General features: G+C 49.6%; 3 protein-coding genes and 1 non-coding gene across 8 annotated transcripts; 3 read left to right on the plus strand and 1 right to left on the minus strand.

Annotated features, from left to right (window-relative positions):
• The first annotated feature begins 643 nt into the window (after positions 1 to 643).
• PIK3R6 (phosphoinositide-3-kinase regulatory subunit 6) lies at positions 644 to 75,498 on the plus strand. 5 transcript variants are annotated; one of them, XR_002647737.3, is made up of 25 exons: positions 644 to 942; positions 1,829 to 1,933; positions 6,002 to 6,227; positions 6,885 to 6,993; positions 18,489 to 18,590; positions 27,592 to 27,675; positions 28,281 to 28,372; positions 29,042 to 29,110; positions 29,579 to 29,711; positions 29,856 to 29,925; positions 30,916 to 31,099; positions 35,831 to 35,996; positions 38,100 to 38,198; positions 39,299 to 39,722; positions 40,071 to 40,149; positions 40,782 to 40,904; positions 43,143 to 43,253; positions 44,491 to 44,581; positions 44,870 to 44,940; positions 45,652 to 45,742; positions 46,938 to 47,053; positions 51,179 to 51,291; positions 60,195 to 61,849; positions 62,191 to 62,342; positions 72,522 to 75,498. XR_002647737.3 is itself a non-coding variant. In XM_022596235.3 (23 exons), the coding sequence occupies exons 3-23, from the start codon at positions 6,063 to 6,065 to the stop codon at positions 52,009 to 52,011; spliced, it is 2,646 nt and encodes an 881-aa protein (XP_022451943.2). In that variant the 5' UTR covers positions 646 to 942; positions 1,829 to 1,933; positions 6,002 to 6,062; the 3' UTR covers positions 52,012 to 54,384. The 5 variants fall into 5 exon arrangements, 3 of the variants coding, with proteins under 3 accessions (XP_022451943.2, XP_022451950.2, XP_022451948.2); XR_002647736.3 differs by lacking the exon at positions 72,522 to 75,498 and adding an exon at positions 63,208 to 68,251; XM_022596235.3 differs by lacking the exons at positions 60,195 to 61,849; positions 62,191 to 62,342; positions 72,522 to 75,498 and adding an exon at positions 51,858 to 54,384 and having other exon boundaries at positions 646 to 942.
• MFSD6L (major facilitator superfamily domain containing 6 like) lies at positions 54,913 to 56,968 on the plus strand. The gene has a single exon (XM_022596243.3). The coding sequence runs from the start codon at positions 54,926 to 54,928 to the stop codon at positions 56,711 to 56,713; it is 1,788 nt and encodes a 595-aa protein (XP_022451951.2). The 5' UTR covers positions 54,913 to 54,925; the 3' UTR covers positions 56,714 to 56,968.
• A 4,183-nt stretch (positions 75,499 to 79,681) lies between the features above and the next one.
• On the plus strand, positions 79,682 to 92,850 carry CCDC42 (coiled-coil domain containing 42). Its single transcript, XM_022595785.2, has 7 exons — positions 79,682 to 79,813; positions 80,109 to 80,214; positions 80,521 to 80,625; positions 82,977 to 83,174; positions 87,391 to 87,612; positions 87,711 to 87,869; positions 92,434 to 92,850. The coding sequence occupies exons 1-7, from the start codon at positions 79,731 to 79,733 to the stop codon at positions 92,509 to 92,511; spliced, it is 951 nt and encodes a 316-aa protein (XP_022451493.1). The 5' UTR covers positions 79,682 to 79,730; the 3' UTR covers positions 92,512 to 92,850.
• A 38,969-nt stretch (positions 92,851 to 131,819) lies between these two features.
• TRNAR-CCG (transfer RNA arginine (anticodon CCG)) lies at positions 131,820 to 131,892 on the minus strand. Its single transcript has one exon. It is a non-coding gene; the product is annotated as a tRNA-Arg (tRNA).
• Positions 131,893 to 141,850: the final 9,958 nt, after the last annotated feature.

Below are 141,850 nucleotides of genomic sequence, written 5' to 3' on the forward strand. Positions count from 1 at the left end.
GGAGAGAGGAAGCTCTGGTGTCTCTTCCTCTTCTTATAAAGACGCTAATCCCATCATGGGGTCCCCACCCTCAGGACCTCATCTAAACCTAATTACCTCCCAGAGGTCCCACCTCTTAACACCATCACATTGGGGGTTCAACATACGAATCTGGGGAGGACACAGACATTTAGTTCATAATTCCTGGCAATTCTGAGCATGTGGTCCCTGGAGAGGCGGCTGTGGTCACGGCAGCCACACGCGTGTGCCCCTCTCTGCACAGGGCGAATGGGAAGAAACAGGACCCACTCGGGGAATCTCAGAAATTTAGAGCTGGAGGCCAAGCCTCGGAGTCACTGCAGCCTGACCAGGTAATCTCCCCTGAACATCAAGGTAGCACAAACCGAGATCCTAGCAAACACTTATCGTGCACGGGCCCAGCACTGTCCACGTGCTTTACGTGCTTATGTCATCTCACTGATGCTTCCCAACGTCACCACTGTTACCGACCAGGTTCCTGGACTCTTTACTCAATAGAAATTGATGAGAGGCCAGAGGAGGAATTCAGGCGAGTCTTTACTGGGACTCGTGCTGCAGCAGAAGGGAGCGAAAACAAGCGAAAGGTGCCCTTGCTCGCTCCCTGAGTGGGGGTGAGCTGGTCCCTTAAATGGGGTGAGGGGGGGTTGGGCCGGAGAGGTGGCTCAGGTGGTCTGCCCACCCCTTTGGTGGTGCCGTGTGCAGGGATCATGTGCAGGACCCTGCTTTTCCTCCCTGCCCCTCAGAAGTGGCAGTCGGGTTTTGACCTTTTTGTATCTTCTCGTTCATAATTTGCCTAAACTGCGCCTGCGTGCAGGTATTTTTAGTCCCTTTTAGTTTCTTTGTATTCTGTTGCTGGAGGAGACGTTTGTCCAGGTGCAAGCCCTGCAGTAGAGGGTCCGAGGTCCCAGCCTGCCTCATCATGAGGTAGGTACTATTGTGCCCCATTTTACAGATGGGGAAACTGAGACAGAGAAGCTAAGGAACTTGCCCAAGGTCACAGAGACAGTGAAAAGGGGAAGTCAGGACTCAGCCAGGCACCAGAGTCCCTGCTCTTAAGCTCTGCTGCTCCCTCAATCCCCTCATGTGAGCTGTGGGGAAACTGAGGCCCAGAAAAGTAAAGTTCACACAGATCTGAGGGGGATGGCTTCATCCTAATGGAATTCCAGAGGAGCCCTGCTGGTTTCACAGCTACCCTCTTCACACTCCCTGGGGATGGTGGCGGGGTGGGGTGTGGAGAAGTGGAAGTGCGGAGGGGGGGGGGCGGTGAGGGAGGAGAGTAAAGGGTTGGCGGGGCTCCAGGCGAGTCTGTGTGGCCACTGCTGGGGGGCGGGGCAGGGGAGTCAGGAAGGAAGCCCTTGTGAATGAATGTCGCTTCAGCCCCCAAAGCTGGCCCTGATCCCAAAAGGGTCCCCTGAGACATCGGGAGAGAGGAAAGTGTGGGGAGGGAAGGGAGCAGAGCAGCCTTCCCCACGCCCAACCCCTCCCCCACCAAGGAAAGGGGCCTCTCTGAGCAAAACTGTAGCCGCAGGTCTACAGAAGCAGGACTGCCTGGGAAAGAAGCCGGAGAAAGCTAGGAAGGCTTTGCAAACACACTCTCCAATCCCTCGGGTTACAGATGGGCAAACTGAGACCCAGAGAGGAGGGGACGGAGCAGAGGCAGCTAGGACCAGAGCCCAGCCAGGACGCTCTGTCTCCTGCCCCAGTGCGTGTGCACGCAGGTGCACAGGCCAGGCAATTTGCCCAAATTTGCCCAGGTAATAAAGGATTGGGCTCTTCGGGTTTTCTCACTGATGTCCTGCTGGATCCTCAGCCTTCTAGGTGAGAATTTTATACAGACAAGCGCCTCCAGCTCTTCCTCCACATTCTGTGAAGCTTGCAGACCTGCCCTGGAGGAGGAACCTGCCTTATTAGGAAGGTAAAGGGGGGGCGGTGCGAGGGTGCCGGGGCAGGGAAGGATGGTCTCCAGGCTGACCTGAGAACAGGGTGTGTAAGAGTATTCCAGGCCCTGCCCTCCAGGGCAGCCCCAGGTTCTCTCTGCCCTTGACCCCGTTTCAGAGGGACCTGAGCAGCTTGGAGGGGGCACAGGTGCAGAGGGAGGCCTGGACAGAGAAGTTTTCCTCACCAACTTGAAGGATGGCTTGTGCAAGAAGGAATGGTCTGGGTTTCTCTGTATCTTTCCCATCTTGATCAATGTAAATGTGTTACTAGTCCAGAAAATACGGATATTTAAATTTAAGAAAGAATGTGGTTGATCCTTAGGTACTGATAATGATTTCCAAGAAAGAAAGCTGAAAAACAACTTGTATAAATCACCCCAAGCTATGGACAATGGTGGTCACTGGGAGAGGAGGGAAAAGAAACCGGGAAGGGGGAGAAGGATTGCATTTTTTTTTTTTTTTTTTTTTACGTACGCGGGCCTCTCACTGTTGTGGCCTCTCCCGTTGCGGAGCACAGGCTCCGGACGCGCAGGCTCAGCGGCCATGGCTCATGGGCCCAGCCGCTCCGTGGCATGTGGGATCTTCCCGGACCGGGGCACGAACCCCCATCCCCTGCATCGGCAGGCGGACTCTCAACCACTGCGCCACCAGGGAAGCCCTGCTTTTTTATTCTGTATACTGCTGTATAATGTTTGTTATTACAATGAAAATGTATTTTTGAATTGCTTGAGCCATTTCTTAAACACGAAAATTTTAAAAAATGTTGCCAGCATTTAAAATCAAAATTCCTTCTCCCCCCAAAATAAGAGTGGCTGAAAGGCGAGGGAATGGATAAAAACATAAATCAGCTTCCTACACATGTCACCCCATTAGCCCTAACTCTGCGCTCTCTCACACAAGCAACAAAACCACACTGCTGGAAGTAAAGGGTGGAGAATCCCCGATACGCCTACTGTTCCTCGGCAGACAGTACTAGTTGCTAACAAGGTCCCAGGTGATACCGATACTCCTGGTCCAGGAACCCTACTTGGCGAAACGCTGGTTTAGGGCATGATGTTGTTCTGCTGCCCTGGAGGGTATTCACTAGAAGCAGAGGTGCCCACCAGGTGAGTGCCAGCCTTGCCATTGCCTTGGTCTCCCTGCAGTAGAGTTGAGAGCCAAGGAACACAGGCCAGGCTTCAGGCTGGCTCAGCCTGCAGATCCTCCCTGTGGTCCTACAATGAACTCTCTGGACTAGGTGTTTCCTGGTTCAAGTCCCAGCACCTGCCAGTTATACGAGCCTTTAAACTCAAGTTTACCCATCTCCATAATTGTCCTAACTCTTGAAGTGATTGTATAGGTAAAGTAAAATGTGTTTCTATAACAGCTATTTTCTTGTTTATTACCTCTCACTGCTTTCTAAGGATGGGTCCTACCAACCAGAGAACCATTTGTTTTTTGGTTGTTGTTAATGAGTTCGGGGTATAAAAACTGGGAGGCAAGGATTAGAATGGAGTTGAGGTGCTCTGAATGCACTTCAAGAGTCCTTTGATGTGTTTGTGAAAAAATCTGGGTGGGAGGAGCCAGGAGTTAGTGAGTTGGGGTCACGGGGAGAAAAGAGAAAGGAGAAAAAAAAAAACACTCTACCAGTCCAACGGCATGGCCTGGAGGAGGGTGTCCGGACAACAGAAGACTCCACGGAAGATTTTTAAATAGCTTGTTAAGAGATGAGTGATATCCACTTCTTCTCCATCCTCCTAATGTAATCGTCAGTAAAATCTACGTTGCTTATTAGGATTTTCTGAATGATCCCAGAGGGGACCCCTGCAGAAGATGGGGCTGGAGCAACGCACAGGTGGCCCTGGGTTTCCTGTATCCAAAACAAATAATTCTTCCCTGACTCCAATACCCTGGCCCTCTAGAGTGCCCTGATCACAGCACTCATCTCCCTATCACCACAGTTACAAGAGGATTTAATTTGTTTTAATTTGTTTAAGAATTTAAAGTTTCGTTTGTTTAAACCTCTCAGTGGCTTAGTAATAGACAGGGAAATAAGTAAGACATATCTTTCTGAATAAAGGGGACTGGAAAGAGGGATGAGGATGGAACAGAAGCAGTGGATTGTCTGCAGGAAAGATAAGTAATGTGGCAGCTCCAAGGTGAATTAGTGAACAGACTTCCAAACGCCCAGGCTGGGATAGAGGAACCTGGGAAGCTATCACAGCTCTGCCCAAAGGGGCCATACATGTCGAGCCTCTGCTTCTGTATCTTGGGCGTTGATCACCCCAGAGTGGCTTTTCAACCATTAGCTAACCAGGTGATCTATGAACCAGAGCAGTAAGTGCAGGGAACCCTAACCCTCTCGAGTCTGATGCTTATGGATCGTGTGGTCTTGTTGGGGGAAAGGGCTGTTCCTGAGAGATCGGTGCAGATGGGAAACTTGGCAACAGACGGCCTGAAAAGCCCAGATTAAACAAACACTAAGAGCGTCTGGAGGCACACGGCGTCACTGGGAACAATCAGAGGGGCAACGCCACCCCCTCGGTGATGGTAGGCGTGGTGCGCTGGGGGCAGGTGTGGGGCCTTGGTCCTTCCTCTGTCCACCTCCTTCACTCTCTCTTTGTCTCCTGGCTGGCTGTCAGCTGCGTGCCCACAAAATGAGGGCACCTCAGCTCCTCCTTGCAGGGCCCAGCTCCCAGGCTGTCCACGGTCACCCAGCAGCCCCTTCCGTGGCTACCACACCCACGGTAGTTGCAGAGACATCAGCCAATGATAAGAGGAGCAGAGCAGCCACAGGAGGCTGACATCAACTTGTGATTTCCGACTCAGGCCAAAGCTGATAAGGAGAAGGGGCTGCCCGTGATGGCCACACTGCTGGCTGCTGCCGAGTCCTGAACCTGCAAGGGCTGAGTTCTTGGTCCTTCATCCTGTCCTGGCCTTATTTACTTCACTCATTCATTCCCTCATTCATTCGTTCATCCATTCATCCCTTTGTTTTATTTACTGAGCCAGACTGTCTCTTAACATTCTCTTATCCTGTGATGGATACAATAATGAATAAGACCTAGCCTCTGCTTTCTCAGAACTCACAGGGGGAGGGATGCGGCAGACATGTGACCTAAGAATACAAAGATGCAAGATAAAATGTGAGTTCAGTCACGTGAGTGGGACCGAAAAGAAGTAGCCATGAGAGGGAAGCTGAGCTCTAGAGCAAATGATTCAAATTTCTGGACTTTTTTCTTCTTTTCAAACGGCCTCTTCTACAAAAGGAAGGGATGGAACAGAGCCCACTCGGCCCTTGCAGAGAAAGGTCAGCGGCTTCTCCTTTGGTTGCAAAGGAGAAACCCAAGTGACAGAAACCCAGTGCAAACAGTCTTAATCGAAAAGGAGGGAGCATTTATTGGATCACATAGTTGAACAATTAAGAGAAGATCTAGACATCAGGGTTTCAGGCACAGCTGAATCCAGGCATTCGTGCTGTCTGCAATCTGCCTCTCTCCAGAGCCATTTAGGCCATATCGGATGACAGCCTAGAGTGTGTGAGTTTTTCAAAGGTCTAGAAATGTGTTGGAGATTCCCCAAAATATCGCTTGGCTTCAAAATATGGGAAAAAGAAAGAATATGACAGGGGCTTCCCTGGTGGCGCAGTGGTTGAGAGTCCGCCTGCCGATGCGGGGGACACGGGTTCGTGCCCCGGTCTGGGAAGATCCCACGTGCCGCGGAGCGGCTGGGCCCATGAGCCATGGCCGCTGAGCCTGCGCGTCCGGAGCCTGTGCTCCGCAACGGGAGAGGCCACAGCAGCGAGAGGCCCGCGTATCACCAAAAAAATAAAAAAAATTAAAAAAAGGATATGACAAACTAGCAAACATGTCACCGTGGAGGTGGTCTGCTCCCCAGCACTGCTCTCTCCTAATCATCAAGGTCAGCGGATGCTTTTGGTGCTCATCCATGTCCTGTCTGCAGTCTTGGACACCGTTGACCATCACGTCCTTGACACTGTCCCACCCCCAGCTTCCATGGTACTCCACTTTCCCTCCTGACCTGTTTTTCCCTCTTCTGTACCGAAGGAAGGATGGTTAGGAGTGAGCCAGGAGAAGGGTTGGGAAGAGAATCCCAACTTCACTGCACATGCGAAGGCCTGGAGGTGGGAGACGGCCTGGATCATTAAGGAACTGCAGGCGTTCTGGAAGGCGTCAGAGCAAGGGGATAAAGCCTGAGGTTGGGGATCAAGGAAGGACCAGATCAAGAAGGGCCTTGCAAGTCATGCTAAGGAATTTGGCCATTCTCTTGAAGGTAATAGGGAGCTATTGAAGGTTGTAACAAGGTGTAACGCGATCAGATTTGTGTTTCACTATCAGAAAGAGACCTTTGGCTATGAGGCGGAGGCAGGGAGACATCAGGCAGTTGTAATAATTTAGGAGAAAAACAGTGGTGACCTCATGGCCGCCATGGGGGATGGAAAAAAAAATGGGACAGTTCATGAGACAGTGACAAGACTTGGTGCTGTTTAGGTGTTACAGTTGAGGGAGGGGGAGATGTGAAGAATGACACCTAGGTTTCTGATTCTGAGATGAGCAGCCGAGAGGTGGGTTTAGAAGGTGAAATGAGGAACTGGCTTTGCACCTGTTGAGTCGGAAGAACTTGGGACCATCTGGCTGATGGTGTCGGGGGTGGGGGTGCGGTTCTTGGTGTGTCTGGAGCTCGAGAAAGAAGTCAGGGCTCCCTGCATCGCTGCCCAGGCAGCACCAGCGGGGGGCCCACGGAGGTGCCACCCTCCCACCCAGTCAGAATAAAGAACCTCCAGTGACCAGTGGCTGACCACAGACACTTCTCTAGAAAGCAACCTCGTAGCAGGATGTGCTCTGGGAGGAGCTTTGAGGGCCATGGGGAAGGGGAAGGAAGAGGAGGGGACAGAGCCAGGCCTGTGCGACACTGGGCTTTTCTCTGCAGGTCTGGAGGCTGCAGACACCGGTCAGGGCTCGTCTAAGACATCAGGTGGTCCCGGGCTGGAGGCCTCCCTGGGCAGGACTGTGGACAGCCGAGCTGCAGCTGAGCCAAGGTAGGCGCTGGCTGGGGGTGGGGTCTCCAGGGAGGGAGCCGGGAGAGGCAGATCTGAGCAGAGCAGATCCAGGGTCCTGGAGGAGGGATGCTGGAAGGGGAGCCCGGGAGGGGCAAGACACCCCTGGAGCTTGTGAATACACGCCCAGCCTTTCTGAGACGGGTTGCCCAGATGTGGTGGCTACTATGACCATTCTGCCAAGTTAAAATTATCCAACCTGGGCTGTCCAGTGGTTAGGACTCCGCACTTCTGATGCAAGCGGCACGGGTTCGATCCCTGGTGAGGGAACTAAGATCCCATATGCCTTGAGGTGCGGCCAAAAAAAATTAGAAAAAGATTATTCAATCCATTTTCACAAGAAGAAAGGACGCAGGACCCTGTGAGAAGACCCCTCTTTTCTTCTCCAAATCCTGTAAATGCCAGTAATAACAGTACTAATTATTCACGCCTGGTGCTATAGGATACATTCATTAGCCCATTGGATTCTCATGGGCAATTGGAGGAAGGCTGGGTATGTTTATAATGCCCGTTTATAGGTCAGGAGACTGAGGCAACTTACTTGCCAAAGTGCAGAGTGGGTAAGCAAGGCACAGGGCTCAGAGAGAATCTTCTGGGTCCCCATCGGTGCCCCTCCTGGGACATTATCTGTCCACCTCTGTCCCGGATCTTGGCCATTCTCTACACATACACACACACACACACACACACTCACACACATTCACACACACACGGATCCAGCGTCTTCTACGTGTGCAGCCGGCACCAGAGCCCAACCAGAGCCGTGCCTCCGTCCTTGAGAAGCTGCCCGGCTGGTGTGGGGTTGAGACACGGCTGTGAGTGACTAACACAGACAGTAACAGGCACCGGGGCCGCTGGCGAGGCGCGGTGTGCGCGCAGGTGGAGAGAGCCCCGCAGGTGTGGGATCAGGGAGGGCTCCGCGCAAAGTGGCACCTGGGTCTTGAGGGAGACAGAGGGCTTGTGTACAGAGATGGAGCAGCGGGCGTCCCAGTGAGGGGGACAAAGTGCGCAAACCCAGAGTAGGAGCGCGGGTGTGAACAGCGAGGAAGAAAAGCTAGAGATTCAGTTTGGCTGCTAACGTGGGGTTTGTGGAGAACTTAGCAGCATGGGCCTGGCCTGTTACTTTATTCAGCTCTAAGTAAGTGGCTTTTGAATGTCATCTCATTGAGTCCTCACAGTAATCTTATGAGGTAGGTGCTAATATTAGGCCTCCTTTAAAGATAGGGAAACTGAGGCACAAGGGCTCTAAGCAACATGTTGCCATAGCAACAGAGAGGCTTGGAACCCGGGCAGTCCAGCACCAAATGCTACCTGCCCGGCCACTCCGCCACTTTCCTCTGTCACCTCCTCGGCTCTCATGGTGGATGTGAATGCCAGGCTGGCTCGTGGCTTCCTGGTCTGCATCCAGGCCCTGTCACGTTCCTCCCAGGCTCCCCCCATCCACCCCGCCCAGGAACAATGCTCGCCTCCTACCCCCTCGACCAGCCCTCTCGCATCCAGGTGTTTCCTTCCCAGCCAGAGGCAGACTCAGCGAGGAAGTGGGCCTGCCCGGTCCTCAGGGGACAGCTGGGGAGCAGGGCCCTCGGGAATCTGGAAAGCCCAGCGGGCCTTGTGGGATGAGGGTTGACAGGGGCCCCCTCAGAACCCCAAGCTCTGCATTTCCACCCCCCACTAATCACAGGCTCTAAACCAAAGAGCTGGGTGTGTCGTCTGGCAAGTCTGTCTCTACAGAGAGAAGAACTCAGAGTCCTGGAAATGGCATCTGCCCCGATATCCTGGGGGCGGCCGGCTGGCAACGCGGGTGGGAGGAGAGGGGAGTGGTTCAGTGGTGGGGGGTCCCTTCTCTCTGTGCCAGGGCGGTGGGTGCAGGACAGGAAGGAGGCAGGGGTGTGGTCCTGGGAAACTCCGTGTCTTTCTTCCCAAGGGGTGGCTTCTCCTGTCTGAAGAGTCTGGCCCGGGAGCCAGCCATGGGGCAGGCAGGGGATCTTCCGAAGCTGGGATCTTCACGGCCAGACACTGACCCGGAGCCAGGCCTCCTCAGTCCTGCTCTCTGCAGCCCTTCCTCCAGCAGGGAAGTCTTTCCCATGATCTCTTGCACAGAGAGAATGGGCAGCCACAGCTGCGAACAGGGCCCCATCTGCTTCTTCCTGCTGCGTGTCACAGAACCGCCTCTGTGGCTCTGTGGCTGGTCCTGTGGCCTATTTTATCCCAAGGCAGTGAACAGCCATGTGTTCGCACCTGCCCTGAGGACTGTTCATTGCTAATGTTCTGTGTTTAAGGAGGAGCGTCCTCTGAATCCCAATTCATTCATTCACTCGTTCATTCTTTGTTTCTGGTCTCGCCCCTCTGCTGGAAAGGGTCTAAGATTTTACCCTCCTTGTGACTAACAGGTTAGCATACCGCAATTTTAGGGATGCTGGCAGAAAACACGAGATTCTAGAGTCAGAGACCCGGGTGTTTATCACTCACGGTGCAACAGGCAGTGTGAGCGTCCTGCCCCCAAGTTCCCTGGGAGAGCGGGGAGGTGGCCCCAAGTGGATGCTGTGCGTCACGGCTGAGATTAGCCCTGAGCTAAGGAAACCCCCAGTGTTCACCGTGGGCTGCGAGCAAACCTGCCATCTTTGCCCTGGAAGGAGACATCGTCTCTATCATACTGGTCGGCAAAGAAATCCACCCTTGGCCCTGGAGGAGATACTTGCTCTCTGTTCCAAGGCTGTTCACGATACAAACCTTCTTGAAGAAATGATCTGGAACAAAAGCTCACCAGACAGGCACAAACCCGGGAGGACTGTCTGCCAGCGTCCTCCTACTGTCCCCTCGCCGACTGTACCCCAGCTGCACTGTCCCTTGAAAATCCTCGGGCACCTCCCTCCTCAGCGCTTGGGTGGCTGTTCCCTTCGTATGGAACATGTTTCCTGCAGACATTGGCTTGCTCCTTTCCTCCCGCAGGCTTCTACTCAGATGTCACCTCCTTAGGGAGACCTTTTAGAATCGCACACCCAACGCTGGAACCTCGCGATCCCCTTCTCAGCCGTATTCCTATAGCACTTCTCAGCATCTCATATACAACTTAATTACGGCATTTATTGTCTTCCCCCGCTCCCACCATCACTGCATACCCTCAGGAGTGCAACCTTTATGAGAGCAGGTGTTTTTGCTTACTTGATTGCCACATCCCCAGGAACTGGAACAGTGTCTCACACTTAGAAGGGGCTCGAAGCATATTCGTTGCGTGAATGAATGAATCCATCCACTTATATGATCTTCAGTTGAAGACCTGGTTCTCCTACCTTGAGTCTGTAGGACAGATAAGGCTCAATCACTATTGAGCAAATGAGACAAGGAACGAATAGCACTGGCCAGGGATGGGGGTGGGGGATGTATGAGAGGCCGCAGTGCCGTGACTCGTGGGGCTGCTCCCAGGTGGCTGGGATTCTCCCCTTGGCCGCTTTCCGTGCTGCTTGTACCAGCTGCTGGGAATCTTTCCAACTGGTGGCAGAGGCTGGTGTGTTTCTATCCTGTGATGTCGCATTCTTGCTATGACTGGGGGAACTGGGGGAGGGCAGGGGCTTGTGAGCTGAGCTTGGACGTGCCATTTGCCTGGTTAGCAGCACAAAAGCCGCAGTCGGTCATCCGAGACGGAGCCGGAGACCAATGCCCCGCACAAGTGGCAGGGCAGCGTCCTTACCACTGTGTCTGGGACCCCCTTCCCATGGGACCGCTGCCTCTTCACCAGTGTCTTCAGCATCAGTATCATCTCTGTTTCCTGTGCCAGTTGCCATAGCAACCATGCCGAACAGACTTGATTCCGTTCCCTAGCCTGAGAGCGGCTTGGGGACAGGGACCCTGTCTTGTCTTCGTACAAGTGCTTGACATTCACGAGGCAGTGCGTCAGGGGCTACGGAGAAGTAGAGAAGTGTACCGTAAATGCTTGTCGAATGACTCACATGGCACCTCGGGGCAACTGCAACGCCCAGCTCCCATCAGGCATGTCTGTAATTAACTCTCCTCTCTGAGAACTGGGACCTGGGCCACAGTGGACAGTCCCCAGCTTACAATGGTTTGACTTAAGACTTTTCGACTTTACGATGGTGGGAAAGCAGCGTGCATTCAGTAGAAACCGTACTTCAAATTCTGATCTTCTCCCAGGCTAGCGATATGGGGTTCGATATGCTGGGCAGGGCAGCTCCTAGCCAGCCACGTGATCACAAGAATCAACAACTAATACGCTTACAGCCGTTCTGCACCCAGACGATCATTCTGTTTTTCACTTTCAGTAGAGTATTCAATCCATTACGTGAGATAGTCAACCGTTGATTATCAAGTAGGCTTTGCGTTAGAAGATTTTGCCCAACTGTAGACTAATGGAAGGGTTCTGAGCAGGTTTAAGGTAGGCAGGGCCAAGCTGTGATGTTCTGTAAGGGTAGGTGTGTTCGGTGCATTTTCGACTTACAATATTTTCAACATACAATGGGTTTATTGGGATGTAACCCCATCACAAATCAAGAAATATCTATATAGCTTGTGGGTTGCCAGCTTGTCTGCCTCAAAGAGCCCAGCAGGAAGCATGAACGATGCCACGGACCAGCTGACAGTGGCGGATGCAGTAGGAGGGGCAGGTGCCTGGCCCTTCCAGGGGGGCGGCTGCAGTCCAAGCCCACTGATTGTTGCCACGTGGAATTATGGGCCCATTGTTTCCAGATCTTCCAGTTATTCCTTCTAAGTAAAGGCTGAGAATCTTGACTTTTATGTGAAATCTGACTTTTAAATGTGGGCTACAGAGTCAAATTTTCTAGAACCGTGGCTGCTTCTAGGGAAGGAGGATGCTTGCTTTTTCACTGTATAGCATGTGTACCTTCCAGACATTTGCCATGGGCAGAGTTTTTAGCGTGGGCAGTGAATTCTAACAATGTACCAGGCAGAGCAAGTCTCTGGTTCCCCATGCAAATGTTACCAAACACGTTTGGTCTGCCCGAGTCGCAGTGAGTCAAATGCTGAGATGCTGAGGTTGGCAACAGAGAAGGGGTTTATTCGTGAGGCAGCCAATCGAGGAGACGGGAGAACAACCCTCAGATCTGCCTTCCTGACGGCGAGGGGGCGAGGGGTACTTACGAGATAAAGGTGAGGCGTGTGGAGCATGGGGAAAGGTGATGGGGATAAGAAAAGGTGAGGTAATCATTGTTCTGTGCAGGTACAACTAAGCTACAGGCTTCTTCATAGGACGCGTGCTCAGAAAATGGTGCTGTTAGCGTGTCCTGAGGGTGGAGGTATTGGGCCCCTGACGCCAAATGGTCACCAAGTGGTGATGGAGGGTCGGTGGTCTCAACCAGTCTTAATGGGCTCAAACTCAAACTGGACACAACTTTGAGTTCCTGAAAAACCACTTGGGCAAACGTCTTATCGTTCAGGCTTCATGACACTTGGAGGACACGCAAGTTTTTGTAAAAATAATTAAAGCAAAGCCTGACCAGCAAAGGCAGTATTTATTAATGGCTAACTGATAACTACCCTTGGTTTCTGTGTAACATGTGTGTCATCAGGCTTGCTGTGGGCATGGACACCAGTGTGCCAATCGTGGGCCGAGAACGTGGCGAGTAGGGCCACACTGCAGTCAGTGAGAAGTCACGGGCTGGTAGGCCCCCAGCTCCTAAGGGCAAGGACTGTGTCTCATTTATTTACCTCTAAACGTTCAGGCCTGGCGCACTTTCTGCCACGTGAACAGTGTTCCGTAGATGCTGTTTGATTTACTCAGCAATCTCAGTCCCTGGAAACACTGCCAGGAGCTAGGAAGAGAGCCAGAGGGCCTCAGAGCGGCCCAGATAGATGTTCCAAGAGCATGGGAGTTCCATGCTCTTTTTTCATAGACCAGTTTCTCGGGCTTTGTCTCCCTATTTTACATACAAGACAATGCCATGTGTTTATCTGGCTCCCCAGCGTTCAGCAAATTGGCAGTCTGGTGAAAGAGCAGAGACAGCAACAGGGCAGCCACCCGCACAGAGGAGCCTTTGTTCCAGTTTAAGAGAGGCATCCCCGCTGAACAGACAGATGACAGCAAGCGCCCTTTTGGATGGATTACAGAGCCTCGCCCTTCCTGGCTGGGAGGGCCAGTGAGGCGATGGGCCAGACGGCAGCCCCGTCCACCCACTTTGTGCGAGGTGCAGTCCCCACTGCTGAAACGGGATTCATACCTGAGAAAGTAGGAGCCTTTCAGCGTAGGAAGGAGGCTTCCTTCACCTACCAGCAGCCCCTGAAATCGTCACTGTGTTACGGTGAGGTACGTGCAGTCATCTCCCATGAGATTCATCGAGGAAACCTCAGAGGCAAGTTTGGGTGCTTAAAAGGGCAAGGTTTATTTCCTGAGAAATTCACATCATCCTGAAGTGAGACAACTGAGATGTTGCTGCGTTTTGCCAGAATGACCTGGGTTCTGCCTGTTTCCATTTCCTGTCTGGTGCAGGCTTGACCCCTGAGGGCTCTGCCCCATACTGGTGTGGTCAGCAGCCCCAAAGGACAGGAAATAGATTACAGAGGTCCCCTGCAGAGGAACAAGGGGGTGACACAGCATATACCCAGGACCTGCACAAATGCATACAGGCACCGAAGACATGGTTGATGAGTGAATAAGTGAGCGAATGAATGAATAGAAGAATGAAGGAGGCTTTCTGACAGCGATTGTTCAAACTTCTTAGAATTTTGCTTTCCATTAAACATCATCCCAGACCGAACCCGGGCCCCCTGCATTGGGAGTGCAGAGTCTTAACCACTGGACCACCAGGGAAGCCCCTACTTCTCTTTTTTTTTATTGAAGTGTACTTGGTTTACAATGTCGTGTAAGTTTCAGGTGTACAACACAGCACTTCAGCTACATATATTCTTTTTCAGATTCTTTTCCCTTCTAGGTTATTATGTAGTATCGAGTATAGTTCCCTGTGCTATGCAGTAGGTCCTTGTTGGTTATCTATTTTATACATAATAGTGTGTATATGTTAATCCCAAGCCTCCTAATTTATCCCTCCCTCGACCCGACCTACGCTTCTCTTTTAATCTATATCTTTGTGGTTTCTTTTCCTTTAAGTCTGCTCAATGGTCACTATTAGCTGATTCCTCCCCGACAAAAGTTTAACTGTGTGTGTACTTTATTTTCCTCGGGCAGAGGGTGCTTTGTGAGGTTTGGAGCAGGGGAAGAATGGGTATGAAGGGAAGGGAGGGGGCCATGACTGGGCACCCCAGGCTGAGATCTGAGCTCTAGCCCTGGTTCATCATTCACTGGACATGTGACTTCAACTATTTCTCCAAAATATTTATTCACTGTCTCCTGGGTGCTGATAACTGCCTTAGGCACTGGGCATGCTGCAGTGAATAAGAGACACTGGAACCCACTGTTTGTGGAGCTCACATTCTAATGAAGAGCCCAGAAGACTGATCATTACATGGGAAAATTCTGATCCTGATGAAAGCTATGAATAAAATAAAAGAGTGTGCTAGAGCATGACTGGGGAAGCTATTTTAGAAAGGCTGCTCAAGGAAAGGCCTCTCTACGGAGGTGACATTTCAAATGAGACCTGAGTGTTGAGAAGGAGCCGGCTGTGAGGAAGGCTTGGGAGAAAGGTGTTCCGGGCAGAGGTGTGCAAAGGCCCTGAGGTAGTACTGAGCTTGGCAAGTTAGAGGAACACAAAGAGCCATGAGGTGAGATCCTGGTGAGCCAGAGGGAGAGCGGGATGAGATGCAGCTGGAGAGAAGCACTGAGGCCAGATCGGGCAAGATTTAGGCAGGGTGAGGAGGGTGGACTTTATGATAAGGTCTAAGGGAAGTCATTGGAGGGCTTCAGTCAGGGGCTAGGCTGTAGGGGGAAGAGTGGAAGCTGGGAGACCCACTGGGGGCACTGCCGTAATTTGCACAAGAAATGATGGTGGCTTGGACCTGGTGGGGCGGTGGGGTTGGAGCAGAGGTTATTACCATCCTTCTTCACAACCACATAACCGATAGAGGGGGACTTGAGAACACAACTTCTGGGCTCCCACTTGGGAAGCTTCTCTTTGTCTCCCTCCACCCCTGGATTTGGGGATCTGCCCTGTTCCCACTGCCTGTCCACCTTGGGCGGTGGCTCTGACTGTGTTGCCATTTTCCAGCTCCTCCGTGTAGACTGGGAACACCCACAAGGTCTTCCACTCACAGTCGAACTTTCATGTTTGAAGTTTCATAGTTCATTTAGATTTCAGTGTCAAGTCTGGCCCACCAAAACATGCCACTGCGCATTTTTAGAGAGAACAAACAGCATGAATGCCTGACACCGTCCTCTCTTGAGTGGAGTTTTAGTTCCCCGACCTGCATGCCTAGCCCTTGATCAAAATGTCATCATGAAATAGTCTGACATTCTAGCTGGTTCTTCTGGGTGTCCATCTCACAAAGAGAGGAGGAGACTGCAGCTCAGAGAGGCCCCCAGTGGGCCCCCTGGGGATGGGGGTGCTGGGACTTGAGCCGGATTCCTCAGACTCCAGAAGTTACGCCCACAGCTCAGCATGGTCAGCCTTACAGTACAGCAGTCCCAGAGACCCAGGGAGGAAGAGAAGAGCAATTATTTTAATAGTTTTATTGTTTTTTCCCTGAGATTATAAGTTACACGCACAGTGTAATTCAATGGCCGTGTTCTTGAGTGATGAGCTCATAGGTGTCTATTTTATTATGCTTCCCAACTTACATACATGTCATCTCTCTCTTTTGTGTGCCCTCTGCCACATAATAAAAATAAAGTCAAACCTATTCCATATTAAGACATCAGATGTAGAAATGTATTAAAAATGAAAAACAGTGCCTATGCTTAAGTGATACCACTTTTTTTTTAATAGTTTAGTGTGTATCATTAAAAGATAAAGGACTCACACACATACACACCAGGGAAATCTGAATAAAAAGGTATCGATGTCAATATCCTGGTAATGACACTTGCACTGCAGTTTCACAAGGTGTTACCACAGTGGGAAACTGAGTAAATCACACGTGAGATCTCTCTGTGTTATTTCTTACAACTGCGTGTGAATCTACAGTTACCTCAACATTGAATGTTTAATTTAAGAAAAGACAACAGCTGTTACTTTTTTTTCAAACAGAACTACAAAACTATTATCTCCCTCCACCCAAATTTCTGTGGTGTTCAAATTCCCAGTTGCCTCAAATGTCATAGTTTTTTTTTTTTTGCGGTACGCGGGCCTCTCACTGTTGTGGCCTCTCCCGTTGCGGAGCACAGGCTCCGGACGCGCAGGCTCAGCGGCCATGGCTCACGGGCCCAGCCGCTCCGCGGCACGTGGGATCTTCCCGGACCGGGGCACGAACCCGCGTCCCCTGCATCGGCAGGCGGACTCCCAACCACTGCGCCACCAGGAAAGCCCCTAACTCCGTATTTTTTGTAATAGTTTGAATTAGGATCGAAATAAGAGTCACTTGGTTGATAATGTCTCTTAAACCCTGTTAATCTGTAGCCTCCCTCCCTTCCTTTGGCTTTACGTCTCCCCTCCTCACCCTCACCCCATCTTCCCTGCAATTTATTTGTTAAAGAAAACAGAATGTGTGTCCTGTAGAGTTTCTCAAACGCTGGATTTTGCATCCTGGTAATCTCCGTATTTCCTATAAATTGGTAATTAGATATATAGGCTTATTTGCATTTAGAGTATATAAAACATGCACAAGCTTAAAAAAATTAAAATGGTAAAAAAAAAGGGTATATATTAAAATATGTCAATTATTTTCCACTCCAGTTCCTCGGATGTTTCTCAAGAGGTAGCTGTGCCTTGTGTGTAAATGATCTGGTTTTTTAAAGATGTGAGAGCACCATTGAACAAACATGCCTTTTTCTTGGTAAATTCTAGAATTTGGTCAAAGCCAACTAAGCACCCAAGCACGTGATCCCAGTTACAGATTCAGATGTGGGTTTCTTTCTTTTTTTAATATCTTTTTATTTTTTATATTTACATACAGTAAAATTGACTATTACTGCTATGCAGTTCAATGAGTTTTAACACATTATCGATTTTACCACAGGATACAGAGCAAATCCATCACCCCAAAAGTTCCCTGTTGCCCCTCTGTAGTCACCCCCTCTCCCTATCCCAAACCCTTACAACCACTGATCTATTTTCTTTCTTTTTTTTTTTTTGGTAATAAATTTATTTATTTATTTATTTATGGCTGCGTTGGGTCTTCGTTGCTGCACACGGGCTTTCTCTAGTTGCGGCAAGCGGGGGCTACTCTTCGTTGCGGTGCGCGGGCTTCTCATTGCCGTGGCTTCTCGTTGTGGAGCCGGGCTCTAGGCGTGCAGGCTTCAGTAGTTGTGGCACGTGGGCTCAGCAGTTGTGACACACGGGCTTAGTTGCTCTGCAGCATGTGGGATCTTCGCGGACCAGGGCTCGAACCCATGTGCCCTGCATTGGCAGGTGGATTCTTAGCCACTGCACCACCAGGGAAGTCCCTAGCAGGCAGATTCTTAATCAATTCGCCACCAGGGAAGTCCCTTCTGTTGTATTTCTTTTTTTAGTAGCTATCCCAGTGGATGTGAAGTGCTTGCTGTATTTTTTTAAACTATCCTCATTCGAGTTTTGGTACCAAGGGTAGGCTGGCTTTTTCAGAGAATCTTTTCTTTTTTCTCTATTCTTTGGGACAGTAAACTCTGTGCTAAGTAACATAAAAACTTGCTTCACTCTGTAGGTTTGAGAGAACTTATCAAAGGAACCATCTGAGCCAGATACCACTTTTTTAGAGCCAGTTACTTGATGGCTTCCTCTGTTTCCTCACTGGTTACTAATATAAGCAGTTTTTCTAACTCTTCTAGAGCCTTTTGAGTCATTTTTATTTTCCTACAAAATTGTGTATGATACAGAGGGTTCAGACTTTCTTTATACAGATAAATGTCATATGGGATGTTTATCATTCCTAATATTGTCTCTTTGTTTTCTCTTTCTCAATTAGCTTTCCCAGGTGTGTGTGTGTATGTGTGTATCTTTTTTTTCTTCAAAGAACAAGCTCTTGGATTCTTTCAGAGTTCCTCTGCTTTTCAGTTGTGGAGTGTGTTGCCCTGGGAAGCAGACTTTGGGTGTCCCTCCCTCTGGGGTCACAGTGGGGCAGCCTGTGGTCATGATTAAGGGCATGAGCTCTAGAGCCAGATGGTCTGAGTTCAAGTGCTCATTCCTTTACTTACTAGCTGTTTGACCTTGAATCGTTATTTGTCTCTGTGTTTCAATTTCCCCATCTGTGGAATGGGGAGAAAATAGTGCCTACCTCATAAAGTTAATATTAAAGAGTTGATAGTTTTTAAGTGTTTAGAAGAGTGTCTGGCACATAGCAAGCACCATAGTAGCACTTCTTAAATAAATCTAGACTCCCTCCCCTCCAGTTTGAGAGAAGCCTCGTTCCCCCGGGAGCCTCTCCATTCCACAAATATACTTTGTACACGTCCCACCCACCACTAACTGTCTCTTCTTTTGCAGAACCAGCTCTTTGCAGGAAAACAAGCACCTTACTTTCCATTCTGCTGCCTGAGACAGTCACACCCTCCTCACACTTACCCCAGGCCCCCATGGAGAGCTCAGGTCAGTATGGTCCGGGAGAGAGGGGTCTGGTGTGCCTGTTTGCAGAGTGGGGAAGGCCCATCTGGCAGATGAGGTTGCCCCCAGGGCTGGCAGGACCACCTCTGCCCAGCGGGGCTGAGAGACCCGCACTCAGCTCCCCAAATGCGAGACCATCTTGAGAGATGGACATCTACACGCTTGTACGAGCCCCAGCTGCCGGCAGATCACTGAGCTGGACATTGGGAGTAATGACAATAATAGCAACATATATTGCCAAACACTTGCATTTATTTAACAGAAATCTCTATGGCACTTACAATATATCAAGTAGTGGGAAAAGCACCTGACAAATGTTAATTCGTTTAGTCTTCATAAAGACCCCATAAGATAGATATTATTATTACTTCCATTTTACAGAAGACGGGAGGGGCTTCCCTGGTGGCGCAGTGGTTGAGAGTCCGCCTGCTGATGCAGGGGACACGGGTTCGTGCCCGGGTCCGGGAAGATCCCACATGCCGCAGAGCGGCTGGGCCCGTGAGCCATGGTCACTGAGCCTGCGTGTCCGGAGCCTGTGCTCTGCAGCGGGAGAGGCCACAACAGTGAGAGGCCCGCGTACTGCAAAAAAAAAAAAAAAAAAAGAATATGGGAAAGTGAGAGAAGACAGGTATTGTCCCAAGGTCACATAGATATTATATGGTCAAATCAGGATTTGAACCCAGCAATCTAGCTCCAGCATCTGTGCTGTGAATGACTTCTCTACGGGTTGCCTCATGCAGAACATCAGAAGGATTCTGCGAGGTAGGGATATCAGTACAATTGTCCTCATTTTACTAAAAGGGAAACAGGCTCAGAGAGGTTAGGTAATTTGCTCAAAGCTACAGAGCTAGTAAGTGGCAGATCCAGGATTGGAACCCACGTCTGGCTGATTCCAAAACCTAGACTTTTCTCCCTACACCGTCCTGGGACAACAAGCAGAGATGACCCTTCCCCCAAGATGTGTATCAGCTAATGTTCACCTGGCAAGTCAGAAACCACTCCTCCAGCCACCAGGCATAGACTCCAATGCCGTTGAAGATCCCTGTCCCAGGGAAGAGTAGGGGACACCCCGAGGCAGGCACAGCCACCAGCTTGTTATCATTCCTAAGACAGCATCCTTTCCACACCCCACTCACCCTCAGAGAGCCTCACCCAATCAGAAGAAGCTTCAACCAGTGAATCTTGGTGTCACAAGGTTCCTGGTCACCTTTAACCAGCTGGGGTTTGGGCTGGGAGGATAAGGGTGGGGACAGCACTGTGAAAATCTCCTACTGAACATTTCAAAACCAACTTACTTTGCGCTCACTTTAATTACAACAATTAAGACACGTCGGTATCGTGTTTTAGGAAGGGAGGTATACCGATAAAGGTTCTTTGGATACAAGCAATAGAAACCCATATGGTTCATTTAATATTCAAAGATAAAAAGTGGCTGAGCATTGAAGGAACAGCTGAAGCATCAGGCACCAGAAAGGGCAGGGAACAGGGTGGATCTGCCACCAGGACAGGAAGAGGGAGGCTCTCTCCACTCCGGGCTGTCACCCACACAAAGGTCACCCAGAGGGAGAGAGAGTCCATTGGCCAGCTTGGTCCCATGCCACTCCAAGGCCAGGTCAAAGCAGGGCAGCTGGGTCACAGTGCCACCAGGATTATAGTGAGCAGGGAAGGCTACAGGGCAAGAAAGACCACCAACATCCAAATGACCCCCTGACCCAAAATCCAGTGGGTGAGAGAAGCATCCCCAAATTAGGATGCTGGCCCTAAAACTCCAAAAGGGAGTTTTTCCATCAGGACCAGGGACTGCAGTTGTCCTGGCTGGCTTTCCAAATTATAGTTGTTTTTAACTTTTCCCACCTTCCTACAGCCCTTAGAGACCTCTCATCCTAGAGTCAAGAAGAGGGGCACCTGAAAAGTAAGACGTTTATTTGGAGGGCTGCAAAGAGCAATGTTTCAAGGTCACCAAAGGTATTGTTATTTTGCCACTCCTGCAAACAGGGGCAAGATTGCAAACCTTTTTAGAAACATCTGAGCCTTTGTACCACATGGGGGGATGGTGGGAGTCAGGCACGGGATGGAAGAAAGAGGAGCACACGAGCGTGTCACTCACTTCAGCCAATGGTGCAATTGGGTGCTGAGCACGTGATTTCAATGAGCAGCTGAGATGCTCAGACAGTGCTGTCTGTTCACCAGGGGATTCTCAGACAAGTCCTCGCCCCTGGTAGGAAGGGCAGTCGGTAAGGTCCAGGTGGTCAGCGTATTGGGGCCCCATGGGCTCCGGGAAAATGGAGCCCAGCTCAAAGGTCAAGGTCAGGAAAAGGTCATCCTCCAAAATGGAAACTAGTAAACACAACATGTACCACATGACATTCACCGGTACAGAGCTAAGCTGCCTCCGGTAGTCCAAGGCTGAATTGGAACACACACAAACAAACCATATTCTTCTCAATTGTTTTATGGCTCACCCGGCATGAGGTAGTGGGACCCCTGGGTTAGGGATTTTATTGTGATTTTAAAGGGAAGGGACCAGAAAGAGTTCATTGGTGTGTTTCCATTTCCATTCCAGGGAGGGGGTTCTGATTCTGACGGCTGATACCCAGAGAGTGGAAAAGGACAGTTCTCCACAACATCCTAGTTTGAGGGAAACATCCCTTGGGAATTATGAATTCATCTCTTTGGTAGTAATTTTATGTCCCCTGTAACCCTCTCGTCTGGGTGGCTATGTGCAGCGGCTGGAGCAGGCTGAGGGAATTTTAAGTTTGATTATTCCACCAGCTTTCCCCATACTGATGCCAGGGTCCTCTCTGGGCATGTTTGTCGGGGTTCTCCAGAGGAACAGAACCAGTAGGATGTATATACATATAGAGAATGAGATTTATTATAAGGAGTTGGCTTACATGATTATGGAGGCTGACAAGTACCAAGACCTGCAGTCAGGACAGCCAATGGTGTAAATTCCATTCCAGAAGCCAGCAGGCTCGAGACTCAGGAAAAGCCAGTGTTTCAGTTCAAGTCCAAAGGCAGGGGAAAACCAGTGTTCCAGCTGGAAGGCAGTCAGGCAGGAGGAATTCCCTCTTCCTTGGGGGAGGGTCAGCCTTTTGCTCTATTCAGGCCACCACTGATTGGATGGGGCCCACCCACATTAGTAAGGGCAATCTGCTTTACTTGATCTATCGATTTAAATATTAAACTCATCTAAAACACCACAGACGCAATCAAAATAACATCTGACCAAATATCTGGGTGCCCTGTTGCCCAGTCAAGTTGACTTGTAAAATTAACCGTCACAAGAGGGTATGGGACAACTTCAAGAAGACAAAGACTGGTCTGCTTGAAAAAAATCTTAGGAGATTTTATTCCTGTCATGGCTGGACCCAAAGAGTGTCAGAACACTGGTGTCTATAAGGGTTACATTTCTAAACAAAGGTTATATCTTTTGCAAACAAGCTAATGGACAACAACAAAAATAATAGTAATAATAATAAACTTTCTCCAATTGTATTCTTTTAAATAAGTTTATTTATTTTATTTATTTATTTTTGGCTGCGTTGGGTCTTCGTTGCTGCGCGCGGGCTTTCTCTAGTTGCGGTGAGCGGGGGCTACTCTTCGTTGCAGTGCATGGGCTTCTCATTGCGGTGGCTTCTCTTGTTGCGGAGCATGGACTCTAGGTGCGCAGGCTTAAGTAGTTGTGGCTCACGGGCTCTAGAGCACAGGCTCAGTAGTTGTGGCGCACGGGCTTAGTTGCTCCGCGGCATGTGGGATCTTCCCGGACTAGGGATCGAACCTGTGTCCCCTGTGTTGGCAGGTGGATTCTCAACCACTATGCCACCAGGGAAGCCCCTAATTGTATTCTTTTAAATCTCCTCCCACCACCGTGAGAGCCAGGAGTATCGCCAGGGAGGGGCCATCCTGACCCTGTGACTTAATTCAGGGACGTTTGTCCTCTGTGAACTGAGCATCTTGTCACTTCAGGGCTTCTCTAACAGATCATTTACTCATATCTCCAAACTTATCGCCGAAGGCAATAATTCTCACTGAATTAGATTAGTTCTGTAATCCTGTACCTTAGATTCTCCTGGGGAGATATTTTTAAAAGTTGATGATTGGGCCCCACCCTCAGATATCTGATTTATTTGGTTTGGGGTGGGCTCTGCATTGGTATTTTCTTAAATCTTTCCAGGTGATTCTAATATGAGCCAAGGGTGGGAAGCAGGGGAAAAGCAAACATCTAAGAGGAGGTTGGGGAGAGATTTGACTGTCTAGGATCGCAGGACAATGGAGAGCTGACATTGCCAAGTACTGGGTCAGCTTTGAGTGGCCGGAAGTAGAGGAGCAAACCCCGAACTATGGGTGTCCTGCCACAGCAGGACCCTGTCAGCCTTTGTTCTCCCTTCCTTCCTCCCTATTGTCTCTTTAGCTGTAATAACATCTACCCTGGTTGGAGAGCGGGGAACCCTTTTTCAGGCAACTTTATCAGGGGCGTTTTTTTCTGCATTCAAGCCCCAGGCACACATAGGTAGACACGCGCTCACAGTCTCACCTGGGTGTCCCCTCTTCCCTTTCCCCAGTAAAGAGGTGAATGGTCACAAGTAAGATGACAGCTTTAGAGGAAGTGCATTTTGGCAAACAGAAAGCTCTGCTCCAACAAAAAGCTCTGTGACCTTGCGAAAATCGCCTCTCCCCTCTGAGCCTCATTTCCCCCTCCGTGAAATGGGAAGAGAGAGAGCCAGCCTCCGAGGTCCCTCTGGGTCTGACCTTCTGTGGTTGGAGAGGCGATATGGGGTGACTTTCAATCTAGATTCCACAAAACAGGGAGAACAGTAATTGTTCTGGCAAACTCACAGGGCTCTGCTCAGAATCCAGTGAGACAACACACACAGTTTGTGCATCCCCGAGTCAGAGGACAGTGGCTGCCGTAACAGATGACCCCAGTGTCAGTAGATCAACACAACAAATGCTTCTTACTCATGTCACCACCCAATCTGGGCTACAGTCTTTCAGGGACAGAGGCTTCTTTCCTCTCAGGGCACCATCATCTTCCACATATATATTCCAAGCTCATGGAGGATAGGGTGGAGGGTTTTATGGCCACGCCTGAAGGTGGCACATACCACCTCCACCACGTGCCATTGGCCAGAACTCAGTCACATGGCTCCTGTGAAACAGCAAGGGAGTCTGGGAAATGTAGTCTTCTCATCTACCTGCGACAAAAAGGAACTTGGTTTGATGAACACGTACCATTGTCTTGCTACGCCTACGTAAGACTCTCTACACGTGTACCATTCAAGTGCTATTTATTTTATTATTATTTTTAATGTATTTCTTTTTGACTGCGTTGGGTCTTTGTTGCTGCGCGTGGGCTTTCTCTAGTTGTGGCAAGCAGGGGCTACTACTCTTCGTTGCGGTGCGTGGGCTTCTCATTGCGGTGGCTTCTCTTGTTGCACAGCACGGGCTCTAGGCATGCGGGCTTCAGTAGTTGTGGCACACAGGCTTAGCTGCTTTGCGGCATGTGGGATCTTCCCGGACCAGGGCTCGAACCTGTGTCCCCTGCATTGGCAGGTGGATTCTTAACCACTGTGCCACCGGGGAAGCCCTCAAGTGCTATTTAAATGTTAGGTATTAATAGTAATCTGGATACCTGATAGTTATATCCTATTCCTGGATGGAGGGGTGGATAATGAATGTTATTTATTTAGTGGGTGTTCTGGACCAAGAATTCTGTTAGACATTGCATATCATGTATAAACGACCCTGAGATACTTGAGGCACGAGAAATATTATTTCTTTGGCTTAATCAAATCAAATCCAGCTTCAAGCTCTTGTTTTCCAAGGTCCGTACAAATTCCAATGTCATTCACTTGCGGTACCCTCCTCCACTCCTTGGGATCCTATGAGAAGGCCAGGGGTTACGAAGTCTGCATGATGGGAAGTGTCGGTGGTCTTCAGTCCACTATGGCTACAGCCCCCAGAACAGCTTGCATGGTCCATAAGGAGACAGGGGGCTCCTTTGGGGACATTCTTGTGCTCTGGCAAAGGTGGCCCAGGAGACCACAGCCGTGGCACTCAAGCACACAGAGTTTAGCGCTTAGCTGCCCTCATCTGAGATCTTTGCCACCACCGTTCAGCTATGTCCCAGCCAACCCTGGTCTTCCTCCTTCCTGGGTCCCCATAACCCTCATACCCTCACAGTCTTGGGAATCCAACCTTCCACCCTTGAATCGCCACTCCCCTCTTTAACTAAAAGCAGCAGCCTTCACCCCCATCCCTTGGAGACAATCCAGCTTGATTGTCTCAATCAGACAGCCAGGGGTCTCAAAGTCAAGGGGCTGGGGAGAGGATGTAAGTGAGGGAAACAAGGAGAGTGACCACTCTGAAGCCCTAGGGGAGCTGTGCCCTGTCTCAAGCGGTAGCTGCTCCCCAGCCCCTGTCACTGTCATATGTAAGAAGAACGCACGCCCAGTGTCGACAGACTTTCAGGAGATGCCAGAAATCCGAACTTTGATGCAAAATCTCCTGATTTGTGAATGTTGGCAGCTAGTTCATTTTTTAAATTTTTTCCAAGACACTCTACAAGCCCAAACAAGACACGTCTGCAAGCCAGATGTGGACCAAAGCCTGAGAGTTTGTTCCAGCTGCCCAGACTTTTGAAAATAAAGTTTATTTGGGGTTGTCTCCCGGGGCTACTGGCAGAGTCTAACTTCTCCATTTTTTCTCTGAAACATAAAAACTTAACTCCCTCTGCAAAGCAGGAGAACCTAGGGCTCGGAAGACAAAGGTTTGGCTGCCCTTCTAATGAGGGGGCAGGGAGGAAATCACAGTTATCACAGTTTTAAGTCTTTTGTGTAGTCCATGGCGGGAAGGTGGGCAGAAGAAGGGAGGGGAGAAGGAAGAAAGAAGGAAAGAAGAAATAGGACATAGCATTATTTTTTAGTAACCCACCCTGCGTTAACTCATTTATTTTCATGCCAGGTGGAGCTCGGTAGATGGAAGGATGGCTTGGGACAAGACTTCTTGCCAGGCTAAATCATTTCCTTGCTAGTTTTGGGAGATGCTGCACTGCCCAACACAGTGGCCGGGTGGGCAAACGTGCGCTGTAACACCTGCCCACTTCCTGCCCGCTCTGAGCTTGAAGGAGACTCAGATTCAGACCTGGACCTGGTCTGGGCAGGGGAACAAGTGAGAGGCAGGAGGAAAATGAGGGTTTCAGAGATGTTGGGTGGCCCCAGCAGACGTACAAGGGCCCACGCCAGAGCCATGGAAGGGCCAGTCCATGAGCACCAGGGCATGGGGTGCCTTGACCTAAAGAAATTCTAACTCCTGGGCTGCAACCTGCTGGTTTTTTAGATTTGTCCTCTCTACCCTACCTATTTCCAAAGGAATCTGAGGCAATTAAGATATATGTTTAGTAGAACATGAAGCAAACGCACCCGAAAAGGAGCAAAGGAGAGAGGTCTCTGTCACTTGAGATGAGCTGATTTTTGAGACGGGGCCCCAGTTTGGCTGTAAGTTTCCTGACCGCCAAGGCAAAAGGGGAACCTCTGAGGCGTGTGGTTTGTACTGTCTGACAACAAGAGACTGCACCCTCGCCTGTAAAAACAGCCTCTTGGTTGGAGCTTATCATAAAGGGGAATTGATGGTACAGGGAGTGTCTCCCGTACTTCCTGTGTTGGTCCAGATCCTCTAAGAAGCAGACAGCAAGACAAGATTAGACATGCAAGGCTTCATGTGGGGAAACACCTGTGGGACAGAAAATGGAGACGGAGGGAGCTGGTGAGGGCTGGGAGAGCGAGCTCCCAGACGGTGATGAAAATCCAACTCTGAGAGAAGGAGGAAGGGAGGAAGGGTTGGGTGGAAATGTGCTAGACTGACGGGTCTTGGGTTGGGCAATCCCTGAGCCGCAGAGTCAGCCGCCTACAAAGCTTCCCGAGCTGGCTTTAGAATTCCTGCTGCTGCCCCCTGTTGGCTGGGAAGTGTGGCCTCGGCAGGAGGTGATGGGTTTCACAGCCCAACAGCACAAAGCTCCCTGGTTCCTTACACTCGTTGTAGCGGGAGATCAGTGAGGTGCGTTCTCACGGCTACCGTGCTTTCCAAGTGTCAGTTACTGATTCGCGTACCCACCTCCGCAGCTCTGCAGTGTCAATGCTCTGCTGTTAAAGAAAATAATTATTTTGACACTTGTTAAATCCTAAAGAAGACTTTATTCAAGATTATTGCAGTGGAGGAGAGAGATGGGCCTCTGCTCTGAATAAGGCAAAGACAACTGGGGATTTACAGCCAACAAACAGAGGGAGGGGTCAGTAGATGGAAAATTCCTAAGAGGGGACCTCAGGGGTGGGAGATGCTTACTAAAGTGACCTAGCAGGATTCTTGCCGGACACAGGTCAAGAACTTACACATCAAAGGTGGGGAATAGAGAGCTTGGTCAGATATCAGGGAGAGGGACTTCTATCGACTGACAGCAGGATCCTTGCTAAAACTGGGCTTGGAGACCAAAGACAGGACAGGGGCTACGCTGAGGGCCTAGTGGAGAGCAGGGCTCCGAGGATCCCGAGTGAAGTTTGGTCAGGGAGAGAGTTCTTGTCACCTCCTGGTATCTATCTGATATGTTTCTTTAAATTGACTTTAAATTTTAGCTTCATACTAGTTGAGGAACTAGTTATATATATTTTTTCTATACATTAAAATAAGTGCATAATTACTCAAATTTTAGAATCATCTGTGTACCATCTAAAATTGTCTCGCATGTCACTGGCAATATACGTACCACACTCTGGGGAATGTGGATTTTACAAAAAACAGAGAAATGCCGATTGAAAGGCTGTATTGCAGTCCTGGCCGGGATGCAGGCTGCCAGCTCTAAGTTGATTACTTCCGGGCACCTCTTGAGGCTCAGAGAAGACGCTAAGGACATTCTCAGGGAGAGTGGAGGTGGGAGCGAGGGTAAGGCCAGGGGCTCCTGGCCTCAAAGCTTCCCCACCCTGCTGCCCAGATGTGGACCTGGACCTCCAGCGGAGCGTGCGTGCTGTGCTCCGAGAGCTCAGTGCCCAGGCCCCTGCCCTGCCGAGCAACCAAGGTAAGAGCCGGCAGGCACCGTCCGTTCTCTCTGCTTCCCCCACCCCAGCCCAGCCAACTCCACCCACGTGTTCTCGGGAAGAAAGCGCCCCAGCCTGGAGCTCACAGAATGAGGGGCTTCCAGCCAAGCCCCCGTCCTCCTGGAAATCCTTGGAGCCTGAAGGACCCAGAAGGTCTTCTCTGCCCCCTGGCTCACCCTCCAGGGACTGTGGCACAGCCCATCGGGGGTCTGCCGCCCTCTTTCTTAACCGCCTTCTCCAACTTGCCTTGCAAATAAAAGTCCCCTGGCACTCCAGGCCCGCATGACTCCCAGGAACGTGGCTTGGGGTGCTGAGCTGTAAACATCGCTGCTCCAGAAGCCACGTGCACACACCTGTCCCCGCTAGCGTCCCGCCTCCCTCCTTTCCGCCCTGGGAATTCACCGCTCATGGGGGCTGCAGATCAGAGAAACCGCCCCCCCTCCATGGGCGCGGAGCCCAGCACCTGGCAGTGGGGGCGGGGGTCAGACCTGGGACTCCAGGGCTCAGAGTCCTGCTCAGAGGGGTCTCCTTTCAGAGGCCCCCCCTCCCCCCTGGCTGGGCTGGACACCCCTTTCTCCTGACCCAGGCATGTGGAGATGGTCCCTGCACAAGAAGGTCGAGCGGGATCCTGGTAAGAGTCCGGCACTGGTCCGCATACTGCTCAGAGAACTGGAGAAGGTGAGTCCTCGGGCTTCGGGCAGGGGGCAGACAGGGACGAGAGGAAGAGAGGCCGTTCCCGCTGGGGACTTGGGCCCATCCACCCCGTGTCTCACACACTCTGGTCGTTTGATTTCTACCGTATTTCTTCTTCTCCAGTACTTTGCTATAAGCAATTTTATCTTTACGTTGACTCCCACTCTTTGACCTGAGTTAACGTCTTTCAAAAAGGATCTCTACGACACGACCGTAAATGGAAAACCCGTATCACTGGACAGAAATGGAAAGTACCTGTAAACGTAAATGCCTAACTACTAAAAATTTTCAAAATTATCCTCGTAATTACCCTCCACACCACCCAGTGCTCTACGTTTGGGAAACGCTGCACTCAGGGGAGCCTCCAAGCTGGCGCCTCACCTGTCACTTTGCTACCAGCTCCTGCCCTGAGTCAGTGCCGCCCCTCCCTCAGGGAGTTCCCTGCACCCCTCCCCCATGCCCTCACACCTGGGCTCCCGCACCTGTGCCCCCCACCCCCACTCTTCTACCAGGGCAGGCTGTGGCCCTTTTCCACTCCCCTCAGCCTGCTGGGACACTGCCTTCCACCACATCTCCCGCTAGGATGTGGCGAGACCCCTGCGACCCCCCGCACCTGTGCGCCCCATCCATGTCCTGTGATCTCCTGTTTTCCAGGCAGAAAGTGAGGACGCCCGGCATGTCATCATTCCCTTGCTGCACACTCTAATGTACGTGCTCACTAAGGTGAGCGGGGACTGAGGGTGAAGGGGGTCGGGGTGACCCACGGGTGACGGGGCTGGACACTCAGGAGACAACCAGTCTCTGCCTGGTGAGCGAGCCTAGAGGAGCTCGAGGAGCACCTGCCCCTAACTGGCTTCTCCCCATAGCCCTGCCCTCGCCCTGATACACGAAGAGATGAAATTGGGGAGGTAGTGGCGGTAAATTCGCAACCCCGACAGAGCAGAAGGGCTGCGAGGGGAGTTGATGTGCTGGCAAAACAGGGTGGGGATGAGTTTCCATCTTGAGAAGCCTGAACGTGGTGTAGGAGGGGAGATGTCTTAGAGATGCTGGGAGAAGAGGCTGAAGGTGTAGATTTGGGAGGGAAGTGTGAGCCCAGGTCTGGCTGCTCTCCCCGCCCCCCATCACCCCGCACCACCCAGGACCCTGCGAGACCTAGGGCTCCGGGCACCCTGATTCCTCCGTCTCACCCAGGCCACGGGCATCACAGAGGAGCTCCACCGGAGAACCTATGCCTTTTGCACGAAGTTGCTGACCCTGCCCGCCCCCTACTGCACCATCGCCCTGGACTGCGCCATAAGGCTGAAAACGGAGACGGCCGTCCCAGGTAAGAGCCACTCCAGCTCTGCCCAAGGTCTTGCCTTCCTCTCCAGGATTCCAGGGAGTTCAAAATCTCCAGCACCTTCTGGGAAAGTAGGGAATGGGGGTCAGAGCCTCAGATGCTGGTTGGCTGAAGTGGTCTGCCCCGCAGGGACGCTGTACCAGAGGCTGGTCATTGCCGAGCAGAACCTGACGAATGAGCTGTACCCCTACCGGGAGAGGTGAGTGGCCCCAGCGAGGGTGCTGCCCGCAGGACAAGTGTGGAGTCTGCGTGGGGAGCATCCCCTCCCATCCATGGCGTTTGTCCAGCAGCGGGCCGTCCTCAGGGTGGAGAGGGCGTGTCCTTCCCTGGAGACCCCTGAAAGCAGTTAGGACTTTCTTCTTGGGCTGGATTCAGAGCTCGCCCGCTCACATGCAGAACGTGGGCACGAGCACCGGGCCATTCTGCAGATCCATGGTTCCACCTCCATTCTGCCCTTGGCCATGGTGTTGCATCAAGCAGCCAGAGGCACCTCTAGAATATCAGTAATTCAGGCCACAGTCACACCATGAGATCTGGGGTCTTTCATCTGTGTGTGTGTAAGACTGAGGACGCGTCCACTGCTCGTGCTGGGGAGAGAGGCTGATGGAGTCGGGGGTGAAGCAGGGGGTGCGTAGCCTCCTGCCCTGCAGGTACCTCTGCTCGCCTGGTACTGAAAGGTGTAGCCTGGGGCTCTGTGTTCGTGGAGGGTGCAGGGAGGGGAAGGGATCCAGACGACTTGGCATTGGAGAGGTTGAAATGACAGTTGAGTACGGAAGAGAGGGTGGGTGAGGTTGGTTTTCTGCTGTGATGAGGGGGATGAGAGAAGAAGGGGCTCACTTAGGGTTCAGAGCTCGTTTCAGCAGGAAGGATTTAGGGTCCCTCCTAGAGGGCTACGGGGTCAACGGGCCACGCTGAGGGAGGGAGGGGCATTTCAGCTGGAACTTACCTAGACATGAGAGGGACCCAGAGGGACCAGCTGCCCCCCTGGAAGGGCCGTGCCTGCTCTTCTTTGCCGCAATCCCCACCACTCCCTAGTGTTGTCCCCCAGTAGAATTTTGAATTTGAGGCTCCTGTTTTTGGAGGAAGTAAATAACTTGGGGGTGGGGGTGGCGGGTGCCGCGAGGCTCTGAGGGCGGCCCTGCTCCCCGTGGTCCTCATCGGCTCCCGGTCCCCCCACCTTTGCCCTCAGAGTGTTCCTCTTCGTGGATCCTGAGCTGGTGCCTCCCTCCGTGTGCAGTGCCCTGCTGCTGGAGATTGAGGCGGCCCAGGGGCAGCAGACACCAGAGGCCTGCATGCGCCACGTGGTCTCCCACGCCCTGCAGGCGGCGCTGGGGGAGGCCTGCGAGGCAGGTGTGCTGCAGAGGAAGCTTCAGGTAAGGTCACTGCCCCGCCCCCCCATACCAGCAGCTCACTCTCCTGGGCTTCCCCCTTCTCCTGTTTCCACATCACCTTTTTCCCCAAACCAAAGACAAAGACACATTCACTAAGGAAAATTTGAAAAACAATGCAGGAGAGCCAAGAAAGAAAATAAAAATCACTCACACCCCTCTACCCACACACATTAGCAATTAACATTTGGTATGTTTCCTGAATAATATCGACAGTGATCATCACAAGAGCCACTGTTTATTGAACGTCTGCTGTGTTCCAGGCACCGTGTTCAACACTTTACAGGTGTCACCTTAAAAAACTCTCACCACAACATTGTGAAATGGATGTACTTACCAAAACAAAGGCACAGAGAAGCCGATAACCTACCTGTGGTGACACAGATAGGAAGTGGCTGTGTCTGGATTTGAACCCAGGTCTATCTGACTTCAAGCCTGTGTTCAATCGCCTTCCAGCCCCATCCGCAGCCCCACTCCTTTTTAACAACTGAGCTATCAGACTCTGTATACAGTTTATATACTGCCTCTCTATGTGCATAAATATAATATCTATTTTTCCTTGCCACTGGAACTATGCCATATGGAAATATTTTCCTTGGAAAACACGTGCTGCCGCTGGTGCAGAGAATTCGTGAACGTGCTGTTATTTCTTTATCCCCGGCTCCTGTTGCGGGCATTTAGTTTGTTTCCAACACTTGCCCACCTATTTCCTAGCTTTTCTCTCTGACTAAGCCTCACCCCTGTCCACAGCCAAGACTGCAGCAGGTTGCAGATTCTCTGGCCGCGGTGGCCCCAGGCGCTGGATTTCTTGGGTGGGGGAGGATGCCAGCCGGAGTCTGCACAGTAGGCGGAAAGGTGCCTGCCCTTCGGGAAGGGGGGTCGGAGGGTCGCTCAGGGCTGTGGTGCCGTAGGAGGGGCCGGCTCCAGAACGGGGCGTGCCCTTGAGGGGTCCACGATCCCCTGCCCGTCCTGCCCCAGGAAGTGGTTGTCTGTCCTTTCTCCAGCCCGAGTCTCAGGACCTGCTTTGCTCATCAAAATGCACTGGAGCCGTTGCTCTTCCTTCTCTTGTTTCCATCTGGAATTCTCCACACCCTGAGCCCTAGGTCTTGGATCCTTCTTTTGATGGGTGTCTTTTATGTGCGGCTGGGTTCCTTCTTTTTTTTTTTTTTTTTTTTGCGGTACGCGGGCCTCTCACTGTTGTGGCCTCTCCCGTTGCGGAGCACAGGCTCCGGACGCGCAGGCTCAGCGGCCATGGCTCACGGGCCCAGCCGCTCCGCGGCATTTGGGATCTTCCCGGACCGGGGCACGAACCCGTGTCCCCTGCATCGGCAGGCGGACTCTCAACCACTGCGCCACCAGGGAAGCCCTGGGTTCCTTCTTAAACCATGTTGGTCGTTTTCTGTCATTCCTTTTCTCTAAAAGGACCATCCCCACCATTCCTTTGTGGTTGCCCACCTGCTTGGATCCACTGAGGGTTCTTGACTCCCTTCCCCCATGCCGCCATCCGGGACATCCCTCCTTCCATAACAGCCCCTTTGGGGGCTCACAGCACACAGAACGCGTGATGGAGGAATGCCCCTCCCCGCCGGACTCGTACCTAAGCCCCAGGCTGGTTTTAGCACAGGCACCTATGGCCCCTAATGTGTCTCATGTGTCTGTCCTAACGTGGGCTACTGTCCCCTCTCCCTGCACTTGGCCGTGGCTCTCGGGAAGGGGGGAGGGTAGTCGCCTTCCTGACCAGAGTTTGCCAGCTGACCTGGCAGCCACACAGGGGCTGTTTCACACAACAATGGCAAACATGTAAGTGTTGCAGGAAGGGGGACCGCTTCCAGGGCCTGAGAGTGGGCTCTTGTCTAACACTCGGAAATGAATTGTCCGAGGAGACACACGTGCTGACAAAGCAAGAGACTCTATTGCGAAAGGGCTCCCGGGCGGAGAGCAGCAGGGTAAGGGAACCCAGGGGAACTGCTCTGCCACGTGGCTTGACAGTCTCGGGTTTTGTGGTGATGGGGTTAGTTTCCGGGTTGTCTCTGACCAATCATCTTGCTTGGTCCATAGTCTAACTCAGGGTCCTTCCTGGTGGCGTATCTCTCAGCCAAGGTGGATTCCAGTGCAAAGGATTCTGGGAGGTTGGTCATCTCCTCCCTCTTTTGGCCCCTCCTGAATTCTCGGGACCTCCTGTTGTGAGACAGCTCAGGCAAGCGGTGATCATCGAGCCTGGCCCAAGTGGGTGGTTTTGGTCAACAGTTCCCTAACATCTTAAGCGCATTGATTTTTGTTTCTCAGTGATGCAGGCATTAGAGGATCCCCAGCCTCACTCCATCCCCGAGTTGGATGTGGCTGGAGTTCAGGGGTTGGCTTGGGAGTGAGGCTGGGCTGGGTTTGAGGGCATCAGGAATGGGGTAGGATTGGGAGGTGCTGGGTCAAGAATGGGGTGGGGTTCAGGGCTGAAATTAATGGGTCTGATGCGAGCACTACTTCGCTGTAGAAGAAAGAAATGCTGAAAGTGAAAGCTGTATTTTTTTAAACATAGTCAAAATCTTATGCACCCTCCGCCACCTCTCTCTATGTGGAGCTCACGGCTCTGAGTCTCCATGTTTGTGAAAAGAGAATGGGGGGGGGGCGGGGAGGGACCAAAGAAGAGCCAGGAGAGACCCAGGGAATGCGTCACTGATCTGAAGTTAGAGACCCTAGGAAGCTTGGAGTTAAGGGGTCCTCAGTGGTCCCCCCCGGCACCCCCCCTCCCCTTTTGGGTGCTGGGGCTCCTAGACCTCAGCCCGGCCTGGGGCTCCCCGCCCCCTGAGACCCCAGCCTCCTTATCTGGAATTCTGCTTGAGGGGTGCCGTTCCCAGTCATACCTGCTGGCTCGAGGGCCGGTGGGGCCTGGGAGAAGTGGCCCAGCCAACCACGGTCTGGTAGGTAGGCCTTATCTGGCCACCAGCCCACCTCCTGTCTGCTGAGGGCCTGGTCCGAGGCCCAGATAGGAGGTGGGGGGCGTAGATTGGTCTCCCCTCGTGTCCACAGGATCTGACAAGGTCTCGAGACTGGGAGGGCAGCCTGGGACAACCCAGCTCTCGGACCCTCTGCTCTGTGTTCCGGATGCTAGAGATGGTGTCCAGGTGGGGCTGCCCCGTGGCAGGTATCCACATGACTCGACCCTTCACTTCCTTTAAACTTTTAGTCAAAAGTCACCTTTCAGTGAGGCTCCTCTGGTCACACTGTCTAAAACTTCAGTCCCTCCCCCAGATTGCACATCCTCCTGCCCTGCTTTATTTTCTTTTCATCGCTTTATTGTTATTATACTATAAATTTCACTTATCTTGTTTATTATTTCCCCCCCACACACACACAAAGAGATACACTATAATATAAGCTTCATGCAGACAGGAATTTTTGTCTGTTTTGTTTACTGCTGTACTCCAGCACTTAGAACAGTGCCTGGAACCTAGTGGGTACTTGATAACTATTTAATTAATTCACTTATAATCAATTTATAAAATGAAGCAACAAGACGAGATGGTCCCCGTGGCCCCTTCCAACTCTGACTCCTTGTCCCTCTAATTGCTCGTGTTCATTCAGCTGGTCATTCAGCAAATATTTACTGGAGCCCTAGCTAGTCAGAATGACCCACTCTCCCTCAGCCCAGGAAGTTAAGACCCTGCTCAGCGGACCCCTAGCACAAAAAAGAGATCAGAGCAAGCCCTGCTGTGCCTGCCCGTGTCACTCGTTTGGGCCCCGCATCCTCGGTCATGAGCTGGGATTAGCTGGTGGTGAGTGGGGGTGAGGGGACACAGCCAGAGAACAGTGATCCAGGGGAGTTCTCAAGGTGTCAGAGAGGTACCCATGGAGACAGGAGCCTTCGGTGCTGGAGAGCATGGTGAAACTCAAAGAGTGAGAAGCTCTTCAAAACCTGTTTGCGTTAAGGAGAAAGGCTCAGCTTGGTGCTTTACCCTTAACCTCTTGAATGCTTGCTAATCTGCCTTTTTTAAAAGAAAACGCAAGCTTCCAGCTCTAAAGCCTTGGCAGGCCATAGTACCTGGCTACAATTTAATAATAGAGTTTTGTGATCATTATTTTCATCTTAGTTATTTTCTGTTTATGACAAGTGACACTAGCCGTTTTACTTAGAGCAGCAATATGAAATTTGCTTTTGAAATAGTTTTGAACCAAAAAAGTGCAATGATTTAAAGAAAAATAATGATTTATAGGTGGTATGTCAAGGCAGCATAGGAGTGACAGACGTTTAGGAAATATTCAACAAATATTTATCGAGCACTTACTATGAGCCAGCAGACGTTCTACGTGTTGGGGATGCAGCTGTAAATGAAACAGACAAAACCGCTACCATCCTGAGTTTACATCCGAGTGATGGCAGAACAGTGATCCAGATACTTAGTGACATCCCAAGGAGGGTGGGCGCCAGAGGCCATCCCTGTCCCCCGGGGTTCCCAACATTGCCGGGCACCAGCTGTCCCCCCACACCACGGTGTGAGGGGCCGAGGGGACCCCCTGCTGCAGGCGGCATCGGGCAACAGCTATGGCAGGGCAGGAGCGGAGCCCTGGACGTGGGAAGGCCTTCATGGGGAAGCTCCTGCCGGAGTCCCGGGCAGAGGGGAGGTGCCACTGGGCTCTCCGCGCACCTGCAGGCTTGGCGTTGGAGCAGGGGGTGGGTGGGTGCAGAGCCGGAACTCAAGCTCTGATGCTCCTCCCCGGCAGACCAGCTCCCGCCGCGCCCTGGAGCATTATTTCCACGCCGTGGTGGCAGCCGTGGAGCAGATGGCCAGCGGGCCCAGCCCGAGCCGGGAGGGCCACCTGGAGAGGCTGAAGGAGATTTACTGCTCGCTGCTGGGGCCGGCGGCGGCCGCCAGGGGGCGCTGCGGCGGTAAGCGTCAGGAGCGGTGAGCTGCGGTCCGGGTACCCTGCAGGGGGCGCCAGAGACCAGCGCTGTACCTGCTCAGAGTCTGCGCGCGTGGCTGAAGCGGGGTGGGACACGCAGCGGCTCCCAAGAGCTTGAATGTCCCGGGCTAATTAGAAGGTGGGTAATTAGGGTCATGATAACAGCTGACACCTCCTGGGCGCCCACTATACCCCAGTTGCTGCTCTCAGCAGTTTACGTATATTAAATCAATTAATCCTCACAGTAGACTACTTATGAGGTAGGAAGCATTAACCCCATTTTGCAGGTGAGAAAACAGAGTTAGAAAGAGGCTATAAATCTTGCCCAAGATCACGCAGTTAGTAAGTAGCAGAGCTGAGATTCAAACCCAGGCTGTCTAGCTCTTAACCACCATACTATAGTAACCAAGGGATCCAATGGTCCACGGATCCCCTAAAGAGCATCTGAGTCTACATCACTTACATCTGGTCTCACAGATTTTTATTCCAACGCTTGCTTTCTGCTTGCCTTTTTATAAGACAATGCCATACACTGATGGGAAGCAAGCCCGTGTGTGTTGCAGAAACTCCAGAGAGCCCAGAGAAGTGTCTGGAACATATATTTTCTGGCTACTGGAGGACGGTTCTGATTTGTGTCCTGTTTCATGGCCGCTCAAAGCACCCGTGGAGTTTGTCAGCCTGCATGCCCCGAACACACGGTGCACCCATAGGTACACGGCACTTGCCTGAGGACTGGAAACCACGGGCAGAGGCCAGTGTGCCGGCCCTCCCTGGGCTTGACCTCGGCAGCCCAGGGAGGGTGGAGACTGCAGAAGTCAGGGTGAGGCAGGCAGGTTGGGCACCTGCTTAAAACTTCCTCCTTCTCAGCCTCCTCTTATTTTGCTTTAATATTCTACACTGCCTCTGATTGCCACATGGAAATGTCTGTTCATGAAGCCTCTCCCCTCCCAAAGCTGGGCGAAACCCTGGGGCAAATCTGGCTTTGCTCTCCTTGGGTACCACTTGCTAACTCAGCAGTAAATCTGCGTGGGCAGGACAAGACCACTCTGGGCTGCCCCCACCATCCCAGACACATCCAGGCACCTGCCTCCCGCCCAGACTTGCCCTGCGCATCTTAATGGCCAGCCAGCACCCCCGTTGAGCCCCTGCTACTGGGGGGCAGCATGGGACAGTGGTTATGGGCACCGTGTCATGGGTAAAAGCATGGACTCTGTAGCCGGGCTGCCTGGGCTCAAATTCTGGCTCTGCCACTTACTGTGTGACCTCAGGCCAGTTACTTAACCTCTCTGTGCCCCTGACTCCTCCTCTATAGTGAAGATAATATTACCTGTGCCCCAGGGTCGCTGGTAGGACCCGGTGAGATGATAGCACTGTGGGCACGGTGAGAACAGTAGTAAGTGTTCAGTGACCGTGGGTTGCTCTCCCCTAAGGAAGCTTGCAGCCTTGTTCAGAAGGGAGCTGTGCTATGTGGAAGTTAAATCCTAAGGCTACATGTTAGGTGTGCCCAGTGTGCAGCCAGTAAGGTCTGGGGAGGGGATGACTCCCAGGCTGGAGTGTCAGGAAGGCTTCTGGAAGGAGGAGAGGGGGGTTGGTTGGCCCTGCTCTCTCCCCTGGATGCAGGCTTCCTGCTGCCCTTCGTACTTGGCCGTGACTCTTTTCAGCACCAGGAGCAAACGTTAATTGAGCATCTACTGTGTGCATGCTCCTGGAGGAGGCCCTGAGAAATACGGAGGCCTTTCCCCTGGTCTGCATGTGGCCAGGATGTCTCTGAACAGTGGGAAAGGCAGCATGGCTGCAGCGGGGCTGGGGGAGGGAGAAAAGGTTGGGAATGATGCAGTGAGCTGGCTTGTGAAGGGTCTTGAAGGCCCAGCTAGGAAGTTTGTAGGAAACTGGGAGCCGCTAGGCATCCTTGGGCAGGTGTTAGGCCCTGGATGAGCTGATGGTGGCAGAGAGGCAGAGGAACTTGACAGGGCCAGATACGGGAGGGCGAGGGTCTCTGCCACCCACCCCCATAGGCCCCACACAGGAGCTGGGGGTGGGGAGAGGGCAGAGGAGAATCGCACAGTCCTCTCCTCCGTGGTCTCCACAGCCTGTCCTTCAGGTGAGCCCCCCCAGGACCGGCTTCCAAGCATCCCTCTGCCCAGCCCCCATATCACCTTCCACCTGTGGACCAATGAGGAACAGCTCTGTAAGTGCAGTGCCTTTGACCCCTCTGGGGGGAGCGGGCTGGAAATAGTGGTGTATGTGTGTGTGCATGTGTGTGTGTGTGTGTGTGTGTGTGTGTCTGTGTATCTGTGTGTGTTTGTGTGTATGTCTTTTGGTGTGTGTGCAGGTGTCTTTGTGTGTCTGTGTCTACATGTTTGCGTCTGTGTGTGCACTGTGTGTGTGTCTATCTCTATGTATATTTATTGTGTATCTGTGTGTATGTCTACGTCTGTGTCTCTGTGTGTGCCTGTGTGTATCTTTGTGCGTCTCTGTTGTGTCTTTGTGTCTGCCTGTGTATCTGCTGTGTGTGTGTCTGTGTGTGCTCCTTGTTCCCTGAGTTGTTTGCAGCATCTGAAATGAGAATACATTTGCTCTATGTCAGAACACTCCGTGCATTAGCCACTGGCCACATGTGTCTAGAAAGTGTCACATGCCATGATGATGCAGACAGACAATACACGTCCCCAAGAAGGAGGCAGGCACAAAAAAGTTATGGTTTCCAGAGCAGGAGGGGGCCCACACTTCCCCTCCACGCTGATGTCTGTCCCCCAGTCCCCCTGGCTCTTCTCAGGGGAGGGGGGAAGATAGAGCGGCAGGTTGTGGTGGGAAGTGCCAGACTGGTGAACCGGATTCAAGGCCCACGTGTCCTTTCACGTGCTGGTTCACCCTAGATGTCAGTTCCCTGGGGGCCTCAGTTTCCTCAGGAGCAATAAAATGAAGGTCAATTAGAAAAGCCAGGAGCTGATGCTCTGTTATCTGTGTCCCAGGGGAAACTATGGGGGCGCTGGAGAATGGAGGATGCTAATGAGCAAATATGGAGAAGAGGGCTCTAGAGTCAGGAGGCACTGCATTAAGCTACAGGACTTCTCAGAGCCTTTAAGATGTTTACTTTGACAGGAGTGTGTGGGGTTCTTAGTCTCTGTTGGCCACAGAACCTCTGTTCCTTCACGGAGCATCTCATGGGGCTTCTGTTCAGCTAACCGTGTGTGGGAAACACGGAACCACCGACCTTGCCAGGGTGGGGCCCTGCCAGCCTCGCGTCCGTTCTCCGCCCTGATGGTCCCCTTTGTCTCCGCGTCCCAGGGAAGGAACTGGTTCTCTTCCTGTGCCCGCGATCCCAGCTGCGCCTCAGTGCAGACTTGGAAGCCTTGGATCTGCAGGGCCTCCTGCCAGACCGGGAGTTGGCCCGGGCGTCCATGCTGTCCACCGACAGCGGCATCGAGCGGGACCTTCCTTGGGGGGCCGACGAGCCGCCCACACCTGGCAGCCCCGAGGTGGAGCAAGCCAGGCTGAAGCGCAAAGGGGGCATCAAGAAGCGGGTGTGGCCCCCAGACATCCTGATGCCCGGCAGCTGGGATGGGCCGCCGGGGCTGCACCAGAGGACTGGCAGGCCCAGCGGGGATAGGGGGCTGCTGCCTGGGGTCTCCCGGCTGCACACGGCCCGGGTGCTGGTGCTAGGGGACGACCGGATGCTGGGGCGCCTGGCCCGGGCCTACCACAGCCTCAGGTAGGGCCCCAAGGGGCGGCTGGGGATGGTCGGGGCACAGGTGGGCCCAGCCTGTGCTGGTGAAGGGTGGAAGGGTCGGGCGGGGGGGTGCTCAGGAGGTCGAGGCCAGGCTGGGATGGCAGAAGATGGTGCACAGTAATCCCCCGGCCCCCGCACCCGGCCACCACGGAGCGCTGTGCTGCCTGCTTTACTGCACCCATTCTACAGATGAGAAAACAGAGGTTCAGAGAGAGTAGGTCAATTGCCCAGAGTCAAGACATAATAAATAGCAGAGCCAGGATGTGGAACCAAGTCTGTCTGAAGTCAAAACCCCTGCCCTCATGCCTGTGCTCTGCTCCCCCTTGCCAGGAAACGAGAGACCCAGAAGTTCTGCCTCACCCCCAGACTCAGCCTGCAGCTCTACTACATCCCTGTGCTGGCATCTGAGGTGGCTGGATGGGGGGGCGGGGGACGTGGGGGAAGAGATGGAAGGTGTCAGGAGCGGGAACTGGGATCATTCTTCCTTAGGATGTGGATCTGGGAGAGACCTGGAGGCTTTCTGTCCCAGAAGCCACAGACGTGGGCCCTGGGGGCTGCATGTGGCCAGAGAGAGATGCTCTCTCACTGGGAGCATCATTCTGCTTTTCTAACGGAATTAATGGCAAGCTTCTCAAACAGGGCTCTCTCACACACACACACCCCCTCAGCCACATACACACCACCCTTCCCGGGGGGCCGGGAATGAAGCCGCACCGGCAATTTTCCTTTTCTGTTGCCCACCCTGCTTCTGATTGGAAAGCATTAAATTCAAGGCAATACTTGTCTCTCCCCTTTAAAGGCTGTTGATCATTTTTCAGTGTCCCTGGCAGGCATCCTCAGGGAAGGGGGTTCCAGCTTCATCTCAGGTGTAAAACAAGTCTTCACATGGTGCAGAAATCAACGCCCCAAGAGGTTGAGTGATTTGGTCATATTCCCAAAGCTAGTTTGCCCAGGACTGGTACCTGGGGACCCTCCGATAGGAAGAGAGTGCCAGAGAGGGCCTGACGGGTCTGCCCTGTCCCCTTGTCCCTTTGTCCCCAGAAGCCCACAGCATCCAGGCGTTCGGAGCTCGGAGAGTTGGCTGCGTTCCTGGGCCGTGCAGACCCGTGGTACGAGAGCATCGTCAACACCCTGTGCCCCGCCATCCACAAGCTGGCAGAGATGGTAGGGCAGCGAGGGTAGGGGGGCGGGAGGGAGGTGGTAGGGGGTGTTTTCTTGACCCTTGACCTCAAGAGTCAGCCCAGGGAGCCCCATGAGGGGTGAGGCAGGAAGGAATACAGAAGAGGAGCCCTAACCAGCTAGTGGCTGGAATTCACTCGGAGCACGTACCAGGCACCTACGGGAACGCTATGGAGAAGATAAAGTAAAACATTCTTAAGTGTGTAGGCCAATTATATGCCTTCTTCTGTGAGTTTCTTGTGCTATTTTCTCTCCAACTGCAACAGTTCATGCTTCCTGAGCACTGCCCCATGCCAGGCACCGTTCTAAGCACTTAGACGCAGCAGCCCCGCCAACCAGGTTCTCCTGTCTGTCTACAGGCGCTATTGCCACTGCATCCCCATTTTACAGATCAAGCAGCTGAGGCACAAAGAGATTAGGTCACTTGCCCAGAGTAACAGAAGGAGTCCCACTTGGAATCAGGCAGCTTGATTCCAGAGCATGTTCTCTTAACCACAAGCCATAGTGCCAATCCCCCACCCCCCAGGCAGTGGGGGTTGGGGGGGCAAGGAGAGCTCATCTTTTATTGATTTGAAAGGCCTTCCCTTTCTGCTGTCATATGTGCTGCAGACATTTCCCCCCACTTTTTTATTTGCCTAACAATTTTGTCAGTGTTTTTTTTTTTGACTTACAGAATTTCAATATTTTTACCCTTTATGATTTTTCCCTTCGGAGCCATGCTTTGAAAGGCCTTCTCCACTCCAAGATTAAGTAAATATTTACTGATAATTTCTCTAACCATCTTATGGTCTCAATTTTTACATGTAAATAACCTATCTGCTATTAATTTTAGTATGTGATTTTATTTTTTCCAAGTGTTTAGCCAGTTGTCCTAAAGCTATTTATTGCATAAACCATCTTGCCCCATCAATTTGAAATGCCACTTTTATCATTTACTAAATTGTCACACATGCTTGAGTTGATTTCTGGATATCTATTCTTTCTGATTCATCTATTCATTTTTGTATAAATTAGCACTTTTTAATGTCAATGTTTGGCACGGTACATCTACCCCATTACTTGTTCAAAACTTTCCAGACTTGGAAAGTCTTGTTTCTTTATATTTCCAGATAAATTTTAGAATTCCTTTGTCGAGTTTTATTTTTAATTCCCTTGGGATCTCGATTGAAGTTTGGAGAATTAACATCTTTAGCACATTATGTTACACTCTCTGGGGGTGAGGTATAACTCTTCACTTATTAAAGTCTTCTTGTATCTCCCTCAGGTGAGTTGTACAGTTTTCATCATATAGATTTTACCCATTTCCTGCTAAATTTATTCCTTATGTTTGATGGCTTTTTCTTATAGTTGTGGATTTTTCTCCCATTATATTTGGGTAGTAGTTACTGCTAGTATAAAAGGAGGTTATTGATTTTTACATAATTACTTTCTAACTGGCCACATTTTGCTTCATTGCCTGATTGATTAGGGCATCTTCTTATATTCTAATAAAGATATTGGAGATAGGCATCTTTTCTGAATTATTACTTATCTGAAAATGTCTTTGCCTATATATGAAAGACTGTTTAGCTGGGTATTAAAATACCTTTTCCTCGAAACCTGGAGGATACTAACAGGAGAAACATCTGATGCAGGGTCTCATTTATACTCCTTTGTTGGTAGCTGTTTTCCCCGTCAAGACACATGTAGGATTTTTATTTTCCCCTGCTCTCTTTCCCCTTATAATTAACAATTTATGTGACCCTTACACTTAACTCCAAAAGCAGTTTCCACATGAAGAAAATGGAAATACTGTGAACAAGGGCAGCACTATTAGAATAAGTTCATAATTCCTCAGTGTGAGCTTCTTGAAAGGAACGAGATTTCAATAGACCAGATGTGAAAGTTAGAAGAGATATTATAAGATTGGATATAGGTGAAATACGCTGAGCTTCTTTCCAACTCTGATACTGTCAGATATTATATAGACGTTCTGTTTACCTGAAAAACCCATTATGCTTTATAATCATATGGGGTTGGGGAAGGCCTGTAGGAATTCCCTGGTAGTCCAGTGGTTTAGACTCAGCACTTTCAGTGCCAGAGTTCGGGTTCAATCCCTGGTCAGGGAACTAAGATCCTGCAAGCCATGCAGCATGGTGAGAAAGAAAAAAAAAGAAAGAGTCAGCTCCCACAGTAGGATGGAGGAAGCTGGCTGAAGACAGTACCTCTCCCTCACTCACACAGCCTCTCTCCCTGGACACGTCCCAGACCGTAGACCCCTTCATCCTGGATGCCATCACCTACTATGTTCGCATGGGCACCCAACCCATCTATTTCCAGATCTACGCAGTCAAGGTAAGCTTCCCACCTGGGGCTCCAAGGAGACCATGGCAGCCTGCTGGATCCCAGGACCCCACAACCTAAATACCCTGGCTCCAGGGAAACAGGGGGCCAGGATGCAAGTCATAAACTCATCCAGACATTCTTGGTTGTTAACTTTCTCTTCTTACTCTCTGGATGAGTCAGATAATTATTAACTCCTAAGGCCTCAAGTTCAAGCAGAAGCAGGTCTTCTTCGTGTGGAAGGTTCTCTCCCTTACCTCACATCCTCCCCTTCATCCTTGCTAGCCCTCACGTCCTACAGCAAAACTGCCCTCATCTCTGCTCCTCTCAGCCCGATTGGGTGCTTCTCCTGGGTGCCCCTGTGATGCCCTGGGCATCCCTCTGACACCTCACTGCCACTTTGTCATATATCTGCAGATACCTGTCTCTCCCCACCAAGACTCTGAGTCCCCTGAGATAAGAGACTGTCCTTTGTTTATCTTTGAATATCCTGCTATTAACACCATGAAGTGTATGTGTGTGTGAGTGTGTGTGTGTGTGTGTGTGTATGTGTGTGTGTAAACCAAAGAGTGGGTCAGTGTGGGACCGGCTGGGTGCAGTGGGTGTAAAGTTAGAGCCTGTGTGCGGTGGTAAGAAGTTCATGGCTTTGCCTCCTGGTCCCCCCACCTGCTCACTGTGGGATCGCAGTACCTCTACCTCTCTAACATTCATTTTCCCCATCTTCAAAATGGGAATAGGGACTTCCCTGGTGGTCCAGTGGTTAAGACTCCGCGCTCCCAATGCAGGGGGCCCAGGTTCGATCCCTGATCAGGGGACTAGATCCCACACGCATGCCGCAACTAAGAGTTTGCAGGCCGCAACTAAAGATCCTGTGTGCCACAACTAAGACCCAGCACAGCCTAAATAAAGGCAGAAAGAAATATTTAAAAAAAAAAAAAAAAAAGGTGGGGCTGTCTCAATTGGCACAAGCTTTTCTCCTTTCTGGAAGGCAGGTGCAATGTAGGAGGTGGGGCAACCATTTAAAATAGGAATAATCTTCACCACAGGGTTCCTGTGAGAATTCAAATGAGTAGAAAAATAAATTAAAAGATAGGGGAAGATAAGGGCAAGGAAGTCAGCCCATGGAAGATCTGAGGGCAGTGGTGGGCACTTGGATTAGAAGCCCGCATCCCGGGCTGCGGATGTTGGGGGGAGCTGCCTCTGCTGGGGACGGCCTTCTCCAGCCTCCCTCCTCCCTGCCTCCCTCCAGATCTTCCTCAGTGACCTCAGTCAGGACCCTGCAGAGGACATCTTCCTCACCGAGCTCAAAGTCAAGATCCAGGACTCCAAGTTCCCCAGAGGTGGGCATCTGTCTCCCCTTTCCCAAAGCTTGCCCTGGCTCAGCTCCTCAAGGCCCGCTTCCAGAAAGTCCCCCCACCTCTCACCTAATGGTTCCCCCCAAGCCCCGTCCCACCTCTGCTGAATACCGGGGGGCTTTGCCCTACTGAAGGGCAGCCTGGCCCCCCTAGGGTGCTGCCTTTCCATCCCGGGACAGATGCAGCTTCAGCTCCACCTCAGGGACGTGGGGAGCCAGGGCGGGAGGGACGGGGACCTCCCACCTTCATTCAGCCTCTTCTCGTCCCCTGCAGAGAGCCTTTCACCCCGGAGGAGGGGCGTGGCTGAGGGCCCAGGGGCTGAGCTCTCCGTTCGCTACCAGAAGGTCAGTGTGTGTGGCGTGGTCAGCAGGTGGCCCGGAGGTTCAACTGGGGGGAAGCAGTTGTCAGGGACATCAGGGGGAGCGGATAGAGCCAGAGGAAACTTCTGCCCTTTTCTCGTGGCTGCCCCCAGAGTTTCCCAGCCTCCAGGGAGTTTTGCAGGGATGGGCGGGTTACAGTTGGCCTTACACACAGCCAAGGAGGCGATCTGACCTAAGGAACAAGGCGCTGTCCCCTTGCTCAAAAATACCCTCCTCGGGCTTCCCTGGTGGCGCAGTGGTTGAGGGTCCGCCTGCCGATGCAGGGGACACGGGTTCGTGCCCCGGTCCGGGAAGATCCCACATGCCGCGGAGCGGCTGGGCCCCTGAGCCATGGCCGCTGAGCCTGCGCGTCCGGAGCCTGTGCTCCGCAACGGGAGAGGCCACAACAGTGAGAGGCCTGCGTACTGCAAAAAAAATAAATAAATAAATAAAATACCCTCCTCTCTAGCTGACCCGCTGTATGGGGGCGTAGTCCTTGGTCTGGAAGGCTCCCTGGGCTGAGCGTTCTGAGCCTGCGTCCTCTAGCTCCTTACTGGACATTAGTGACACGGCCAACACTCAGGGCAGGGGCAGGAAGCGGGGGATGGGGGGAAGGGGACAGAAGCAGGACTGTTGACGTGGTGTCGTGTACCTTGTCCTGAGGACCCCCCTCCGTCCCCGCATCTCCCTCCCCAGGCCCTGCTCAGCCACCGCACCCGAGAGGTCACCGTCTCCCTGCGGGCCACCGGGCTGGTCCTAAAGGCACTTCCAGCCGGTGACACTGAAGGTGAGGGGCTGGGCACGCAGAGCAGAGACAGGGAAGGACACGCACGGGAAAGCTGGGGTGCGGAGGAGAGAGGACAGAGAGAGAAGGAGACGGGCTGAGCCAGGGGAAGGAGCCTCCCTCCCTGTCCCTGGGATCACGGAACGTGGTCGAACTCCTACCCGTGCTGGGCCCGGAGCTGGGCGCCAGGCTGCCCGGGCGAGGACCCGCCTGGCCTTCAGGTTGGTCAGCATCGAGCAGCGCTGGGTGATGCTTCTGCCGCCGGATGAGCCTGAGCTGGAAGGTGGAGGGACCACGCGGAGGGGTGTACGTGGCCTCGTGTACGTGAAGGAGACGTGTGACTTTGGCAATAGCTCTAAGACAAGAGGCGGTCACAGAGCAGTGGGGCAGGAGCACAGATTCTAGAACCAGGTGGGCAGGCGTCGAAGCCCAGCTTTGCCGCGTTTCCATCTGTGTGACCTCGGGTTACTTGTGACCTGTCTACCTGCTTGTTCATTTCTAAAATAGAGACAAGATGCTAATGTATGTGCACACAGTAAACTGTAGCGTCAGCCCTATTGTTAAACTTTGATTTCTTCTGTTTCCCTTACAAAACTCCCACCCCATCCACCCCCACTCTAACTCCTGAATCTCCTCCAAATTTTCCATCACACAGTCCTGTCCGAACTTGGATCTCTAAGAACCCTCCTTTGTCGGCAGGGAGGGGTAAAGCCGGGCAGCAGTCACACAATAATGGTTTTTGACACATTATACACTGTGAGGAAAGTCAAAGAAATGCTCTCGACATGTTGGGACAGATGCCTTCCTACAGCCCTCTGTCTTACACACCATCCTGGGCTAGGTGGTCCTGCCATTCTGAGCATGCCCAGTGGCTGCAGAAGAACTTCTTCCCATTGGAAACGGGTACAGGAGAAGGTGAAAGAAAGGATTTAGGTTGGTGATGGCTGCTATGCCTCAGGATATAGAAATGTGGATTCTCCAGGGGATGGAGACGGATGATCTGGAGGGAACTGAGGCTTGGCGGGGACCAAGGTGGAGTCAGGAAGTAGGGGCTGCGCAGGGTGTGGGGAGGGGTTAAAAGGGGGCGGGGCAGTAGTCAAGGTGGGTTTGTGTCCTTCTTGGGAGGTGGAGTCTCAAGCTGCCCTACTTCCCTAGAGGCCCATTCACAGCCCCTCACCCACCATCTCATTCTTCCCAGTTTCAGGGCCCACCCACTGCCCCCCAACTGCTGCTCCGGAGACAGACCACACATGCCTGAATATTAGCGTGACAGAGGTTGTCAAGACCTCCAACTTGACAGGAAGGTCCTTCTCTGTAAGTACTGAGGAGATTCATGCAGGGCAGGTGGCGGGGAGCCCAGGGGGAGGGTTTCAGCGAAGGGGGAATGGACTTTTGAGCCTTTCTGAGCCTTTGCTGTTGAAGTGGGTCATCCTGTTGGAAAGAATCTGCTTTCCAGTCAGTCTGTTTGAAGTACTGACCACCAACTGGCATAAGTAAGGCACTGGAAGAGTTAAGGCCCCGCCCTCCACCTCCACCTGGACCATCTGAGGACCTAAGACGTACCCAGATAGTACAAAATGCACCCGGGTTCTGGCGTCCCCTGCACACAGCAGCTAGACTCCCAAACAGCAATGGCCCGGCCTTTGACCACATCACACCAGCTCTTTCAACCTCATCACCCTACCGCCGCCCTTTGCCCTTTGCCTTAACCCTTACCGATACTCATAGAGAGTCCCTTATTGATACAGGCATAGGACCCGCCCATTTTCTCCCTATCTGATGGCCTCTCTGGACTTCACTGCCCTACTCGGCTGGGCTTGGAGCCCGTGATCATACCTGAACCACGTTCTCAAGACAGCCTCAGCTTCCCCACATCGCCTGTCAGGCAGACACTACCTTTAGGTCAAGCCGCCCACTCGGTCTGATGCTCAGGTGTCTGAGTGCTTCCGCGATACCCTGCATCCACGAGGTCAGGGCCGTGACCTTCCACCTCATCCCAAGCCTTGGCATCACTCAGCCCTTTTCTCTGGACTCTTTTTCCTAAGCCAGTTCCTTAAATAGCCACTGTTCCCCACTTCAGTCCATGGCCCACTTCTTTTCTTATTCCCTGGACTCTCAAAACCACGTCCATGGCTTTAGTCCAAGTTGTTAAGGGTGCCCAAACCTTTATCTCCTGCTCTGACATTCATCCCTGAGTGTCTGACTCCTGCATTCAACTAAGTTAGCATGACCTCAGTGTCCCACGACACCCCAAACCCAAGATATTCAAAACCAGAGCCAGTGCTTTCTAGTAGTTAAGAGCTCTCTGGAGCCAGACTGCCTGGGCTCAGATCTGAGCTGTCATTTACCAGCTACGTGATTTAGGCAAGTCACTCCAGCTCTCTGTCCCTCAGTCTCGTTATCTGGAAAACGGGGACAGTAATGGTACCTACCTATCCGGTTGTTGTGAGGATTAAATGATGGTGACGTGTCAAGCTTCTAGAAGAGTGCTTGGCCAAGTCAGAGCTATATATGTATTAGCGACTGTTTTTATTTCATCCCCTCCTCCCCCGTGTCTTGTCTCTCATTCAGCAGGACCATCATTAACCAGTCACCTGTCCCGGCAACTTTGGAGTAAGCTCAGATGCCTCCCCTTTCTCACCTCCCCGTGTCCACTGGTTTTCTCTCTCAAACACTCTCACACCTCTCTCTTCCTCTCCATCCTCCTTCTTGTGGTCCAGTGAGGTTGACCATCTGTCCCAATTTGCCAGGGACTAAGGGGTTTCCTGGGACGAATTGGTCACCCTTGGGCCAGACCTTCATCCACCCCCTTCTCCTGGACAAACTCTACAGCCTCCCAGCCGGTCTCCCCGATGTCATTCCAGTACTCCTGCAATCCACCCTCCATACCTCTGCTTGCATGATCTTTCTAAAACAGAACTCGGACACATGACTCTGTGCTTAAAATCCCTCGACCATTTCCTACTCTCCAGGGCAGAAGGGCGGAGAAACTTCAGTGTTGCATAGCTTGGTTCCGCTTTCTCTCCATCTGCAACCCTGGCCACCCCTGCGTGCACTTTACACGGGGGTATCTGTGATACCGAACCAAACCTGGGTCCTCTCGCCTGCACTCGGCAAAGCCAATACACAGACACCGGGTCATGGTGAAGGAAAGTGCAGTGTTTTTTGCAGGGTGCCAAGCAAGGAGTCCAGGGCAGCTGGTGCTCAAAACCACCGAAGTCCCCGATGGGTTTCAGCAAAGCGCTTTTAAAGGCCAGGTGAGGGAAGGGCGTCCCAGTGTATGTGATCAGCTGGTGCGCAGTTCTCTGATTGGTTGATGGCGAGGTAACAGGGTGGTGTCACAGGGGTTAACGTTATCAATCCTTAGGCGCCAGTAGGTCTGGGGGCTACGTGCTCATGGTCATCAAGTAGTTAATTTCTTCCATTTGGCGGTGGTTTTAGCATCTGTAAAACAGCTCAGGAAATGTGCATCAGGTACTGTTATCCAGGTACTTCAGAGAGGAGCTACAGCAGATATGGGGGAGGGGTCTGTCCGGGGAAGGTCCCATAGTATCCTGCTCGGTTCCATTTGGAAGTGTACTGGCAGACCTTCCTCTGTGCCTTTGTTCACGTGCTTTGCTGGGCCTGAAACCCCGTTCCTCCCTTTCTCTTCCCCATCTTCCTTTCATAACCCCTATCTCTCTTTCAAGATGAAACTCAGGTGTTATCTCCCCCAGGAGGCCCTTCCCTCCACCTCCTCCACCCATTCCCCACTCCCCGGAGAGCTAGGGACCCCACCTCTGTGCTTCCCCAGAGCCCTGGGGACAGAGCCACTGAAGCATTTGCAAAACTTGTCAATGACGTGATCTCGTGGCTCAGGCCCTATCTCCGTGTCTTTCCAGCACCCACCGTAGGAATGGCCCACAGCAGGAGCGGGCTAGATGTTCCCTGATCATCTGATCCAGCCTCCACCTATGCAGGATCTCACCTCTAACCAGAGTTCATTTTTTCTGGGGCAGCCTATGCACTGGAGGAGCGCTCTGACGGACTGAGAGCTTTGTACTGAGCTGAGATCTTCCAACAGGACAGCTCTGTATTTGAGCTTCAGGTTCCAGGGTGGACCTATTTACCTTTATGTATTTCCCCTTTCAAAGTCAGTTCCTTACCACGGTTTCTATTTTTAATGACCTCTTTAAATAACCTGGTTGTGAGCTTTTTGAAAATCTAAACTTACCACCCTAGCGAGTTCCCTTTTACCTCTGTACTGTCTCGCTACCTACAAGGTCGTTGCAAAGGTGAGAAACAAAAGCACGCAGTGATTAAGAATCATGTCCAAGGTCACACGGCTAATAAGTGGCAGAGCCAGGATGGTCTGGGTGGAGAGTCTCCCGAGAGATTCTTGCACACTCTGCCCATAGACTCCTGGCTGCCAAACCCACCTTCCACCCCACAAAAGTCCAGCAGAAATGCCTGGACATGCTTGACCCCCCCCGCCCCAGGTTGAGGCTTTGTTTGTCCCTCTGCTGTTTGACAGTAGGAAGGTGGATCAGCCCTGCCTACAACAGGGAGCTTATGAAAAATGCCCAGGCCGGGGCTGGACTCCAGACCACTTAGATCAGAATTTCTAATTTTATGTTTTGGAAAGGTGACTCCAGGGGTTGAGAATACTTGAATGAGATGGAGGCTAATGCTCTAGAAACTCCAATGCTCTGCATTGGTGAGTCATGCAAAGCTGCTATCCACGTGTGCTATGGGCCAGTGACCGGAAAGGCCCTCAGTGCCCCACCTGGAGCCCAGGATGCTCTACGTTCTCTGTCCAGGAGGAGGGGTCTCTCGGGAGCAGCCCCCTCAGGTCACGGGTTGGAGGGCTGCCTCGGGGCTGCTTTCCTCTGCTCCTGGGTACTTTCTGGAGAAGCTGCGCAGGGCTGTGGGTGTGGAAGGTGGGAACACCATGACCCGGGTTCCCTGTGCAGAGGACGTAACTAGCCCCATGGTACAAACTGGTACAGGCTTAGCCTGAGTCATGGGGATAGGTGGCTGTTTTCCAGACCCTCTGTCTCTGCCCCAGGGAAATAATTTTGTATGCAATCCAACACTGAGTACAGGGGTCAGGGCTTATAAAAACCCTGAAGTAGCCCCAAATTACATACATAACATGCCTGTCAAAAAGGAGGTGCTCAGGTCACTTCAGCACCTGGCAAGCTCTAACTGTAGCATCCCAGGTTGTGTTTGAAATTAAGGACAACAGGTGGGAAAAAGAACTGTGGAAATGATGGGAGAGCCAAGGACCAAGGCTGCCTAGAAGCATCTTATGCAGGTTTGTCACTACTCAGGGTCACTTGCAAGAAGAGAGGCGGGACCCTTGTGTACTGAACTGAAACACACAGGATTCCAGGGTAGGAGGTGTTGGCTGGGCCATCCGTTACCAAGGTGATGCTCCCCAAGCTGTCTCTATTGCAGACGGTGACAAACACCTTCCGGTCGGCTAACGTCCAGATCCAAAGCCAGGACCAGAGGCTGCTGACACTGTTGCTGGACAAGGACAGTTGCCGCGCGTACAGGGATGTGGCCAGGTGAGGCTGGGCTCCGTGCCCCTGGGGCAAAGCTTCCCGGCTGCCGGCCCCGCCCCCGCTCTTGCCTGAGCCCTGAACGCCTTGTCGGGGTGGATCGTGGGCCAGGCAGGTATCCCTGATGGGTGTGGACTCAGGTGATGACTTAAATCCAGGAAGAAGAGCAAATGATGGGCTGACCTTGGGCAGTAGCTGAGATTAAGTTCTCCCGAGATTCTTCTACAAATGCTCAGCCTGCAGCCCTCCCGATCCAACCTCCTGTGCTGGCACTGCCCCCAACACAGGCTGCCCTTCTGTGGCAGCTACGACCCAGTTAACACGACACTTACTGGTGTCCCCTGGGGAGGTGTTTTTGGGTCAGGCAGGCGCACAGGGTGACCCGTTCAGGCGTATCCTCCTCTCCGTGCGTTCGCCCCAGGCTCAGGGTACCCTTTCTCCTTCTGGCTCTTCCTCTTGCCTCTGCGGAGCCCCCTTGTCTATACCCGACAGTAAAGGGGCTACGTTTAAAAGGCCCAGACAGATCTGACCCCTGAGATGGGTCTCCCGAGCTGGCCTCTCTCCGCCCACAGGTTCGAGGTTGCTCCCTGCCCAGAGCCGTGTTCTGGGGCCCAGAAATCCAAGGTGCTGGGACTCAGCTCACACCAGGAGGAGATAGAAAGGACCAAAGCCAAGGCCAAGCCCCTTCGAATGCCCATCAACACGTTCTCTGGCATTGTCCAGTGAGCCCAAAGGGGCTGCAGAATCGCTGAGTCTGAGAGCGGAGGGCCCGAGAGGAAGGATACACTACCCCACCCGCCCCAAACACTCACAGCAACGACTAGAACAAGGCTCCCTGGGGCGGCTTCCAGCCACATCTGAAAGCCAGCAAGTCCCAGGAGCACAGGGAGCTGGCCGTGGCGGGTGCGGTGGGGCAGGGCCCACACGAAGGGCCGAGGAGGCCCTGGCCAAGCTGTGCACACAAAGCCCAGCTCCTTGCTCCTGTGTCCACTCCTTCGTTGATTTCCAATCCCTGCCTCTCCCACTCAAGCTCCCCACCCGGCCCTTAAAACCAAGGTGAGAGCTGCTGTCCCGTGGCCTGGGGCCCCGTGGCCTGGGGCAAACAGGACGTGGGCAGCGGCAGCCCCTCCAGCCCAGTCTGTTCCCTTCCCTCTAGCGGGCCACTGCCCACCTCGCCCACTCCCAGGCGGGCGTCCCTCCCGGTTGAGAGGAAATGTCAGATTCGATAAATGCACACTAAAGTCTTTCTGCTCTCATCTGTATCGAGCAATACTTGTGTTTTAGTAGAGAGCAGAGGTACTACGCAGTCTAACCTAATGACTCTGCTTAGGCCCAGGTAAGAGCTTGGTGAAACATTCACCGGTGTGTCCTGTCCACCTGCCCGGCCCCCTCCTCGTTCACGTTCACTGAGGGCCTCCTGATCAGAGATGTCCCCAGAACCGAGGTGGGAATGCAGGCTCATTTCAGAGGAGCCAGAGATTAAAGACATCAAAATTCTTGGCTTTTGAGTTCAGATGTTAAGTCCAGATGTTATCCAGATGTTAAGTCCGTACCTATCACCTGGGCAATCCCAGGGGATGGTGGCAGTGGGATAGAAGAGTCCCTTCCAAGTTTGGGACCCAAGAGTGGAGAGGTAGGCACTTCACTTTTGGCCTTATTGCCCTGGGAGTGGGGGCAGGTCTCAGAGCACGTTCTCAGAGCCTAGGGGCATGGTGTAAGAGGGGCTGCCTGCGGGCCTAGGCAGATGGGCCCAAGAGCAAGCTTAAAGAGAGCGCCTCTGTGGGCACAGGAAGCAGGTACGGTTTTCCCCAGGTAGTTGAAAGCAAACAAGCCCAAGGTAAGAGGTGCAGCCGTGAGTGGCTACAGGGACCACAGAACCTAAAGCCTGGATGTGGACCGCAGGCACCTTGATGGACACTATGTGGCGAAATCCCTGCCCCTCAGTGGCGATCCACCCTGGACAGGTGAAGACCGAGAAGTTGATGGATGTGCGGTCCTCCACCAAAGCTGCCCCTGCAGAGCCCGGGGAGGAGAGGGACTAGGGACAGCCCTGAATGTAACGGAGATGGTTTTAAACAGGAAGTGACTGATATCACTGAATTTGAGTGAGTTTATCTGAACATGGCTAGACTTTCTTTTTCTGTCATTGGGGTTATGTAAATTGATTCATATCAATTTGGGCAACAAGTACTAGGTTCGTGAAATAAACAGCTGCAGGGGTTACCAGCTGTTAGAGTTAGGTGAGGGCTCTGGGCCTTCTCCCCCAACAATTTCTCCACCAGCTTACAAAGAAAGTACGTCATAGACCAAATTCTGCTGCCCACTCAGATATGCATCCCCACCCCCAGTCAAATTAGGTGCTCCGAACAAACCTTACTTGAAACATACACGCAAGGACACTGGGTGGCTGGACACTGTAAAGTGTCCATCTCAAAGTAAAGTCTTCCCTTCCAAAAGGTCTGGACTGCTGGAATCTCCGGATTCTTAATCCTGTTCACCAAGGGAGGAGATGCCTCCAAAAATTATAAACAATCCATGTGACTTGGACACCACGATTTTCACCAGCGAAATTTTGCCAATATCTCTCAGGATAATTAATGAATCCACTTCCGTTGATCTGAGATCATTAACGTGCTTATATTCACTGCCTCTGGAGTGACTTTTGGATGAAGTGTTAGCTAACCACCTCTGGCGTGTGTATTCCCCACATGGACAACTAAGCACCCTCAGGTATCGATTAAAGCGATCCAGTACATGCATAACGTTGGCCGGGGATGGGGCTGAGGGTGGGTGCTGCACGGGGCTGCCTGGAGGAGCTGCTGCCTCAAGGCCACCCTCAGCTGTCAGTCCCTCTCAGGGGATTGTCTCCACTGAAGAAAACTGTGTCACCTAAGGTCGTGCCTCTTCCAGAGGCAGCTCACATCCAATCAAACAGTTCTAGGCCCTGGGGACAAAAATAGCACTTTGATTCCAATGGAGACAGACAATCAACAAGATAGACCCGTGAAACAGAAACCGGTAGTGTGTCTGACAGCGATGCGTACCACGGAGGAAAACAAGCAGGGAAGGGGAGACTGTGAGTCTGGGGAGGGGGCGGGGTTTGTCAGCGAGTAGACAGGGACGGTCCCTGAGGGAAACAGGGTCGTCCTTGATCAGGGGGCCCATGAGCAAAGACCTAAAGAACACGGGGCAGGGGGGCATATCATGAGTTCCACTCTCGCGCCTCCCCAGCCAAGTTTTACTTGCCTGAAGCAGTTCAGGGATCTAACTCAGCACCGTGGGCTACGCGGGGGCCCTGGGGGTGGCCTCGAGCGCACACTGCAGGCCTCAGCCCGCGACCCTCCTGCACCTGCGCACGTCTGGCAGGTGCGGCGGCGAAAGCCGTGGGGCGTGGCAGGTGCGGCCCGCAGGTGCGCCGGCCCCGCCCCTTAGGGGGCGGTGCCCTCCGGGCGGGGCCACTTCCGGGTCGGTGGCCGGACGTGGGGGGGTGGGCGGCCGTTGACCCGGTGACCGCGGCGCCGCCGGAGGCTGGAGGTGCCGTGCGGCTCGCTCCCGCCTCCCTTCAGGGGACATGGCGCCGCGCCCGCCCCGCGCCCCGCCGCGCCCTCCATCCGCCGGGGTCTGACGGAGCCGGGCAGCCATGAGCGCCAACCCCCAGTGGGACACCAGCAGGGCGCTGGGGGTGGCCAGGTTCTTCCATCTGGCGTGCGGGGTCCGGGATGCCTGCGTGACCCCGTTCCTGACCCTCTACCTGCGGCAGCTGGGCTTGGCCGCGCCCTGGGTGGGCATCCTCATGGGAACCAAGCACCTGATCGCAGCCTTCTGGGCTCCCTTCTGTGCCTTCCTGGCCAAAAGCTACCAGAAGCGGAGGGTGCTTCTGATAGGCTCGCTGCTCGGCTCGGTGGGAGCCAGCCTGTTGATGGTCCTGGTGCCGCCCTTGGACAGAGACCCAGGGTACCAATCGTGTAACGGAAGCCACAGTGTGACCGCCACGGTCCCACCACCGGCGGTCGCACTCACCGTGAACGTCACCTCCGCCCCCGAGCCAGCTCCGAACTACCCAGCGCCCAGCCTCCCAGCCGAGAGGAGTACTGGGGTCGGCCCAGGCGATGGCTTCAGAGAAGGGCCTGCCGAAAGTGGCCAAGAACCTTTCAGTCGTCTGCCCAGCTCCTTTGTGGGCTCCATCCAAGGAACCAGGACCACATCCCGAGTTCTCCTCCATCCTATTACTTCAAGAGTGAAAGATACTCCCCAGGAAGGCGCTTTTAGGGTGGTCAGTCCTGCCCATCCTTTGCTTGCTGGGGGTACGGCGTTGGCAAGTCCGGCCAACCAGTCGGCAGCCAGGGGGATGGCGGGGGCTCTCGACCTCTCCTTGGAAGGGTTGCGGTGGACTTTCATCCTCTCCCTGGGCTCCATGGTGGTCTGGGAGCTGCTGACTTCCCCTCTGGAGCAGGTGGCCGATGACAGCCTTTATGAATACCTGGATTTTGTGGACGCCACTGACCGCTACAGAAGCCTGTGGATCTGGAGGCTGCTGGGCATGTCGGCAGGCGTGTGTGGCATCTCAGCCTTGGTGGGGCAGCTGGACTGCTTCCTGATGACAAATGGCCCCCGGGGTGTAGTGCACTTCTACGGCTACTCACTGGTCAGCACCCTGGCTTTACTGGTGGGCATTGCCTTTCCCGTCCCCGTCTACAGGCGGTGGGAGCCCAGCTGCAAAATGGTCAAAGCCCTGTCTCTCGTAGGTGGTGACCCCCGCCTCATCACCCTCGCCCTCACTGTCTTCTTGATAGGAACCGCCACCAGCACCGTGCAGAACTTCCTGTTCTGGCACATGAAAGACCACGAGAGCACCGAACTGGTCATGGGCTTCTCAGTGGCCCTGGGCTTGCTGGGGGAAATTCTACTTCATCCTCTCAAAACTCGGTTGCTTAGGAAGCTGTCCAGGGTGGGCACGGTGGGGCTAGGGCTGGGCTGCCTGGCGGGGCAGCTTCTGTATTTCTCTTTCCTCTGGAGCTGGTGGTCTGTCCTCCCCGCTCAGCTCTTGAGCGCCGTCAGCCACGGGGCTCTGTGGTGGGCAGTCGGAGCCTCCATAGAGCATCTGGCCACTCCCGGAACAGAGAGACCTCTGAGTGCCGTGTTCCGAGGCCACTTTTACGGGGTCGGGGCCAGCCTGGGCAGCTTCGTGGGGGGCTTCGTGGTGATGCACTTCAGCTTAGCTGTGCTCTACCAGTCCTGCTGTGTGGTCCTGTTGCTCTGGCTGGCCTTGTTCCTGTCCATCCAGTCCACACTGCCCCAGGAGCGGACAATCAACCACCCTAAGCTGCTGGCCGTGGAGGCCAGTGACACGAGTGATTCTGAGCAGGGGACCGAACGGGACTGGCTTGTGAAGGCCATGAGAGACGAGCACTCAGACTGGAGGGGCTGAGAGACAGTCAGGATGCGCTGATCTGGAGAGGAGCCAAAGGGATGGACAGCACTTAGCCTGCTGGGGACAAACCCCACGAGTCCTGCCAGGAGTGCAGGGAGCCTGGGGAGACAAAAGCATGTCTGTGCCAAAGCCCCACGGGAGCATCTCATCGCATGATTTTCTTTACTTTTGTAGTAAAAGGAGATTTAACTTTTGGCTGTTCAGTCTTTTTAAAATAATGGAGCAAGAATACATTTGCTAAAAAACAAAACATTTCCCTTTGTGGTCACTCTTTTTTGGCGTATGCGGTTTGCAAGAGCTTTGCATGGTGCTGTTGATTTCAGCCACGGCTGAACTGCTCAGGTGAAACTGACAGGGCTGGGAAGGCGATGGAACTGCAGGACTCAGTCGGCGGAGGGGCAGCAGGCTTCGATGAGTCGTGTACATTCCTGTGGATCTTAAGGCTTGAGCCCGAGCCTATAAAAGCCATGCCGTGGGCAGGTAAGGATGGTCATGAGAACCGAAACTCTTCTCTCTGTCTCTCTCTCTCTCCACTGATATACAGGTGCCCACACTCACACCCAGGGACTTAAGTCTCCAATAAGAGAAAATGATGGGAAGTGTAATGTGTGTTTGGGGGGATAGGGGGTGGAGGTGAATAGGTTTTCTTTCTTACTCTCAGATGTGTGCGTCACCAAAATGGGATCCTTGGACTCGTCTTCCATGCTTAGATGAGGGCAAGAGCCATTTCACGTCCTCTGGACTCCCATTTTGCAGGCTCCACCTCTCAAGAGCACATGGAGACTTTCTGCATCTGCTCCGTGAGGGTGCGGTAGCCTCCTTAGGGCTGGGATGCTAGTACCTGTGCCATTGGACCTCCCACAACAAACCTATGAATAAATCAAAGTTGTTCACTGCATTTTACAAGCAAGAAAACAGAGTCTTAGGAAAGTCACACATTGGGTCACTTTCGGAAACACCTCCAGAGCCCTGATCTCCTTCCCGCAAATCTGGTGCATTTTCCGCTATGCCAGTAGTTCCCAAGGCTGGATTCAGACACCAGCCACAAATTCGGGGGTCCCCAGGGCTACCCTCACTTCTGACCAACTGGCTACAAATTTGGGGTTCCCACCTTCCCCCTCAGGTTCAATAATTCACTAGAATGACTCACAGGACCTATGAAAGTACTACACTAATGATTACAGTTTTATTATAGCCAAAAGAAGAGACACACAGAGTGAGGCCTGGAGGGTCCCAAACGTGAAGCGGCCATGTCCTCTCTCCACGGAGTCAGAATCCACCACCTCTGAGCCACGGATGTGTGCAAATACACGGAGCATCGCCATCCCGGGAGACTCTGGCATCCGTGGTCTCCATTACATCAGCATATGGTTCATTGAGTCATTGGTCTGAGACTCAATCTTCAGCCCCTGTCCCCTTCAGTCCCAACAGAAGTCAGGCCGTTGTCACATGGCTCAAAGCCCCAAACTTCTACTTAATCACGTGGTTGGTCTTTCTGGTACAGCAATCCCCTCCCCAGTTACCTCATTAGCATTAGGGTCCCTCACTAGTTACTTCATTAACATAAACCAGGGGCCCTCCCGGAGTCACGCACTAGCATAAACACAGGTGTGGTCCAGAGAGACCCACCAAAAAGAACAAAGACACTCTTATAACTCGGGAAATTCCAAGGATTTAGAGGCTGCCTTCCAGGAACCAGGGACAAGGGGCAGCCAGCAGGCCCAACAGAAAACACATACACAGAACAAGACAAGTTGAATGTCAAGTGAGAAGTTCAAACAGTGTTTCAGGAAGTGTGGGGCAGGCGTGATGGTTGAATGCTGGGCGAAAACCTCATGGAGATGATGAAATAGGCCTGCATATTGAAGGAAGGATCGGGTCACAAAGACTTAGACCTCAGAGGTGTGACTTTTACGCTAGTAACCAGCCACTAGATCAGTTCAGCACCATAAAGTTAAAAGCAAATGAAATCCTTAGCTCGCAGCCTCGTGGCTATCAGAGATACTGAGTCCTAACACATCTTAGTTCCGGCTAAGAGGAAAGTAAATATTGGATGAGCCATTAACCTTTCTGCTCAGCCTTACTTAAACCTTCATTTCCCAGGTGAGTTTGCAGAAAACTTGATCCTAGCAGGGAGGGGGGTGGGGGCATTAAAAAAGAATTCTGTGCCAAACAATTTAAGAAATTATGTAAATGATGTCACCTCTTAGAAACTTACAATACGTATTAGCAATGAAAGATTCTGGAAAGCCCTATAACCAACAAATTTGTTTAACTTTGTTGGCCCTGTAATTCCCCTGACATAACACGTATCACAACCTTCTTCCAGGTACACAAATCAGTATCTTTCAGAGCTAGTGTTCCCTAGAAGAGGCTTGGAAAACACCAATGTTGGTAGTTTTCTGTGTGACCTTTGTGACTCAGGGACACATCTGGGCTCCCGCACCCAGACTGGCAAGAATCGAGGGTATCTGTGCTACAAAGCTATCTCATTAATTCAGAGCATCCACTCATTTTGCAGGTGAAGCAACTAAGGCTCAGAAGGTTAAAACTCAAAACCAGATCTGTTTGAGCCCATCTGCTCAAGCTGTGTGTTGAAACTGGCTCAGATAAGTGGAGAGGCTGTTCTACAAGGGTAGCGGGTGATAACCAGGCAGGGGCATGGCGGGGACAAGACACTAAACTTGCTTGTGGATTTTGTATGAGGAGTTGTGGAAAATAGGCTGGAGACATGGGTTGGAGTCAGATTGTGGACACCCTCAATATCACCCTAAGGGAAAGGGAATTCACACAGGTTCAACCATGCCCACCCGCTCTGTGCCTGACACCTGCACATGTCACGCTCATAATTCTCACCACACAAATGCTCATTTTACAGCAGGGGAAACTGAGGCTCAGAGAGGTTAACCGACTTAGCTGCTCAGGGTCATGACTATTGGATGGTGGAACGTAGCTTGAACCCAGATCTGACCACTGCCAATCTCATGGTCCTTCCTCTGAATGTTCGCGCTGCTTCACGGAAGTGAAGATTTTACCAGCCAGCTGAGAGGCACTGAAAGTTTAGACTCTCTCTTGCGGGTTGCGCTGTGAACAATGGGTCTGGGTTGTGGGAGCTCCATCAGGGCTGGGACGTCTGTTTTGGACAGACCATTGCAATTGCCTGGGCAGGAGGGGGGCTGCATCTCAGGAGCATGTGATGATCTAATGATGTGACAATATATGTGCCACGGATTGAATTGTGTCCCCTCCAAAGTCATATGTTGAAGCCCTAACTGCCAGTGTGATGGTATTTGGAGATAGGGCATTTGGGAGGTAATTAGGGTTAAATGAGGTCATAGGGTGGGGCCCTAATCCGATGGGATTGGTGTCTTTATAAGAGGAAAAGGAGACACCTGAGAGCTTTCTCTCCGTCTCCCTCCCTCCCTCCATCTCTCCCTCCCTCTTTCTTTCTGTCTCTCTCTCCCTCTCTCTCCACCAGTGCAAGAAGAAAGGCCATGTGAGGACACATCAAGAAGGCCACTGTCTCCAAGCCAGGAAGAGAGGCCTCACCAGAAATTGAATTCGCCAGCAATTTGACCACGGACTTCTAGCCTCCAGAACTGTGAGAAAATAAATGTCTGTGGTTTAAACCACCCAGCCCATGGTATTTTATTATGGCAGCCGGAGAAGACTAGTGCAGTATGCAAGGGAGTTTCAGAGATGGAATCAACAATATAGCCCTTGGTTATTGATTGACTAACGATGTGGAGGTTAGGGAAGAAGGAGATATCAAGGATCACAGATGATTTTGCAATTTTGAACCCATGTGATGAGGGAAAAAGTCTGTAGAAATAGCGGAGCCCAGAATGACAGAAAACCAGTGCCTATATCATAAAAATGAAAGACAATACAGAAAAGACATTACTCCTAAGGCTGCTAGGTCCCTTCCACAATGGATGGCTGCCACCGAGACCAGGGATATGGGTGTTTGGTGATACTTGCGATGTGGGGCAGAGCAGAAGACATTTCCAAAATCAGAGGGCTTTTCCAGAGCAATGTTCAGGAAACCTGACTCTCTTTTCAAGTCTGGTTGGGAAATAGCTTGGAGACATGAGTTTGGACTGGACTGCAGTTCCTCTGGACCCTGGGAGCCTGTGATCTGTGATGGGAGGGTGATGTGGTGAGGTGCCTTCTGTTACGGAAATGAAGCTTAAGACGTGACCCTCGGGCAAACCACTTACCCTTCCAAGGTCTCACCTTCCAAGTCTGAAAAACAAGGGCCTTGGCCTCCATGATCTTCCGAATTGTGCCGTTTGACTGGACATGTTCCGTTCCTTTGAGCCTCGGCCCTTCCCACCCGGCAGAACGGCATGGCGTCCTGGAACCCGAGGGATGTACTGAATGACTGTTTATCTCCTTCTCTGAACCTGTCACTGAGCCCCTGGTCTGATATGCAGCGTGGCCACATGGAGCCCCAAGTCCCAGCCCTAGACTGACCCTCTGCCCTCAAAACCAGGGCTCCAGGGGAGTGATGGGATGAACCCGAGGGGCAGTCCCTGGGGGCTGGAATTGCGAGCCTATGGTTGGGGGTCTGCGGTGGAAGGGGGAGCCCCAGGCAGGCACCTTTAGCGCAGGGAGCTCCCTCCTAGCGGCATCCGAATTCCAGCTCTGCACATGTCAACCATCACAGGCTGCAACCTTGGACTCCTGCATCCCCTCTACCCTGTGCCAGGGATGAGGGCATCCTCTCGGGCCAGAGAGGCCATTTTCTACCTCCACATGGAGTGCGAGGGCCATAAGCTGAGGGCCATGAGCTGGGACCGCGGAGAACAAACCAGGACCGGAAGGGAAGAAGGGAGTCGGCCCGCAATTCAGAAGTGTTCCACCAGGGGGCACCAAACACACGGCGAAACACCCGCCTGGCTTCCTTTGGCAAACATGGGCCTGGGTCCTTCCCAAAGCTCCAGTTCAGGGTGAGGCCAGCTCCCTGAGGACCCTTTAGATCTTGAAGCTGGGAACTACAGGGGGAAAAAAACAACAACAACAACGAGGATCAGGTGCCACTGTTGAGCTGGCTTTGAGTGAGAGATAGGACTCCTCCGGGAGAAGCACTTGGGAGCGGGGATGCTGCAGGGTTTGCAGTCGACTTGGCAGGTAAGAGATACGGGTACCAGCGGCCCTGCCAGCTCAGAGCAGCCGCTGGTATTTCTTCCTGAGGAGACAAGCTACCCTTATGCTGCTTTGGTCTTGGTCAGGGTGGGTGGGAGTCCCTGTAAGTGTGAAAGAAACAGGACAAATGGCTGCATGTACCACTTGAAGGTCCCAGGGCTGATGGGGGCCGTATGGGGTCAGAGCCTTGATAGGAATAGTATCACCTCCTGCTTCTCAGCCCCCATCCCTCCAACCCTGGCTGCCCCTCGAGTCTCTCCTGTTTATATTTGGGTGCCTGCAGTGAGGGCCTCACCAGCGTTTACCAATTATTCTGTTTTCACCAGCCTTCACCCCCTACCGATGGAAAAAGATGGGAGAATTTGTCACCTTTGGGAAAATCCTGAGACCCTCTGATACCGCCATGATACGACCTCTTCCTTTCTCTCCGGAAGCAGATGGCATCGACAGACTGCCGCTTTCTATTGTTCTTCGCAAGGTATATTAAAACCTGTGTGCCCTTTTCCCAGAAAAGAGACTAGACTTCCAGTAAGGAGAGAATCTTTTTTTTTAAAATTAGTTAATTTAGTTAGTTAGTTTTGGCTGTGTTGAGTCTTCATTGCTGTGCGCGGGCTTTCTCTAGTTAGGGCGAGCGGGGGCTACTCTTTGTTGCGGTGCATGGGCTTCTCATTGCCGTGGCTTCTCTAGTTGTGGAGCACGGGCTCTAGGCTCGCAGGCTTCAGTAGTTGTGGCACGTGGGCTCAGTAGTTGTGGCTCGCGGGCTCTAGAGCGCAGGCTCAGTGGTTGTGGCATGCGGGCTTAGTTGCTCCGTGGCGTGTGGGATCTTCCCGGACCAGGGCTCGAACCCGTGTCCGTCCCCTGTATTGGCAGGTGGATTCTTAACCACTGCGCCACCAGGGAAGTCCCAGGAGAGAATCTTTTGCTTGGAGGTTGTAGAGGCTTTCAAGGTTTCCATTGGAGAATAGTGAGATGCTTGCCCTCCGTGGGGTGAATTAGGTGAGAGAACTATGGTTGGGCGGTGTCACTACTGAACCTGCCATAAATAGTGGCCACGGGGGACCACCATTTCTAAGGAAAGTTGTGAGAGGGATCTGAATGCCTTCCCCCCTCACGACAGCTGCCACCATGCCAGTTGTGGGCAGCAAACCTACCTGGCTGTGTCTGTCCCAGGGGCTGGTGAGCCAGACCAGCTCGAGGGCTCAGAACATTTAAAGAAACACTGTCTTCCACAGAGGGGGTAATATATGAATATGCTTGGCATTTTCTTGGATAGAGACTAAAGAAGCATTTAGAAAACAAAACCATTTTTTAAAATGAACTCTTCTATGTTACTTGGTGCCCAGAAATCTTTGCCTTACTACAATCAAAAGAATCTAAGCAAGGTGACCTGGGAGAGGAGAGAAGAGATACCGGGTACCATTACTACATCCAAACTGGGGCCCACCACCAGCATCATGACGTCCACCAATGGAAACATGATGGGGTTTACAGGTGGAGGACAAAGTTTGCAAACAGGCACGTGTAGCATCAAAGCATACAATCAACAGAGCAAAAGGCAACCTATGGAATGGGAGAGAATATTTGCAAATCCTACATCAGACAAGGGGTTAATATCCAGTATAAAGAACGAACTCCTACAACTTAACAACAAAAAACAAACAACCCAATTATAAATATAGGCAAAGGACTTGAACAGACATTTCTCCTAAGAGTATATACAAATGGCCAACAAACACATGAAAAGATGCTCCACGTCTATAATCATTAGGGAAATGCAAACCGAAACCGTGATGAGATATCCATTGTGGATGGCTGCTATCAAAAAAACAAAAACAAAAAAACAAAAGACCAGAAACAAAAAACCCAGAAAATAACAGGTGTTGACAAAGATATGGAGAAATCGGAACCCTTGTACACTGTTAGAGGAAACGAAAAATACTGCCTGTTTCTGAACATACATCTCATGAGGAAGCCTGTAACTTAGCTGCACCTGCACCAGCACAGAAGGATGACTGCCTCACCTTTTTCTTATTTCCAATCCCCTTTCCCCACGCTCCCCACACCTCAGACCACCCTGCTCCTTTATCCCATAAATACCTAGAGGCCCTTGCCTTCAAGGAGGTGGAGCTTAGATCAGTTCTTCCGTCTCCGGCCTCGTGAATAAACCCTTTCTCTGGTGCAAACCTCAGCGTCTCAGCGTTTGGCTCGCTGCACGTCGGGCAAACAAACCTGGCTTGGTGACAACATGAGGTACCTACAGTGGTCAAACTCATACAGACAGAAAGTAGAACGGTCGTTACCAGGGCTGGGGGCAGGGGGAAATGGGAGGTGGTGTTTTGGGTTTTAGTTGGTGGGTATAGGGTTTTAGGGTTTTAGTTTTCCAAGATGAAGGAGTCTGGAGGTTGGTTGCACAACCACGTGAATGGATTTAACGCTACTGAATTGTATTCTTACAAATGTTTGAGATGGTCAGTTTTATGTTTCACCACAATTTAAAAAAAATTTTTTTTTTAAGAGGCAGGCCGGGGCTTCCCTGGTGGCGCAGTGGTTAAGAATTCCCCTGTCAATGCAGGGGACACGGGTTCGAGCCCTGGTCCGGGAAGATCCCACATGCCGCAGAGCAACTAAGTCCGTGCACCACAACTACTGAGCCTGCGCTCTAGAGCCCGCGAGCCACAACTACTGAAGGCCTTGCACCTAGAGCCCGTGCTCTGCAACGGGAGAAGCCACCGCAATGAGAAGCCCGCGCACCGCAATGAAGAGTACCCCTGCTCAGCGCAACTAGAGAAAGCCCGCGCACAGCGACGAAGACCCAACGCAGCCAAAAATAAATAAATTAAATAAATAAAAAAAGAGGCAGGTCTAATGGAGGAAGGCTCTGTCTCTTCCTGAGTTTAGCTCTTGGAGCTGAGGGTTCTAGGGTAGGGAGTAGGGGTCCCAGCTCTGCACCTTTAGCGCTAAGAGAGCTTGAGGTTCCCCTGGGGGTGGGGTGGATATTGCCTCCTTCCTTCAGCAAAGAAGCTGCTACTTTGTTCTCCAGCTACCAAAAGACTTAGCAAGGCCCAAGCAATTGTAGGACCAGGAGAGCCATTCTTCTCCACGCTGTGAGCACTTTGAACTGTTTGGGAAATGAAAGGATTTCAGGGGACTCACAGCCTGGCTACACTTATCTCCAGGGCTGTGAGCCAGGATCATGCCTTGCATTTTCAAAAGTATTTTCCTTCCAAGATATTCAAGTTGTCGTCTGTGACCTTTGGTTCCAACTATAATTTTAGCCAAGGTTAAATCAAAGCGTTTGAAGCTCGCAGCTCATATTTCCACAATATACTTTGTAAAGTGTTCTGTCTGGTGTCCTGTCTTTTTTCTTTTCTTAAAAAATTTTTATTTTATATTGGACTATAGTTGATTTACAATGTTGTGTTAGTTTCAGATGTACAGCAAAGTGATTCAGTTACATGTACACATATATCTATTCTTTTTCAGATCCTTTTCCCATATAGGTTATTACAGAGTATTGAATAGAGTTCCCTGTGCTATACAGCAGGTCCTTGTTGCTTATCTATTTCATAATAATGTGTATATGTTAATCCCAACCTCTTAATTTATCCCTCCCCTGCCACCTCTCCCCTTTGGTGACCAGAAGTTTGTTTTCTGAGTCTGTGAGTTTGTTTCTGATTTGTAAATAAGTTCATTTGTGTCCTTTTTTTTAAGATTCCACATATATTCCACATATAAGTGATAGGGTATGATCTTTGTCTTTCTCTGTCTGACTGGCTTCACTTAGTATGATAATCTCTAGCTCCATCCATGTTGCAGCAAGTGACATGATTTCATTCCTTTTCATGGCTGAGTAATACTCCATTGTATATATGTACCACAACTTCTTTATCTGTTCCTCTGTTGATGGACATTTAGGTTGCTTTCATGTCTTGGCTATTGTAAATAGTGCTACAATGAACACTGGGGTGCATGTATTTTTTTGAATTATGGTTTTCTGTGGATATATCCCCAGGAGTGGGATTGCTAGATCATATAGTAGCTCTATTTTTAGTTTTTTAAGGAACCTCCATACTGTTCCCCATAGTGGCTGTATCAATTTACATTCCCACCTTTTCTCCACACCCTCTCCAGCATTTATTGTTTGTAGACTTTTTGACGATAGCCATCCTGACTGGTGTGAAGTGATACCACATTGTAGTTTTGATTTGCATTTCCCTAATAATCCTGTCTTTTTTCGTCTTGTTCTGTAGGAATGTCTTCTATATTCTAGATATTCATCCTTTGTTGATTTTCATGCAGAAAATATCTCTGTTCAGTCTGTCACCATCTTTTAACTTTGGTGTCCTTTTTTGAACAGGAAGCTTTGACTTGTGATGTAATCAAACTTAAAAAATTTTCCCCTTACAATTTGTTTTGAGGATCGTATTTAAGTATCTACTACCCCTGACTACCAGGTTACAAAGATATGTCTTACATTTTTCAATATTAGATCCACAGTTTTAGTCTCTCACATTAAGGTCTTTAATCCATTTGGGGTTTCCTTCACATATGCTTAAGATAGGCACCCACCTTTATATTTCTCCATCTAGCCAATTGTTAAAATACCATATATTAAACAGCCCACCTTTTCCTCCACTGATTTATGGTACTGCCTCTGTATACCTAGACCTGCCTTTGAGTTCTCTGTTTAGTTTCTTTAATCTATTTATTCCTGCACAATGTCACACTGTTTTTAGCACTTGGCTTTGTAATATGTCTCAGTATTCAGTGTGTCCTTCCTCTTTGCTCTTCTTTTTCAAGTTTCATTTCCCCTTATAAATTTGGAGTTAGTTTGCACCATCTCCGCCCAAAGTCTGGAATTTTTATCGGAATTACATTGAATTTGTACATTAATTTGGAGGAATTTGGCATCTTTACAATTGCTAAGTCATATTATCCATGAATATGGTATATCTCTCCATTTGTTCAGGTCTTTTTTATATCCTTTAATAAAGTTTTAAATTTTACTTCAAAAAGATCTTATGTAGTTTTCATTATATAAGATCATAAATACTTGATAGTTTCTGATGCTATTGTGAAAGGTAATTTTACTTTCTCTTATATTTTCAATTGGTATTGACTACTGCTGTCAAAACAAACCCTATTGGTTATCGTATGCGGGGCACCATCTCCAGTTATCTTGCTGAACCCTCTTTTTAGTTCTCTGTCTCTTGACTCAGTTGGGTTTTCTATGTAAAAGAGCATGTCATCTGCAACTAATATCAGTTTTGTCTTTACCCTGTTGACACTTGAACATTTTGTTGTCAGTGGTGATGGTGGTGATGAGGTTCATTGTCTTGGTTAGTGAGGACTTCTAATGCCATACTAATAGTTATGGTTAAATAACCATATTTGTTTTGTTCCAGACCTTGAAAAGAATGTATCTAAAGGTTTAAGTATGATGTTTGCTGAAGGTTTTATTAAGTTAAAGAAACTCCCTTTTTTTCCTAGTTTTCTAACATTTCATCATAAACTATGTCAGGAATTTCCTGCATGTATGGAGAAGATGAGGTGATTTTTTTTCTCTACTCCATTTGTGTGATGAATTTTACATCAATATATCAATACTTTGGATTTTTTAACTAACCATGAAATCTTAGACAACCCCTATCTGATCCTGATAAGTTATGTTTTTTAAAAACACACCATTGGATTTGACTGGCCAATATTTAATTGATTCGTTAATTATTAATTAATTTTGCATTAATGTTCACTTTGTTTTCTTTCACTTTCCTTAATCAGTTTTGTCATTATGGTTATACTAGCCTCTAAAATAAGTAAAGCAGCTTTCCCTCTCTCTTATGTTTTCTATTGTATGGAACAACTTGTATAAGACAAACCTCAGTAAATGGTAAAAACTGGTTGTGCTTGAAGGTCAGTAGAACAGGGTTTTTTTTTGTACATCCAAGTGTTTATACACTTAGTTTTCTATTTGGTCATATGAAATTTTACATTTCTCTAGAAATTTATCCTTTTTACCCAAGTTTTCAGATGCATTGGTGTATAATTATTGAGGCAGAAACTTCTGCTTGCCTACCCAATATCCATTCTTCTCTCTTCTTCACCCAAATCGTGTTCCTGGTAGCAATTGTGTTCAAGTGACATGTTTAGCTTCCCAGATACCCTTGCAGGTGGGGAAAGCAAAAACTTTCCCAGACACAGGTTCCACCTCCTGCATAAGCTTCATCCCCTCCTCTTCCCCTTTCCTTAGAGGAGAAACAGCCATCTTGCAGCCATAAGGCAAGAAGCATGAGCAAGAAAATCCCACACTCAGCTGAACGCAGTCCTTTTTGCTTAGTTACTCTTTTCTGAAGTTTGCATTTAGTGTTTCTAAAGGACCTGTGTTTGGTCTTGTTAATTTTTTTTTTTGCGGTACGCGGGCCTCTCACTGTTGTGGCCTCTCCCGTTGCGGAGCACAGGCTCTGGACGCGCAGGCTCAGCGGCCATGGCTCACGGGCCCAGCCGCTCCGCGGCATGTGGAATCTTCCCGGACCGGGGCACAAACCCATGTCCCGTGCATCGGCAGGTGGACTCTCAACCACTGCACCACCAGGGCAGCCTGAGGTACTTTTAAAAAAAAAATGCTTTCAAGGGAGATCAACTTCTAGAACAGTGAAGTGAGGATCTTGGTGAACCACTCTCCCATAAAAACAACAAAAACACTGGCAATACAACTAAAGTCAACCATTTGAGTACTCTAGAAATGTACCAAAGCCACTGACTGAACTGAAAATTGTCTATCCAAGAGAAACTACTGAACTTCAACAAGACAGTGGTGTCCAGCCCTCTGTCTCTCCCCAGCTTGGTGGGCCAGTAGCCATGAAAAGTTAGCAGTCTCAAAGCTGATGGAGAAGTCTGATTTCTCTTGGAGTTCTGTTAAAAGCCCATTCCTAGAGCACAGTCAATATTTTTTCCAAGTTAGAAGCTACCCGAAAAATCTCAATTCCCAAGGTGTTAATGGCTATTCGATTTGACTCACAGCTGGGGGTGGCGGGGGAGGGAAGGTGGTATCCCTAGGGCATTACCAAAAACAATATTCTAATAATATCTCAGCTGCCTAAGGTGTGATTTTGGTTGGAACAAACAGAAGCCTGGCCAACAACAACAGAAGTTTTAAAGTAAGCCCTGGAGAGCTAGAAAACCACAGGGAACTTTGAAAAGCTCCACCGTATTCCTAGGGATCTAGAAGGCTGTGCACATGCATGTGGTTAGGAAAGGCCTTTGGAAAAAGGCTGCAGGCACTCACCTCTGACTGACCTTTAGGCCCTGTGTACTCAGGAAGTGAAAGCTAAGTCTGTTCTGTTAACTGCCTGAAGTTTGTATGTGTGTCTTCAGACACAGATCTCCTTGTCATAGGGTAGAAGACATACAAGCAAGGCATTTAGCGAAATCTTTAGACCGATCATCGGCTTACGGCTAAATTATACTGAACCAGGAGTGAACCCTAGGAAACCAGACTTTAAAATACGAAGTTAAGAAAAGGGGGGGGGGTGATGCGTAACAGAGAACTCAAGTGCTATACCCTTCAGGGAATACAGAATCTATAGAATTAATTGAGGAAAGTCACTAACAAGCAGCAACTAGAAAAGCAGTAACAAAAAAACAGCAACAACAACAAATCTGGGGAGAAAGAATCTGATTTCAAGTTGTTACAATATATTATTTTAAATATCTAATTTTTGACAAAAATTTACGAAACAGAAAAATTTGCCACATAATAGTAAAGTAAACAGCCGGCAGAAAATATCCCTGAGGGGGCACAAATGTTTAATTTAGTAGACAAAGACTTTAAACCAGCTGCTGCAAATATGTTTAAAGACCTAAAGAATACCATGCCTAAAGAATTAAAGTATGACAACAATGTCTCACCACATAGAGACTATCAATAACAACAAAAACAGAAATTACAAAAAGGAATCAAATAGAAATTCTGGAGTTAAAAAGCATAGTTACTGAAATGAAAAATTTGCTAAAGGGTCTCAATAGCAAATCTGGGCTGTAAGAAGAAAGAATCAGCAACTTGAAGGTAGGTTAATAGAAATGATCCAATCTAAGGAATAAAAATGAACAGAACCTCAGAGACCTATAGGATATCATTAAGCATACTAACACACGCATAATAGGAGTCCCAGAAGGAGAAGAGAAAAATAAAGAAAAACAAGAATAGTTTTAAACATAATGACTAAAATCTTCCCAAATTTGATGAAAAGAATTAGTTTTGTTGTACTATGTCTAGGTGTGGTTGATTTTTTGTTTTTTGGGTTTTGTTTGTTTTTTGTTTTCTCCTTCTTAGATATGAACTTTTTTCAATTTGAGGTCTCTTCTGGAAATTCTTGGTCATTTTTTTTCTTCAAATATTTCATCCCTCTCCATTTTTTTCTTTTTTTTTTTTTTTTACATCTTTATTGGAGTATAATTGCTTTACAGTGGTGTGCTAGTTTCTGCTTTATAACAAAGTGAATCAGTTATACATGTACATATGTTCCCATATCTCTTCCCTCTTGCATCTCCCTCCCACCCTCCCTATCCCAGCCCTCTAGGTGGTCACAAAGCACCGAGCTGATCTCCCTGTGCTATGCGGCTGCTTCCCACTAGCTATCTATTTTACGTTTGGTAGTGTATATATGTCCATGCCACTCTCTTGCTTTGTCACAGCTTACCCTTCCCCCTCCCCATGTTTTTTTCTTCTTATGAAATTTCCATTACTACTTTAGATTTTCTATTTTTTACTTCAATCCTCTGTATCTTAGCTTATTTTCCATATCTTTCTGATGCCTTCTGGGAGAGTTGCTAAAAATGGTCTTCCACCTACTAATTGCTCTTTGTCTATATGCATCTGCTCTTCAATGCATCCATTAAGTACTTCTCTCAGTTTTCGTATCCAGCACGTCCTTTGAATTCGTTCATCCTTTATGCTTGCTTCCAGCTTCATGTTTCTGATATCTTCCCTCCTCTCTCTGAGTATATTTGTTATGTTTATTTTAAATGCTTATTCCTTTAATCCATTCGTTCTCTTTCCCTTGGTACAGGAAAACAGGTTCTTCTCTCTGTTGCCTTTCTTTTATAACAGTTACCCTCCTCAGACATCCCATTATTTTCCCCTCTGAACTCATGTGTCCTTGGAACCACCAATGAACTTGGCCTGGCGGTGTGTACTTGGTCAGTCAGAGAGTCTCTGTGTTGCTGTCTGAAAGCAACCACTCCCCCTTCCCTCTCCCAACCAGGCAATATTCTTTCTCAGTAAATCTTCCAGAACCTCCTCCCCAGACATTGCTCTTTTCCAGGGGCTACCTCCCTCTTGCAACTCTCTGTCCCTTGAAAGAGGGAACATTTAAGTATGTCCAGCCTGGGTGCCCCTGTATCTGCTCCAAGGCTGCCTCCCCCTCACCTCACTGCTCCGGGCTGGTATCACATTGGCACTGGGCTAATGCTATTTTCTTGCCAAACAGTGGAAATAGGGTGTGCAGTAATCTTCCCAGCAATGTAAAGGAGAGAAATGGCATGGTCCGAGCCCCTCTGACTTTTTTTTCTTTTTCTTTTGGTATCTGGCCCTCTTCTGCTCTAGGCTATCATTAGAGAGAGAAAGAGAGAGAGAGAGAGAGAGAGAGAGAGAGAGAGAGAGAGAAATCCAACCACTTTCTGTTTCCCTAGGGTTTTCTTCTTAGTTTTTATGTTCGGTTCTGGTATCCCTCAACCTCCCTCCCATCTCTGCAGCATCTCAGGACAGGAGCAAAGAACCTCTCCTGGTTTGCAATCTTGTGGGAAACCTGAAGTCAGCCTCATGTGTTGTGGCTGAAGATGAATTTTAATCTCCAAGCCTCCATTCTTTTCTTCTCTGTAATGAGAAGTTTGGAACAAATGATCTCAAGTTGTCCTAGCTCTAAAATTCTGTGATTCCATGCAGTACACGCAGAGGCGGCAGGTAAGAGACATTGAGATATTTTAAGACCACACAGTTTCCAAGGTGATATAGAGACATAATGGGGGGGACATCCAACGAGAGAGAGTTATTAACAAAAATGAATGTCAAGTTAGAGGGTGGAATGTCAATCAAGTTTCAAGGAGTGAGAAGGGGAGGGTATTGACAGAGAAAGAGAAAGGTGACACAAGAGAAAGGGAAAACCACTGATTGGAAAACGGTTGGGAGGAGAATCAGCAAGTGTTGAGAATGACAAATGCAGTTAACCCACCATGGGAGCAGATGCCATCTTTTCTTTCTAGTTTATTAGGAAATATTTCTGACTTACCAATAGTACACAGAATAACATAATGAACACTTGTGTGCCAGTGCCCAATCTAAAATATTACTCACGACCGATATATAGCAACCTTCTCTCCACCATCACCAAGAGGTAGTAGCCATTATCCTAATTCAGTGTTTATCATTCTCAGTGGTTCTTTATACTTTTACTTCATATATCTTTGCAAGGCAATATTTTGTCTTTGAAAAATCAGTTTTCATGTTTGAAGACAGAAGTATGATGACTATGTATTGAAATACTTGTTTGAGGTTAAAAAAAAAAAAGTGTCAATCCTGAAGGAGTCCCAGGAGAGGGGAATAATAAAATAGATGGAATAACTTGGATCAGAGCATGAGAAACTTCTTTCTGCTCATTAGGTCTCTCCAAGGCGATGACACAGTGACTGGCAGAAGCTCCCGTAGCTGGACTGAGAGTGTTGGCCCCCTTCCTGATGGAGAGAGCCACACTCCTAGGACATCAAGAGCAGAAGGAAAGGGACGGTTTCAGCTGCTGCCTAGCAGAGCCGTTCGTTTGGATCAGTGGTAGTTCACTTCTCAGAAACACCAGCGTTGGGAAATCAGGCATCAGAACACAGCAGGGAGTCATTTGTCATTTCAGAGACAAGCCCAGGAGCAGGCTGAGGTTTGGGGCCAGGCGCCAAGGTCAGAGTTGGCCCATGACTATTCATTGAGATGAATACAACCAAGGTTCTGCCTCATCCTTTCCCTGTAAGAAGCCCTTGAAACTGCCTCTGAAGGGGCCTGCCATCCTCAGCCTCAGGAGATTGCCGAATGGGAATAAGAGAACCATTCTGTGAAAAGATGGCTGGGGCCAGGGAGGCCCTGGCTTTGCACGATCCTACCCGTGACGACCCAACTGGGCCATCTGTAGACAGCCCAACCCTGCTGGTACACCACTCAGCCCTAAACCCTGCTGCAACAAACAGATTAAAAACGCACTCCCAGGGCTTCCCTGGTGGCGAAGTGGTTGAGAGTCCGCCTGCCGACGCAGGGGACGCGGGTTCGTGCCCCGGTCCGGAAGCGGCTGGGCCCGTGAGCCATGGCCGCTGAGCCTGCGCGTCCGGAGCCTGTGCTCCGCAACGGGAGAGGCCACAGCAGTGAGAGGCCCGCGTACCGCCAAAAAAAAAAACAAAAAAAACGCACTCCCACTAAGTATAAACGCACTCGACACTAAGTATCATTTGCATCGACACTAAATATAATTTTGGGGGAAAAAATGTGAAAGGATTTTTGTAAACACACTTTTGAAATTTTTGTCTATAAATAACTCATTTAATTCGCAATTTGCTTTGATTTTTTTCCAAAAATCTGTGCATAATTGGGCATTTTTGAGAAATGAAGAAATCAAATCCACAGATTACTTTCAAATGTCTGAAACACTGTATGAATGCTAACATTAACACTTCAGGAAGTGGGAAAACCATGTTTGTATGCATTTAATTAAACATTTATTCTTTATTTTGTGGTTTTCATTCTGTATTCTAGAGCCAACAATCATTTCCAGGCTTCAAACATTGTCGCAAGCTCTTGAAAAGCTCATAGACCCTGGGCCCTGGGCCCACAGGGCCTGGAGGATAAACAACCCAGTTGGGGAGATTTTATGGGAGGTGCCTGGGTCTGTGGGCCTTGATTGGCTCCTTTGTCCCAACTCCCTACTCCTCCCTACTCATGGTCACTTGTGGTGGTAGTAGGGGCAGCGTCTCAGATGTAGTCACCAGAGCTTATTTCCTATTTTCTCCCCAAATCGCCGTAAGACTGGGAACCTTGTTTTGTTCACTGCTGTATCCCCAGCCTAGAATAGTGTCAGGCACATCACAGGTACTCAACACAAGTATTTGTTGAATGCATGCTCATTTCTGGGAAATGGGATTGGATGGTGGATCAATAGGGCTCCAGCTGTATCAATTTTGTTTGAATGATGGACAGTGAGAATATATTCGCTCATTACCCTTCTAATTCAAAAATAACATATTTTCACAATGAGATATCACTTCATACCCATCAGGATAGCTTCTTTCAAAAAACCCCAGAAATAACAGGTATTGGTAAGGATGTGGAGAAATTGTAACTCCTGTGCTCTGCTGGTGGGGATGTTACATGGTACAGCCGATATGGAAAACAGTGTGATGGTTCCTCAAAACTGAAAATAGAACGACCATATCAATCATTCCAGCAATCCCTCTTCTGGGTATATACCCAAAGGAAATGAAATTAGTACCTCAAAGAGATATCCGTACTCTTATGCTAATTGCAGCATAAACACAGTAGTCAAGATATGGAAACAACCTAAGTGTCTGTCAGACAACGAATGGGTATAGAAAATGTGGTGTATATGTGAACGACGGAATATTATTCAGCCTTCAAAAAGGAAGGAGATCCTGCCTTCTGCAACAACATGGGTGAACCTCACGGACACTACACCACATGAGGCAAGCCAGACACCGAAAGATAAAAACAGCATGTGATCTAACTGATATGTGGAACCTAGAACAGTGGAATACAGAGGAGCAGAGAGTAGAATGGTGGTTCGAGCAGTGGGGATCTGAGGGGAGTAGGGAGATGTTGGTCTAAAGGTACAAAGTTGCAGCTGTGTGGGATGAATAAGCCTAGAGATCTGGCGTACAGCATGACGACTATAGTTAATAATACTGTACTGAATGCCGGAAACTTGCTAAGACAGTAGATCTCAGGTGCTCTCACCAGGCACACAAAAAATGGTAACTGTGTGAGGTAGCTACGTTAATTAGCTCGACTGTGGTTACAATTTTCACTATGTAGATGTATATCAAATCATCATGTTGTACTCCCTAAGTATATACGATTCTTACTTGAAAAATAAAATAAATTTGTATATATTTTTCATTTTTCCAAATAATCAGCTAGTTACCCCAATACCATTTGTTTAATAATCCACACGTTCTCCACTGGTTGAATGCCACATTAGCATACAACGCATCCTTATATAAACTTGGGTCTATTTCTGGGCTTTCTATTCTGATTCAGTGTAGCAAGGATCACAAACTGTGGCACTGTGGGCTCAACAGACCTCCAGGTGTGTGTTTCAACTTGTTTTGGTTTTGGCCGGAGGTGTTTTTTAAGCCTGTGAATTTTAATACCTTTAGGGCAGTGGTCCCTAACCTTTTTGGCACCAGGGACCGGTTTCGTGGAAGACAATTTTTCCACAGACGGCAACGCGAGCAATGGGGAGCGGCAGATGAAGTGTCGCTCACTCGCTCGCCCCTGCTCACCCGCTGCCGCGCAGCCCGGTTCCTAACAGGCCGCGGACCGGTACTAGTCCGTGGCCCAGGGGTTGGGGACCCCTGCTTTAGGGGGTCTAGAGAGTCAGTTCTGTCTTAGACCAAGTTACTCGCCCAAGCTCTTAGGTTATTGAGTTTTTTCTGTCTCGAGTGACACTAGCAACATTGATATTTTATCTTTATAACATATTTTAGTATGGAGCAGTGGGCATTCAGTCTTGTTATTCTTCTTTTTCAATATTTAAGTGCTCTAATTCTCCAAATAATTTAGACATTATTTTGTCAGCTTCTGGGGAAAAAAAAATCTCTCTGGGATTTTGATTGCAAGTACGTCAAGTTCCTAAATCCATTTGGACAGAATTTACCTCTTTACAATATTGAGTCATTATTCAGAAGTGTAAGTCTCTACTCAGTTCTTTTATATCACGGAGTAAAAATTTCTTTTTGAAGATCCTGCATATTTCTCGCTAAATTTATTTATTTCTAAGAATTTCTTTTGTTGCTGCCAAGATGGATGGATAGCTTTTTCTCATTTTTTTTCAAGATTACAAAAATAACATGTGGTCATTGTACAAAAAGAAATTAAACAGTATAGGAATATAAAGAACCATCACCCCACCCCCATGTCATGCTGTCCCCAGAAATATGGTGCTATCCTTCTAGGGCTGTGCTTAACTATACACACACCGCAGGCACACATGCACGCACGCGCGCGCGCACACACACACACACACACACACACAGACTACACATTCTGTTCTGCATCTTGCTTTTGTCACATAGCAATTTATCACAGAAACCTCTCCATGTCCGTGCATATAAATCAACCTCAATCTTCTTATAAATAGCATAGAATTACATTAAATTCTAATTGTTTTTCACTAATTAACCATTCTCTTGGATTTTCACAGTACATGATCACAGCATCTGTCATTATGAAAAAAAGAAAAAATAGAAAACTTTTTCTGTCCTTTTGCAATAGGCAGAGCATCTAAGACAATGTCAAATGATTGTAGTGACAGAAGAAAACCTGTCATGTCTCTAATTTTAACAAAAATGTCTTTAATGGAAATTATAACGTTATCTGTTGGGTTCAGATATTTCTTATCATGTTGATAAAGTGTCTTTGTGTACTAATAATTTGGAATTTTAAAAATCAGGATGGATGTTGAGTTTTCCAATGCATTGTTGGCATATATCCCAATGATCATAAGTCTTTTCTCCTGAGACATATTTATAGAATTAATTTTATTAATAGACTTCCTAATATTAAACCATTTTTGTATTCATGGTCCTGGTGAATTATTCTTTTAACCTCACACTAAATTAAATTTGATAATGTTTTCATTAAGATTTTCTTCTTTTTTAAATTGAAGTGTAGTTGATTTACAAGGATTTTCATACTTGAGATTGTGACTGGCCTGTTTTTTTCTTTCTTTGTCTATAATTAGTTCTTCTATAAAGCTCTGCTTTCAGCTTACAGCCAAACATTCTTTTAATTCTCAAAAGAAGTACAGCACAAACTGGTTTGATGCTCCTGGGAACACAGCTAAACCACATCGCTAGTCCCTTGCAACATAGCTAGTCATGTGACCGGTTCCCCCCAGAGGTCAGTGAATGGACATGGCGATGGGTTTGTTAAGAGCAGAAGGGCCTTTGCTTTCTTTCTTTCCCTTCCGTAGCGACCTTGGAGGTCATGGAGCTGCGAGATGGAAGGGGCTTACACTTTTCACTGCTTGGAAGAGAATCTCCCAGGAGAGCTGCCCCATTGAGAAAATCCGTATTGGAACTTGGTAAGCTATTGAGACTTGAGATTGTTTGTTACAGCAACTAACATCAACATAGTTGACCAATACAAGGAATTTCCATAACGTCCATTTTGAAATGTATTTAATATAGTTTATCTGTGTGATTCCACTTACACGGAAAATAACATAGACAAAAAGTGGTTTCCTCGCACCCAGTACTCTGTGTGTACCTAGCACTGTGCTGGCCTATATGGCAGGAAATATTTTTTGAGACGTTAACCTAGATCTTTCTTCCTCCTGATATTTTTCCCCCTCTCCCTTTTCAAACAGGTAATTGTCTCAGAGGGAGGGTGGGACAGGATAGAAAACAGAAAATATTATGCCTATTGGTTCCCAACAACCTAAATCCATCAGATTTTCCTAGATGCCTCAGAGGCAAATATCAAGATGGAAAAGTGGAGGTAGGGGGTGAAGGGTGGTAAGAAAGCTGGGCTCACCCAAGGAGGGAAGGGAAGAGGAGAGGATTGGGGGAGAGCACAGACTTCTGTGAATCCCAGACAGCCCTGCATCTTGACCCACAGCTCTGGAAAAGGCAGTGAGACCCCAGGGAGGGATGGTGAGTGATGGGGATGAAGATTCTCATGACTTTCCCACAAGGTACAGAAGCAACAGAAACGCTACATGGGCACGTAACCGGCAGGAGAAGAAGATGCCTTGTCAGCTGCCTGTATGCACCAACCTGGCCCTGGACCACCCGATTCGTAAATGCAACCAAGGACGTGTCAAAATACCAGGGCAGGGGCTTCCCTGGTGGCGCAGTGGTTGAGAGTCCGCCTGCCGATGCTGGGGACACGGGTTCATGCCCCGGTCCGGGAAGATCCCTCATGCCGCTCCGCCACGGGAGAGGCCACAGCAGTGAGAGGCCCGCGTACCGCAAAAAAAAAAAAAAAAAAATCCAGGGCAAGCAGGTGAGAGAAACAGAGAGCCTCCTCCTCAAGGCCGGGCGTTACACACACACCCTCTTGGGGGAAACGGGAGGGAAACCCCCGCTGTGCCAAACTCTAGGGAGTAAAAAGGAGAGGGTCTGTTTCTTGCGGGTGCTCCCGATGGAGAACCCTCTCGGGTGGAGGCGCTGAGGGTGGAGTGGGGTGGTGAGGGGGTGTTTGGGTGGGGTGGGGGCCGTCAGGATGCCTCTGCAGATCCCCCCGGGCTGGCTCTGGAGGCGAGACTCGGGGGAGGGAATGCGAAAGGGCGGGGTGAGCCGCGCCCCGCCACGTCTCCTCCTCCTCCCCGGCCGGGATTGAGGGCGGGCTCGGGCGGCCAGCAGGGGGCGCCAGAGGACAGGCACTGCCTCGCGGAGGACTTGCCGGGCTCGGGACGCTGCCCCGCCCGAGACCCCCGCCCGACCCCGGCTCCGCATCCCAGACCCGGAGGGGACCCGGGCCGCGCGGCCGGCGTGCGCGGGGGAAGCAGGGAGAACCCAGCGGAGCCCGGAAGCCTGTGCCCGGCAGCGGCGGGCGCGAGGTCACGGCTGTTAACCTCCGGGCGGGAGCCCCAGGGTGTCCGCCTCACACACAGGGTCTCAGATTTCGACGCTGGGCCTCGGGCCGGATGAGCTGATGCACCACAAATGCCCTGACGGGGTCAAGGAAGGCAGGCGCCGTAAAGCAGACATGTAAAATATCTGACATCTATGTTAACACATTTCGGCATTCCTTCCTATTTTAATACTCCGCCAACCTCAAAACATGGCACTGGCCCTGAGTCTCTTACCCTAAGAGGGGCCTCGTCCTGGGCCTCCTCCATCTCTCCGGGGGGCGGCCTCTTTGGTCCCCAGGCTTATCGCCTATCTGCACCCCTCCCCAGCCCGCTCCCAACACATACACCCCTACACATCCTTCACCCACTACTTGTCTCTCAACTTCGGGCCTTCTCCCCTCCTCCCACGGGCCCCATGCGCCTCTGTCCACCCCTACCCCGGCCTCAGCTAAACAGCTTCCTTCAGTTCTTTCCTCCTCAATCATCTGTCCCAGCCCCAGCCCCCTGCCTCGCCCTCACACACACACCTGAGCCCAGGAGGCAGCCCCCCCGGGCAGGGCTGCCCTGCAAAAACACGCCTCTACCAAAACCCCCCTTTCGCAGCCATGGACGCCCAGCCCCTGCCTCCCCGGCCCCCCACACCAGCATCAAATCAGGCCTCAAATCAGGCCGAACTCGTTCCCAGAGTTCCTGAGGGATAAATAAATGCAGGAGCAGAGAGCCAGACCCCAGCCAGAGTGGGGTCCGTGTGGACAGGGGTCAAAGGGCAAAGTCTGGGTTCCGCTCGTGGTTCACAGAACCCAGAGGCCTGTTGCTAGGTAACCAGATCTCCCAGCCGACACATCCTGAGCTGCCGATAGGCAGCCTCCAGCCATCTTCCCTGAATCTCTCAGACACCCACCCTCCGTGGGACCCTGAAAAGCAGGAGGAGGGGAGAAGCAAGCCCTGCCACCACCCCTGAGCTCCGCTACCCCCGTTTCACTGTGAAGGTTCAGCCGCTGGGCCGTTACGTCCCGGCCGCCATGAGTCTGGGCACCACGGAGGGGGAGGATCTGGCCGAGTACTTCCGGTTGCAGTATGGGCAAAGGCTGGTGCAGCTGCTGCAGTGAGTGTCGGAGGGCCCGGGACCACCGTGCCCACCCGGTGCCCCACCTCCCCACCTGTCCCCCTGCTCCTATAACCCAGCACCGCAAATCACACTGGCACCAATCCCGCCCATCCCCGGCCCCAGCTTGCTCCCCAGCACGGCCCTCTCTCCCTCTGAGCACACCGTTCTTTTCGCTCAGACGGGGTAGGGCGCCTTCCCTCCCCGTGGGTGCCTGTCTCCATGGGTTCCTCCTGGTCCCGGGCTGCCCCAGGCGCTCAGAGTCCACAGTCCCTATTGCCTGTGTCTTGGGCAGGAAGTTCCCCAGCACTGAGGACCACTCAGACTCCCCATCCATCCGGCTGCTGGAGAAGAAGAAAGAGGCCAAGCTCATGCACCATGCCATGGAGCAGAAGAAGGAGGTGGGAGACGCAAGGGTTGGATGCGGGGAGGGCCACGGCTCAGGGAGAGCCTGAGGACGGCCCTCTGTTTTGGGGGGGGGGGGCTAGAGCCAGGCATCGTGGGTGGCGATCCTGTGTTTCCTCTGCACAGCACAGAAGGGATCCGAGTCTTGGGGTACCAGTGTCCTGCGATGCTCTGCTCTGAACCAGACATGGGGTGGAAAGTGGGCACCTGGGGACAGGGGCTCTAGGGCAGGGGATGCTGGGGCCTTCCTTGGTTCCCATTCAGGGGTCCTCCTGACCTCTCTGCTCCCCCCTCCCCCCTAGACATTTCAGCGCAGAATGGAAACCCTGAACCTGCGCTGGGAGGAGCTGGGAGTCAAGGAGGCCCAGCTGAAAGCCCACATACAGAAGTTTGAGCAGTTCATCCGGGTACGAAGGGGTGTGGCCTGCTGCAGCAGGGCTGCCACACTCTGCAGTTGGCCAGCTTGCCCCTCCTCCCACTCCCTACCTCTTCCCCCTCCCTCCTCAGCCTCCATTTCCCCGACTCCTCGCCCTGGGTTAGAGGTCTCCTTGGTGCTCACCAGTGCCTGGGGCTTGCCCCTTTATCTCCCCCTCCTACTGCTCCGTTTGCATTGATAGTTTCCTGCTGCCCTGTCCGTCTCTGCCCCCTCTAGATTGCTGTTTCCTATTTCCTTGCCTGTGGTTGGCACATACAATTTATGCGGTGAATGAATGAATGATGGATGATGAATAAATGAATGAATGTGCCACGGTTAGGGCCAGGCACTTGGGGATACAAAGATGAATCAGACAGGGTTTTATTTTTTAAATAACTTTTAATTTATTTTATTTATTTCTGGCTGTGTTGGGTCTTCGCTGCTGCGCACGGGCTTTCTCTAGTTGCGGCGAGCAGGGGCTACTCTTCGTTGTGGTGCGCGGGCTTCTCATTGCAGTGGCTTCTCATTGCGGAGCACGGGCTCTAGGTGCGCAGGCTTCAGTAGTTGTGGCATGTGGGCTCAGTAGTTGTGGCACACGGGCTTAGTTGCTCTGCAGCATGTAGGATCTTCCTGGACCAGGGACTGAACCCGTGTGCCCTGCATTGGCAGGCGGATTCTCAACCACTGCACCACCAGGGAAGCCCCCAGACAGGGTTTTAGTCACCCCAGCTCACCCTACCCCTCCATCCTTGCACTGAAGGCCCAGGCAGGGGGCATTGAAGAACCAGGTACTGGAGTCCCCTCCGAGACAACCCCTCTCCGTGTGTCCTGAGAGGAGGGATTTAGCCATTTTAAAATCCAGATTTCTCCAGACTGGCTCCAACCGGGCACCTGCCGAGCCTTGAAGGGCTGGCTCAGCCCCAGGCGGTAACCTCTGGCCTCTGCTACAGGGCAGTCCTGTTCTCAAGCATCTTTGTCTCTCTCTCTGCCTAAGCCAGGTGGGAAAGGAAGCTGATGGACCAGGCATTATTCTCCAGAGGTCCAGTCTTTCTTACTGGCCAGAGAAAAGCTCATGGAGTGCTTGGGGTGGCAGGAGATTTGGGGGTGAGGGGTTCTGCAAATCGTCGGAATCCTAGAGAGCTTGTTACAGATATGGACCCTGGGCCCCTCCCCTCTCCTTGCTTTCAGCAGGCCTGAGGTCAGGCCCAGTCGACTGTATTGTTAAAAGTATCCCCAGGGGATTGTGATGCCCGGCTGGACTTGGAAACCACTGGTTTGGGGCCCCTCTGTCCTCTCCTGGACCCACAGGGCAGAATGCAAATCCCCCGGGTGCCTTCTTCCGTGTCTTCCAAATGCCACCACCACAGGCACCCATCTGGGTGGAATCACCACAGCCCCTGAAGGGGGAAAGGAGCCACACACAGGCAGTGTGAGAGGTCTGCCCCTCATCTTGGGAGGAGAGCTTGTCCTCCCAAGGAAGGAAGGGGGACGGGACCAGCCCACTTGCACCAGCTAAGCCTCGTGTCTCTTTCTGGGCATTGAATTCCCTGCATCATCTCCTCCTGTCCCCACCTGATGCCAGTCTTGAGCTACAGGAACATCCTCTCCGGAATGGCCTTGCCCCACCAGGCCCTCCGGACTAGGCCCACCTCCTAGCTTGTCTCCCTAGAGCTCCAGCAGTGTTGCCCCAGCTTTTGAAAGGCAGAGAGGGTCTCCTGCCTCTCATTTCTACAATTGGAGAAGGTGAGGCACCAAATCAGGAGAAAATTTGGGCTTCCCAGGTCTGGGCCCAGGACTCTGCCCTGTGACAAATGGCCACCACTAAGGATAGAGATGAGGGACTTCCCTGGTGGTCCAGCGGTTAGGACTCTGCGCTTCCACTGCGGGGGGCTCCGGTTCGATCCCTGATCGGGGACCTAGGATCCCACGAGAGGAGCAGTGCGGCCAAAAAAAAAAAGAATAGAGACGGAAACTTTATCAGAAGATTTTCCCAGCCTTTCCCAGGGTTTGAGTTCTCTCCAGACACTGAGCCCAGTGGGGCGTGGGGCTTCCGGAGCTCAGATCCCGCAGAGTCAGGATCACGTCCTCTCTCGTCCCCATAAGGCCACCTTCTGATGTTGGATTAAATCTCCGTCCTCTCAGCCTCCTCAGTCCATAGAAAGCCCCTCAACCAGCTTCAAATAACCCTGGAGACGCGCTTCCTTACACCTCATCCGCCACATGGGCAGCCTGGCCACCGCCGTCCACCCTCAGGGTGGACAGAGGCCTTGTGGGAGTCCCACCAGCCTGGGCCCCAGGGAGGGCAGGACCCACGCCCGATTGGCATCATCTCCCTGGCCCCAGGAGAACGACCAGAAACGGATCCGGGCCCTGAAGAAGGCCAACAAGGAGCGAGAACTCAAGAGGCAGTGCATGCAAGAGCTGACCAAGGCCAAGCAGGAGATGGCAGCCCTGCGGCTGGAGCACCAGAGGCTGAGCGCCAAGCTGCAGGAATACTCCATCTTCAACAAGTACCTGGAGAAGGTGGTGGAGAGCTCCGAGGTGCGTGGAGGGCCGAGGGGGGTGGGAGGTTCCTCAGGCCCACCTACTCTTCCCCAGGGGCCTGGGCTGTGGGGGGACTGGGGCAGGGATGGTCACCTGCTCTGGGGAGAGGCCTCCAGCCAAGGAGGGCAGCTGGCAGAGGCCCCTGGAGAGGCTGGACTCATTTCTCAAGGGTGGGAACCTGGCGGTGTATCTTTGTGCGCGTGACATCTGTGGACCTGTCTCTACATGGGTCCCGTGTCTGTGTCTAGGAGCGAGGTTTTGTTTTGGAGCACCAACGATCAGCTTGGCCTGCGTCGTATGTGACCCACACTCTCCCTGCTTCCCCTCCTCCCTGGTGTTCTTTAGTTTACTTGAGAGTAGATGGGCAGAGAAAGCACCAGCCTTGCGCAGAGCTGGGCACTTAGCACGTGCTGGGCCCTGGGCTGGGTGGGTGCTGCAAGCGTAGCCTTGCTCAGTCCACTCACTAGCCTCCAGAGGAAAGCCATCATTTCACCCTGTTACAAGGAAGAAGCGGAGGCTCAGAGAGGTTAGGTAACCTGCTCAGGGATGCACAGCTTATAAGTGGCAGAGCGCTTGCTTCTAACCACCCTTCGGTGGGCCCCACAAAGCCACTGACAACTGCTCTTCATAAAGTCACCTTGTTGCCAGAGCTAAGGGAACTTGTCTGCCCTCTGCCCACCCATGCTTTCTGGAGCGTTTGACACTGTCCATGCTCCTGCTTGAAATATACCTGTGCCCTTTCCTCTGGGACTCCTCCCTCCTTCTTCTTTCAGGCTACCTCTGGCCCTTCCTCCTCAGGCTCCTCTGGGGCTCCTCTTCCTCAAGTTCCTCGGGTCTTTGTCCCACACCCTGCACTTTTCTCCCTGAGGAATTCCCTGGGCCTCTGATGGATGTCACCCATGTCAACGGCCATCCACCTATGTCCCCCATCCTCCCATGTGACAGCAGCAGGGCCCTTCACCAGGGTGGAGAGAGGTATGAGGTATGCCCTCTGGGGTGTGAACCCATGTCCTGTGGGGGGCACAGGGAGACAAAGGATGCACAACTTTTTTAAAAGTCCTGGCAATTTCCATATAGAACCACTAACCTAATTTATTTATGCATGAGTCCCAAGTCCGTGTTACTTCCTGCATTCTAAGGTACTACCTACTGTATGATAAATTGTTCATTTAATAATTGGGTTTTGGGGGAGGTGGAGGAGTGAGAGAAGACTAGTATATTAAAGCAGCAGATAGATTATAGGACACGACTCAAATTTAGAGCTAGTAAAATGTGTCTTAGAATGGAGGAGATTGGCCTGTATCTCTCTGGCCTGGAGCTCCCTCCTAAGTTTCAGGCCCCTACATCTAATTTATTGAGTCCACAACTGCTTCCTGCCACCCCCAGGCCAGTGCTGCTGCTGGTGGGTCCGGTGCTGGTGAATGGCAAGACCACCCACCCACAGCCTCGCCAGAACTCCGGCTTCTTCCTGGACTCCTTCTCCTTCTCCCTCACTCCCCGCAGCCATCCATCAGCAGATCTGGTCTATTCTGCCTCCTAAGTATTTCTGGAATCCAGCCCCTGCCCCTTCCTCATCCAGACCACCAGTGTACCTCATCAGGAGTTCAGCTCTGCGTTATTCCTCGCCACCAGTCTGTCCAGCATTCTACAGCCAGTGGGGTCCCAATCTCTCTTTCTCTTTCCTCGTCCTTTATTTCTTTCAAAATATTTTAAGTGTACTGAAAAGTATACATAAATATATAACAGCACCCAAGTACTCTCCACAGCTGCGTCACATCTTAATATTTCCCCCAATTTGCCCCTTTTTTTTTCTAAAATAAAACACGACTGGTAATTGAAACCCCCAGTGTGCCCCCCTTCCAAACACCATTCTTCTCCTCTCCTTAGAGGTAACCAGTAATCCAGATTTTTAAGCTTCTCATTCTCAGGCTTGTTATTATCTGGGGCCACAGTTTACATTATCCATAAACTATGAATAGTATGTACACGTCCTTTTATGGCTTTTTTCCAATCAATGATTTAAAGAGAAAAAAAGCGCTTTGTATCATGGGAAATTTCAGCCGTATACAAGAGCAGAGAAAATAGTCCATTGAATGCCCATTACTCGTCACCTAATTCCAGCCATCATCAGCTCATTGTCAGAGCCCCATCGCTGCCATTTTAAAGCAAACGACACTGTTTTCATCCATAAGGATTTCATTATATGGCTCTAAAAGAGCTCTTTTTAACATAGCCACAATACCTATATCCAGCTGACGTCAAAACTTCCCCAGTTATTGCACAAATGCTTTTTGTACAGCTGGTTTGTCCCAATCGGGGTCCAAATAAGGTCCCCAAACTGCATTTGGTTGATGTGTTTCTCAAGTGTCCCAGACGTTATTACTATGCTGATCAAGAGAAGCCAGACATGATACTGTGTGATTCCACTGATATGTTTAAAAACAGGTGAAATGAATCATGGGGGATAGAAGTCATAATTCTGGTTTCCTCGGGGCAGATACTGACTGAAAGGGGGCCAAAGATTCTTCTAGGGTGCTGGAAATGTCCTAAGTCCCCCTCTTCACATAGTAGCTAGAATACTACCATCAGGAAAAGGACTTCATACTTCCCTTCATCAACTAGTTGATGACTAGGTGGGCCTTAAAGAAAAATCTTGTTAAATGCTTGATTCTTTATTACAGTCTTCAGAATAATGAGTTGGTTCTCCAGCAGCCTCTGAAAGTGCCCTGTAATGTTGTTAGTATCACTGCGAACAACACATTTGATATGGTTCAATCCTTTGCACTTATTCTTACTGATGTTCAAAGGGTCCCATCTTTGGACAGTGGGAGCCTCTTCAAGCTGGCACCTGAGACCTTTTGACATCAGCGTTCAGTTTTGGAGAGGTGCTCCTAGGTGCTCTGATGTATCCCATTCGTTTTAGCTGTTGTATACCATTGCATCTCTCGGAAATGCAGACAGGAAGTTCTCTCTCTGCTCTCTCCTTCAGTGGATGAAGTTCACACTCCTCAGGGTTTACTGGGCACTTTTTTAACTTCTCCAGGGTGATCTCTCCCTCCCCATCTTGAACCCAGGCCATTCATATTAAACTCTCTTGCTCATCCTGGATATGCCACACATACCCCATCATCTTTACCCAGGCTGTTCCGTCTACCTGTACTACTTCCTCACTTTCCCCCACCTGCCTTTACCTGCCCGTCTTCTCGTCATACCTCTGGTCTCATTTTAACCATCCTTTTCCTGAGGAAGCCTTTTCTGGCTGTCCCCATCTCCTCTAACGCTGGGTTAAGTGGCCCGTGCCCACAGAGGATGTATTTGGGGAGAGGCCAGTTCCTGGAACACCAGTCTATCACTGGAAATGTCATGAGATGGAGAGACAACTCAGGGAGTGTCCCCTGGGTGGCTGGAAGTCACGTGTTGATAACCTCCCCCCCCCCCCCCCCCGCCCCGGGACGTGAGTTGGCATCCTGGAGCTGGTGCTTACAGCGCCTTCCAGAGAGGGCGGGTTACAGGGCTTCTGTTCTGCTGAGTTAGGGCCAGAGCAGCCTGGCCCTGCACTGTGGCAGACGGGGCAGCTGAGCCCGGCCAGCCACCTGCCCCACTGGTACCCACCCTCTCCAGACCCCGCCGGAGGGAGGCCTCAGCCCCTGTTGAACAAATACCAGAGAGCACCAGGCTGAAGATACTACCCAACGGTCGCCTGCAGCCCATCCCCCAGGCGCCGAGAGGGCTTATCTCTCTGTGTTGTAACTGACTATTTGCTTGTCTGCCTGTCCTACCCCGCCGCCCCAAGTTGTAAGGCTTCCCAAAAGCAGGGTCTGGCTTTCTTATCTCCTGTTCAGCTGGGGAACCTTCAGAGCGGTTTATTAATCCAGGTCTCTGAGGGTGGAAGCTGGCACGTAGCTTTGTTAAAGCTCCCAGGTGATTCTAATAACCGGCAGTCAAGACTGAGAGCCCTGGGTGGAGATGCACGTGCTCCCAACACGTGGCCCACGGCCCATACCAACTCAGGAGGAGCACAGGGGGACTGCAAGGGCCTCACAGCCTCTGCCCCTTGGCCCAGGGCCTCACTGCCGGGCAGAGGCATGAAGGCTGGGAGTGGAGGGCGCAGAGTGGGGTCGGGCCCCTTGGGCGGCGGTGCACTCGTCCGAGTCCGTCCCTCCCCTCCACCCCACCCCCACCCCCACCCCCGCCGGCCCATCCCCGCCCGCAGTTCGAAGAGATCCACGAGGTAATCGCGCGCTACAATACGCTGGTGAGCATGCACCACGACCTCATGCAGTCGGCGCAGGAGGGCCAGGAGAAGGTCGAGCGCGCCAAGGCCCGGCTGGCGCACTACAAGGAGGAGAAGGACGACGAGATCCTGCAGCACAACAACGAGCTGGCGCGCCTGCAGATGCGCTTCGACCGCGCCCGCAGCGACGTCATCATCTGGGTGAGCGCCCCGGGTGGGTAAGGGACACACACACACAAACACACACACACGCACACACACTCCTAGCACTCACGCCCCGCCCTCATTCTCCTCCCCAGGAATCTCGCTGGGCACACATCCAGAACACCGCCGCCAAGAAGACCCTCTTGCTTGGCACCATTAAGATGGCAACGCTGAACCTCTTCCAGATCGTGAGCAAGCAGCTGAAGGAGGCGAGCTCCGTGTCCCTGGAGGACACGCACAAACAGCTGGACACGGTAAGAGGAGGCCCAAGTGCCTGGCCAGCTGGCTGGACTGAGCCACGATGGTTCTCCATGGGTTGGGCAGAGGCGTGATTCCTACAGAGTAGTGGTTCTCAAATTTTCACAGCATCAGAATCACCTGGGGGCTGGGGCGTATCGCTGAATCCCACCCCCAGAGTCTCAGACTCGGTGGGTCTGAGATGAAAAGCCATGAATTTCCATTTTCAGCAAGTTTCCAGGTGATGGTGCTGGTCTGGGTTCCACACTTTGAGAACCACTGCATTAGCGCTAAGGCTCTGTTGGCCCCAATCAGCACGCGCAGTAGCAGGGACCCGCTACTGCATTCATTAGTTACACAAAACAGTCTTATTAAGTTCTAGTGAGATGCTGAAGGCTTGTGACTGACCCCCACGCTTGGGGAAAAGAGAAAATTGGTGGGTGGTGCGGGGAGGGAAATCAGCAAGGGCAGGGAAGCGTCAGAGTCATATTAGTACCATTCTGAGATTTTTCTCTTTGAAGTAACTGAAAGGAAATGACTTTTTCACTGTATGATTCAAAGCTATTGGATGCCATGTCCGTGTGCCACCTGAAATTGTCTCACTTCTGACCAAAGGTACCGGCATTCCGCAGTTTGGGAAGCTGCGCCAGCAGATGCAGCAGCCGTGCTTCTTGTAACGTGCAGAGAACCATGATTAATTATTTATCCTTTTTGGCAAAAGCCTTGAGCTCTGCCATGAAATAGTAGAAAGTAGGCTCCCAAAGGCTGGGATTTCTGTTTGCTTTTTTCCTGCTGTATCCCCAGCATCTAGAACAATGCCAGGCAGATAGCAGGCTCTCTGTAAGTATTTGGTGAATGACTATGGAACAGAAGCCAATAAAAGCAATTGACTGAGAGGTGCTTCCTCTGTTTAAAAAAAAAAAAAAAAAAAGGTGAAACTCATGAAATGTAAAGAATTTCACCCACTGACCAGCTGGGAAGTAGGATTTCCTTAAACCAAAGAATCAGCCTGCATCGTAAGGCTTATTAGAGCAGAATTATTAACAGTCCAAAGACTGTAAAGGGAATTTGTAAGAAAAGTTGTTCTGAAATAGTGCTCCTCAAACTTTTTTGGTAGCAGGATACCTTTACACTCATAAAATTTATTGAAGACCCTCAAAGAGCTTTTGCTTATATGGGTTCTATCAATTGATGTTTCCTTATTAGAAACTCAAGCAGAAAAATTAAAAGTAATTCATTTAGAAATGACAGTAAGAAGCACATTAACACAAATAGCATTTTTTAAAATTTTATTTATTTATTTATTTTTGTCTGTGTTGGGTCTTCGTTTCTGTGCGAGGGCTTTCTCTAGTTGTGGCCAGTGGGGGCCACTCTTCATCGCGGTGCGCGGGCCTCTCTCTCTCGCGGCCTGTCTCGTTGTGGAGCACAGGCTCCAGACGCGCAGGCTCAGTAGTTGTGGCTAACGGGTCCAGTTGCTCCGCGGCATGTGGGATCCTCCCAGACCAGGGCTCGAACCCGTGTCCCCTGCATTGGCAGGCAGACTCTCAACCACTGCGCCACCAGGGAAGCCCCACATATAGCATTTTTAATGAAAAACACGTTTTCAAAAAGTATTTATGCAAATCCCTTGAATGCGTGGCTCCCTGGAGGACAGGTGGATTGCCACACCTGCTTCTGCATTCAGCCTGTCGTGATAGCCTACGTCATGGGAACATCCCACTCTGGTAAAAGCCCCTGTAGACTCTCAAGAAAATAAGAGCAAAAAAGACAAGTAACATCTTAGTATTATTATAAAAAGGGTTTTGGCCTCGTAGACCCCTCTCCCCGGCAGTAGGGTCTCAGGACGCCCAGCCGTCCTCAGATCCCTCTCCTTTAGCCGTTGTAAAGAAAAATGGGGCAGGAGGTGGTGGGGGAGCATCCCCTGCTCAGACCGTAGCTTACAGTCCATCCACTCCAAATTCTGAGCTTTCGGACTCCCTCTCAACCTCTTTTTTTTTTTTTTTTCCCGGCTGCACGGCTTGTGGGATCTTAGTTCCCCCACCAAAGATCGAACCCAGGCCCCCAGCATCGAGCAGTGAACGTGCCGAGTCCTAACCACTGGACTACCAGGGAATTCCTGTTCTCAACCTTGATTTGCTTCGATAGGAATTCCTCATATTGCCCAAATGTTATTTTTAAATATTCCACTTCATTCCTGTAGGATATGAGCCTACACACACGTGATTAAGTAGCCTGAAAAAAGAAAAATAAAGACCTGGGAAAATATAAGTTAAAATCTGAGGTCAAGGCGAGAGAGAGATGTATGGACTCTGGATTCTTGGATTATAGAGGACAGTAGTTCAACAGGGACAGGAGTTGGCTCTGAGCTTCCTGGTAACCAGAAGCAAAAGCAACACATAGTTCTTGTACCAAAATAAGAAAACACATGGTTTCTTCAGAAAGAGCGAAACGTTCCCAGCACTTAACCTCCAGCTGAACATTTTCAAGGAGGCTCCAGAGACACTCAGTGAAATGATGTTCTCAGTCCCTCCAACAGATCCACGCATGGGCTTCAGAAAGCAGCCACTTACTTAGAATCAGGAACGAGGTACCACTCAGGGAAAGTGATTTTGCAAAAGGCCAAGACGATTTGCGTTCAGTATAGTGAGTGTGGAAGGTCGAGCATTATTGTTTCTGAATAAAGCCCAAACTGGAGCAGCATTTTCCAAACCGTGCTTGGCAAACCCTAGAATCCCAGGATGGTAGTAAGTCTCCTCCAGGGAAATAAATGGGCTCTACGGTCTACAAAATTTAGAAAACTCAAGTTAAACAAAGGTGGCTGGTTTTAAAATACAGGACTTCACAGTGCCTTTGCTATGGTTCTGCCCTGAGACTCTCCAAGCAGATAAAGTTTCTAAAACTTACTTGACCACAGACCCTTTTTGGGATAGGTGATTACTTACTACAAGAACATAGTTTGGGAAATACTGGACTTGTCATCTCTGTAACCTTGGGAAAGTTGCTCTAATTCAGTCACTGTTTGTTTCTCTCCTCTCTTGCAAAATAGGAATTATGTTGGTAATAGTAACAGTATTAGCAACTAACTGGGCTTTTGAGAGTGTTGGACAGTCTGTATAGCCCCATATTTAAGAACATTCTTAAAAAGGAGAAATTTTAGGACTGAGATCTTAAAGGCCATCTAGGCCAACCTTTTCTCCCTCTTCCCTTTTTAAAGATAAACTGAGTCCCAGAAAGATGAAGTGATTTCCCCAGAGCTGCATCAGGACCCCAGGTCGTCATCCTTTTTTAAAGTGAAGTATAGTTGGTTTACAATATTGTAAATCGTAAATATTGTAGTTTCAGGTGAACAGCAAAGTGATTCATTTGTACGTATGTATGTATATATCCATATTCTTTTATTTTCAATTCTTTTCCATTATAGTTTTTGGGGTTTTTTTATTTTATTTTATTTTTTTTTTGCGGTACATGGGCCTCTCACTGCTGTGGCCTCTCCCGTTGCGGAGCACAGGCTCCGGACGCGCAGGCTCAGCGGCCATGGCTCACGGGCCCAGCCGCTCCGCGGCACGTGGGATCTTCCCAGACCGGGGCATGAACCCGTGTCCCCTGCATCGGCAGGCGGACTCTCAACCACTGCGCCACCAGGGAAACCCTCCATTATAGTTTTTTATAAGATATTGAATATAGTTTCCTGTGCTCTACAGTAAATCCTTATTGTTTCTCTGTTTTATATATGGTAGTGTGCATCTATTAATCCCATATTCCCAATTCATCCCTGCCCCCACTTTCCCCTTCGTTAACCGTAAGTTTGTTTTCTATGTCTGTGAGTCTGTTTCTGTTTTGTAAATAAGTTCATTTGTACTATTTTTTAGATTCCACATATAAGTGATATCATATAATATTTGTCTTTGTCTGACTTACTTCACTTAGTATGGTAATCTCTAGGTCCATCCATGTTGCTGCAAATGGCATTATTTCATTCTTTTTTATGGCAAGTAATATTCCATTGTGTGTGTGTGTGTGTGTGTACCACATCTTCTTTATCCATTCGTCTGCTGATGGGTGTTTAGATTGCAGGACCCTGACTTGTGTGGCTGTGCTTTTTCCACTATGTCATACTGATTGCATGTTCTTTACGACAAAAGTTAGTGAATAGAATTTAAACTTCCCTTGATGACTCAAGATTATCATAACGAGCATCAGTTCTGGGTTTCAAGCAAATGACCTCCTTGAAGGCTTTTAAATAGTGGAGAGCCGTCTGCCCTGACCCTGGCTGACCCCTTCCTGCTAAGTGCGTGTAGCCTCTGAGTCCGCTTAGGATCCTCCCTTTGTCTCCCTTTGTTAGACTGTCAGCCTGTACTTCATCCTCTCACTGCGTCTTCCTCTAGGGGTTCCCAACTCCGTCCATGTTCATCACTTCTAGTCTGCTAAGCCTCATTCTCCATGTCAACTAGAATAATTGTCAAATGAGGGAAAGTCGGTCACAGGAAATGGTGACTCCTTACAAGCAGGTTATGCCAGGACATTTCTGGATGGGTGGCTTGTCGCCTGCTGGGATTAACTGCGGTCCCCTGGCCTTGCTAGATCCAGCAGTTTATCCAGGACCTGTCAGACATCTGGGCAGAGGTGAAGAAGAAGGAGCAACAGCAAGTCCGGGTTTAAGGAGCAGCCATGGTTCCAGAATGTTCTGAGACAGAGAAGGGAGAGAGAAAGTACCTGGTGACCTTGCCGTCCAGTCAGCCCAGTCCAGCCCTCTGGGACCGCTGTGCCTTTCGGAAATCCCTGTTTATCCCCTCAGGCCGCAGCCCGTCCCATCCCTGAAAACATTAAATTCTATTAGAAGTTTGTTCCTAAGTTCTCTCTCTCTTTTTGGTGGTTTATTCATGGGGAAGAGGGTCCACTGAGGGGAGAATCCCCCAAAGCACCCCCTTTTGAAGCTGCCCAGGTCTCGTATCTCTTAGGCTTTGCAGTTTACACAGGAAGTATCCGCGTGGCAACACACACCAGGGTGAGTACACAGGACCCTTCTTTCCTCTACCACTTCCATTTTTTTTTTAAGTTGGTGTTTCTAGTTGTGGTGCAAAGACTCAGTAGAAACCATGAAGGCAGCTTCCTGGGTCCGAGCGCCGGAAGCGGTAAGTTAGGAACTGTTTCTTCCCTGACGTCGGGAGGAAGCCCTGCTGTCCTGCCCCCGCTGGACCCTAAGACATGCAGTATGGTATCAGGAATGCTGATGTAGGAATAGCAGGCAGGCTGCCAGGTGACAGCGTCTTAGCAGGCTGGAATGATGGCTTCAAACCGACAAAACTAAACTGAGTGGAGGTAAATGTGAAGTCTCTCACTTAACGGTCAAAAACTCAACGGTACTGTTGTCAGTCGTCAGTGGCAGAAGGCAGGTCGGGGACTGGACTGAAAGAGCAGCACTTACTGAGCATACGTTTTATATACATCATCCCAGTGAGAACCGTGTGGCACCATTAACACCTGAATTACCAAACAGGACACTTGCCCAAGGGCACTGGCTCCAGTGACAGGGTCGGGAGTCGCATTGGGTCTGCCTGCCCCCAGCCTGTGCTCCCTCCACCAGGCTGCTTTCCCCTCCAGGGGCAGCCCGGGGGGGGGGGCGGCCTGAACAGGGCTCCTTGTTTCTCCTTGGCCCTGTGATCCCAGAGGCCCTGCGGGGAGACCACCACCTCCAGGGGAGTCTGCTGCAGCACCCCTGCCTGGACCCTGCTGTGGGCCGCCGTCGCCCCTCACCTTTGTGTTCACCATCTTCCAGCAGCGTCAACATCCCCTGGGAGTTTATTGGAAAGGCAAATTCTCGGGCCCCATCCCAGACCCAAGCATTGGAAGCTCTGGAGGTGGGGCAAAGCCCTCTGGGTTTTAACAAGGCCTCCAGGTGATTTGGATACAAGCTCAAGTTTGAGAACTACCACTTTAGGGTAAACCAGACACTTTCAAGGACCTGAGATCCCACCATGTGAGGTCATACCTATCCGTAACCCCACCTGTAGAGTCGGCGTGCTGTCAGAGGAACAGAACCAGCAGAAGGGAGATGCAGATGGGCATCCGCGGCTTTGCTCAGGGGGTTGGACCCCAGGCAGGGAGGCCGCCAGTTGAGCAGTCTCTGCACACCTGTCGTCTTCCCACTGATGCCGGAGCTTGAAGCCCAAGGACGGGGAGTGGTTGGGAAAGAAATATGGACGTAAAGTGGGGGAGATGGAGGGTGAGTCGGAATCCACACTCGCAAGCTAGGCCCATGAGGATGGACAGAAACCCATGGTAGTTCTTGCGGCCTCCAAGCCGGGAGGGGTGGGCGTCTGTAGAAGCTGGACCTGGGTCACGGAGCTGAGCACCCACACTTGGCCCAGGAGCCGGAGGCGCTGCAAGAGGGTCCAGGGAAGGAGGAACAGCTGGGGCCACGGCCTCCCACGGATGAGGGGAGTGGGCAGTGCAGGGACAGCGGGTGGGAGCCTCCACCTCTGCCCTCAAGCCTCTCACTGGAACCTCTGTGACCCCTGCTCCTTAGAAGCACCCCAGAAAAGGAATTCTGGGGAACACAGCACAGCCTGGCCAAGCTGCCACGTCCCCAGGCCTCCACACGACCGTCATCTGCTTCACAGGTGAGGGAAAGGGGCGGGGAGTGGGGCTGGCTGTCCCCTGCCAAAGGGACTTCTCTCCGGAAGGGGTTGGAATGTAACCGAGCAAGGGCTCCTGTGCTGGCAGCGCAGAGAGCCAAGCTCTGACAGCGGGTGTTTGCAGCAAAGTCAGGGTTTATTTGCAGGACGCCAAGCAAAGAGAAAGGGCAACTCATGCTCAGAAAACCCAAACGCCCGATGGCTTTCAGGCAAGGGTTTTTAAAGACAGTGTGAGGAAATGTAATGCTGGACACTCTAAAACTCTTAGAGGAAAACATAGGAAGAACACTCTTTGACATAAATCACAGCAAGATTTTTTTTTTTTTTTTTTTTTGCGGTATGCGGGCCTCTCACTGTTGTGGCCTCTCCCGCTGCGGAGCACAGGCTCCGGACGCGCAGGCTCAGCAGCCATGGCTCACGGACCCAGCCGCTCCGTGGCATGTGGGATCTTCCCGGACCGGGGCATGAACCCGTGTCCCCTGCATCGGCAGGCGGACTCTCAACCACTGCGCCACCAGGGAGGCCCCCCCTTTTCTTTGATCCTCCTCAATCCTGGGAGGAACAGGAGCAGGACAAGAAAGGGAATAAAGTTTTGGATAGAGACGTTAATCGTAAACTTGGCAGGGGAGCTCAGTTTTCGGGGGGACTGGGTTTCAGGAGGGCAGAGGTCATCCCGCAAACCCAGGAGGGCAAGTTCTGGGGGTGGTGCTGAGAGGGGGATGGGTAGAGTCTCTCACTGGAGGGAAATGTCTGGGCCTCCAGAACCAGGGTTGGGGGTGAAGAATATGCCTCTAATACAGCTTGCCCTCACCTTTGAGCCTCCTGGGCTGTTTCCTGGGAGGCAGGAAAGGGTGCAGGACAGATGGTTATGCTAACCCCTATGCACATAGCCCCACCGTGTTCTGCTGTATCTGTGAGGTGGTGTTTGAGAAGTTCAGCCTCTAAGGGGAGGCGTTGGGGTGGTGGGCGGCCCAGCCCTTCCCCAGGCCCCTCCCTCCCTCCCTCCCTCTTTCCCTGTCTTGGAGCGTCAAGATTCCCCGAAGTGAGGAATTGTGCAGAGTCACACTCAGGATCCCTGTGATCACACACAAGCTTACCCTAACCCACACGGCTTTACACGTGTGTGCATAACTCACTCGGAGACTCCTTGCATTTTTCAGGTTTCCAAAGGGGCCCAGCCCGGGAGCAGAAGAAATTCTGTGGGTCTAGGCAGATTTCTTGATTACAAGTGAAGCCACAGATCCACAGACTCATTCCCAAACCCACAGAAAGGGGCAGAGCCACTCCAGGAGGGCCAGCGATTCTCCCAAGCCTGAGCGAGAGGGCTTCCCCTTGGATGGGGGGACAGGCAGGGGTCACGGACAGACCCTCACTCCTCTCCCCCAGCCCCTCAGCCTGTCCACCCCGGGCCCTGGACCCACAGAAAGAAGCCCAAGACCGGCCACTCAAGAGGGATTGGGGCTCCCAGATGCAGGAGTGTTTCAAGAAAAAAAAAAAGATGGAGTTAAGATGACTGGAGTTCTCTCAGCAAGAAAAGACACCAGCTCATTAAAGCAGAAATAACTGACTGGTTCCAGAAATGAATGGTTCTCATCAGCACAGGCAGGAAGTAGGGTTCCGGGTGTTTTATGGGTAACGGGAGGCAAGAGGAGGGAAGACCTTCAGGGACTTACTCTCAACGCTGTTAGTGCTTCCTGATTGGGGCCGGGGGGGGGGGGGGGAAGGAAAAAGGGGGAATAGGGCCTCGAGGCGTGAAGGAGCCCAGCCCGCCAGCAGCCAGGTAGGAGGACATCTCCATGTCTGTCACTTACGCCACGCCACACACGCAGTCCCCAAACGGCGGTCAGTGTCCCAAAGCTGCAGGTGAGGAAGTGGCTTAGAACAAAGAGCTGCTTTTGGAGTGGTATCCGTGTCTCTGGAGTAGTTGAAGAGTTCATGCTTCTGTAGGATTAGCTGTTGGTCCCTGGGATCACATCCCTTTCTCAGACTCCAGGCTGGGATCCCACATCTTACATCCAAGGCTTTTGGGCAGCTTGCGGGGGCCTGGAACCTTCCTCCTGTCATTTCAAACCATCTTAATTAGGGGTCGTCCCTCAGGCACCTCTGGTCTGAAACTTTCGATCCAGTGATATCTATCAGAAGTGTCCACAGCAGGGCGTGGAAGGCAAGCAGAGTCCCAGGAGGCCCCAGGCAGCTCCTTCCCCTGGGAGATGAGCTCTCACTGACAGCCGTGGGCCTCACCTCCACTATCCTCACCTGCCCCGACACCCCCCCTAGCTTTAACTCTTTGAAACTTTGAACGTTTTGAAATCGAGAAGTCTCCCGCTGCAAACCACAGAGTTGGGGATGGTAAGAGCCAGGCTCAGAGGCATCCAGAGCTTGAGGATTCCACCTTCCGGGGAGGCAAGGAACCATTTTAGGAGGAAACAGGCTGGATCTAGAAACATCCAGCAGAAGGAAAGCCAGCTGCACGGGGACGCGAAACTGATCGTATTAGTTTTCCGTTCTGCGTGACAGATTGCCACAAACTCAGAGACCTAAACCAACATCCACTGCCTGTCTCACAGTTGTGGGTCAGAAGTCCCCGTGGACTCAACTGGGAACTGAAATCAGGGCTGAAATCAACATGCTGGACGGCCTGGGCTCTTGTCTGGGGAGTTCAGGGGACAATCCACTTCCCAGCTCATCCAGGGTTGTTGGCAGGCTTCCTCTCAGCTGGCGCTCTGAGGTCCCCAGTTCCTTGCTGGCTGCCAGCCCGGAGCCACTCTCTGCTCCTAGAGGCCGCCTGCCTTCCTTGTCGTGTGTGATGTCCTCCATCTTCAAAGACAGCAATGGAGTCATTGTCACTCTTCAGATCCCTCTGACTTTCTCTTCCAATACCATCCGGAGAAAACTCTCTGCTTTTAAAGGGCTCAGGTGATAAGTTTAGGCCCATCTCCCTCTTGCCATACAACGAGAGAAACACGAGGGCGTGAAGGTCATGCAGGCCATCTTAGAACTGTACCTACCCTACTGATCAAGAAAGGATGTGGATGGGTGTGGAATGTCTAGCATAGTGACCATCGTTAATACTGTAGTGCAGGGCTTCCCTTGTGATGCAGTGGTTAAGAATCCCCCTGCCAATGCTAGGGGACATGGGTTTGAGCCCTGGTCCGGGAAGACCCCGCATGCCGCAGAGCAACTGGGCCCATGCGTTCATGGCTGCTGGGCCTGGGCTCTGGAGCCGGCGAGGCACAACTACTGAAGCGCGAGCACCTAGAGCCTGTGCTCCGCAACGGGAGAAAACACTGCAGTGAGAAGCCCACGTACCACAACGAGGAGGCGCCCCTGCTCGCCACAACTGGAGAGGGCCGTGTGCATCAGTGAAGACCCAGTGCAGCCAAAAATAAATAAATTTATTAAAAAAAATACTGTAGTGCATATTTGACAGTTGCTAAGAGTGTAGACCTTAAAAGTTCTCATCACAAGAGGAAAAAATGTCGTAACTGTGTGGTAACAGATGTTACCTAGATGCATTGGGATGATTTTGCAGTATATACGAATATCAAATCATTATGTGGCACACCTGGAACTAATACAATGTTGTATGTCAATTATACCTCAATTGAAAAAAAAAGATGTCAAGACAGCTTGAAGAGGGAGACGAGGAGAAGGCTAGGGAGGGACTGTGACAAGGATGGTCCAAGGCCAAGATGAGGCGTGGATGGAAAGGAACCTTCCTGATGTACAGCTGACCTAACATTTACTCGTGATAGTTTCATCAAGACAGGGTTCTCCTGGGGCTGTTAACCGTCCAGGGAGGCAATAAGTGGGCTTTAGCCAGTCTGGGAGTCTCCTGATGTTTTATGAAACTTTTATATACATGCACATATGGATTTTTCATGAGTGAGGGGGTGGGGTGGGGGCAGGAGGAGGTCCATGTCTTTCAGTAGTTTCTCCCAAGAATCTTAACCCAATGAGGTTAGGAACTACTGCCTTTCTTTCTTTCTTTTTTTAAATTAACAGCCTTATTGAGACATAATTCATATACCATACAATTTACTAATTTAAAATGTGCAATTCAGCGGTTTATAGTATATTGACAGAGTCGTGCAGTCAACACAATCAATATGAGAACATTTTCATCACCCGCCCCCCAAAAAAACTCATACCCATTAGTAGTCATTCCTGTTTCCTCCCAAACCCCCAGCCCTACCCAACCACTAATCTACTTTCTCTGGATTAATCGCTTATTCTGGACATTTCTTTTTTTTTTAATTTAAAAAATTTTTTATTTTAATTCTAATTTTTATTTTTGTTTTTTTTGGCTGTGTTCAGTCATCGTTGCTGCACGTGGGCTTTCTCTAGTTGCGGTGAGCGGGGACTACCTTTTCGTTGTGGTGCGCGGGCTTCTCATCGTGGTGGCTTCTCTTGTTGAGGAGCACAGCTCTAGCCACGTGGGCTTCGGTAGTTGCGGCACGCAGGCTCAGTAGTTGTGGCTCGTGGGCTCAGGAGCACAGGCTCAGTAGTTGTGGCGCATAGGCTCCGTTGCTCCGAGGCATGTGGGATCTTCCCGGACCAGGGATGGAACCCGTGTCCCCTGCATTGGCAGGCGGATTCTTAACCACTGTGCCACCAGGCAAGTCCCTGGACATTTCTTATAAATGGAATCATACAATATGTTGTCTTTTGTGTGGCTTCGTTCACTTAGCATGTCTTCAACGTTCGTCCATGTTGTAGCATGTATCAGTACATCACTGCTTTTTTTAATAGCTGAATAATATTCCATTGTATGGATTTACCACATTTTATAAATCCAGTCAGCATTTGATGGACATTTGGGTTTTTTCTACCTTTTGGCTATTATGAATAAGGCTGCTATGAACATTCTTATACGAGGTTTTCTGTAGACGTAGGTGTTTGTTTCTCTTAGGTATATACGTATATATATATATTTAGGAGTGGAATTGTTGGTTCATGTGGTAACTCTGTTTAACCTTTTGAGGAACTGCTAAACTGCCTGGAACTACTGCATTTTGAAATACTCTGGGAGCACTTTCATTTCAGGGATTAATGGCAGATTAGCAAAAAGGAAGGCCAGCTGGCAGGGAAGAGTCAGATAGAAAAGCAGGATTTGATGAAGCAATGGTCTAAGGACAGTTCAAGATTGATGACTGTAATATCCAATTACAGGCTGCCTGGACCCAAGGGAAGGAGGCTGAACCATGAATTAGCAGGCAGCTGTCCCAGCCTTACCCATAATTCACTTATAGCCCCCCTCCTCCCCTGTGTGCCCTTGCCCCTCCCGCCCACCCTTCCCATCCGCCACCCTCACACCTGGGCGTCAGCACCCTTCTGTCAGTCAACAAATAGTGGTATAATTGGGTGACTCCTATGTGCCCAGCACTGGTGGGGGGGTGGGCAGAGGGGCCAGATTAGCAAACAATTGATATGGTTCCTGAATCCTGGAGCTTGTGGTCTTTTGGCAAAGAGAGATAGTAAACCAATATTTATAAATAACTGAATAATTAGCACTGCAAGGCTGTCAGGAAATGCTGGGTGCTGAGATCATATAAGGGGATGGAGGTGGGAACCAACCGAGTCTTTCTGAGGAAACTGTGTAATGTTTATGGAGAGACTTATACAGTGAATAGGTGTTTTTCTGAGCCAGACAGTGGTGAGGAGAAGGAGAGAGGAGGGTAAGGCTGTCCTAAGACAAAACAGGGGGCCTGTGGGTCTGGAAGAGATGGCGCAGAAGGCCAGCGTCACGGGAACAGAGAGAGTAAGGGGAGGAGGTGGGCTAGAGCATGCAGGGCCTTTTGGGTGGGCCTTTCCAAGGATCTCGTGTTTTATTCTAAGGGAACTGAAGAGCACTAGAAGATTTTACTAAAGAAAAAAAGCAAAGGCTAAGAGACCAAAGGTTGGGCTCTGAGCAGAAGTTTATTTGGTTTTTGTTTTACAGTGACAAGCTTAGGAAGCCAATGTGGCCCCTCCCCGCCCCAGGAGCGGGGTCGGGGGGATGAGGTTTGGGCGAAGAGAAAGGGAGTAGATCTTTAAATCTGAAAAACAGAACTAAACAAAACTCAAAACCCTTTCTGTCCTGTGCTAGGAAGGTAAGTCTCTGAGTGCTGCCGGTGAAATCTGGGCTTAATCAGGTGGGCGTGAGTTCCCCCGAGGGGAGATCCTTTCTTGGGGGCTGTCCCGCTGTTTGATGCAAGGCAAGGTGCCCGACTTGGGGTGACGGCACGCAGTTGTCTTAGAAGCCAGACCTGCACTGCTGTCAGCAGGCTACACAGCATGTCAGGTTTGAGCCAGGGAGGAGCATGGTGACACTTGCCCTTGGAAGAGATGGCTTTGGCTGCTGTATGGAGAATGGATTAAACAGGGTGCCCGAGAGGAGGGAGGCCAGAGCACCTGCAGGGAGACCATCTCGCTAAAGGATATTTTTTTAGTTAGAATTATAACTTCCGTGTAAATATAAAATGGACACATCTTAAAGATTTTACCGAACTCATCAAGGGAGTGAACCAGTGTGACATAAGACCCAGTTCAAAGGAGAGTCCAAAGAACAGACGTTCCAGAGAGACAATCTGGTATGCTGAAGTTAAGTTGCTAATAGATGTAAAAATGATCTCCGCCACAGGGCAGCAGTCAACTGCATCTTCCCTGTACAAAATTCATTTGAATTTCTATGAGCAGAAATCATTCGCATCACCTCGGTAAGTTTCCTGTCTCTACAGAGTTGCAAACTGGAAAAGAAAAAAGAACAGAAAGGTCAAACCCCTCTAGAATCAGATAACTCTGGAAGGGTCCTCTAGAGACAGCACTGAAAGGAAACATGGTAATATTTATGCCTATTTCAAAGCGTTTCACAAATTTCCCAGGGCAGTTTGGAGCTGCTGCAGTGGTCCATGCAAACCTGGACCTAGGCAGAGGAGCAGTGTGTGTGGAACATATCCAAGTGCTGTGCTGTGGTTGAACTGGGGTGGTGAGGGTCCCCAGATCTCCCTCCCTCCTGCCTGCAGAACCCGGGACACCCCAGGAAGCCTGGGACTCTTCAGAATCCAGTTTGAAAACTTGGGCCTTGGTATTTCCTAGGTTCCTGCCTGTTGAGCATTCTTTGGGCTTTCTAGTTCCCCAGGTCTTACTCTGAATTTTTTATGTATATTTAAGTACCACCTCCTGCTTGCATTTAGAGATCTTAAAACATTAAAGAGAAATTGTGCAGTTTTGATGAGGCAATCCAGCATAGTGCTTTTAAACGCAGACTCTTGGAGTCAAAACTCTGTACTCTGTCACCTTAGGCACGTCTTTTAATCTTTCTGTGCCTCTGTTTCTTCACTTGTAAAATGGAGACCATAGCAGCTCCTAGGGTTGCTTTGAGGAGTAAATCAATTAATATATGTACATCATTTAGTACAGAACCTGAGGCATGGGAAGTATTAAGGATTTCCTATCACTGTGATTCTGAGACAGTCCTGGGACCTGGGACGCTTTGCTGCAGGGCTGCAGTACTTGCACCTGAACACACCTGTCCTCCAGCAACCAAATATAAAGAAACTATATGGGACTAAAAGTAACTGCATGCATGCACAGTTGGGGCAAAATTATGGACAAAAGATACAGAGAGACCAAAAAACCCAACTGCCACTTTTGAAGAACTGGAGCAAAAGCAGGGTACTTTGCATGTCCCTTGCACCCACCACCGCCTAAGGGGTGGGCAAAACACCTAAACCACCCCTCTGGCCTGACCCCTGGACACACCCCTGCCCTCACTCCATATAAGAAACAAGCTTGCCCCCCTCTACTCAAGGAGCGGAACAAGCAAGGGAACCTGTTGTTTGTTCTAGCTTCCCCCCGCTGCAGCAGGGGCCCCAATAAAGCCTTGCCTGAATTTCTTGTCTGACCTCTAGTCAATTTCTGTTGCTTGGGGAAGGCCAAGAACCCTAGTCATGATCAATTCTAGTGGTTGAATGAATCCACAAGCCATCATTCTGCTCATGAGAAGCCCGGTGGTTGGGATCACGATGCCAAGTGTCTCATCAGAATTGTGATCCTTAACTAACCAACAAGACTCAGAAGTGAATACACAGACAGGTAGCAAGATTCAGCTGTATAAACAAATAGCAAATGGGTGAGAATCTTCGACATCATCATCACCGTCAAATATTTATTGAATGCCTGCGAAACCCAGTGTGACGCGTAAGACATCAGAGAAGGGATGCTGAAGACCATGGATGCCCACCTAACCACACTACCCAAGCCATCCTTGAAAAAGAATCACAGAAAACTTGGAGGTAACTCCTCGTAGCCTTTTCCTTCCTGAGGCACAGCAGATGTGATGAACAGAGGGTTAAGGGCTGTTCTCACGCTGAATTTTTGCCCCGTCTTCTCTTCTCCCAGAGAATGCTTTCTCAGGCTCCTGTCAGCCCCCTAATTACAGAGAGCTGAGGACCAGTTAGAGGAAGGTCTGTGTACAACCCCTCGTCTATGGGAGCTCCCAGCAGAGTTAAATATATTGATAAGACTAATTATTACAACAGATCGGGTATAACATTTACAAAGAGTATTCTTTGATACTCTGCTTTTCTAAGAGATGGAGCGACTTCCCCTCCCTTTGAGTGTGGGCTGGACTGAGCAACTCTCTTCTGAAGAATAGAATATGGCAGAAGTGAAGGTGTATGATCTCTAAGACCAGGTCAGAAAAAGCATTGTGGCTTCCTCCTCTCTCTCTCTCCCTGGGTGCATTCAGCCTGGGGGAAGCCAACCACCATGCCATGAGGACACTCACGCAGCCCTATGGAGCCTTCTACCTGGTGAAGAACTGAGGCCTCCCACCAACAGCCATGAGGGTGGATCTTGGAAATGGATCCTCCTGCCTCAGATAAGCCATCAGATGCCTGCAGCCCTGGTCAATAGCTTGACTGCACTTCATGATAGACCCAGAGCCAGAATCACCCAGTGAAGCTGCTCCCAGATTTTTGACCCTCAGAAATCATATGAGATAATGAAATCATTGGGGTTTTTTGGTTGGGGTTTTTTCACCTCACTTTCTCAGCCCTTTCTTGGCTGACACCCTAATCTAAAGTAGCCACTCAGTCACCCTCAAATATATAAGCCCATTGTATTTTTTATGTAATTTAAAATTAATTACTACTTGGGACTTCCCTGGCGGCCCAGTGGTTAGGACTCCGTGCTTCCACTGCAGGGGGCACAGGTTTGAAATCTGGTCAGGGAACTAAGATCCGACAAGCTGCAGGGCGTGGCCAAAAAAAAATAATTACTGCTTAATTTTCTTATTTGCTCATTGTTTAAATAACTTCACTATAAGCTCCAGGAGAGCCGGCATAGTTTCTGTCTTATTCAGAGATGTGTCTTCATTGCCTAGTTAGTGCCTGCTACATAGGAAGTGCTCATTAAGTGTTTGTCGGGTGAATAAAGTCAATGAAGTATATATTCTTTGATGGAAGGACCTATGTTGATCTTTGGATCTCTGTAGTTCTGAACATAGCAGCTTGAACGTGATCGGAGCTCAACTAACATTAGTGACTGAATTAATATACTTTATAAGACAGTAAAGAAGTGAAAAATGAATAGAATGTGTGTGATATTATTGCTTTATGCCCCTAAGTTTGAGGTAACTTATCACTCGGTAACAGATAACTATTGCAGACAGCTAGGGTTTTTTCTTTTTTGCCTAATCGCTTGAAAATAAGTTGCAAACATATGACTCTTCAGCTCTAAATATTTTAGCAAGTTTCTTAGAAGAACAATGACACCCAAGAATTTTATTTTGATTTATTAGGAATTATCACATCCCTAAATTTGAATATCGATTAAATGATTTCTAATATACAGTTCATACATTTCTCCAATTGTCCAGTATATCCCAATGGCCTCCCACTTCATACAGAGTAAAAGCCAAATCCTTATCAAGGCCACGAGGCCCTCCGTGATCAGCTCCGCCCACCCCTGTCATCTCTCTGACCTCATCTCCTCCCCTCCCCCTTGCTCACTCCTCTCCAGCCTCACCAGCCTCCTCCACGTTCCTCCCACATCACGGCCTTTTGCACTTGCTGTTCCCTGGGTGCAGAATTTGCTCTCACTTCCTTAAAGTCTTAGCTCAAAGGGCTCGGATGTCTCTTCCTCTGTGGGGTCTACCATGGGTACCCATTCTGAAATTGCAGTCCCCACCCCTGGCACGCCCATTCCGTTGCCCTGCAGATTTTTCTCCATAAACATACCACCTTCTAACATACTGCATAATTCACTTGTTGACTTTGTGTAACATCCGTCTCCCCTATTAGAATGTCAGCTCCACGGGGGCAGGGGTTGTCATCTGTGGTCACGGCAGTATCCCCACTGCCTAGAAGGATGCCTGGCACAAACGTCAGTGGAGCTGGTACATCCATCAATGGATGTTTGTAGGATGAATGAATGAACGAAGGAGTGAACTGAGAGAAATGCCTCCCGTGGACACTGGCGAAGGGGACATTGGCGAAGGGGATCCAAAGATCAACATAGGTCCTTCCATTAAAGAATATATAATGAACTGAACACCTGCTGGGGAAGTCTGCCACATTTGGGGCAGAGTCAGCAAAATGAGGGTGAGCCTTGCTAGCCAGAGAGGGACCCTGTGGCGGATTACCTGTGTTCTGGGTTACATCCGGCATCTCAGAACATCCCTCTTATCTCAGGACATTTCTATACTCTCCTTTAAGAAAGAGTGAATAATACTAATAATTGCTGGCCTGTCATATTGAAAGCTTACCATGTACCAGTCATGATGTCAAACACTTCAAACCCAGTGTCTCATTTAAGCCTCCCAACAGTCCCACAAGGCACGTATTACCATAAATCTCATTTTCTAGACAAAGATGATTCAGAGGTTTCACTGACTTTTAAAATTAATGCTTGATTTATTGGAATTACAATTCACAAACCCTAGTTCTTCCTTAAGCTTCGGCTTACAAATCTTACTGTCATTTGTGGCCAACATATTTTCACAATCACTTTTATAAAGATGTGGAATGTTTGATTCCAGTTACAAAGTTAAACTCCCTTAAACATTTTAAATAGCATTTAAACATTTATTGTGTTCGGTTTCCTTTTATGTACTTTAGTGGTCTGACTTAACAAACAGAACCTTTCCAAGTATTTAAATTTAAATTATTCTTCCAATAAATTAAACTTATAAATATGGTGAACTTTGAGTTCTCTTAAATGTTCCCATACTCTAAGTTCAAAGAGTTTTCAGTTTAAAATTATAAATCTGAATCAGTTCCATTCCTACTGATTTTCCATTGGAAATTCAAGATTTTTACTCTAAATAGGCCAAGTCCTATTGAGCTATAAATACGTAAATATCAAATGTGCACAGATTCTTTTACATAAAAACATTAATATCATGATTTGGGTTCCCTTAAACTTTCTATACTTAATTTTAAATGTATGAAGATGCCCACTCACCAAGGAAACTGTAATAATTTCACATCGTTTTGGGGGTTGCCTTCTCGACTCTTCTGAGATGACAGAACATCTTCTCTGCCCTGTCATTGCTGTGTCAGTGACCCCATAATTCAAAGGAGGTGCCACATGGCCTAGGACACCTAGATTTAAATGACACGTTATACCCCTACCAGGAAACTCTACTGCCTGATTTGATTTTGCACCTTTGGCTTTTAAGATTAGTCAAGCCATTTTTTATCTAAAGCTAAAGAGCTTCAAACCAGATGGAATCCTGCATTCTTTCATATTCTATTGTCTCTTTGGACCGTGCAAACGTTAGAGATATTAAACTGATATCTGATTGAATTATGGCCTAGGAATCAGCTATTTTCCATCTAGAAGTGGAACCCCAGGCATCCGTCAACAATGGGAATGGACTCGAGGGGTTATCAGTTCCTTGCCAGGTCTGTGACATCACACCCTGTACTTCCACACCTGCGAGGGCAGCCAGCTCTCAGGGCAGGAAATAGGGAGACTTCCTCCAGGGGCCCTATGTTGGATTCTCTCCTGCCGTTAAAGGTTAAGGCTCACACATGAGACTAGAAGACAGAAGCAGCAGAATCGCTGCTCGACGCACTCCTCTGGAGGAAGCACAGAGGTGCCTGAGTCCTGCTTTACTCATCTCTTTATAAATCACAATAAGCCTGCTGGGGCTAATAAGGCAGGTGGCATTGTTCCCATGCTTCATTCATTCATTCAACAAACATTTATTGCCCATGTGTTATGGGCAAGGTCATTGCCTTTCAGGTGCTCACAGGCTACAAGGGAGACCACCAGCCAGAGCTCATTTCCAGGTGGAAATTTACAGTTTGGGAAGTGCAGGGGGGCCCAGGGGAGGGAGAGTAATGTCCTTCAGGTGGAGGACATCAGGGAAGGCTTATGAAGGAGGGGGCATTTGACATTCATCTGTGTTTACTGGGTACCCACTATATGCCAGGCACTATTGGGAGAAGGGTTTGGGGATGAGTAGGAAAAAAGTAAACGGTGTAATTTCAGGTTCTGGGGAGCCGTCGTTTGTTGAGTGCCTACAACGTACTGACACTAAGTGCTTTACATAGGTGGACTTGTTTAATCCTCCTGGCCCTTCTGTGAGGCAGGAAAACATTAATATCCCCACTTGGTCAGTGAGGAGACTGTTTCACTTATCTATGGCTGCATAGCAATCCACCCCAGATGTAGTGGTTGAAAAGAGCCATCGTTTTCTTGCGTCACGAGCCGGTGGGTCAGGAATTCAGGCAGGGCTCAGCAGGGGCAGCTCGCTCCTCTCTGCTCCACTGTGTTAGCCGGGCTTGTGGCTGTGGCTGGAGGATCCAGATGGCCTTGTCCCTTGTCTGGAGTGTCAGGCTGCCCGTCAGCTGGGGCACTCTAATTGTCCTGTACGTGACCCATCTCTCCAACAGGGTGGCCGGGACTTCTTTACTCTTCTTCCCAGACTGCAAACACAGAAGCTGCAAAGCCCAGGTTCAAGTGGAAGGGCAACTGACATGGGGGGAGAGGCGAAGTCACAATGCAAAGGGCACGCAGGATGGAAGGGATCGCTGTGGCTGTCTTTGGAAACAATCTCACGCAGACACGGGTTTAAATAACTTGCGCGTGGTCATACAGCTAACAGTTAGGCTGTGGGGGTCAGTAGGGTAAAGGTCAGACATGCAGAAATATGGAGGACGTCTCAGATAAAATGATGCTGTGGGCGAGGGCCCAGAGTCATGAAAACCTGGAGAGTCATTGCTCTGTTTGCTGGAAGAAGTAGGTAGACAAGAATGAAGCGATATAGGGAATTCCCTGGCGGTCCAGTGGTTAGGACTCGGCACTTTCACTTCCGTGGCCCGAGTTCAATCCCTGGTTGGGGAGCTAAGATCCTGCAAGCCTCGCAGCATGGCCGATAAAAAAAAAACTGAAGCCGTGTGTGTGTGTGCGTGTGTGTGCGCGCGCGCGCGCACGTGTGTGTGTAAAGTGGAATATTCCTCAGCCATAAAAAAGAATGAAATAATGCCATTTGCAGCAACATGGATGGATCTAGAGATTACCATACTAAGTGAAGCAAGTCAGACAAAGACAAATATCATATGATATCACTTATCTGTGGAACTAAAAAAATTATACAAATGAACTTATATACAAAGCAGAAATAGATCACAGACATAGAAGACAAACTTACGGGGAATTCCCTGGCAGTCCAGTGGTTAGGACTCCACACTTTCACTGCCGTGGGCCCGCAGGAAAACTAAGATTCCTGCGAGCCTCTCGGCCAGAAAAAAGGAACAAAAAAAGAGACAACAAATTTAGGGTTACCAAAGGGGAAAGGAGTGGGGAGGGATAAATTACGAGGTTGGGATTAACATATACACACTGCTGTATGTAAAATAGATAACCAACAAGGACCTACTGTATAGCATGGGGAGTTATATTCAATATTTTGTAATGACCTACAAGGGAAAAGAATCTGAAAAAGAATATATATATTCTGAATCACTTTGCTGTACACCTGAAACTAACACAACATTGTAAATCAACTATGCTTCAATAAAAAGAATTTTTTTTACATAAAAGAATGAAGGACTTCCCTGGTGGCGCAGTGGTTAAGAATCCGCCTGCTAATGCAGGGGACACAGGTTTGAGCCCTTGTCCGGGAAGATCCCACTTGCCACGGAGCAACTAAGCCTATGAGCCACAACTACTGAGCCCGTGTGCTACAACTACTGAAGCCCGCGCGCCTGGAGCCCGTGTTCCTCAACAAGAGAAGCCACCACGATGAGAAGCCTGTGCACCACAACGAAGAGTAGCCCTGCTCTCCATAACTAGAGAAAGCCTGCATGCAGCAACGAAGACCCAACGCAGCCAAAATAAATAAATAAATAAATAGATTAAAAAATAAAATAAAATTGGTTATGATGATAAATGTTAAAAAATAAATAAGTAATAAAAGAATGAAGCCAAAAAACGTAGGCTGGGGCCAGACCGTGGCTGACCTTGAACACCAGGCTGAACTGTTTGGACTTGACTCTGTAGGCAGTGGGCAGCTATGGAAAGGTCCGGAGCAGGAGAGTGACTTGATCAGTAGGGAGACTAAGCCGGCCCTGCGTCCCCATGTGCGGGATGCACGCAGGCAGCCGGATAAGGGAGGAGGCTCCTGCCGGTGCTGAAGACCTGACCCGGAGAGCACACATGCGAGCAGAGGGCTGGGTCTGACGGCAGGAAACCCCACAGGGGCGCATCTGACACAACTTGGCATCTTGACATTTTACAGATGAGGAAACTGGCTCTGAGGGGTTAACACGCTCCAGGATCTCCTAGCAAAGCAGATGGCAGAGGCGGAAGGTAAGAGGTCTGTGGGCAAAAGAATAAGAGGAGGGTGTGGCCTGGGATGAGGTCTAGGTCTTTGGACCCCTCGTCCATTAGAGCACAGCGGGAGTGTTCGTGGTGGCGGCCAGAAAAGTAGGGGCTCCGGTGACTTCTCTGTAGGGCACGTTGGCATCAGCGACGCGTGGTGTCAATGCCTTGAATCGTCCAATGAGGAGATGACTTGGCTTGAACCAACGGAAAGTGCCCGCACTGGTGGGGAGCCCGCCCTCTTCCCAGGGCAGGAGCCCACTCATGGGGAGCGAGGCCTGGTCCACTGGGTCCAGTGGGGGCTGGTGTGGACGGGGAAGCAGAGGCTAGAATTGCCATCTCCACGCACACCCTGAGTTGCTTCGAGGCTCTTTCTGAGTAGTACGTCTTTAAGAAAGCAGCAGGGAAGAAGGAAGAGGGGACACGATATGCAGTTCTTTCAAAGCTCTTAGTTTTCAAAGACACTGAGGTTTTTTTTTTCTTTTAAAGAGAGCCTGGTTGATCTCATTCTTAGCATCTCTGGCTGAAAGGGGCCTCCCCGCCCCCTCTGTGCTGTTTGCTCCCTGGGATTTGTATCTTTTCTTCTGACATACTTCATGCAGGGAGAACTCATTTTGGCTTCCTCAAAAATTGGACGCTAAATTTAGAACTGGCCTCAAAACTTCTGGTCTTTGAGCTCAGCTTGTCTGGCTCAGCCCAGCCCACCACAGCCGTCTCTTATCACCATGAATGTTGTTCCTATTTGGTTCTCCAGTTGTCTTAGAAACGTGAGTTGGTATGATCGGTCACGGCCAAGAAAGGGGAGCCAGAGCCCACCGGTCTGTCCGGGTAGGACACTGTCTCTGCTCTTCCCTTGTAAATAATGTTCTCCCCGAGAAGAAAATATTTGCCCCTCGTTTATGAGAGCCGGGCCCCTTGGGCCCATTCCAAATTCCTCTGGTCTCCCTTCCATCTGTTGCAAGTTCCTTCCCTAACTTCTCCTCCCTGGAACCACCAGAAAGGGGAGGAAGCAGCCCTTCGTTTGTGCCTGGGCCCATCTGCTTGCCATCTGGACTCAGGCCTATTAACCCCTGACCTTCAGCCATAATCCCTCCTCTCGGCTCCTTCTATGAATTCACTTTGGGAGAAAGAGCCCAGAGCTGAGGGGCCTCCCATTCCCCGCGAGCGGTCCTTTACATGCCCAGTTCTAACGAAGGAGACGTCATCTCCCTTGGAGCCTAACGGCTGGTTCAGATCTCTGGGCTCTGCCCCTCACTTCATATGTCCTTGGGCAAGTCACTTGACTTTCTAGCCAAGCCTGTTTTCCCAGCTATAAAACGAAGAGTGGAATAAGTGGGCCTCTAACCTTAGGGTGCATCCCGCTTTAAAACATGCCATGCCTCTATGACCATGACCAGTTCTTACTGGAGGAAGCGTCCTTTTAGCATTCCAGAGAGGAGTGTCATACAATGTCACCCACTACATCACCACAGAGCATCACCCCAGAAGGGCGCTGGAGAGTGCCAGCATCCCTCGCTGAAATGCAGTCATAACCGCCCCTACAGCTCAACTCAGAACGATTCTGCAGGAGGCCATGGCCGGCTGGATCTCATCTGTGCTGGTTCAGAAGGTCCACAGCATTCTAAAGATAAAAGCTAAGTTCTCTAGAGCAGTGTTTCTCGAATTGGTTTCCATGGAACACCGGAATCCCATGTGGGCTTGGGCTTTGCCAACCTGTTGTCCAATCAATTTCGGGAAAGCTGGATTTCTTTACTGCAGGGTTTCTCAGAGCCTTGAACTCAGAGCCACCACTACAGACATTCTGCTTGTCCTTCAGAAGAGCCTCTGTTTTTGCCCTTTTGCTAGTTCCATTTCACAGTTGAGAAGATGAGGTTCAGAGAGGTTGTTAAATGATCTGCCCAGAGTCCTGCAGTTTGGACGGTTGGGATCTGAAGCTACAGCCGTGTTCCTAACACGAGGCTATATTTTCATCCCACGTTACGGGCCCTGAGAGGCTGCCTTTGTCCCAGCTGAAACCCCTCAGAAAAAAACAGAGCAAAGGGCAGCTTTCTGGGGAAGGAGAGGAGACAGTAAGGGGGCGTGTTACGGGTGTATTAAAGCTTCCGGTATAGGGACCCTTAGCTGCTTCCTGGGGACAATTCGCTGGGTTGGGGGGGAGTCACAGGCTTGTGTGCTGCCCCTCGCAGCTGTAACTGTCTCTGGAGTAAGTCACGGGAAAGAGTGTCATCCCCTTCACAAGAAGGTTTTGCAGAGATTTGTGTTGATCCAGAGATGCCGGTTCTAGAAGTATCCATTGTTCTATGCAGATTAGCACCACACAGCTCCCCTCGCAGACACACCTGATTTCACGGTCAGCAGCAGCTCCCAGGTGGCCGGCTGCTGCCAGGGGATTCTGAGAGCCTGAGTTAGTTACTAGTCACCTGTTCATTCTTCCCCGTCTCTAACGAGCACTTACTGAGCACACTGCTGTACGTGGGAGACGCAGTGGTGAACAAGTTCAATGTCCCTTCTCTCCAGGAGAGACAGACCTTACACACAAAGGTCCCGAGGGGTGTAGTTACAACCGAAGTGAGTTCTCCAAAAGGAACGTCGTTCTGTGACAATAGGTATCACGGGAGCGTGACCGAGTTTAGGAAGGCATGTGTGGCCGTGAGGGGCACCACTCACATGTCCCTTCAAGAGACCCTCTTCCGAAGAAGCTGCTTGGCTTACAGCTCCCCGTGGCCGCACCTTCAGGTGTTCACACCAAGGCCACGCCCCCCCCAAGTAGCTTGTAGCCAATGGCAGCATAGCAGAGACGCCACAGCTGGGCCGTCTCTGCTGACCCAGGACCACTCCCCCAGGCGGGCAGAGCTTCCCCCAAGCTGAGCTGCCCTGCGGTCCACGGCGCCTCCTTCCCTGTCCCCTTTCACAGGGGTCAGACCTGAAGGCTTCTGCCCACCTGCTTCTGCTCCCTCACGCCCCCTCATTCCATTCTGGCATCTGCTTCTGGTTTAAAAAAAGACATAACTGAGTAAAGATTCATGACCTTATTGGCTTTATTGAATGATTCATGAATCGGGCAGCAACCAATCTAGCAGGTAGAAAGGAGCTCCTAGGAGCTGTACAGAATGAGAGGCTCTAATAGGCAGAAAGGAGCAGAACAGGGAAGTTAGACTTGGCAAAGAAGCGGGTTGGTAATTGCAACGTCATTTTCCTTTAGGGGATGGCGGGGGTCTACCAGGCAGTTTATCTAACACCGATCAGGTGATGCCCGACTGGCTGATTTAAGATTTCATTTTTGGGGAATTCCCTGGTGGTCCAGTGGTCAGGACTCTGCACTTTCACTGCCAAGGGCCCGGGTTCAATCCCTGGTCAGGGAACTAAGGTCCCACAGGGCACATGGCGAGGCCAAAAAAAAAAATTTTTTTTCATTTCTGGGAGAGCTGAAACTGTAATTAAGTGTCAGTTTAATGGTGACACGGGGCATAAGCAACTCCTTTTTGGACCTGCTGTCTTGTTTTGAACACAAGGAAAATTAGAAATTAAATATTTTGAGCTGAATGATCAATGAAAATATAATCTATCAAAACTTGTAGTATACAGCTAAAGGAGTGCTTAAAGGAAAATATTAAGTTTATTAGAAAAGAAGAAAGATATAAAATCAATGATCTAATACTCCATTTCAATAAGCTAGAACAAGAAGAGCCAAGTAAACCAAAAGTAAGGAGAAGGAAGGAAATAATAGTGATATGAGCAAATATCTGTGACATAGAAAACGTACAAACAGAAAATTAACAAAGCCAAAAGTCGGTTCATTGGAAATATAAACAAAATTGATAAATTCCTAGCTAGACTGATCGAAGAGACAGAGAAAGGAGGAGAATACATTATGAGTACAAGAAATAAAAAAGGAGATATCACCACAGAGCCTACAGACGTTAAAAAAAGAATAATAGAAATAATAAGACAATTAAAAGAATAATAAGAAAATATTATAAACAACTTTATGCCAATCAATTTGACAGCATAGATGAAATGGACAAATGCTTGGCAAATCGCAGCTTACCAAAATTGACACAAGATGAAATTGAGAATCCAAGGAGTTTTATCTATTAAAGAATCCGAATTCATTATCAAAACCCTTCCCTCCAAACAAACTTCAAGCCCAGATACTTTAACCAGTGAATTCTATCAAACATTTAAGGAAGAAATAACACCAATACACACATTTTCAGAAAATAGTTGGGGAGGGAACCTTTCCCACTTCATTTTATGAGGTCAGCAGTACCCTGATACCAAAACAACAAAGACATTATAAGCAGATTGAACCCAGATCTCAGCGCCATAATTAACAGGACATTTCTTAGTAGGCCGCATGTCCAGAATGGGTCATCAGGAAGACTGTGCTTGTCACAGACACTCGGGGACCAGGCTGATGAAGGTTCTGTCTCAACAGAAGCTTCCACTGCGATTAAGTCAGAGAAAGGAGACGTAGCGAATTGCATACTGACTCTTAAAGCTTCTGCCCTGAAGGGACACGTGTCACTTATGCTCATGTTCATGACCATGTCCCAGGGGGATGGGGGTGTCCTAACATGCTTTTGGAAGGAGAGGAGAATGGATAGTGGTCATCTTAGGAGTCATAGATGTATATATTGTAACAGAAGAGCCGAAATAAGTAACATGAATGACCTGCCCAGTGAGAGTACAGAGTGGACCAGGGGGCCCTGGGGGCCTGGGCTTCGGAAATCCCACCAGCCCGAGAGAGGGGGAGAGCCTGGGCAGGAGGCTGAGATGGAGCGACCAGAGGGAGGGGAAAAATTGGCTGAGTCCACGAAGGGACTGGCCAACGGTGCGTCACGTGATTGAGCGACGGTCGTGTAAAAGGAGGATGCGGACCACCAGGTTGTCACTGGTACCCCAGGTAAGATCCTGTCAGTGGAGTGATGGTGGTAGAAGCCAGAAAGAAATGAGGCAGAACTGAGTGTGGGGTGAAGGAAAGCAGGACATGGACACGTTTTAAAGAAGTTGGTTGTGAAGGGAAGGAAGGCAGTCACTGGAAGAGCACGTGTTAAGAGAAGGTTTGTTTATTTCAGTGAGTGAGCCCAGAGGATGTTTAAATGTTGATGGGGACCATCTAGTTTGGAGGAAGTGATTAAATGTATAAGAGAAGGGAGTCAGGGACAGTAGAAGGTTCCTGGAAGGTGGGACTTGAAAGTCGGCAATGAAGGATGCCGTGAGGTGGAACGGGGTGGGGGTGGGGGGCTGTGGCTGATCTGCTATGTGGGGGGTGGGGGCAGGCAGGAGGGGAGCCAGAGGGAGAGGAAGGTGAGCAGAGCAAGCACACGGTGAGGCAGAGAACTGAGCGGGAGAAAGCCTGCAGCAGAGTCTTGCTGGTCCTTTTACTTTTTTTTTTTCTTTTTTTTAAAATTGAGGTATAATTGACTTACAATGTTGTGTCAGTTGCAGGTGTACAGCAAAGTGATTCAGTTATACATACATATATATATATTCTTTTTGAGATTCTTACCCCTACAGGTTATTATAAAATATCGAGTAGAGTTCCCTGTGCTATACAGTAGGTCCTTGTTGTTTACCTGTTATATATATAGTAGTGTGTATGTGTTAATCCCAAACTCCTAATTTATCCCTCCCCCCCTTCCCTTTTGGTAACCATAAGTTTGTTTTCTATGTCTGTGGGTCTATTTCTGTTTTGTAAATAACTTCATTTATATCATTTGTCTTAGATTCCACATGTAAGCGATACCATATGGTACTTGTCTTTCTCTGTCTGACTTACTTCACTTAGTATGATAATCTCTAGGTTCATCCATGTTGCTGCAAATGACATAATTTCATTCCTTTTTATGCCTGGGTAATACTCCATTGTATTTACGTACCACATCTTTTTTTTTTTTTTGTGGTACACGGGCCTCTCACTGTTGTGGCCTCTCCCGTTGCGGAGCACAGGCTCCGGACGCGCAGGCTCAGCGGCCATGGCTCACGGGCCCAGCCGCTTCGCGGCACGTAGGATCTTCCTGGACCGGGGCACGAACCTGTGTCCCCTGCATCGGCAGGCGGACTCTCAACCACTGCGCCACCAGGGAAGCCCTATACCACATCTTCTTTATCCATTCATCTGTCGATGGAGCTGGTCCTTTTTCTTGAAAAGATTTCATTCATTCAACAAATATGTATGGAGCACCTGCTGTGTGCCAGACCAGGTCCTGAGCACCGTGGGTAGAGCAGTCAACAGCATCAATGCCATCCTCGTCCTCAGAATCCATGCCTGTATCCAAAGAAGCCAAGTGGCAACAACCTCTTTGGCCAGGCAGGTGCCCTCAGTTTGGCCCAATTTCTTGAATAGCAGCAGACAGACACAACAGATATGGGGGTCAGAGGAAACCAGACTTCCCATAATAGGAAGGGGCTGTTGGATAAGGCTTGTGCTCTGGAAAGTCTTAGGGACTTTGGGGAAGGGAGGTGTGTGTGTCCAGATACATCTCTGGAGCAACCTGATGCAGAGAACCCCTCTGTGCTTTTGAGTGTGTTGGGATGTGTTGGTGGTTGACTCTATATGTGTTTGGAAGAAAAACAGCCAGGCCAGCAAAGTGGCACCCTCCTAGGAAGCATGCCCGTTTTGGTTCTTTGTTGTTTTTTACTTTTTGTTCTAGAAATTTGAAAGCAGATACAAAAATGGAGAGAAGGGTTCAGTGAGCCTCCACGGCCCATCATTCTCACCACCACTGACCGCTTCCTCCTCCAAACACCTCTGACTTGTCCGTGCCTCCCATCTGGCAGTGAATAATGTACTTGCTCATGAAATCTGAGTTTCAGCTCCTCCTGAAACCGGCACTGTTTCTGGGCTTTTTCCATTATGTGAGCCAATACATTTCTTTCTAGACTTCATTTTGAAGTGATTTTTTTTTTTTTTTCTCTTGTGATGGAAAGAATCCTGTCTACTCTAGAGATCCAACCTTATTCGCCCAGCTCCCTGGGCCCAGGTACCCTTACAAGGGCATCCAGTGCTGTGTTAGTTATCTATGGCTGCATAACAAATGACCCCAAACTTAGTGAGTGTGGTAACCAGCCTCTAAGAAAGCCCTTAAGGATCCTCTCCTTCTGATATTTGTGCCCTGATCAGTCTCCTCCTATATCCTGTTGAGGTTACTCTGTGAGACCAACAGAATGTAATGGAAGTGATGTGACTTCCAGGTCATAAGAGACTTGAACTTGGCACCTTGCTTCCCTCAGGCATGTCCCACTGCATTGTTATGTCCGAGGGGGAGCCAGGGAGGGCTTCCTGGTGGAAGCAATTGCTGAACTGCATCCTAAAACCTCATCTCCCCTCTGACTGCTCAGTGGACACAGGCCTCTGAAGGCACATTCAAGGATGACCTCACCCCTTCAGGACAGGCTCTCACGCCTCCCAGGACGTCAAGGGACATGTCTGGATGTATGCATCCTCGAGGGGAGAAAGCCAGATAAGACCCCAGACCCTACTTCCCAGCTGGGCCTCACAGGAGCACTTTCTCAGGGGCCGCCTGCCTCCAGTGCCCCAGCCTCTGTGGTCAGTGCAGATAAAGGGGGGAGCCACAGTCCCCACAGGCAAGGCAGGGCGGGTGGTGGAGGTGAGGGTCGGAGAGGAGGTGTTGACCCCCTGCAACCATGCAGACACACGTCCTGAGCCGCGCTGTCGGCCAGGGGAGGCTGGCTACTGGCTGGTGCTTGGGCCCCCAGCCCCTCTGCTGGCCAGCTGTCTCCGTGCCCCGCCTGTGCCTTCCCCAAGGGGCGCGGGGAGCAAGCCAGGACACCTCTCCCCTTCCATCAGCAGCTCCTGTCCTCCCGCCCACGCACTTCCCACTCCCACAGAACCCCTTCCTGGCAGAGCGCCTTCACCAGGCCTGCGTTCTCCCCCAGCTTCCCGTTTGTGCTTCATTGTTCTTCTCTTCCCTTTTGCTAAAGGTCCTTGCCTATGTGATGTGGCAGTGGGTGGGCATTAGCATGGGTCTCTGTGAACATTCCTCTGTGTGTGTGTGTGTGTGTCTGTGTGTGTGTGTGCGTTGTTCACCACTGGGTTTCGGTGTGTAAGCTGGACCCCGCATAGGGGTATGCGCATATGCTGGGGGGGTCACAGGCTCAGATGTGAGAGGAGGCGAGGAGACAGGCAGAGGTCCAGACTCTTTAGCACTTCCTGGAAAAGAACCCCAGCTGCTCTAGCCCCTGCCTTAGCGCTCACCACCCCCTACAGAACTCACCCAGCTCCTGCCCTCTCTCCCCCCTCAGCCTAGGGTTTCTGTTCCCAATCTCCATCCACTACTAGGCAAATTACTGCCTGACCCTTCAGGCTGTGCTCAAGTGTCACCTCCTCCCAGGAGCCTCCATGAGCCCCTGGGTCTGGGCTGGATGCCCCTGCAGCAGTCACTACTGCCTCTTCTCTGCCCAGGGCAGCTGCTGGAGGCCAGGACCTTGCCTGTGCTGGTCATCTTCCCTCAGCATCCCACCTGACACCGGCCCTGTGTGGGAACTCCCTGCAGAGGGGTGAATGAAAAGAAAATGATATATATATGTATATAACCATAGCCAGAGAGAGAGAGAGAGAGACAGAACTTTTTTCCCCCAGCTAAGCAATCTAGCCTGAACTTTTCTCCTGGTGGCTTAAGTAAGGTTCAAGCGTATTGTAGGGATGTTGGGGAATGTGGGTTCATTTTATCTTTGGAACTGGGGGTGATGTGTGCCTCTCCACCCTGCTACCCATATACACGCTGGTACCACACCCGGCTGCTTTCCGAAAAGAATGTATGTTATCACTCAACTTCTAATCTCGCTGGTTTAAAGCCAGCGTCAAACACCCTCAGCTGTCATCCTCCCCACCAGAAACAGACTTTGAAGTCAGTCTGGGCCTTAGAGGGGGCAGAAGCCTTCGGAGGGAGGGAGGCCCCGCCCCCTCAGCCCCCACCCCTGCTCCCCCCAGCCAATCACTGAGTCCGTTTGGTTTCCGGAGCAAGGGTTGGGGGCGGGAGGCAGGGAGCGGGGCTGGAAGGGCTTTCGAGCCCCGCAGGCTGCGTGCTCCAGGGGCTGACGCAACTGGAGAATTCGGCTTCTTTTTATCACATATATCATTTTGCCATATATGGTCACCGAGAGCTCCTGGCAGCGAGGCTCGGGCCCAGATGGTGGGCTCCCAGAGTGAAGTGAGCTACATACCAGCGCAGGACAAACAGACCATCGCTCACCCGCCGGACAGGTGGGTGGGCCAGCAGGGGGCTTCTGTATAGTTCTGTTCACATTCCTTCACTAATGCCTGTTGGCCCCCAAAGGCGCAAACAGCCTCCGTTTCTGGCTCCTTTTACTGAATTTGCTAATTGCTATTCTTCTATAACCAGGGGAACGAAAAGAATTCCAGGAGGAATGTGGGGAAAGAGATGTGCTGGCCATTCCCCTCGCTTCATCCTCTGACCCTCCCCTCCCCTCCTCCCGCTGCCCCTTACCCCGCAGCCCCCCTGAAGTCTTTCCCATCGCGGCCGCCCCCAGAGGGCCTTTTCTGCTGGCTCGCCTCATTTCTCCCCTTGCGCCGGAGTCCCCTCCTCGCCTGCAGCCCTTCAGCCCAGGTGAAGCTGGCCGGGTGCAGATGAGCCCCTGAGGCTGGGCGGGACGCAAAGAAGTGTGGAGTCACAGCAGACAAGATGCCCCAGCTCCCAGAACCTGTCCGGGCCAGATCGTGGCCTGGCCAAGCAGGAGGTGCTGCCCCAGCCTTCCCAGGGGCCTGAGGTGGCAAGGACGGCAACACAGGAAGCCAACCGCGAAGACTCTGCAAGGCCCAAGTAAATATCGGCGATCCCCCAGGGCCACTGTCAGGACCTCAGTTTACATCCCCAGCCTGAGACAGTCAAGATTTCCGAGGTTTACTCCTCCAGCCCAGAATTTCTTCAGAGCTTCAGAATCACAGGTCAGAGGTGGCACTGTTACACGCCAGGGTGGTGGCTCAATCCTAAAGCAAAGACAGATGGAGCAAGGTTAGACCCGGTCTGGAGTGGTGGGTGCAAGCTTAAGGGTGTTCACAGGAGCGGCTGGACCTCTGACGTCAAGGGCGAGGAAGACAGGCGGCCAGCCTCTCGCGCGGTGTCCAGAAGCATCCTTAGAGAGTACACCCTGGGTGAAGTGCGGCTTTGGTGATCCCTGTCTTCTGATTTGCTCCAAATAACAGGGACTGGTTTTTCCAGCAGTGCACGTCCTGTGCCTCTAGCACAGAGCGGCAGCTTGACCCTGCTACACAGAGAAACACGAGGGAGCTTTTACAAGCTACTGGTGTCCGGGCCCGGTACATTCTGACCTAATGGCCTGGGGTAGGTCTCGGCTGTATGATGTGTTATATGTCAGTCCCTCCCAGCTTCCCTGGTGATCTGATGTGTGCACAGCTGCAGACAGGGTGGCTCTTCCTGGAGTGTCTGACATGAGCACCCCAGCTCCTGATCCCCCTACCTGCGTCAGCCTCAGGTCCCCCAGGCAAAGCCCCTTCCCAGGGAGCTGCGAGGTCCAGCTGGCCGGTAAGGATGAGCTCTGGCCTGGAAGTCAGAAGCTGACTCCCACCTGGCTCTGCCCTGAATTGTCAGAGCCCCCTATTCAACGCTCCGAATGTCTTAAAACCCCAGTTCCTTCCACCGCAAAATCAGGAGGTAGAGAAGTTCTAGAAGGACCAGTGAGATTGTTTACATCGTAGTAACGCTACTAAATAATTGCTATGTACCGCACCATGCTGGGTGCTGAAGGCATGCTATTTCATTTGGTTCTACTCCTCTGCCCACGTTAAAGATGAGAGAATTGAGGCTAAATTGTCTGGCCAAGGTCCCACCACCGCTAACTGGCGGGGTGGGCCAGGGGGAGCTGGAACCCAATTCCAGAGCTTGCAGGTCTGAGCACCGCCACTGGTTTACACACCAGACGAATATGAAGGGACTTTTCGCTGGCTGTCTTTCGCAGGATGCCAAGGCTAGACCTGGCAAGACAGACTCTGGGAGGATGCTTCAGGTCGTGAAGAGCAATGCCCTCGGCAGGCTTCTGGTTCTGGCACAAGCAGTGTGATGCTTCCCCAGCCCTCCATCGTAGGCTGCCAAGGAGTGGGTTTCAAAGCCGGCCTCTACATTGACTAAGAGCACAAAATAATGGTTGGCCCAAATATGAAGTGACATCAGTCAGCTGAGAGAGTACGGCAACCCCTCTCTGCCCAGCAGGAGGGAAAGGAAAAAAAAACAAAATGAAACAGGAGGAGGGTGGCTGAGTGGACGGTGGGCCTGTCTCCAGGAAACCGGTAGCGTGCAGGTTCTGGTCTCCTCCATCTCACCTCTACCTTCCACCTTCTTTAGAGCAAAATCAGAAGGAAAAGGAATTTGAGCTTAGAAGAAGGTCGAAGATGTTAGTGTCGTGACAGAGTGAGGGTAGAAGCAAGCTGAATCAAGAAACTGGGCTGTGGTGACTGGAATTGGCAAGTCCCGGGAAAAGCCAAGAGGCCAAGAGAGAGAGGTCAGAGAAGCGGCTTTGTCCTTGTGTGACCTTTGTCGACTTAATGGAAGTTGGACTTGAGACATGTGCGTTCAAGAGGTGGTCGATTGCCTCCGAGGTACTTTGCCTGAATTTAGGGGAAGCTGCCACTGGTGGGACTTTTGTCAAGGTGTTTGAACAGTCTGACTACAGTCAGAGTGTGGATAGCTGTACAATCAGCGTCCTTCTCTTCTCATCGTTTTTATTAAAGACACACACATACAACTCCTAAGTTAAAAATCAAGAAAACCGAGTTTGAAAAATGATAACTTTATAAGACAAAATAGAGAGAAACCAGTTTCTGGGTGATAACTTTATAAGACAAAATAGAGAGAAACCAGTTTCCGGGTGCTTTCCTTTCCACTAAGGCTGGACTCCGGTGGTTCTGGATCTTCTCAGATGGTTTCGGTGAGAAAACCTTGCCTTTGTGTTTCACCTGCTTGATTGGATGCCACACTCCCCCTCCCCTGAGAGGTGTTTGGGGCTAAGCTCTACAGCCTCATCCAGGGCTCTTCGTGCCCACGGGGCCACGTAGGCAAGGTTTGAAGGTCAGGAGGGAAGAGGCCCCCTGAAGCTCTGATGACGAGGCTTCCTGCTCCAGCGCTGATTTTAGAAAATGTGGAGTGTCAGTGGCAAAGCATCCCTCTGGATCTAGTTTTCCACTTCCCTGCGAGGCAGAAGAAGCAGGTAAGGGACGTACAGGTGAAGCTGGTGTAAAGCCTCTTGATCCAATCAGGTACATCCAGAGAAAATAAACCACCAAAGGGAGATGCTGACAAGGCCCAGATGAGGCTGGGTCAGGAAAACCAGACTTGAGAGGAGCCTGGGTCTTCAAACCCTTACGATGGTATCATTCTTTTAAGGTGTTTTCCTTATTGAAATTCTCAGACATATACCAAAGTAGACAAACAGTACAAAGAACCCCCTCGTATCAATCTCCCAGTTTCAACAGTTGGCAATTCTTGCTTCATCGTTTCCTCCCACATTTTTTTTTTCTGGAATATTTAAAAGCAAATTTCAGATACGTTATGTCACCCCGAATACATCAGTATTTATCTCTAACAGATAAGGACTTTGTGTTTTTAACACAACAGTATCACATCCAACAAAACGAATAATCCCTTAACATAAAATAGTTTGTGTTTGTTTTTCTCTCATTGTCTCAGAAATGCCTATTTTTAGTTTGTTCAAATCGGGATCCAGACAAGTCCACGCATTGCATTTGGGTGTATGTTTCAAGTCTTTTCGTTTATAACACGTTCCACTGTCTGCTGTTTTTCATGTCATTTATTTGTTGAAGAAACTGGGTCATTTGTCCTTTAGAAGTAGTCACATTGGCTGACAGAATCCTCCTCGGTGGCGTAACTGTTGTTCAAGGATAAAGTCATATGTCAAGATTCAAGACCTGGGTATTCTCAACCCTGATTGCACGTCAGTATCACCTGGGGAGATCTTAAACGTTTCAGAATTCCTGGCCTTGCCCCTGGTGATTCTGATTCAGCCAAATCTAGGGTAGAGCCCAGGAGTCTGTTTTTTTTAAGCTGCCAAAGCGATTCTGCTGTGCATCCCCCAGTTGAGAACCACTGACCCCGATAGTTGGGCTTTCCTCAGAAGGGCTACTGATTATCCACAAGGAGGAGGGGAAACGGGGAGAAGGGGGAGGAGAAGGGGGAGGGGGAGAAAGAGGAGGAAGAGGAGTTGTTGACAGATACTTATTGAGCCCCAAGCACTAACTTAGATTGGGATGGTGTTGAGAGAGAAATAAAAGAGGTTCAACTTACTGGTTTAAAAGTTTAGACCAGGGAACCAACTCTGACTAAAAATGCAACAGACTTCAAGTCTGAGACCTAGCTCATGTTTTTGATTTTTTTTTTTGTTTTTTTTTTTGCTGTACGCGGGCCTCTCACTGTTGTGGCCTCTCCCCTTGCGGAGCACAGGCTCCGGACGCGCAGGCCCAGCGGCCATGTCTCACGGGCCCAGCCACTTCGCGGCATGTGGGATCTTCCCGGACCGGGGCACGAACCCGTGTCCCCTGCATCGGCAGGCGGACCCTCAACCACTGCGCCACCAGGGAAGCCCCTAGCTCATGTTTTAACTCCTTCTCCCCCCCAGACAAATATAATTGGGAGATACCAGGTTCTGGTGGGACTGAAGGAAGTGGTGAGAATCAGTCCCTCTGCCTAGAACGGGAGGCTGACCTCCATGGGCCCTGTAGGTGCCCATCTTTCTCTGTATTCTGGATCCGCTGCCTTGAAGCTGGCTTTCACTTAATACTGCAGATCATTTTCATCGTTGGTGGGTCTACTAGTGAACAAGAGAAAGACTAAAATGAAAGATCATGCCAATAAGTTAAAATGTTCTGTGACATTCAGCTCATGGGATGAATCCCTTATTTGGCATATAAAGAAAGCCATATTCCACTTAAATTATAATGTCTAACAAGTAACAAGATATCAGTTTGAAAGGTTACTCTTTATGCTTGAATATGATAAATTTCTCATTATCCACAGAGGTGAGTCAATAGATATTAAACAAGATTCAAATTGGAGGGAAAAGCATAAAGGAAGGACGTAAGTTTGATTCATTTAAAACATAGCATATTTGGGGAATTCCCTGGCTGTCCAGTGGTTAGGACTCAGCACTTTCACTGCCAGGTCCCGGGTTCAATCTCTGGTCAGGGAACTAAGATCCTGCAAGCCATGCAGCCAAAAAAAATATCTATATTTATTTATTTATTTATCGTAGACTAGAAAGATAATATAAACAAAGTTAAGTTAAAAGCAATAGGTTAGGGCTTCCCTGGTGGCGCAGTGGTTAAGAATCTGCCTGCCAATGCGGGAGACACGGGTTTTGAGCCCTGGTCTGGGAAGATCCCACATGCCGCGGAGCAACTGAGCCTGCGCTCTAGAGCCCACGAGCCACAACTACTGAGCCCGCATACCACAACTACCAAAGCCCATGCGCCTAGAGCCCGTGCTCCACAGCAAGAGAAGCCGCTGCAATGAGAAGCCCGTGCACCACAACAAACAGTAGCCCCCGCTTGCCACAACTAGAGAAAGCCCACACCCAGCAAATGAAGACCCAACGTGGCCAAAAAAATTTTTTTAACAAATTAAATAAAATTAATTTAATATATATATATGTATAATTTTTTTAAAGCAACAGGTTAGGAGAAATAATGGTCACCTATTTAACAATTTTTTTTCCAAACTAAATAAAAATCTCCCACAAATCAATAAGAAAAACAAGTAACTAAGTAGGAAAAGGACAAAAAAATAGGAACAAGTAATTTACAAATAAGTTTCCATGTGGCCAAGAAACAAAAACAGGATCAATTATAGTAGTAACCAATGAAATACAAATTAGAGCAGCAGTAATATACAGGTTCTCTTGTATATTATTTGTGGAAGTATAAATCAGTCAGATTGGAGGTCAATTTGACTATATCTATTGAAATTTTTTTTTTTGGTACGAGGGCCTCTCACCGTTGTGGCCTCTCCCGTTGCGGAGCAACAGGCTCCGGACGCGCAGGCTCAGCGGCCATGGCTCACGGGCTCAGCTGCTCCGCGGCATGTGGGATCTTCCCGGACCGGGGCACGAACCCGTGTCCGCTGCATCGGCAGGCGGACTCTCAACCACTGCGCCACCAGGGAAGCCCTATTGAAATTTTAAATGCCTGGACCCTTTGACTGAAAGCTCCACTTCTAGGTACCTAATCTGAAGAACCAATAGTCTGTACACCCAAAGAGCCATTTACAAAGATGCTCTTTCATTCATCCATTTATTCAGTGAATATTTATTGAGTGCCTACTGTGTACCAGACACAGTTTTAGGCACAGCAAGAACAGAGCAGGAAATGTTTTTCTTTAAAGAAGTTCTAGTGGGAGCAGACGGAACAATAAACAAATGAACAATCTAACAAATGACTAAATAGGATAAAGTCAGGCAGTAATAAATGCTATGAAAAGTGTTTAATGCAGAATAATAATGAAGAAAATTTGGAACCCATTTAAATGCCCCTAAATAGGAAATCATTTTAAATATATAAATAGAAATATGTGTGTGTGTATATATATATATACACACACACATACTATGGACTATTATATAGCATTTAAATAGGATGACATAGGTCTGTGTGTACTGACGTGGTAGGTTCTCCAAGACATAAATTTGCTAAGTAAAAACAGAACCAAAAAACCCACAAAACACAAAACCTTGCAATTCAGTATGTGGAATTTAATCCCATTTCTGTAAAAAAGAAAAGTACCAAATTATATAGATGTACGTGTATATATGGAAATGAAAAGGTTTAGAAGATAATGTGGTCAATTCTAGGCAGGGGATTAGGATTTGAAGGGAGAGTCAGAGAGAGTTTTTGCTTTTTCTATATGGTTTGAATTTCTTTTACGATGAGAATGTTTTTATAAATGCCTCACGTATTAAAAGGAACAAAATAACTGTTACAGAACATAGAAGATGGAAGCTTCCCAATTCAATTTATAGAACTAGCATAACCCTGATATTAAAACCTGACAATGTTAGCACAAATAAAGAGGACTGGAGATCAGTGTCACTTATGAATATGGATGGAAAATTCCTATGTAGAACATTAGCAAATAGAATCCAGCGGTATATAAAAAAACCATGGCTCAGCAGGGTTTCTTCCAGAATCACAAGGATGGATGAATATCAGAAAGTCTATAATATAATTCATCAAGACAGTCAGTACTGCCCTTGGACCTGGGCAGCAGGGCCACCTACCTTGGCCCCCCTCCAGCCCTGCTGAGGGGTAAATCCTTTACCCAAAGGGTAAAGGATTCCTCTGGGCCAGGGAGACTTGGCCTGTGTTCCTCCTTCCTAATAGACCACACTGTCAGTACCAGGACTCCAAAACTGCCTGCCCACATGGCCCCAAGTCCATTTCCAGGGCCTACACTGACCTCTCCCCTGGTTCCAGCCCATCAAGGGTGGATCTTGCCACCAGAATAGGACACACCCCAAGGCCTCAGGGACGATGGCCAAGGTGAGGCTGTTTGTGTGGTAGGGTAGAGCTTGGATTCTTGGGCAGGGGTGTCCATAGGTGTGCCTATGAGGTTCCGGGTATGGGGTGGAGCTGGGGGTGGGAAGAAAAGCATGGTGGGCTGCAGCCCGGGGTTAGGGATGGGCAGCCTGTCTTTAAACTTCCCTATTCTAGCACGATATTCCAAGGAGTGCGAGTATTCTAAATTCAAACCTGGCCTGCCAGGTTGTTACGAAGGTAAATGTCAAGGTAGGAAAGAAGAACGTATTTTATTTAACAGTTTGACATTTTGGTTTGCAGTTTCTAAATATTTACAAATATAACAGGCCCCACGGTTGTTAAGGGCAACTCGGCAATAACAGAACCCAGGAGAAAGAAGCATGATACCAAACACAGAAAAGACATTGGAAAGATGAATGGAGACAAAGAAGAGACAGAGTGGTGGGAAGATGGAAATGGAGATGTTCTGAAACGCAGTCACTTGGTCCTTAATATGTGCCTCCTCTGCTAGGTGGTATAAGGAGTGGAGAAGAGATCCCGTGGATTTTGAAACTTGGAGGGGATGAGAGTGGTGGCCGTAACTGAAAAGTTGGGAATAATTTTCTGTCACTAAAGATGGAGTTTTATATGTATCTTTAAGGCCAACTGTTTTGATCATTGTTTGTCCCAGGCCCCAGCAGTGAGAGCATTGGAGTCCTAACCATTGGATCCCCCAGGGAACTCCTGATTGCTTTTAAACAAACTGTGAAGTCAACACAACCTGAATGCTTGTGTTAATTGTAATGATTTCCTCATGCTGGTCCCAGTGTCTGCTGTGTCAGAGTGTATAAGAATGTGCCACTACTCCAGCTTTTTCTGTGGAGAGGTGGTTTTGTGGTTATTTTTTCAGGGAGGTTTGACTTCTGGAGACGAGAATCCTAGATAAAAAGCACAAGAGAAGGCACTCCAGGTTTTCTAAATTTCTGTCTTTAACTTTGCCCCCTAGCCCAGGATGACTTTTGTCTTTTTAAAATAGCTTTGTTAAGGCATAATTTACATATCCTAAAATTCAACTCTTTTAAAGGTACAGTTAGACAAGTTCTAGTAAATTTATACGGTTGTACAACCATCACCAGAATCCAGTTTTAGAATATTTCCATCACCCCAGAGATTTCCTTTGTGCCTGTGTGCAGTCCATCCTTGCTTCCACCCCCAGCCCCAGGTAACCACTGACCTGCTTTCTGTCTCTATAGTTTTGTCTTTTCTGGAAATTGCGTATAGATACAATTATACAAAATTTAGTCTTTTGAAGTCTGGCTTCTTTGAGTTAGCCTAATATTTTTGAGATTCATCCCTGTTTTAGAGTATATCCGTAAGTCACACTGATACTGTATTCTGACTACTCCCGGATAGTATTCCACTGCATTGATACATCAGCCTTTGTTTATCCGTCCATCAGTTGATGGACGCATGGGTTGTTTCCAGTTTGGGGCTATTATGAAAAATGTTGCTGTGAACATTTGGTACGAGTCTTTGTGTGGACAAAGAATTTGTATGTTTTAATTTCTCTTGAGTATATTCCTAAGGATAGAATTGCTGAGTCCTATGGTAAGTTTATGTTAAAAATTTTAAGAATCAGCCAGACTGTTTTGTAAGGTGGCTGCTTTATGTAAACTCCCACCAGCAGGGACTGAGGGTTCCAGTTTCTTCACATCCTTGCCAGCACTTAGTATTGTCAGTCTATTTGACGATAGCCATTTTAGTGGGATATTTCATTCTTGTTTTAATTTGTATTTTCCTAATGTCTGATGATGTTGATTGAGCGAGGTTTCACGTGCTTATTTGCCAGCCAAGTATCTTCTTCGGGGAAGTGTCTATTTAAATCTTCTGCTCAGTTTTAAAACTGGGTTATTTATCTTCTTACTAAGAATGCTCTGGTAAAAACGTCAGTTGAGGGACTTCCCTGGTGGCACAGTGGTTAAGAATCAGCCTGCCAGTGCAGGGGACACGGGTTCGAGCCCTGGTCCAGGAAGGTCCCACAGGACGCAGAGCAGCGAAGCCCGTGCGCCACAACTAACTGAGCCTGAGCTCTAGAGCCCGCGAGCCATAACTTGTGAAGCCCACCTGCCACAGCTACTGAAGCCCATGTGCCTAGAACCCGTGCTCTGCAGCAAGAGAAGCCACCACAATGAGAAGCCCACGCACCGCAACAAAGAGTAGCCCCCACTTGCCGCAACCAGAGAAAAGCCCGCGTGCAGCAACGCAGCCAAAAATAAATAAATAAATAAATTTATTTTAAAAAGTCAGGTGAATCAGATTACCTTCTTTGCTGAACACTTTTCAGTGATTACACATTTACCTCCCCCCCCCACCACTTCTTCTCCAGGTTAATTCCCACTCATCGTCCTCCCTCAGCTCACATGTCTCTTCTTTAAACTAGTCTCAGGAACCTCCAGTATGATACGCTTTGTCATTGCCTCCTGGATGTCTACTTCCTAGCACTTGCTACCATTGTAATTACATACTTAAATGTGTAATTTAAATCTTTGTCTCCCATGTCCTTCAACAGAGCGTGGGCGCCATCTTGTTGTCCCCCTGCATCCTCAGTGTTGAGCCAGTGCCAGGCACACAGTGGGCATCTCAAACACATTTGTTAAATAAGTAAGTAAACAAAAAAGGTCCTGCTTCCTTAAGGAGCGAGGTCTCTGAAAGGCCATGTTCATTCCAAGCCAGGGGCTGACAGCTGTGTGAACCCCCAGGGCACTCAGGAGGCCTTAGTGGAGCCCGATATGGTCAGGGCCACAGAGAGGAACTGTGCACTGAAAAAGTAACGGGCTGGGGGCAGGGGGCCGGGGGAGTTTGGGATTAATTTACACACACTCCTATACATAAAATAGATCACCAACAAGGACCTACTGTATAGCACAGGGAGCTATACTCAATGTTTTGTAGTAATCTATAATGGAAGAGAATCGGAAAAAGAATACCACTACCACCGCCGCCCCCCACCAAAAACAAGTAACAGGCTGTGTCTGAGGAGGACTTGTAAAAGGCCAAGTGTAAAGAGCCTGTCCTATGGATGGGCCTCCACCTGGAGAGAATTTGTGCTCCCAGAATTCCTTCCTGGGGAACAATAATTTAGCTCTTCAATTGAGAGATGAGGAATGACAGTGGATGTGATAAGGAAAAAGCTCTGCTGTAGAAGCTATGGGGAAAGGCCTCTGTGATTCCATGTTGAAAGGAGAAAGTCCCTCTTTCCGGGCCAGGTTGTTTTCGTTTTAAAGGGAACTTTATTTTATTTGTTTGTTTATTTATTTATTATTTTGGGGGGGGCTGCGTTGGGTCTTCGTTGCTGCGCGCGGGGTTTCTCTGGTTGCGGCGAACGGGGGCTACTCTGCATTGCGGTGTGTGGGCTTCTCATTGCCGTGGATTCTCTTGCTACAGAGCAGGGGCTGTAGGCACGCGGGCTTCAGTAGTTGTGGCTCGTGGTCTCTAGAGCGCAGGCTCAGTAGTTGTGGCGCACAGGCTTATTAGTTGCTCCGCGGCATGTGGGATCTTCCCAGACCAGGGCTCAAACCCTTGTCTCCTGCACCGGCAGGCGGATTCTTAACCACTGCGCCACCAGGGAAGCCCCCAAGTTTGTGTATAAAACATTAACTGGAGACCAGTATTTCCAGGAGACACAACAGTTCCCCTCCCCCACCTCCATGGTGCCTGGCCTCTGCTTGAAATTTTGTCTCAGCCTTTTTCTCTTCCTCACAGTCCCCGTGTCTCTCTTTAGTTCTCTGTCTTTACTTAGAATGGAAATGTATTCACTGGTGATTGTATTTGTTTGAAGTAAACCAATGTTAATGAAGCTTTGGGTGCACTGAACATTTTGAAGTATCAGCCTCAAAGAAAATCTAAATGTCCCCAAATGAGGTTCTGACATATTATATGTTTCCCACGGGTGGGTGGCTTGGGTGGGTGAGCTATTTGAGCAAGAATCATTTTATTTCTGCAAAGCGGTGTGACTTCTGTTTTTCATTTTTACCTTTTGTAATTCCCTTTTTGGTTTTTTTAAAATTTTTTAAATTTTATTTTTCTTTTTATAATTTTATTTATTTATTTTGGCTGCGTTGGGTCTTTGTTGCTGCGCTCAGGCTTCCTCTAGTTGCGGCGAGCGGGGGCTACTCTTCTTTGCATTGCACAGGCTTCTCATTGTGGTGGCTTCTCTTGTTGAGGAGCACAGGCTCTAGACGTGCGGGCTTCAGTAGTTGTGGCACGCAGGCTCAGTAGTTGTGGCGCGCGGGCTCTAGAGTGCAGGCTCAGTAGTTGTGGCACATGGGCTTAGTTGCTCTGCGGCATGTGGGGTCTTCCCGGACCAGGGCTCGAACCCGTGTGCCCTGCATTGGCAGGCAGATTCTTAACCACTGTGCCACCAGGGAAGTCCCTCTTTTTTGTTTTTTAATTGAAGTGTACTTGATTTACAGTGTTGTGTTAATTATTGCTGTACAGCACGGTGATTCAGTTATACATATATATGCATTCTTTTTTACATATTCTTTTCCCTTATGGTTTATCACAGGATATTGAATATAGTTCCCTGTGCTACACAGTAGGACCTTGTTGTTTATCCATTCTCTCTATAAAAGCTTACATCTGCTAACCCCAACCTCCCGTTCCACCCCTCCCCCAACCCCCTCCCCCTTAAAGCCGTATCACTTTTGATGAGAGGAGAAAGAGGACGAAGAATGCAAGTTGCCGTCCTGGTAAGGTGAGCCATGAGAACGGGGGCTCCGCACCCCCAGACTGGGCATCCCCAAGAGCTATGGGGCTGAGGGACAAGGTACCCAGAGCTGGGTCTGGAGCCCTGGCAAGGTTTCAAGATCCTCTAGCAAATTGTGATTCAGAGATCCCTGTATTGTAGAGTTCCTCTTAAGTTGTGGTCATTGGATTATTCATTCTTATATATACATTAGAAAGAAAATCTCTAAAGAATACATCAGGCTATATGGTTACCTGTTATTGGGGAGGGGTAGCCAGATGGGGGTCAGGGATTCGAGGCAAAATTTTTACTAGGTAATTTAAAACAAGTTTTAAATTTTGAAACAATCTCAAATTTATGCAAAAGCTGCAAGTATGGTAAAAATACCTTCCGCTCCGCGGAACCTTTTGAGAGTCAGTTGCTGATAGGATGCCTGATCACCCCTGAGTACTTTAGTGTGGATTTCCTGCAAGAAGGACCTCCTCTGACATAACCACAATATAATCAACAAAATCAGGAAATTAACATTGATACATTTCCACCATTCAGGTGTCCCAATAATGTCCTTTATAGAAACAAAAGGATCCAGTTCATAATCATGTGTTACCTTTAGTTGTCATGTCTCTTTCAGTCTCCTTCATTCTGGAATAGTTTCTTAGTATTTCCCCAGCCCTCATGATCATATAGATTATAGGCCAGTAATCTTTTCTTTTTAATTGAAGCATAGTTGATTTACAACGTTGTGTTAGTTTCTGGTGTACAAAAAAGTGATTCAGTTATATATATATATATATATATATATCCTTTTTCATTGTAGGTTATTACAAGATATTGAATATAGTTCCCCGTGCTATATACACTTGGACCTTGTTGTCTATTTTTTATATAGTAGTTTGCATTTGCTAATCCCAAACTCTTAATTTATCCCTCCACCCCCTCCTTCCCCTTTGGTAACCATAATTTTGTTTTCTATGTCTGAGAATATGGTTCTGTTTTGTAAATAGGGTCATTTGTGTCCTATTTTAGATTCCACATATAAGTGATACCATATGATGTTTGTCTTTCTCTGACTTACTTCGCTTAGTATGATAATCTCTGGGTCCATCTATGTTGCTGCAAATGGCATTATTTCATTCTTTTTTTTTTAATATTTAGTTGTTTATTTGGTTGCATTGGGTGTTAGTTGCAGCAGGCGGGCTCCTTAGTTGTGGCATGTGAACTCTTATTTGCGGCACGTGGGATCTAGTTCCCTGACCAGGGGTCGAACCTGGGACCCCTGCATTCGGAGTGCAGAGTCTTATCCACTGTGCCACCAGGGAAGTCCCTTCATTCTTTTTTACGGCTGAGTAGTTCCATTGTGTGTATGTGCTTGTACATATATATATATACATATATGCCACATCTTCTTTATCCATTCATTTGTTGATGAACATTTAGGTTGCTTACATATCTTGGCTTTATTGTGAACAGTGCTGCCATGAACTTTGGAGTGCATGTATCTTTTCGAATTAGAGTTTTCTCTGGATAAATGCCCGGGAGTGGGACTGCTGAATCATATGGTAGCTCTATTTTTAGTTTTTTAAGGAACCTTCATATATTCTCCATAGTGGCTACATCAATTCACATTCCCACCAGCAGTGGAGGAGGGTTCCCTGTCGACTTTTTAATGATGCAGGCCTGTAATCTTATAGAATGTCTTTCAAGTTAGGTTTGTCTGATGTTTCCTTCTTTCTTTTTTTTACTGGAGTACAATCGCTTTACAGCGCCGTGTCAGTTTATGCTGCACAGCGAAGTGAATCAGCCATATGCATACGCACATCCCCTCCCTCGTGGACCTCCCTCCCTGCTGTCTGACGTTTCTTTGATTAAATTCAGGTTATGAATCTCGGGCAGGAATATCACAGAAGTGATGTATAATCTTCTCATTGCTGTCTATCCGGTGGCACGTGATTTCGATTTGTCCCCTTCCTGATGACATTAACTTTGATCACTTTTTTAAGGTGGCGTCTGCCAGGATTCTCCACTGTAAAGTTACTCTTGTCCCCTTTGTAATGAATGAGGATTTTGTACTTTGAGACCATGTTAGTACTCTGTGCTGTCTCGAATTTTGAATTTACTCATTTTTTAATTATGGACTCATAATTTCCTAATTTATTACTATTTCCCTTCTTTACTTTTTTTTGGAACCATGTGAATGGATTAACTATTTTAAAAACTAACTTTTAAAAAGAAAGAACCTGAAGTCCAAAACCTCCGCTGATCGTTAGCCTTCACTGAATTCACCATTATCCTTTGGCCAAGCTTAGGGCATGTACCACCCAAGGTGCCAGGGGGTGTGTATGGTGGGGACAGAGGGGGTGTTATCAACCGCAGGGGAACTCAGGACTGAGTGGGGAGAGAGATTTCTCCACATGGAAATGGGTGGCTGTTACCAAAAGCAGGGAGAATGGAAACTAGGCGGCAAAGACACTAGTGGATACAAAAACAACAAAAAAGAAACTATGACCAGAGGGCCTTGGGAGTCTTGTGCTGGGAAACAGGGGATGTGTTGGAGTGGAAATGGCTACCAGCAAGTAACGGAACGAGCCCCAGGGCCAGAGGGTGATGCCAGGGCCAGAGGCCCCTGCTCGCTGGCGTTCCGAGTTGGAAGCCAGGCCACTTTCCGTGGGGTCGGGACCCAAATGGGGATGGTTGGCAGCATCTGGCTGAGGGAGCTATTCAGAGGCAGAGGACTGGCTCCTAGGAAGGCCTGACCGCGTCTCCAAAAGCATAACGTGTCTTGGTGGGAGAGTTCAGATGAAAGAACGGCCCTGGGAATTTGCGAGTCGTTCTTCCTAGAAGTGGCCTTGAGCCCAGCATTTGAACTTTGGCAGCGTTGCTGGGATGGAGAAAGTTGTTGGCAGCCTCTGAACTCTTTGTAGACTCTGTTTTTCAAACCCAGGAAGGATCTGCCACATTATGTGAATTATGCTTAATGCCATTCACCCTATGCCTCTCAGCCAGGCATTTCTCCACTTCTCAGCCACGAACCCGTGGAGTCTGCTTATCATTCCTGCGTTCACAGGATATTTTAAGAAACTGTTTGTATGCCAGCTGTCCCTGGCCTGACCAGAGCACACCTCCGCAGACAGACTCATTCTGCAAATTTCTAACAAAGCAAAAATGTTGATTTTGGCATGCGTTAGCCCCAACTTATCAGACTCGATTGCTCGATTGACTAGGAAAAAATATCTAGGGAAAACACATTTTATGATTTTAATTGTTATTATAGGTGCTCTCAAAAAATAAATCTGTGAACTGCCATATATTTCAGTGAAAGAACTCACATCTGGTTCTGATTAACTCTGGAGTCTGTTGGCTGACTTAGCACGGGAGTCTTTTCTGGAAGTCAGCTCTGTGTCTCAGGGATTTTTGTTTTCACCCAGAGAGACACAGTGGAGACCTTGTTCCAGCACAAAGGCATTAACTGTTAGCGTGACCCTTCACAAACATGGCAATGCTCATCAAAGACCTCAGAATCCCTCCTGGAGGTCTGACACAGACAAGGCTGAAGGCAAGGGCGGGTGGATGGAGAGAGAGAGTTCCAGGCTAGCTCAACAGACTAGGCTTCAGGCGTTGCCATTTTAACCCCCAGTCACAAGAAGGACCCATGGAGGCTTTGAGAAAGGCGTTGTCAACCCTCACCCTCTCTCTGGGAAAGAGGAAAGAAAAAATAATGAACTCTATGCTACATTCACTTTTGTGATGAACAAGATGGTAAAATCTGTAACAGACATCCTGGGATAGCCCACTTTCTTCTCTCAAGATATAAGAGCTATAATAAACACACATCTCGGACTTCCCCGGTGGCGCAGTGGTTAAGAATCAGCCTGCCAGTGCAGGGGGCACGGGTTCGAGCCTTGGTCCGGGAATATCCCACGTGCCACGGAGCTGCTAAGCCCATGTGCCACAACTACTGAGCCTGTGCTCTAGAGTCCGCAAGCCGCAACTACTGAGCCCACGTGCCGCAACTACTGAAGCCTGCGAGCCTAGGGTCCGTGCTCCGCAACAAGAGAAGCCACCGCAATGAGAAGCCCGCACACTGCAATGAAGAGTGGCCCCCCTCTTGCCGCAACTAGAGGAAACCCCGTGCGCAGCAACAAAGACTCAACACAGCCACAAACAAAACAAAACAAAACGAAAAAACACACATCTCACTTCCTTTATGGGCAAGACGGCAGGATGAATGGTAGAAATGTGAAATGAAGCCACCACAGCCAATAGATGTGCTTGGTGCATAGGAGTCAAGGAGTCCACTAAGCATTGTCCAGGATGAAATGCCTTTGACCTGAAGCCTCATGATTTTTATTTTTTTTATTTTTTTTGACCTGGCCGTGCGGCTTGCAGGATCTTAGTTCCTGACCAGGGATTAAACCCGTGCCCTCAGCAGTGAAAGCGCAGAGTCCTAACCACTGGACCGCCAGGGAATTCCCTGAACTCTCATGATTTTAAAATCCTCTGGCAGTAGGCGATTCTGGCTAATGGGGAGCCACAGCTCCTCCTGCATCCTGCTCTGTGGATGGGAAGGACAAGATAGCTTCAAATTCTAATTCCTCCCTCTTAACTCACATTCTCTCTGTGGACGATGGGAACCATCGTCCCAGCATCCTGCCCTGCTCCTGGGACGTGAGTGGGTCTCGCTTGGGGTGGCCTCCCCTTACTCTCCATCTGCATGGTCCTTCCTCCCCAGTCACACCCTACACACCCCAAGAACTCTTTGCCTAACTGCATGTGCATTGCATCTCAAAGGAAACAGAGAGACCAGTTGTTCCCAGTTACACCAAGGAACAGAGAGAGGTAATGAAAACCTTGAACAAACCTGACTTAATAGGGGCAGGACAGTTTCTTTCCCGAGTGCATACCTGTAATAGACTTTATCCTTCAAAAAGCCTTTGATGAGTTCCCCACATACAGCTCCACGAGTCACTGGATGACTGGTCGCTTTTGTCACAAGTAGGGAGCTACCTTAGGGGCAGGGATAAATGGGTTCTTCTCTGCATGGAAATGTATGAGTACTAATTTTTTTTGAATCAAACAAATTATTTTTTTTTAATTTATTTATTTTGGCTGCGCTGGGTCTTAGTTGCAGCACACCGGATCTTTAGTTGCAGCATGCTTGCAGGATCTATTTCCCCGACCAGGGATCGAACCCGGGCCCCCTGCATTGGGAGCGTGCAGTCTTACCCACTGGACCATCAGGGAAGTCCCTGAATACTAATTTTTAAAATAGCCAACAGTTATTAAGCACCTACTATGTGCCAGATGTTGCCCTAAGCACATCCCAACTATTAACTCACGTCATCCTCACCACAACCTTCTAAGGGAGGTACCGTGACAATACCAATTTTACAGGCAAGGAAACAGTTACAGAGAGATTAAGGGCCTTGATTGAGGCAACTCAGCTAGCTCTAGAACAATCATCAGTGACATTATAATAATTCATTTAGATTTTACAGTAAAATCTCATTGTAATATTTGTGAATGACACAGAACATTAAGCGTATTGAACATTCAATGAGACTAAATTGCAGAAAGATCCTTTTAGCTTTAGCTCTGTCTGCCCGCAGTCTCCTGACAATTCTAACCCTGCGTCATCCTGCAGCAATGTCCCTTCCTTTCCAAGCCCCAGTCACCACCCTTATTTAGGCCTTTACTCTGTCTGCCTTGAACTTTATAATGGCCTCTTAACTAGTCTCCCGGCTTTCTGTTGCTCCCCGGCTCCAATGCAGTTATCGCATCACTGCCAGATTAAATGAACACAGTACAGCTCTGTCTCAGCCCAAGCTAGTTCCAAGCCCACCCATATCTGGGTTCAAAGCCGTCCACGGCATGCCATGGCCAACTTTGCCAGCGTTGCCGGAGTTATGCTCTTTGACCCAAGACGTTTTTGCTAACTAGCAGCCTTGAGCCAAAGTACTGCGGTAGGTTATGGGGAGTTGGAAGGCCACAGTCCTCGTCCTCAAATTGGTTTTCGTGGTGAGAAGACAGACTTGTAAACAAATGCAAAATCATAAGTTAATTGTTCCAAGGTAGGAGTGTACAAAGTACACACAGGAGAAGAAGTACCCACATCTGCCCAGGGGGCATCAGGGATCTGTGAGCTGAGAGAAAAAGCCAAAGGCCCAAGTGGACCATAGGAGAGAGTTCCAGGGGAAGAACACAGGGCCCAGGGACACCGTGGAAGGACAGGCAGCTGAGCCCAGTGGTAATGCAGAGTTCGACGGGAAGTCGAAGAAGTTTAGAAAACAGGGGGCCAGATAAAGGCCTTTCACGAGTTGAGTTATTGTACAGATATAAGTCCAATTCCAAACTACAAAATGACCTTAAAGTTTGTCTGGAAAAAATAAGTGTGAGAATTGCCAGGATTTTCTTTTAAAGAAGAATAGTGAGGAAAGAAAAAAATATTACTCTACTAAATATTAAAATATAAGATCACAATGGTCGGAACTGTGTGGTCCCGGTGGGGATTAGAAAGATAAGGAATACAGTAGGAAATACGGAAATGGACCCAGGTATATATTACAAGTCTTATAAAATATTTTATTCCATTTATTTATTTTTTAGTTTTATTCTTTGGCCATGCCATGCAGCATGTGGGATCTTAGTTCCCCGACCAGGAATCCAACCCGCACACCCTGCACTGGAAGTGCACAGTCTTAACCACTGGGCTGCCAGGGAAGTCCCTAGACTTATAAATATTTTAAATGTGATGTCTCAAATCAGGATCAAAACGGTGGATTATCCAAAAGGTGTTTCTGCAACAACTACCTGAACTAATTTGAAAAAAAAGTTGGGTTCCCTACCCTTCCCCATCATTCACAAAATAAATTCTAGATCAGTGCTGTCCAATAGAATTTTCTTTGATGATGGAAATATTCTATATCTGTGCTATTCATTATGGTAGCCACTGGCCACATGTGGTTATCGAGCACTTGAAGTGGGGCTAGTGCATTGAGAAACTGAAATTTTTATTTCAATTGATTGAAATGTAAATAGCCATTTGTGACTGGTAGCTACCAAATTGAACAGCACTGTTCTAGAGGGACTAAATGTATAAATATAGGAAAAAGAAACAAAGGACACGAATAGCAAAATCACAAAAGAAGAAATACAAATGTCCAGTAAATATGAAAAAAAACTTCAACCTCACCTCTAATCACAGATTCACCAGTCAGGACAGCTATGAGAAAATTCATCAATCTGACAATGCCTTAAAAAATGTTGCTTTAGAAAACTTTTAGAGGAAAACCACTCTTTGACGTAAACCACAGCAAGATCTGTTTTGTTTTGTTTTGTTTTGCGGTACGCGGGCCTCTCACTGTTGTGGCCTCTCCCGTTGCGGAGCACAGGCTCCAGACGCGCAGGCTCAGCGGCCATGGCTCACAGGCCCAGCCGCTCCGCGGCATGTGGGATCTTCCCGGACTGGGGCACGAACCCGTGTCCCCTGCATCGGCAGGCGGACTCTCAACCACTGTGCCACCAGGGAAGCCCGCAAGATCTGTTTTGACCTATCTCCTAGAGTAACAGAAATAAAAACAAAAATAAACAAATGGGACTTAATTAAACTTAAAAGCTTCTGCACAGCAAAGGAAACCATAAACAAGACAAAAAGACAACCCTCAGAATGGGAGGAGATATTAGCAAATGAAACAACAGACAAAGGATTAATCTCCAAAATATACAAACAGCTCATGGAGCTCAATACCAAAAAAACAAACAGTCCAGTTAAAAAATGGGCAGAAGGCCTAAATAGACATTTCACCAAGGAAGACATACAGATGGCCAAGAGGCACATGAAAAGATGCTCAACATCGCTAATTATTAGAGAAATGCAAATCAGAACTACAATGAGGTATCACCTCACGCTGGTCAGAATGGCCATTATCAAAAAAGCTAGAAACAGTAAATGCTGGAAGGGGTGTGGTGAAAAATTATTATTATTACTTTTGTGTGTGGAGTACATTTTTATTTAATTGAATCAATTATTTCTGGATGGCCGTTGTTTGCTCTATGATGGCGGCAGTCCAGGTCCCATGTTGGTGTACTTGGTGGCATCCCTTGGGGCAAAGGGGAGCCGGGGAGAGGAGAGCTCAGGAAATGATCATCACTGCCATTCTCTGAGCATTCAGCTCTGTGCCAACCACTTGGCGCCCAGCCTCTCACCACAACCTGGTGAAGTAGATACCATCATCCCCATTTTACAGATGGGGAAATAGCTCCAGAGGGGTTCAGCGTTCCCATCCCGCAGCCGGAAAGCCAGGGTTTGGAGCCGGGTCTGTGACTCCGGTGGCTGGCAAGGACTCCAGGACCACATGCGACATTGAGGCCTTCTTGGGGTGAGGCTGTGGCGGGTAAGACCCCCCCCCCCCCGCACACAGAGAAGCTACGACCCTGGGCCCTCCTGATGGGGAACGGGGACCTCACCAGCGAAGCCAGGCAGACATCCCTCCCCCACTACCCCGGAGACACAACATCCCTGGTGATCTATCCATCTCTTAGCTCTCCACGCTCCTGGGACCTGAAGTAAGAAAACTGGTGTATATGTGGGTGGGTTTTAACTCGTTTTGAAAAGACTCTAACTTGCGGAGGCTGGGATGGGGTAGAGCTCTCAGAAAAGGAATTTGGGGAATGGAGTGTCCTCAGATTTTTCCATCTGCTCAGGCAAGGCCCTGCCAGTGATGCTAGAATGCTGTGTGTGTGCCCAGCCTCGTCGCGGCTCAGCCATCTCCCGCGACGGCCTGGGGCGGCAGGTTCTGCAGCTGCGGTGGCGGGGGGAGTGGGGAGGGGAAGGGGGAGGGATGGCGGTTCCCGGGGAGGGAGAGCCCGGAGGCTGCCAGGTCCCTCTTGCAGCATAGTTAAAGCCTGAGATAGTTGTGTGCTCACAAGGAAGTGGGGTGGGGAAGCAGAGCCAGACTCCATTTGGTCTCCATCACTGCTCAGAAAGCAACTTGGGTCAAGGCTGCAGTCAGAGCTGGGTCTGTAGCAGGGAGCTGGCGGCGGGGAGATTTTCCGGGTGGCTAGACCTGCCCAAAAGAACAGGAGAAGGGTGGTCTCCACAGGGCAGGGAGGGATGGACTTTAAGGTTTGCAGGGATGATCCATTTTTATTTTAAAACTGACCAACCTGCATCTTTCCCAGAGGAAAGAAGTATTTTGGTTTTGTGTCTGTTTTTAAATGGTTAGAAAACGTAACTGTGTGAACCTGGGCAATCACTTCAGCTCTGTGGAGTCACATCTGCAATATCTGGACCAGGGAACTAAACCAGCGGATGTTCTGTTAAGGTCCCTTTTAGTGCGAAGGTCAAGGATATTCAAACATTCCCAAGTTCTGCCCCAGACCCACTGAGTTAGGATCTCCAGGGGAAGGGGCCTGAGAACCTATATTTTATTTTATTTTATTTTATATTTACTTGTTTTTTTTAATAGATGAGGATACTGAAGGACACTTTTTCTTTAGTCTTACTGAGATGTAATTAACACAGCACTGTATAAGTTCAAGGTGTACAGCATAATGACTTGACATACATATACACTGTGGAATGATTACCACAATAAGTTTAGTTACCATCCATCACCTTTTCTTTTTTTTTGCGGTACGCGGGCCTCTCACTGTTGTGGCCTCTCCCGATGCGGAGCACAGGCTCCAGACGCGCAGGCTCAGCGGCCATGGCTCACGGGCCCAGCCCTGTTTTGGAGAAGGGAAGAGAGAAAGGAGATGGAAGCTGGGAGCGCTGGCATTAAGGACTCTGAGATGTCAGGAACTGAGCTCCTGAGTCCTTCTGCCCCACCTTGGTGTCCCCACCTGCCATCCAGCAGCCCTGGAGCTCTGAATTTCTCCCATGAACTTGCCCACACACTGGCACCCCAGAGAGGCAGCAGGAGATCAGCACAGGGGTTGGGGGACACATTCCAGACCAGGGTTTAGGGACTTGGGGCGGGGGGGGGGGGTCTGGCCCCACTCTGCCACTGATCTTTGCAGAGTAGCTTTGTGAGGCCTTGAGCCAGGGCTTGACTTTTCAGAGCCCCGGTTTCTTCATCAGTAGAACGGGGACAATTAATAAGCTCATTGATTGTCAAATAGTCAATAAATATTACTGAGGTCTAACTGTCAGGGTCTGTCTTTAGGCTGCCGGCAGTATCCAGTGAGGTATCGATAGAAGAAGTGCTTTGAGCAGAGCGAAGCTCTTTGTCAGCATTTCCCGAGTGTGCACCAAGGATGTGGGCTATTAATAGCGCTCCGTGAAAATAAAAAGGGTCTGTATTCAGTGGAGGAAGTGCTTGATTAAATCGAATTAAACCGTCTTTGATTTAGGACTTCCCGGAGTCTTTTAATGAATGTGCACTGACTTGCCAGGGCTGAGACTGTGTGTGAGGGGGGCTGGAAAGGGTAGAATTCAGATCTTGGACTGGTTTGTTTGGTGATACCACTAATTAGTGGAGTATCTCTCTTTGTGTGTGTGTGTGTGTGTGTGTGTGTGTGTGTGTGTATGTGTGTGTGGTGAAATATACATACCATAGACTTATCCCCACCATCCATCTCTAGAACCTTTCCATCTGCTTTCAAATGGAAACTCTGTACCTATTAAACAGTAACTCCCCATTCCCTCTCCCCGTAGGCCCTGGCAACCACCACCCTACATTCTGTCTCTATGAATATGACTACTCTAGATACACCATATAGGGACTTCCCTGGTGGTGCAGTGGTTAAGAATCCGCCTGCCAATGCAGGGGACGAGGGTTTGATCCCTGGACCAGGAGGATCCCACATGCCGAGGAGCAACTAAGGCCCTGCGCCACAACTACTGAGCCTGCGAGCCACAGCTACTGAAGCCCATGCACCTAGAGCCCGTGCTCCGCAACAAGAGAAGCCACCGCAATGAGAAGCCCGTGTACCACAACGAAGAACAACGCAGCCAAATAAATAAATAAATAGATAGATGAATAGATAGATACACCATATAAGTGCAATCACACAGTATTTGTCCTTTTGTGACTGGCTTATTTCACTTAACATATTCACTTAGCATTCATCCGTGTCGTAGCAGGTGTCAGAATCTCCGTCCTTTTCAAGTTGAATATTACCCCGTTGTATGTATAGACTGCATTTTGTTTATCCATTCATCTATCTGTGGACACTGGGGTTATTTCCACCTTTTGTCCATTGTGAATGATGCTGCTGTGAACAGGGCTGTGCGAATATCCGTTTGAGTCCTTGCTTTCAGTTCTGTGGGGTAGATAC

This window comes from Delphinapterus leucas, chromosome 19 (assembly GCF_059928025.1).
Source record: "Delphinapterus leucas isolate spDelLeu-1000000601 "Yukka" chromosome 19, BTC_Dleu_Yukka2, whole genome shotgun sequence".
In the NCBI taxonomy this organism is placed as follows: domain Eukaryota; kingdom Metazoa; phylum Chordata; class Mammalia; order Artiodactyla; family Monodontidae; genus Delphinapterus; species Delphinapterus leucas.

Coding starts and splice junctions, on each gene's coding strand:
- CCDC42 (XM_022595785.2), top strand. CDS start 79,731: ATGAGTCTGGGCACCACGGAGGGGGAGGATCTGGCCGAGTACTTCCGG. Junction 80,626..82,976: donor AGTTTGAGCAGTTCATCCGG/GTACGAAGGGGT, acceptor CCCTGGCCCCAG/GAGAACGACCAGAAACGGAT. Junction 87,870..92,433: donor CGCACAAACAGCTGGACACG/GTAAGAGGAGGC, acceptor TGGCCTTGCTAG/ATCCAGCAGTTTATCCAGGA.
- PIK3R6 (XM_022596235.3), top strand. CDS start 6,063: ATGCGAAGGCCTGGAGGTGGGAGACGGCCTGGATCATTAAGGAACTGC. Junction 29,926..30,915: donor CTGTACCCCTACCGGGAGAG/GTGAGTGGCCCC, acceptor CTTTGCCCTCAG/AGTGTTCCTCTTCGTGGATC. Junction 39,723..40,070: donor CGGGCCTACCACAGCCTCAG/GTAGGGCCCCAA, acceptor CCCCCTTGCCAG/GAAACGAGAGACCCAGAAGT.
- MFSD6L (XM_022596243.3), top strand. CDS start 54,926: ATGAGCGCCAACCCCCAGTGGGACACCAGCAGGGCGCTGGGGGTGGCC.